This window comes from Carcharodon carcharias, chromosome 13 (assembly GCF_017639515.1).
Source record: "Carcharodon carcharias isolate sCarCar2 chromosome 13, sCarCar2.pri, whole genome shotgun sequence".
NCBI classification, from domain to species: domain Eukaryota; kingdom Metazoa; phylum Chordata; class Chondrichthyes; order Lamniformes; family Lamnidae; genus Carcharodon; species Carcharodon carcharias.
This window is the reverse complement of record NC_054479.1, coordinates 39,701,877-39,836,476: the sequence shown is the minus strand read 5'-3', so window position 1 is coordinate 39,836,476 and position 134,600 is coordinate 39,701,877. Positions and strand designations below refer to the sequence as shown.

At 43.0% G+C, this 134,600-nt stretch overlaps 2 protein-coding genes across 4 annotated transcripts; one reads left to right on the top strand and one right to left on the bottom strand.

The window, feature by feature from the left end:
- The first annotated feature begins 38,824 nt into the window (after positions 1-38,824).
- tesca (tescalcin a) lies at positions 38,825-91,627 on the top strand. Of its 3 annotated transcripts, XM_041202312.1 has the most exons (9): positions 38,825-39,144; positions 41,612-41,681; positions 41,795-41,875; positions 42,745-42,884; positions 57,656-57,717; positions 60,609-60,713; positions 75,978-76,025; positions 78,711-78,873; positions 90,203-91,627. In XM_041202312.1, exons 1-9 carry the CDS (start codon positions 39,084-39,086, stop codon positions 90,274-90,276), a joined length of 804 nt encoding a protein of 267 aa, XP_041058246.1. In that variant the 5' UTR covers positions 38,825-39,083; the 3' UTR covers positions 90,277-91,627. The 3 variants fall into 3 exon arrangements, with proteins under 3 accessions (XP_041058246.1, XP_041058248.1, XP_041058247.1); XM_041202313.1 differs by lacking the exon at positions 78,711-78,873 and having other exon boundaries at positions 38,840-39,144; XM_041202314.1 differs by lacking the exons at positions 60,609-60,713; positions 78,711-78,873 and having other exon boundaries at positions 38,834-39,144.
- fbxo21 (F-box protein 21) lies at positions 91,541-132,705 on the bottom strand. The gene is made up of 12 exons (XM_041202311.1): positions 132,495-132,705; positions 122,549-122,684; positions 120,960-121,054; positions 120,687-120,808; positions 119,977-120,123; positions 119,191-119,327; positions 118,967-119,103; positions 117,852-118,028; positions 110,716-110,848; positions 105,797-105,987; positions 95,647-95,804; positions 91,541-94,141 (listed from the first exon to the last, which is right to left on the bottom strand). Exons 1-12 carry the CDS (start codon positions 132,689-132,691, stop codon positions 93,969-93,971), a joined length of 1,803 nt encoding a protein of 600 aa, XP_041058245.1. The 5' UTR covers positions 132,692-132,705; the 3' UTR covers positions 91,541-93,968.
- Between the last annotated feature and the right edge of the window lie 1,895 nt (positions 132,706-134,600).

Here is a 134,600-nt window from a genome sequence, read left to right as displayed (position 1 = left end):
ATAGAAAATAAGGAAATAGTGGATGAAATGCACAGATGTTTTGCATCTGCCTTCACTGTAGAGGGTACAAATAACATCCCAGAAATAACTGTAAATTAAGAAGTGAAAGGGAGGGAGGAATTTAAAACAATTACAATCACCAGGTAAAGGGTACTGAGAAAACTAATAGAACTAAAAGCTGACACGTCCCCAGGTCCTGATGGCCTTCATCCTAGGGTCTTAAAAGAAGTGGCTGCTGAGATAGTATATGCATTGGTTTTAATTTCCCAAAATTCCCTAGATTTTGGAAGGGTCCCATCAGATTGGGAAATAGCGAACATTACTCCTCAATTCAAGGAGGGAGACAGAAAGCAGGAAACTACAGGCCAGTTAGTTTAAAATCTGTCATAGGCAAAATGCTGGAATCAATTAGGGCGGTTATAGATGGGCACTTAGAAAATCTCAAAGCAATCTAGCAAAGTCCATGTGGCTTTGTGAAAGGAACATCATGTTTGACTAATTTATTAGAGGTCTTTGAGGAAGTAACAAGCAATGCGGATAAAGGGGAACCTGTGGATGTACTGTGCTTAGATTTCCAGAAGGCACTTGGCAAGGTGCCATATCAAAGGTTACTACACAAAATAAGAACCCATGGTGTAGGGGGTAACATATTAGCATGGATAGAGGATGGGTTAGCTAATAGGAAATAGAGGGTAGGCATAAATGGGTCATTTTCAGGTTGGCAAGATGTAATGAGGGATCAGTACTGGGGCCTCAACTATTTAAAATCTATATCAATAACTTAGATGAAGGTACAGAATGTATGGTTGCTAAATTTGCTGATGACACAAAGGTAGGTAGAAAGTAAGTTGCAAAGAGGACATAAGGAGTGTGCAAAGGGATATGGCTAGGTTAAGTGAGTGGGCAAAAATTTGGCAGATGGAGTATAATGTGGGAAAATGTGAACTTGTCCATTTGGCAGGAAGAATAGAAAAGCAGTATACTACTTAAACAGAGAGACATTGCAGAACTTTGTTGCGAGACCTGGGTGTACTGATGCATGAATCATCAAAAATTAGTATGCAGGTATAGCAAGTGACTAGGAAGGCAAATGTAAAGTTGTCATTTATTGCAAAAGGAATGGAATATAAAAGTAGGGGTGTTTTGCTACAGTTGTACAGGGCATTGGTGAGACCACATCTAGAGTACTATGTACAGTTTTTGGTCTCTTTATTTAAGAAAGGACATAGGTGCATTAGAAGCAATTCAGAGAAGGTTCACTTGACTGATTCCTGCGTTGAAGGGGTTATTTTATGTGGAATAGTTGAACATCTTGGGTCAGTATCCATTGGAGTTTAGAAGAATGAGAGGTGATCTTATTGAAACATTTAAGATCCTGAGGAGACTTGACAGGATGGATGCTGAAAAGATGTTTCCCCTTGTGGGAAAGACTAGAACTAGGGGACACAATTTAAAAATAAGTGGTTTCCCATTTAAGATGGAAATGAGGAGAATTTATAGTCTCTCAGAGGGTCAGGGCTCTGTGGAACTCCCTTCACCAAAAAGCAGAGGAGGCAGGATCATTGCATATTTTTAAAGCAGTTGTAGATTGATTCTTGACTAACAAGGGATTCGAAGGGTATCGGGGTAGGCAGGAAAGTGGAGTTGAGGCTAAAATCTTATTGAATGGCGGAGCAGGCACAAGGTGCCAAATGGCCAACACCAGCTCCTAATTCATATGCTCGTATGTAGAAAAAGTGACAGCAAAGCAACAGGTCTGAAATAACCTGCAGGGTGATTTAAGATGACTTTAATGAAAAACCCAATTCCCATTGACAGTAAAGTTATATAATGGCAAAGGGTATTCAACCGAGCATGTATTTGTTGGACAGTGTCTAATTATTGCTGTTATCATCAGCATGGTGGTTATCAGCAGCCTTGTACGTGGTGCTGTAGAAATTAATTCCCTGCCCCCATGTAGGCAGAATAGCATAGAAAGTCAGCACCATTATTACAAAGAAGAATCAGATGCTTTTAGTGTGCATAGCTAACACAACACATCATGCTGCTAATATTATTCGGTGGCACCACAAGCGGAAGAAAATATCACCCACTGGGCCTTTCAGTGGCCAACATAAATTAAGAAGATTTTCTCCTCTAGTTCATGCTGATTACCAATCCAAACTTAGCAAGAATGATGATTAGTATGTGTATATTTATTCTGTGTGACTTCAGCAGTTTATCTGAGCTTTAAGTACTGCTTGTCTCTGAGCCTGTAGAGCTGCAGTATGTTTCATTCTAATATAGATGAGGTATTTAATCACTTATGTTTTCAGTGTTAACCCTCTGAACTATGTACTTTTGTGTCAGGATGTGCAACTTGTTTCCTGTGATTCTACACCTCAATCGATGCACGTTCTGTTTTTGCTTGTCCTTGAATTTCACAAGCTAAAAGCAATAAATATTAACATTTGGAGGTTAGGATCAAAAAGGGAAGTCATGCCCTGGCAAAATAATCAACTGGGCATTTTCACCTAAAATGTTCTAAAGTTATCAAGGAAGGTTATAACATAACTGGGTTTCAGAGAAAATTGGACCTATTTCTGGAAAAAGAGAGATGTATAAATGAGGTTGAATTCTCAAAATGAAGAGCATGTTGGACGTACTGGCCCATTATTTTCCTAATAATTTTATTTAGGTGTCAGCATTGATTCAGTGATTGCACCCTTTTCTGAGTCAGGAGGTGGTAAGGTTCAAGTGCCAGTCCAGAGATTTAAGCATGTAATCCAGGCACTCACTCCAGTATAGTACTGAGGGAGTCAGAAGTGCTGTGTGTTTTTTTAATGAGATTTTAAACCAATCTACCCTCACAAAATGATGTTAAAGAACCCATGTTGATATTCAAAGATGAGAAGGAGAGTTCTTCTGGTGTCCTGGACAACATTATCTTTCAACCAACATCACTAGGATAAATTATCTGGTAATTTATTTCATTGTTGATTGTGCAGTAATTGGCTAAGCTGTATCCTGACATTATAACACTGACTACAATTTTAAAAGTAGTTTGTTGGCTGCAAAGTGTCTTTAGATAACCTGAGATCAGGAAAGGCACTATATTAATGCAAAGTCTTTCTATTTTATGTTCCAGTGTCCTTAATTGACTCCTCTTCACCTGGTCAACCCATTCAATACAGCACATTCTATTCCATAGTTCATCAATGGAGACAAGGCAGCTGGCATTTATTTTGTGAACCATTGCATGGTTATGGAATACCTATGACAGTACTTAGTTGACTTTGGGTAAATAGATGCACCAAAGCTAGCTTAAGAATGCACATGCCTTTAATTAACTTTGGAGCATATTGACTGGGTATGGAAAAACAAAATAAGTTAACAAATTTATCAAAAAAATTAGATTATCAAAAGCCAAGTGTTTGTTCTCAACCCATTTCATGGGATATTTCAGTGCTTGATCCAGCATCTAAATCAAATCAGAAAATACATTAAATATTAATGTAGTTAAGTTAGTAATCACACATTTAATTTCAATCACAAATGTCCAAGTGCCATCAATAAACAAACCCAATGATAAAAACAAAAAACTGCGGATGCTGGAAATCCAAAACAAAAACAGAATTACCTGGAAAAACTCAGCAGGTCTGGCAGCATCGGCGGAGAAGAAAAAAGTTGATGTTTCGAGTCCTCATGACCCTTCAACAGAGCTAGTTCTGTTGAAGGGTCATGAGGACTCGAAACGTCAACTCTTTTCTCTGCCAATGCTGCCAGACCTGCTGAGTTTTTCCAGGTAATTCTGTTTTTGTAACAAACCCAATGAGTCCACTTTAAATAAAAGTGGACCAAATTTCAAAGAGCCTGCATGTGGTCACTTGACGAATATAAGTTCTCTACCTCATAATTAAAGATAGTGCCCAGACTTTGTAATCATTTCAATAGAGATGGAGATGTGATAACTTTACCAACTACCTTAACACTTTTTCCTTAGTCTTTAGCTATTCAATGGTATTGAGGCTACAGCAGGTTCTGCATTGCCATCTAGTGAAATTACTTCAAGAAGAAATTAACATCCTTCGAAAACTGAATTCATCTGACTTTGGATCCACTATATGATGGTATATCTCTTACAAAAGAGAGGGCCCATACTGATCTGTGAATTCTTAGAATTTTATTTCAAAAAATTGTAATTCTTTACCCACTGAATCAATAAAATGCTCACTTCATTTCATTATCAACTAAAATATTAATCTTGGTACCAGGTTTAGAATGAAGTAACTATTGTTAAATTCTAAAAGTAAAACAATAAAATAATAATTCATTCCTATAATGCATTTCTCATTTACAAAACATCCCAGAATGCAGCACAATCAATGAATTACCTTTTGAAATGTGGACCGTGTTTAAGCAACCAAGTTGCTTATGGCAAGGTCCCACAAACAACTACAAAATAAATAATTGGTTAACTTGTTTATGGTGGTATAGATTGTGATCAGTGTTGACAAGGACATTAGAAGAATTCCCCTGATACTCTTCAAATTGTGTCAAATGATCTTTTACATCCACCTGATAGACTCATAGACATCTACAGCACAGGAGGGCATTTGGCATTCATGTCTGCGCCAGTCAGCAAAGATCTGGCTACGCTGATCCCATTTTCCAGCACTTAGCCCATAGTCCTGGAGGCTATGGCAACACAAGTGATCTGGCAGATGGTGTTGGTTTAATGTTTCATCAAAAAGACAGCTGCTTTAATAATTCAGCACTCCTTCCGTATTACAACATTGTCCATCACTTTCTGACTCAGTAACAGGATTGCTGCCTCTGAGGCAAGCTGATAGATACGTTTGTACCTCTTCCCCTTTTGTGAATGACCAGCTGAATGTCAAGAATGCTCACTGTGAGCAACAGCCCATCAGCACTGATATGCAGTTCCTTATAGCTGGAACATCATCCTACATGATACTAATATGGTACTCACAACCGAACACTGGCTCTGCTGAATATAGTTTGTTGCTCTTTGCAGTTAGAACAATGATCTAGCATGACTCAGTGACCTGATTTCTGCACACCTCAAAGAACAATTAAATTCCTCAGGGTTAGTATATATTTGAGCTTCATATATTTCACTTGGTCCATTTTCTTGGATATTAAATAGAGGGGTCAGAAAACTGGGAAGTGTCATAAAATCAATCCAGTTCTAATCAGATGTAAAATAAGCAGATGCTGGAAATCAGAAATAAAAACAGAAAATACTGGAAATACTCAGCAGGCTGGCAAAACCTATAGAGAGAGAAACAGAGTTAACATTTCAGGTCGATGATCTTTCTTCTTGGTCATTGCAGACTTTGTATAGACTATGCCCACAATTTATAATCTGCAGAAAGCAAATTTCAGAGCTGCTAGTTTTGCCACTAATTTCAAAGAGTCTGTTAAAAGGGCAGGTTCTGTTTAGATCAAGATTTTTGGGGTTGTACCATTTATACTGGATTGTATTGCACTGCACTCTTTCGCAAGCAAACTCATAGGTCAGACCTTCAGTGTACATCCTAGTTTACTGAGATATTCTGTTACTTTTGGTTTGCCACATGCGACCACTTTTAAACCATGTAAAAGCTATGTAAATGCATGCTTTGATAGGTTTCTGAAAAGATTTCACACCTCATAGTTGCAGTGCATTCCACAGCCTAACTCATACTGCCACTTTTGGCTTGATGCACATTGAAATCATTGCAATCATACAAAAGTTATAGCGTACTTAATATGGTAAATATTGGTCGAATCATGTATTAATTTAGTTCCTATTTCTTACTATGAATAGGCTAATAGAAAGGAACCTCATCCCCAGTATAAAAATCGATCTTTCTATATATCTTAATCAAACACATTTCGAAAGAAACAACTCCCTTAATAACTAAAATATTGTGCCAGATTTATAATTTCACACTCATAAAACCTGCATTAAAAAGACAATTCATAATCCTGTTGCTAATTATGACCTTGTTATTTCGGTCCACAGATCACATTAGTTCCCAAGAGGCTAATCAAAATCGTATTTGTTTTCCGAAGTATTCTGCATGTCCTTAAATTCAAATCACAGAACACTTAACACCGAGAATTCAAGGACGCCTGATTCTAATTGTGTGACCATCAGACTAGTTCCTTATCGGTAATTTCCTTCCGTATGTATATATAGGAACTGTGTACATTAAGATGAATTCCATATTTGCCGATCAAACAGATACTGTACACAGTGCGTAGGACTACATTTTGCTTTGCTATAATTATACATTTACATCTTTACTTATTTCCTTCGTAACGTATTGTGCTCCAAGCTACGATTTGTTAAAAAGTAAAAGCAGTACTAACAGAGTTGATATTTTCCCTATCAAAATATTATCGGTGTCTCAGGAATGTCACTACAATTTATAACGGTTATTGGTAAATAGTCCAATTGAGAGAACAGTTGGCAAGTTTATGAACCTCGCGATGAAAGTAATAGAGTTGTGATCCTATCGTTGAGAAAGTGAATGTTGAATACGGTAAACTTACCAAATTAGCAGTTCCAATAATTCAGGTTGTTTCGTCCCAAAGTTTTCCCTACAATTCATAAACACGCTGTACAAAGCACTCGGTTTAAATGTTAACAGTAACACTGAGAACTCCGATTGATCTTTGCAGATCTGAGTCAGTCAGATTGCATTTGTTGGCTCCGCAGACAGAGGGCGATGTTCGTCCACCGATTCGCCTCTGAAAATTCACTCAGTCACGCCCTTCTAGCATTCTCTTTCAGAGCAAGGATTGAACTAGGTCACCAGAAATGATTGTGACACTCTGCAAAGGCCTACCTCCAAGATGCTGCCCAGCCTGCTGAGCCTTTCTAGCATTTTCTGTTTTTATTTCACATTTTCCACAGCATTTTAATCGGTTTGTGCAATTCACTGACGTTGAGCCACGGCGAGTCATAAACTCATCTCAAATAGTGAAGTTTAGGGAGTAATAGTTTTAAATGTTTGCAATGTGATGAGGTGATTTTCAGAAATCGTTTTTTGGGGGGAATAATCTCATCGCCGGGCCTTGAAGCATTTTATGCACAGATTGTAAAGCCTTGTGGCATAGTGGTATCCCTTTCTAGCCCAGAAGTTCCCCGCTTGAGTCCCATTTCAGGACTTGGTGACCATGGACGGTGCGTTCATAACCTGGACAAACAGGTTGATTATTCGCCTGTAAATCCCTCCAATATGGCAGATGGAAAGAGTGGGAGAGTTTCCTTGTCAGCCATTTGCAGAATGCAATGGCAAACCACTGCTGAACCTTACCAAGTATAACCATGGACCAGTCACAGTGTCCATGCTCACCAATGAGGGCATGATACTGAGAGAGAGAATCATGGGCCAATCTATTGGAACTCCATGGTTGCCAATGTCCAGGGAATGATACCCGAAGGAGGATTCATAGGTTGCAGCTTTTTAACAACCCCATTTCCTGCTCAGTCAATGAGTGGGGCTGAGCTGCTGCTCTGGCTGGGAAGTCTAGTGGCACAGCGGGAGCATCTTTAGGTCTGACCTCAAGCCTCCGGATCAGCCACGATGCCCAACGGTGGCCCTCAAGCTTGCTTGCCTGTTCCAAGAAAAGAACTAGCATAGCATGTCTTTTGTCCACCTCATGTGCCAATAGATATGGGAATGGACTAATTCTAAGTTCGATTAGACTGGGGTCTAGAGCAGCTCCCACTTGGCTCCAGTGTTTATCTGTCTCCAGCTCCCATTTTGTTTCGCCAGTGCCAGGACCACCTCACTGGGACACCAACCACAAGCCCAGGTGAGGAAACAAGTGAAGCTCGAATTCAGCATGATCAACACCCTGGGGGTTACCATTGACCAGAAACTGAACTGGACTAGCCATATAAATACTGTGGCTACAAGAGCAGGTCAGAGGCTGGGACTCCTACGGCCGCCTGACTCGCAAAAGCCTGCCCACCATCTACAAGACACAAGTCAGGAGTATGATGGAATACTCCCCACTTTCCTGGATGAGTGCAGCTCCCACAACACTCAAGAAGCTTGACACAGTCCAGGACAAAGCAGTCCACTTGATTAGCACCACATCCACAAACATTCACTCCATCCACCACTGACACACAATAGCAGCAGAGTGTACCATCTACAAGATGCACCACAGAAACTCACCAAGGCTCCTGAGAGAACACTTTCCAAACCCATGACTACTACCATCTAGAAGGACAGGGGCAGCAGATACATGGGAACACCATCACCTGCAAATTCCCCTCCAAGTCACTCACCATCCTGACTTGGAGATATATCACTGTTCCTTCACTGTCGCTGGGTCAAAATCCTGGAACTCCCTCCCTAACAGCACTGTGGGTGTACCTGCACAACAGGGACTGCAGCGGTTCAAGAAGGCAGCTCACCACCACCTTCTCAAGGGCAACTAGGGTTGGGCAATAAATGCTGGCATAGCCAGCAATGTCTGCATCCTGTAAATGAATTTTAAAAAAAGGACCGGAACATTTTTCTTATTCGTTGCACAAGAAAAGGTGGCGGGGCTCCCGAGACACTCAACTGAATGGTTAAAAAATCCACACTTTTAACTTGAGGTAAAATTGTGCCCATTGGATTAGGTCTGATTTTTTTTTAAAACAGCTTGTTTGTCGCACCTCTAACATAGTAAAACCTTCCAGGCACTTCACAGGAATGGTGTCAAACAAAATTTGACGCAGCCACGTAAGAAGGTATCAAGGCAGATGACCAAAGGCCTGGTCAATGAGGTAGGTTTTTGAAGAGTGTTGTCAAGGACGGAAGAGAGGAACAGAGGCAGAGAAGATTTAGGGAGGGAATTCCAGAATTTAGGACAGCTGAAGGCATAGCCGCCAATGGTGGAGCAATTGAAATTGGGGATGTCCAAGAGGGCAGAGTTGGAGGAGTGCAGATATGTCAAAGGGTTCTAGAGCTGAGGAGATTACAGAGGTAGGTGTGAGGCCACTGAGGGATTTTAAAACAAAGATTAAAATTTTCAAATTGATGTGCTGTGTAACTGAGAGCCAGCGTAGCTCAGCGAACACGGGAGGGATGGGTGAATGATACTAAGTGCAAGTTAGGAGCCAGGTAACACAGTTTTGGATGACCACAAGTTTGTAGAGGGTAAAACGTGGGAGGCCAGCCAGGAATGTATAAGAACAGTCAGGCCTAGAAGTAACAAAGTCACAGACAAGAGCTTGGATTTCATGCTCGGTGTGCATGCCAAGTCGGCGGGCCCGGAAGCGGACATATAATCTGCTCCTGGGCAAGATCGCATTTCCAACGCGATTTCCTGCTGGGTGGCCAATTAAGGGCTGCCCAGCCTGTAACACGTCTGCTCAATGGTTGGAAGGGCCGGGCGGGGGTGGGAGCCTGTCAGGTGCCAGGTCCGATGGCAACCCAGTGGGGTATTTAAAAGCAGCAGAGGCAGCTCCCAGAAGGCTGCCAGGGAACACTTAGTAGCTTTGGAGTTTGATGAAACTTTTTGAGCAGCAATGGCATCTGCACCTGCTGGGCATGCCAGGCAGGAGGGCAAGTCCTGTGGGCACTCGGACGTCCCGGTTCTCGGATGAGTGCCTGGGAATCCTCATGGAAGAGGTCAGTGCCAGGTGGGACATCCTCTTCTCCAAGGATGACGAGGAGGCCACCGCACCTGACCAAGAATGAAGGGGCAGAGTTGGCAGCCCAAGTCAGCAGCCATGATGTTGAGCGGTGCACTTGGGTGCGGTGCTGCAAAGATCTGCTGCGCTTGGCAAGGGTGAGTACCCAGTTGGAATGGGTCTGTGTGGAGAAATGTTAACAGCTTAGCGCTCAGGGGTGTAAGATCCTGAGTGCAAACTGTCACTGACATCGGTGCCGGCCAAGGAGGTGAGCCCTGGCTGCTTGGACTGAGTGCCTTGCGGGTCGAGGGCCACGACTTGGTTTGCCCTGCAAGGTGCTGCTCAGGTGGGGTTGGCCAGGCTGCAATGATGCTGCAGGTAGACAGTGTACCAATCAATGCTCCTCTGTCCTTTCAGGGGAAGAAAAGCCAAACAAGATCGAGAGGTCAAAGATGGGCGGAGGCCTCATAAACCTGCTCATATTGATGAGGAACGAGATGGCTGGCTTAGAGATGGAGTGCAGGCGCCCAGCTCACTCCACTGGGCGTGGGTTGGCAGGGTTTCTGATGAAGGTAAGAGTGCAATGCAAAAATGAGAGTGTCGGAGTGTGTAAACATTGTTGTGTTGTCTCATCTGTAATGGAAACCTCAAACCTGGAGTCCCCATTGTTCATTGAAAGACAATGGCATCATGATGCAAATCTCCAATGTCTCACTAGCCCACCTAGTGTGCACAGTGACAGTGTGATGACTGACACTAATGACATGTCATTTTTCTCCCCTAGAATCACCATCCAGCAAACAATTGCAGTACCCCGATGAGCCACCCTTGACACCGGAGGACCAGTGCCCGCCAGATGTACCTGCACCACACTCCCTCTCTGCACCAGGCACCAGTGCAGATATCAGCACCTCATTTGGCATTAGATCATCAGCTGCAACATTGGTGCACAGCAGGAAGGGCATGGCACACTCACATGAGGAGCAGGCAGCCACAGAGAGTGCCGGCAGGCAGAGGACTGCTGGAGACCAGGACAATGCTGAGTCCGAGGCAGATGATGAGCCCCTGGAGTCGTCCATTAGGAGGCAAATGCTGGATGTTCAGCGGAATGCACAGGAGGATCTGGCAGACATTCCTGAGGGTTTGCATGCCATCGTCTCTGTCATGCAGGAGTCCATGCGGAGTACTGTGTTGACCCTCAGCACCAAGCGCACTGCCTCATCCATTGAGAGAGTGGCAACTCTCAGGGATAGAATCAGGAGTTTCTGGGGTTGCGCTTGGACCTACAAGCCCTCACACAGGCAATGACCTCAGGATGTCACTGCCAGTGTAAGAGATGGATGAGGCACCTAGTATCTCTGCTAAGTGCCCGTTCATCAATGGCAAGCAGGGAGGCCCAGAGCGACCTCATGTTGGTGCACAAGCTGCTTGTCATCTCTGAGGGCTCCTCTCAGGGCGCTCTGGATGACGGCAGCAGCTCCTCCACCCCTCTGACAGTAACCATGGCATCTGATGAGGTCATGATGACTGAGGAGTGCCCAAGTGTGGCACTGATCACTCCCTCCCAGGCGGGGCCAGCACAGGCTCAGCTGGCCAGAGAACGACCGCCCAGGTCATCAAGACCAACAAGACAGCAGAGCTGTCTCCAATTCTGCTGCCAGCGAGGGGGGATCACCAAGACGCAGTCCTCACAAATGTAAGTTTAGGAAACCATGAGCATAAGAGGGACTTTTCACAGGTGATCTTCTGCTGTGCCATGTTTTGTTAATGTGTTTACTGCTGTGACCATTAACACCTTATATTGTTATGTTCATTTTCTGTGTGCCAACATTATATAATTTTTGCTTTTTTGTTAATGGCCTGGGTATACTTCACTTGTTTTATAGGTGCAGGGCATGCCAGTATATCATGCTGGATGTGAGTGGCTCTAAACAGTGGCTTATTGCACAGGTACTGAATGAACTTTGGGTTCAATGGAATGGGTCATTTCAAACATTCAGTAAGGAGGCTGCATCCCTGGCATGAGGTGAAGGCAATGCCTTGGCAGCCTGAAGGAGTGTTGAATCAAGGCCTCCCTGGTGTCCCAGCCTTCCTGAAGGATCCAGGTCTTCACTGTGTTCTTCCTCGAACTCCTCTTCTGATCCATCACCACTGTGGCCTCTGGAGCTGCCTCAAGACCTTCTTCCTCCAGTGGGCGCCCCCTTGCCAGAATCAGATTGTGGAGAGCACAGCATGCAACCACCATCAGAGACACCCGCTCTGAAGGATATTGTAGTGCTCCCCCTGAACGGTCCAGGCACCGTAAGCGCATCCTCAGCAAACCCATGGTCCCCTCTATCACCACCCTCATGGAGGTTTGACTCCTATTGACCCTCTGCTCTGGTTCTGATCCTGGGTACTGGAGAGCCCTCATAAGCCACCTTTTCAATGGATAGGACTTGTCACCCAGCAGCCATCTCTCCAGTCAAGCTGGAGCCATGAACAGCCTTGGCAGCTGTGAGTGTCAGAGGATGTATGCGTCATGGGAGCTACCAGGGTACCTTGCATGGACATGCAGAATCTGCGTCTTCTGGTCATAAACTATCTGGATGTTCATGGAGTGGAAGCCATTCCTGTTGACGATGGCACCCTGGATGCGGGGAACCCAGCAATTGCAGCAAAGCCTCTGACTATTTCAGCCAGGCTGGCTTCGTCCATCTGGAAATAAATAAATGTCATACAATTAAGGACAGCTGATTGGGACATTCCACACAGATCCCCCACTTACCCCTGGAAAAAGCCAGAGGCATAGAAGTTGAGGGCCACTGTGATCTTCAGAGCTACTGGCATGGTGTGTCCACTCATACAGTTGGAGGTGATCTCTGCACCAATCCTCTGACATATGGAGGTTACAGTCTGCCCGGAAAGGCGGAGCCTCCTTCGGCACTGAACCTCTGAATATTGAGGTAGCTGCATCACTGCCTGTAAACTCTGGCAGCAGAGCGTCTTCTGCGGCCCCTTCCATCTTGGACTCCCTGCTGGTTCTGTGCACCCTGTGCTTGCGCCTCTCCTCCCACAGGTTGCTCCCTTGCTTACTGCTTCTGTCCCTTCTGCCCCTCTCTCCCTCCTCAGAGGACATCCCACCAGTGGAGTAGACAATCCCCATTACAGAAGGCTATCTGGTGACTGGAAGGGTCCACATAGTATAAATCCTCCAGGGGCCTTGGAGACACCAATGAATTATGAAATGAAGGCTAGCAATGCAAAGACTGAAACTCAAACAGAGATAAAGCTGTCAAGTTTCACTAAGCAACCAGCAGCAAACTATCTCCTAAACCTCCCACTACTCACAATGACAATGCTCCAGACCCTTTTTATCCCGCTCTTGGATGACAATTCATTAAAAACGGGCTGCCTGCCTGCCTGCCCATTTTGCCCATGAGGCGAGTACAAAATTGCATGGGCAACATAAAATCGTGGGCAATAGGTTTTTTAATGGCCTTAATTAACCCTTTAATTGTTGGCGGGCGTGGTTCTGACTCCTGTGTGTGCCTGCCAATCTTACTATTGCTCGCATGCGCGATGACGTTGGGACACACACCCGACGCAATTTTATGTGCAAGTGCCAGACCTCGGAATATAAAATTTGACCTAATCCCCTAAATTCACAATACATTCTCTGCTGCGTCAAGACAGTGATATTCAATTAATTGGCAGTTCCTGTACATTTTTAGCATTTATATGATGATGGATCAACTATGGATGAAGTTGAAATGAGGTATTTTGTTTTCAGTGTTGATGCAGTTAGATCCAAAGGAACCCTTGCAGATGTACACATTCTTTGACTGTGATACCCACCTACCTTGTTTTTTTTATGATTGTGAAACACACCTTCCCCTGTTTTATGATCATCTGGCATCTGGCTTTAGAAAGTTTGGTATTGGATCTGACAGACATCACAACCTGGTAGACAATTTGTACTATGTCACCTCCTTAGCTTCAACATAGGATGACATGTAATTAGTAATTTTAGCAATATATGAGATTACATAGGGCCAGATTTTTTGGTCAGTGTTGAAGGACTGTTCACCTCTGTGACAGCTGCCCACAAAGATTTGGCCAACTTTACAGCAGAGACTTGTAGTCTTTAAATGGGTGTTGCAGTGCAGTGCCCTCTACAGGGGATATGTGGCATCTGTGAACAGGCAAGGAGCAACAAGTCAGATTGAAGGATCCTCACCCAGCCACGCAGAGTCAAACCAGGAATGTAAATTATATTTAAATCAGGACGAGAAACAAGGTAAAGATTAGAAAATATTGATGGCATTAAGAGAGAGAAATTAAAAAGACAAAGAGAAAACAAGCTTAAAAAAGATCAGGAGTATTCATTTTCTTCTGATCGATGTTTCCACACTTCTAAAATTATTTTTTTCAGGAAAAGAGAGGTTGTTCAGTAGCAATTTTCATTTATTAAGTCACAAAAAACCTCATTTAATCTCAAATGAATTAGCCCTGGCTTTTTCAGCCATTTTTGTGTGGAACTAGTGGGTAAATATTCCAAGTTCGTGACAATAGAGGAATTTCACTGCAAAATCTATTGGTAAGAACTGCAACAGCATGCCCTGAAGGTATCTGTGACAGAAACATCTGGATTTCTGCATTTAACTATGCATATGTGGATGTTAGAAGTTGCTGTCAGATTTGTTGCAATAAGATCAGAGCCAGTGTATTTACAGCACAGAAATAGGCCATTTGGCCCAGCAGACCTATGACTTATGTTCCACACAAGCTTCGTCCCACTCTTTTACATTTAATCCCATCACCAAGACAACATTTTCCAAACCTACAACCTCAACCATCTAGAAGGATAAGGGCAGCAGATGCATGGGAACATCGCCACCTGGAAGTTCCCCTCCAAGACACATACCATCCTGACTTGGAAATGTATCGTCGTTCCTTCACTGTTGCTGGGTCAAGATCCTGGAACTCCCTCCCTAACAGCACTGTGGGTGTACCCACACCATATGGACTGCAGTGGTTCAGGAAGGCAGCTCACCACCGCCTCTGCAAGGGCAATTAGGGATGGGCAATGAATACTGGTCTAGCCAGCAACGCTCACATCCCATGACTGAATTTAAAATTCCTTTTTCCCTCGTGTGTTTTTTTAACTTCCCCTTATGCTTTTAAACTGTTCACCTCAACTACACCTTGAGGTAGTGAGTTCCACATTCTAACCATTCTCTATGTAAAGAAGTTTCTCCTGAATTTTCCATTGTACTTATTAGTGACTTTTTTAAAATTATGCCCCCCCACCCCCGAACTGCATTTGCCTGCAAATAGAAACACCTTCTTCATGTCTACCATATCAAACCCTTTCATAATCTTAATGACTTCTATTAAGCAAATCCTCAATGTTTTATCCATAGAAAAGAAGTTCATCAGCCTGTTTAAATGTTTCCTGATAGGTATAACTGCTCAGTTCTGGTATCATTTTAATAAAACAAAATTGCACCTTCTCTAATGGCTCTATGTCTTTCTGAGAAAGGATTGTTGATGGCACTCCATGTGTGTTCTAAGCAAGATTTATATGAGTCCCACTCCGGAGTCTTGAGGCCAAAATCTAGACTGACACTTCAATGTAGTACTGAAAGAGCGCAGCATGCTCAGACGTACTTGCCTTTCTAATGAAGCATTAAACCACAACCCTCTCTGGTCAATACAAAAGATCCCATGACACTATTCAAAGAGGAGCAGGGGAGTTCTGGCCAATATTCACCCCTCAACCAACAGCATTAAAAAACAGGCTATATGGCCATTACCTCTTAGTGGGAACTTGCTGTGCATAAAGTAGCGGCCACATTTCCTGACAATGCTTCAAAAGTACTTTGTTGGCTGTACAGTGCTTTAGGATATCCTGAGGTCAAGAAAATGCATATGTAAATGCATGTTCTTTCTTTCTGTCAGCAGTTGAAATAGTAATGCCCCAATATCTCATTGAACATAGGTGCACTCAGAGGCAGATTCACCTATCCTCCGAAACTGGAGATCTACAGGAAATGCCAACTCTGTCCCTGCTTCAGCAGAGGTTGACACTTCCAGCCCTCTTCAGAAGAGGACACACCCAGGGCTTTATGCAAATAGCTGCCACAAGCTTTAAGCCATGATTTGATCTACCTTTGTAATTATTTTCTATTTTTATTTGTCAATTTTCTCCTCCTCTCCGAAGGGCAGTGATTGTGAGGGCAGAGTTTCATGGGAAGCATTTGTTTTCTGGTACCTCACACCAAAGTGGACATTATTTATATGTGAATCTTGGCAGGGGTGTAAGCAGCAAATTTATAATTGTACACAATTCTTCCAAATGCACTGCTGCGCAGTGGGACAAACAAGGCCATATGGTACCCTTGGAAAACATTTTATTTTTATGTTGAAAATGGTGCATCACAATTTATATTAAACACTTCCTTATTGATTTCTAATCTTATTAAAGTGGAAAAATTAGTGAGGTTTGGGTTTAGCTATATTCAACCAGGCCATCACATCCCCTAAAAGTTACCTCAGCAGGAATTCTCCTCCCCTCACAGACCCACTCCCCTCTCCCATCCCGAAAGGTGCTCCATTCTTCTGGCCCTGTCTTCAGTTGTCTCAGTTCGAAACTCTAAAACGTACTCCATAAGACACTTTGCCAGTCTACCTCTCCTTCCCCTTTAAAAGGCCCCTTAAAACATACTTCATCAAATTTTCGTCCCATCTTCATATATCCTTATGTGACTCAGTATAAAGTTTCACCTGGTGCAGCTCCTGTGAAGCAAGGACGTTCTGCTACATTAAAGGTCTTACATAAATGCAAGTTGGTGTTGGGTTTTTACATCATTCCTGTAGTTTCATGATCACTTCTACTGATAGCAGCTTTTTACTTCCAGCAATTTTTTTTAAACTTCAGTTCAAATTCTGAAACAGCCATTCTCTGTATTATTAGCCCTGTCCTCTGTATAAGTGCAGTAATATAACCACTTACTGTACCCCTGCTTTTTCCCCCTTTGGGGAAGGGTGGGTAAATGTTCTAAGCATAAGCAACCTGATTATCAATCTGTTGAATCACATCACAAATACCACTTCTATAGCCACCACATCCTGGAGTGGGACTTGAACCCAGAGCTTCTAGCTCAGAGGCAAGGGCTCGACCTACTGAACCACAAGACTTCCTTGTAATGGATGGAGAGAGAAAATCATTTTTTCACAATGAATGAGCAACAATGGGCTGAATGGCCTTCCTCATCTATATCGACCTTGTGATTGATGTCTTTCACTGACTGCACATTATCGCTTCCTGCGCACTCCTGTTTGTTGGGTTGATTATGACACAGACATTTCATTAAACTCTTTGCAGATGATTCAGCTCAATTCAATTTAATGTGAAACAAAAACAGAATTACCTGGAAAAACTCAGCAGGTCTGGCAGCATCGGCGGAGAAGAAAAGAGTTGACGTTTCGAGTCCTCATGACCCTTCGACAGAACTTGAGTTCGAGTCCAGGAAAGAGCTGAAATATAAGCTGGTTTAAGGTGTGTGTGTGGGGGGCAGAGAGATAGAGAGACAGAGAGGTGGAGGGGGTTGGTGTGGTTGTAGCGACAAACAAGCAGTGATAGAAGCAGATCATCAAAAGATGTCAACAACAATAGTACAATAGAACACATAGGTGTTAAAGTTAAAGTTGGTGATATTATCTAAACGAATGTGCTAATTAAGAATGGATGGTAGGGCACTCAAGGTATAGCTCTAGTGGTTTTTTTTTTATTTTATATAATGGAAATAGGTGGGAAAAGGAAAATCTTTATAATTTATTGGGGAAAAAAAAAAGGGGGGAAACAGAAAGGGGGTGGGGATGGGGGAGGGGACTCACGACCTAAAGTTGTTGAATTCAATATTCAGTCCGGAAGGCTGTAAAGTCCCTAGTCGGAAGATGAGGTGTTGTTCCTCCAGTTTGCGTTGGGCTTCACTGGAACAATGCAGCAAGCATTGTTCCAGTGAAGCCCAACGCAAACTGGAGGAACAACACCTCATCTTCCGACTAGGGACTTTACAGCCTTCCGGACTGAATATTGAATTCAACAACTTTAGGTCGTGAGTCCCCTCCCCCATCCCCACCCCCTTTCTGTTTCCCCCCTTTTTTTTTCCCAATAAATTATAAAGATTTTCCTTTTCCCACCTATTTCCATTATATAAAATAAAAAAAAACCCACTAGAGCTATACCTTGAGTGCCCTACCATCCATTCTTAATTAGCACATTCGTTTAGATAATATCACCAACTTTAACTTTAACACCTATGTGTTCTATTGTACTATTGTTGTTGACATCTTTTGATGATCTGCTTCTATCACTGCTTGTTTGTCGCTACAACCACACCAACCCCCTCCACCTCTCTGTCTCTCTATCTCTCCGCCCCCCACACACACACCTTAAACCAGCTTATATTTCAGCTCTTTCCTGGACTCGAACTCAAGTTCTGTCGAAGGGTCATGAGGACTCGAAATGTCAACTCTTTTCTTCTCCGCCGATGCTGCCAGACCTGCTGAGTTTTTCCAGGTAATTCTGTTTTTGTTTTGGATTTCCAGCATCCGCAGTTTTTTTGTTTTTTTTTCAATTTAATGTGACCCCAACGTAAAGGGCAAGGTCAGCTAATTGGCATTTTAAATTGAAAGGGGCTAACAGATGATATTTTTAAACAGTATTTTTGTTGCTATGACTGCAGTCACAGTAGTTGTTTATATTCCACCCACCATTACAGTAGGGAAGGGCATAACAACAGTAAATGATAACACAGCTGCAAAGAACAAAATTGTTTTCAAAAGTGACATGCTAACCTAACAAAGTCATCCAAATTTGGCCATACTGAGGTAGTCAGGAAGAAATTTCATTTGTCCACTTCATATCACAAGAGTTTTAATTCGGTTCATCTTCTACCCCCAAATGATCATCTTTTAATAATCAGCAGTGTGCGACATTTCCCACCGTGTGTATAAAATTCAAACTGCGTGTCTTTGATAACTCAACAAGCCAGCAAGTAGCTGGGGAATGCAGATCAGAAGGGCCCCAGATTTTAATCCCTGTTCTCTGTTACATTACCTAACAATCCAGATGCAGGCAAGGGCAGTTAAATTGGTCTTCATGCCCCCAGTTGGGGAAGGGGGCAAATTGGCCAACTTTCTCAATTCTAATCAGAGAAGGACAGTTCATCCACGATGCCCTCTGTGATAATAGAGCCTGACAACACGCACTATTAAAACATGTATATGAATAATGGACATTTGGTTGAGGAACAGAAAGAGAACTGGCACCTGTAATGCTAAATGGTCTCTGAGAGTCAACCCTTTTAGGAGTGAAGGGGAGAACATTGGCAAGGAAGTAAATTAATTTCATTTCAATAAATGCATAAGATATTGTACATTTAACAATGTCTTACTGATGTTGTTTCAATGTACAAAAGACTATCGCATCTTTAACACTGCATTACACATGATTTGTGGTTGTTTCATACCAGTTAAATAACTTCCACAATGCATGTCACTTTCCCCATATTTTATATTTATTGCATCTTTAAAAGAAAACTTTAAAGCAATTGAGTCCGATAAGTGAACACCATGGGGGAGAGCAAGTGTGTGATTGATTGTAAAGAGCACTGGGGACAGAAAAGGAAGCATTACTGTGTGGCATGTGAGAAAATGGATTGAATGAAAGCACATTGTAGAATCACAGAATAATGTTCTGTGTTGATGAGCTGGAGTCCAAGCTTCAGATACTGCAATGCATCAGGGATGCGGGATGTTTCCTAGACATTTGCTTCCATGAGACAGTCACATCCCTTAGGCTAGCTGCTGCCAGTTTGCTCCGTGGTCAGGGACAGGAGGATGAGGCTGCAAGTGAGGCAGATTTGGGGATCCAGAAGGGAGCAATGGAGGAGACTCAGTCCCTACAATTGTCCAACAGGTTTGAGATTCTTGCAGCTGGTGTGGGTTAGAGCAGAGACTGAAGGGAGGATGAGCAAACTCACCACAACAGCGTGGTGCAGGAAGCCATTCAAGTGGATGGAATAAAAAGGAATGGACTTGTAGTAGGGGACAGTATAGTTAGGGGGATAGAAACTGTTCTCTGCAGCTGACAGCACAAGTCCCAAAGGCTGTGTTTCCTGCCCTACGCCAGGGTTAAGGATATCTCCTCAGGGCTAGAGAGGAACTTGAAGAGCAGGGGGAGGGTCCTGTTATCATGGTGTATGATACCAATGACATAGGTAGGACTACAAAAGATGTTCTGCTGAGATAGTGTGAGAAAATAGGGGCTAAATTAAAAAGCAAAACCACAAAGGTAATAATTTCTGGATTACTATCTGAGCCACGGACAAATTGGCATATACTAAATAAGATCAGTGAGTTGAATGTGTGGCTCAAAGACTGGTGTGGGAAAATGGCTTTCGATTCATGGGGCACTGGCACCAGTATTGGGGAAAGAGAGAGCTGTACTGTTGGGTTGGTCTTCACCTGAATCGTGCTGGGACCAGTGTCCTAGTGAGTCTTATAGCTAGGGTGGTAGGGAGGGTTTTCAACAAATAGTTTGGGGTGGGGGAGGGGAGGTGGTGAATTCAAGTGAGGGGAGATTTGTAAAGTTAAAGAGAAAGGACAGGGGTGGCATTACAGGTAATGGTAACCAGAGTTTAAGACAGGCAGGGGATACAAACATAGAATGTCACCAGCAAATATGGTCAAACTAACAGAGGGGGAGGAGGGTTCATGTGAAGGGAGATTTAGTAATCCAAGATAAAAGTTGAGGCAATAGAAAAGCCTATTGATGTGGGTAAAGACAAACCAAGGAACAGGAAGAGGCAGAGAGTTTAATAGCAATAGTGCATCAGAGAGTAAGGCCCATCCAGGGAAGGGTAGTAAAAAAATAAAATCAATGTCACTTTATCTGAATGCATGGAGCATCCACAATAAGATGTATGAATTAATGTCACAAATAGTGAAAAATGGGTTAAATTTGATCATCTTTACAAAGACGTGGCTATAAGATGACCAAGGTTGGGAAATAAATATTCTGAGGTACACAACATTTTGAAATGACAGACAAAATAGAAAAGGAGGAGGGGTAGCCCGGATAGTAAAGGATGGCCTAAGGACATTAATGGTTCAGAAAATCATGAGGTAGAATCAAAATGGATGAACATTAGGAATAGCAAAGGTCAGAAAAATCTGGTGGGAGTAGCCTATACACTCCCTAACAGTAGTTATATTGTTGGACAAAGCATTAAACAAGGAACTATTGGAGCTTATAACAAAGGCAATGTAATAGTTGTTGGAGACTTTAATCTTCATAAAGACTGAACCAATAAAATTGGCAAAGGTGGTCTGGTAGATGAGTTTGTACAATGCTTTTATGATAGTTTCCTGGAGCAATATGTTGTGGAACCAATTAGGGATAAAGCTATTTCAAATCTAGTATTGTGCAATAAGGAAACATTAATTATTAGTATCATAGTGAAAGATCCCCTGTGAAATAGTGATCATAATACAATTGACTTCCACATTAAGTTTGAAAATGGCACACTCCAATCACAAATAAAAATCTTAAACTTAAATAAAGCTAATTTCACGGGTATGAGGGGAGAGTTCGTGAAGGATGATTGGTTAAGTAGACAAAAAAGTATGGCAGTAAATAAATAGTGAGAAACATTTAAAGAAGCAAATCAAAATGTTCAACAAAAATACATTCCATTGAAAAACAAAAACTCAGCACAAAAGATCAATCTGTGGCTTACTAAGAAGGTTAGGGACAGTATTGGATTAAAATAAGAGGCTTATAATGTTGAAAAAATAGTAGTGAGTCTGAGGATTGGACATGTTTTCAAAACCAGCAAAGGGACACCAAAAAGTTGATAAAAGGGAAAAAATATAGAGTCTGAGAGTAAACTAGCCAGGAATATAAAAATAGACGATAAAACTTCTACAAGTATATAAAAAGGAAGAGAGTAGCTAAAATAAATGCTAGCCCCTTAGAAGCAGAAACAGGAACAATTATTATGGGGAATGAGGGAATGGCAGAGACATGGAATAAATATTTTGTGTTTGTCTTCACAGCAGAAGACACAGTTACATACCAGAAATAGAGGGTAATCTGGGGGCTAATAAGAGCGAGGAAATTAAGATAACTAATGTCAGCACAGAAAAAGTACTGGAGGAACTCAGTGGACTAAAATCCAACAATTCCAATGGCCTGATGGCCACTTCCTAGTGCTCTAAAAGAGACAGCTGCAGAGATAGAGGATGTGCTGGCTATCATTTCCCAAAATTCCCTGGATTCTGGAATGATCCCAAATTGAAAGGTAGCAAATATAACACTGCTATTCTAAAAAGGAGGGAGAAGGCATACAGGGAACTACAGGCTAATTAACCTGACATTCATAATTGAGAAAATACTGGAATCTATTGTTAAGGAAGTCTTAACAATGCGCTTAGAAAAGCATAGTATGACGAGAACAATTTAACATGGTTTTACAAAGGGGAAATCCTGTTTGACAAATTTATTAGATTTTTTTGAGGATGTAACTACTAGGATACATAAAGAGTACCCAGTAGATGTAGTATGCTTGGATTTCAAAAAGTTCGTTAAGGTGCCACACAGAAGGTTAATACACACATTTGGGGAGATATATTAGCATGGATAGAATGCATTTTTGCAACCATCTTCAGCCAGAAGTGCTGAGTGGATGATCCATCTTGGGCACCTCCTGAGGTCCCCAGCATCACAGATGCCATTCTTCAGCCAATTTAATTCACTCCAAGTGATATCAGGAAACGGCCGAAGGCACTGGATACTGCAAAGACTATGGGCCCTAACAAAAATCAGGCAATAGTACTGAAGACTTGTGTTCCAGAACTTGCTGCGCCCTGAACAAAGCTGTTCCAGTATAGCTACAATACTGATATCTACCCAGCAATTTGGAAAATTGCCCAGGAATGTCCTGTACACAAAAAGCAGGAAAATTCAACCCAGCCAATTACCAGGTTAATCAGTCTACTCTCGATCATTGGCAAAGTGGTGGAAGGTATTGTCGACAGTACTATCAAGCGGCATTTACTCAGCAATAAGTTGCTCTCTGATGCTCAGTTTGGGTTCCGCCAGAGCCACTCAGCTCCTGACCTCATTACAGCCTCAATCCAAACATGGACAAAAGAACTGAACTCAAGAGGTGAGATGAGATTGACTGCCTTTGACATAAAGGCAGAGTTTGAATGAATGTGGTATCAAGGAGCCCGGGCAAAACTGAAATCAATGGGAATTGGGGGGAAACTCTCCACTGATTGGAGTCATACCTAGCACAAAGGAAGACGGTTGTGGTTGTTGGAGGTCAATCCTCTGAGCCCAGGACATCGCTGCAGGAGTTCCTCAGGGTAGTGTCCTAAGCCCAAGTATCTTCAATTGTTTCAACAATGACCTTCCCACCATCATAAGATTAGAAATGGGGATGTTTGCTGAAGATTGCACAATGTTCAGCAACATTCATGATTCCTCAGATACTGAAGCAGTCCATGTCCAAATGCCACAAGACCTGGACAACCTTCAAGCTTGGGCTGATAAGCGGCAAGTAACATTTGTGCCACACGAGTGCCAGGCAATGACCATCTGCATCAAAGGAGAATCTAACATTTTGCCGCTTCATTCAATGGCATAAGCAATTCTGAACACCCCGCTATCAATATCCTGGGGGTTACCAGAAATTGAACTGGACCAGCCATATAAATACTGTGGCTACAAGAGCAGGTCAGAAGCTGGGAATTCTGCTGAGAGTAATTCACCTTCTGACCCCTGAAAGCCCATTGACCATCTACTAGGCTCAAGCTGGAGTGTGATGGAATACTCTCCACCTGCCTGGATGCATGCAGCTCCAACAACATTCAAAAAGATTGGCATCATCCAGGACAAAGCATTCTGCTTAATTGGCACTCCATCCGCCATTTCAACATTCACTCTCTCCACTGCCGATGCACATTCCTACATTCCATGAAAGAATAAAAAATAGAGGTTTGATTAATGACCAGGAAGCAGGGAGCATGGATAAATGGGGCATTTTCAAGTTAGCAGGATGTGACTAGTGGAATGCCACATGGGTCATTGCTGGTGCTTCAGTTATTTACAATCTATATTACCAACTCAGGCAAAGAGACAGAGAGTAATTTATCTAAGATTCATATAAAGTTAAGTGGAAATACAAGCTGTTGGGAGGACACAGAAGGGCTGCAAAGAGATATAGACAGGCTATGTGAGTGTGCAACAAGATGGCAGATGGAGAATAAATTGGTAAGATGTGAGGTTATTCATTTTTCCCCTTTAAATATATTATTCAATTCCAATTCCCTTTTGAAAGTGATTATTGATTCTGCTTCCATCACTTTTTCAGCTAGTACATTCCAAATCCTAACATCTCATTCTGTAAAAATATTTCTTCTCAGCGCCCCCCCGCCCCACCAACCTCTCTGGTTCATTATGAATTGCATTAAATCTCTGTCCTTTGATTACTGACATTCCTGCCATGGGGAACAGTTTCTCCTTATTTATTCTTTCAAAACACTTTGTGAATTTGAACACCTCTGTTAAATCTCATCTTAACCTTAACAGCTCTGTGGAGAACAATCCCAGCTTCTCCAATCTCTCCACTCAACTGAAGTCCCACATCAATGATACCAGCCTATAAAGCTCCTTGACACTCGCTCCAAAGCCTTGACATTCTTCATAAAGTGTGTGCACAAAATTAGATACAACACTCCAGCTGAGGCATAACCAGGGTTTTATAAAGGATTAATATAACTTTCTTGTCATTGTACCTTGGCCTTTGTACCTTGTTATTGGCATTTTTATAAAGCCAAGGATCCCATATTCTTTGTTAACAATCTTTTCACTGAATATTACTGAAAAAAGAGACATGTCTTTTTGTCTTGCACTCATCAGGACACTTCTCAAGAATACCAATACGAGGGGAAGAAACTACTAATCAGAGTCCACTTGCCAACCAATCAGCACCCTCTTCTCATACAGTATAAATTGTTGTTTTCCCCTTATATTGGTATTTTTTGTCTCTTTTTTCAGAAATACTCAAGCTCTGTATTACCAAACGACAATTTAATCTTTTCTTCTTGATATACCATCTCTCAATATTGGTGTATCCAGACCTCCAGGTCTTTCTGTTCCTACAGCCATGTTAAAATTGTATCATTTGGTTTATATTATCTCTCCTCATTCTTCCTACCAAAAGGTATAATTTCTCACTTCTCTGCATGTGCCTATTCATTTCACTAGTCGGTCTGTGCCCTCATGAAATCTGTTAATATCCTCCTCATGTTTCACTACATTTCCAAGTTTTATGTCATCTGCATACTTTGAAATTATGCCTCATACATCCAAATCCAGGTCATTAATATATATCAGGTTGGACAGTGGCCCTAATAACAAGCCATGGGGGTCACACTGTATACCTCCCTCCAATCTGATAGACAACTCTTCACCGCTACTCTCTGCTTTCTGTCACTTAGCCAATTTCATACCAATGCAGTCACTGCCCTTTAATTCTAGGACCTTCCATTTGCTAACAAATCTATTATATGATACTTTATGAAAAACCTTTTGAATGTTTACATACACAACATCAACTGCACTACCTTCTCCATTACTTCTTCAAAGAACTCTATCAAGTTAGTCAAACATGATTTGCCTTTAACAAATCCATGCCAATTATCCCTTATTAACCCATATTTTTTCCAAGTGACAAATAATTTTGCCTCTGATTGATGCCTCTAAATGTTTCCCCATGACAGACATAAGGCTGGCTGGTACTAGTCAAGTTTATCTCTCTCCCCTTTTTTGAACACGGTGTTCAATCCTCCAATCCTTTGTCTACAATCTTCCAGTTCTGCTTAGATTTGGGAGTGGTGCCAAAGACTTCTATTTCTACCCTCACTTCCCTCAGAAACAAGGATGCACCCCATCCACACCAGGTGACTTTTCTACTTTAAACACTGCCAATCTTTAAGTACCTCCTCTTTATCTAACTCTATCCTATCCAATTTCTCTTCTACCTCCTCTTTTAATGTGATATTGACAGCATCTTTTTCTTTAGTGAATACTAGTGCGAAGTCCTCACTTAGTACCTCAGCCTTCTCTGCCTCTACAAGAAGATTTCCTTATGGCTCCTAATCAGTTCCATCCTTCCTTTGGCTGCTTTTTTATTAGTTATATGTTATAAAGGACTATTGGGTTCCCTCTTATGTTATCAGTTAATCTAAATATGTTATGCATTTTTTTTAAATTGAGAAACCATATTTTACTGCAACTTAAGCATGGCCGCAAAGTGTTTCCAGCTTTGTAGCAATGCTAAAGATTCAGTATAACTCCAAAGTTAGGAATCAACATGATTTTGGAGTGAATAGTAGAAGGTCTTCTAGAGAAGTTTGTTTCATTTCATTTGGACTTGACACTACCTGGAGTATCTTGGCCAATATTAGATTTTAAAAGCCTAAAGATTGCAGGAGAGAGGAAAGACAGAGAATTATGGAGCTGCGTAGCCCTGGGCAAGATTAAATTAGACTGTGAGACAATGCCATCTGTCTTGATTTCAACAGAGTGAAGATTTAAGGAGGACGAGTGGTATCTCCTGGCTCAGGAGGAACAAGAGAAGAACGTTCAGTGGAGCAATTATCATAGTATTGATAAAAAAGATAGAAACAAGAAAGATTATAATGAGATAGAGGTTAAAATCTGAAGGTGAAAGAGGGAGCTTTTAACAATCAGCCAACAAGATTTTTCTTGTACCTGGTATATCAAGTTCAAGAGTCCTGGAGCGATCTCAAAAAGTCTCCTGAGATAGGAGCAGTCTTAGAAGGTGTGAATTTTATAGAGAGGGAAGAGTTGCTGAAGTGGAAAAAGCAAGTTAGGGTGAAAAAGAAAAACTTTTGTGGATGCAACAATAGCAATTAGGAATTCCACTTGATATGAGAAGACGTAATGGGGTAATTTTCAACTTCAGCTTAAGTGGAAACTGTTAATAGCAGATTGGTCACTTGTTATAAACTTCCATCCTTGAAATTCCTTTCTAGTGACTTCAACGGAAAAGAAATCTGACAGAGTTTATCATGGATAGCCAATCCATTCCCACCAGTTTTTTGCTACACATAAAGTAGAAATTTATTCCCATTCTGGCCAGTAACAGCAATAGATGTAAAGGGACTACAAGTGGAATTATTAAAGCTAAAGCATGATACATTTGCTTAGACATTAGAAAGACATGGAAGACTATGTCTTTGAAGAGCTGAAAGAAGAATTTCAGTGGCCCACCAGAAGTTCCATAGTGATTGAGCCAATGCTCAAGAGAACAACTGTATAGCCTATATATAATTATGCATTATTTTGTATACTGTAGTTTACTTTTTCTAACCCTATAAGTTGAAAATATTGTTCATAAAGTACAGTACAGATTAGAAATCACATCAAATGCCTCAGAAATTGACACTTCAATAGCATTTTAAGTTAACAAAAAAATTTGTTTTCCAGGACACTTCCTCTTACAGTTTAGTAAGTTAGACAATAGAACTGGGCACACACAGCATTTCTTCCCAGTTCAGCAACAGTTCCACCTATATATCCTTCATCCATCAAGTAAATTAATACCACTTTTAATTCCAAATGGTTTTCAATACTTTTTCAATAATTTCATTGTTAGAAGAGTTTTTTACGCAAACTGGCAAAATATTTTAATGTAACTGCTGCAGCATAGGTTGAAACAGAATGAGGTAAGACTTTTACTTAACATTGAACAAAGCCAACGACCTGATGTGCCAATACATTTTTGTCTGCTTTGAAGATATTAGAAAAATGTCTATCTTTTTGGGATTACACAGTGCAACAGTGGAAGGAAAATCACAGCAGCACAGTGCCCATATTTTTTTACATAGTGTATTCATAGATCAGCTGTGTCATTGTGGTTAGTGAGCTGGTGTCATACAAGTAGGACTGAAAACTCTGTTAGTAACCACAGTTTAAGCAGGACAAGGATTTAAGTTTTGTATGTGGCTTACAAGACTCCGACATACAGGTCTGAATTGCCCATGAACATAAAACTCTTGAACAATCTGCACATTGATCAACTTTTGAACAAATGCAGTATCCTCTGGCAGTTGAGTTGTCATCTGATCACATGTTAATTTTCTAAACAGAGAGTTTTGAATTCATAGTTACATTTGCTGAGGGTGCAGTAATTTTGGTTGTTGCTAAAAACTTGTTGGCTATAGATTATTGCCATAAGATACATTCCACACAGATAAGGTCATTCACAAATGTAGACCACTGCAAAAACATATGAACACACAAACATTCAAATTAGGAGCAGGAATAGGCCACTCAACCCCGCGAGCCTGCTTCGCCTTTCAATAAGGTCATGGATGATCTGAATGTAACCTCAACCCCACATTCCTGCCTACCCCGTTAACCTTTCAGCCCCTTGTTAATCAAGAATCTATCCACCTCTGCCTTAAAAATATTCAGTGACTCTGCTTCCAATGCCTTTTGGAGAAAGGGAGTTCCAAGGACTCATAATCCCCTGAAAGAAAAAATGTTTCCTCATCTGTCTTAAATAAGTGACCCCTTACTTTTAAACAGTGACACCTAGTTGTAAATTCTCCCACATGAGGAAACATCCTCTCCACATCCATCCTGTCAAGAGCCCTCAAGATCTTAAAGGTTTCAACTAAGTCACCTCTTACTCTTCTATATTCCAGTGGATACAAGGCTAATCTGTCCAGCCTTTCCTCATAAGGCAACCTGCCCACTCCTGGTATTAGTCTAGTAAACCTTCTCTGAACTGCATCCAACGCATTTTACATCTTTCTTAAAGGATAAAATCAAGGAGATCAGTACTGTGCACAATACTCCAGATGTGGTCTCACCAGAGCCCTGTACAACTGAAGCATAGCCTCCCTACTTTTGTAATCAATTCCCCTCACAATAAATGATAACATTCTATTAGCTTTCCTAATTACCTGCTATACCCGCATACTAACCTTTTGTGATTCATGCACTAGGACACCCAGATCCCTCTGAATCTCAGAGCTCTGCAATCTCTCATCATTTAGATAATAAGCTTCTTTTTTATTCTTCCGGCCAAAAGAACAATTGCACATTTTCCCACATAATACTCCATTTGCCAGATCTTTGCCCACTCACTTAATCTATCTATGTCACTTTGTAGCCTCCTTATGTCCTCTTCACAATTTACTTTCCCAACTATCTTTGTGTCATCAGCAAATTTAGCAACCATTCCTTTGGTTCCTTCATCCAAGCCATTTATATAAATTGTAAAAAGTTAAGGCCCCAGAACTGATCCCTGTGACACACCACTCGTCATATCCTGCTAACCAAAAAAAGACCCATTAATGCCAACTGTCTGCTTCCTGTTAGCTAGCCAATTTTCTCACTATGCCAATATGTTACCCACTACACCATGAGCTTTTATTTTCTGCAATAAACTAAATTTTATCAAATACCTTCTGGAAATCGAAGTACAGTACATCCACCAGTTCTCCTTTATCCACAGAACATGTGATTCCTTCAAACAACTCCAATAAATTGATGAAACATGATTTTCCTTTTACAAAACCATGAGTGAAAACCATGTAGTAGCGAGCGGGTTTTCATAACGTGGCTTCCCAAGCCTGACTCATTGATATATTCACTCCCATGAAACACGCCGTTTCCATGACAGGCGGGATCTCATGCGTCTGCTTGCCATCACCTCTCCCTTGCATCACGCCGGCCGCCATCTTTAAATGCAGCCGCCAGCAAAGCACTCATCGCCACCAGCTCACCACCGCTGCCTCAGAGACATGGCCAGCAAAGGAAAAAAGAGACTGCAGCCTCCCAGTTCAACGACGGGCCCCTCAAGCAACTGCTGGATACCGTGGAGGCCGCGGGGATGTGCTCTACCCACACTCTGGCCACAGGACGAGTAGCAATGTCACCAGCCGGCTTGGGAGGTGGTGGCAGCGATGATCAGCGTGAATGCCCTGCAGAGGTGGGCAGCCACCCAGTGCCGCAAAAGGGTGAATGATCTACCTCCGTTCCACCTGGGGAAGTCACTCTTTTCATCACTCCCAACTCAAACAGTCACAAACCCATCACACATCCACAGGGCTCACACTCACTGCCAGTGAAAGGAACATCACCATTCACTCTTTCACATACACCATCATTGTCCTCATCCTGTCCATGGAACCACTCACCACCCACACAGGCCAGGCATACTTATCATCTGGCCTGGCAGGCATTTTGATACACTCTCCACATCACTATCTATGCAGGACAAACTGGTTCACAAGAGGGAAAGTTCGCAGACAGGTGGAGGGATGCCAGAAGTCAAAGTTCTGACAGAATTCGAAAACAGAGCCATCCAGCTGGCCAGCGATGACTGGGACCGGTCCTGTGCTGGCAGTGAGGTCGGTGCTGTTCTACCAAGTGAGGATCCAGCAGTGCAACATCCATCAGACAACCATGCCGTGAGTTATGTGTCCTCTTTCACAGGCCACTGCCATTCACTAATTATCTCCCCTTGCTTTAGCAGGCACATCTGCCAAATAGCCGACAGAGTCCATGGCCTCTAATCAAGCTCTGAATAAACATCTGAAGAGGAATCTGAAGGCACCCTCCCCGAAGTCCCTTCACAGCACTCACCCACACCCTCCACAGGCACAAAGGCATACATCTCAGTGGGACCTAGTTTTAGAGAAGCCTCAAGATCACAATCTGGTGAGCACATCGCACTTTCTGATCCACAGCAGGCAGAGGCAGGGACTTCAGGTCCCCAAGACTCGGAGGACTGCTGGAGGCCAGAACGCTGAGTCTGAGTCAGATGATGAGCCTCTGGACTCGGTCATGTCTCAGTTGCTGGAGCTGCAGAGGCAAGCTAGGGAACAACAGGAAGGGATGTCCACTGCACTCCCCAGATTGCAAGGTACGATGGAGTACGTCCGTCTTCAGGCTGAGGTGATAGTGCCGGCATTCAATACACCGAAGTCAATACTGGCAGGATGGCAGCCGCCATGGACACCTTGGTCCAGGATGTCACTCCTGCACTGCTGCACAGGTTTAACTCCATCGCTGATACCATAGTTGGCCTCCAACTATGCAAGAGGGGAGCTGGGTGGCTCGATCTCATTCCAGCTACCCCTTCTGCTCATGGAGTCAGCCAGGGGCCTTGGGCACCCATAGGGAGGAGGATCAGCAGGTGCACCCTCCTGGGCCATCCACCCAGTGACTCTGGGAGTGACCAGCCCATCTGAATTCCCTCTTCCTGTGACCTCCACAGCTCCAGCTTCACAGGCGAAGGAGGGTGCCACTGCCACACAGCAGGGCCCCAAAAGCAGGCCAGGGCCCTCCAAGTCTCGGACCTCCAGAGGACGCCCACCAAAGTCATCACAGACAGGGCGACACAGTCAGCAGGCTGCCTCCACTCTGCAATGGATGTCCAGGGAGCACCAAGATGTAGCGGCAGGGTTAGGAAAGTTAGGTAAAAGTAGTTGCACAGCCTGGCCGCGGGTGTTGATCACTTGTACGTAGTGTTCACTATTGTCAATAAACTCCTAAGAATGTCACCCTGCCTTTGGCTCCCTGTTCTGATGAGCAGTGTGCGTGTCACTCAGATGTGAAACCTTTCTGCACAAGATAAAAGGTGTCTCAGTCCAGGGCCTCTTCCCTGTGCTCTGTGCAGTCTTCAGACCATAGTGATGGTCCACCCTCACACTCCCTGGAATCATTACAGATGCCTGCACCTCGGCGGTGCTGGTCATTGCTGCCAGAATGTAGTGGGCAGGCGCCACAGAGTTCTCTCATTTTCTCTGTGTGCTCTCACCACCTTTAAGGTGGGGCTGGCCCCCATCACACCAGCATCTGCGACCAGTGATGCTGTGCACCTGCTCTTGAAAGGCTGAGGTGCTGAAGGTGGACAAAGCATCAGATGCATCTAAAGTTTCATGGCTGCGTCTCTGAGATGGCCCTGATCACGGAGCGCAAGCGAGCTGCCCTCGGCCAGACATGAGTCAGATATTCACAGAGGCTGTGTGAAGATCTATGGAGTGTCCTCACTGCATGTTGTCATCATCCTCCTGCAAACAAGCGACTATTAGGGCCTCCCCTGCATCTCCATGACAGGAGCATTCTCACAGAGGGTACTGACATTGTGATAAGCCAGTTCCTCCATCTCCTCCTCAGCCAGCTCTTCACCCCGTTGCAGCGCCAGGTTGTAAAGGGTGCAGCAGACAATGATGATGCGTGACACCCTCTGCGGACTGTACTGCAGGGCTCCACCAGACCAGTCCAGGCACAGGAAAAGCATCTTCAGCATTCCAATGGTCTGCTCCACCAAGTTGTGAGCTGCTACATGAGCTTCATTATAGCACCGCTCTGCTGCAGTCTGAGGCCGCCACATGGGTGTCATTAGCCACGGCTCCTGCGGGTAGCCCTTGTCCCCAAGAAGCCAACCCTGCAGCTTCTGTGGACCTGGAAGACTCCAGGGATCTGTGACCAACTGAGGATGTAGGCATCATGCACACTCCCTGGAAACTGCACACACTGGCAGGATATGTTTCTGGTGGTCGCATACCAGCTGCACATTCAGTGAGTGGAAGCCATTGCGGTTGATGAAGTCCACCGAGTGTAGCGATGGAGACCTGAGCTCCACATGAGTGCAGTCAATCACACTGCCCCTGTGGGAATCCCGAGATCAGGGAAAATCCAATGGCCCTTGCATCCTGGCTGTTCTGGTCCCAGAAGAAATGCACAAAGTTGTGTGCCATGGAGAAGATGACATCCATGACCTCGTGGATGCATTTGTGGGTGGCAGATAGTGAAATCCCACAGGGGTCACCTGTGGAGCCCTGAAAGGAGCCACTGGTGTAGAAATTGAGCACCATGGTCACTTTCACATCCACTGGCAGTGGAGGCCTTCAACTCCCCTTGGCACCAAGTCCTACAATAAATGGCAGATGTGAGCCGCCAAGTCCCCAGACATGGGCAGTCACTGGTGACACTGGTTCTCGGTCATCTGCAGGAATGGCAGGCGGTGTCTATAGACCCTGGGTGTCACTAGATGCCAACCAGCCACGGCTCACTGTCACTCCTGGGCAGGGTGTGTGGGAACCCCTGCTGCCCCTTCTTCATGAGGTTGCTGCTCCTGCCTTTGCACAGTCAAGAACCTCTGTCACTCTCCCCAGTCTTCCACGGTCTCTGTAGGCCATCAGGCATACAGCTAGGTCACCAGGATCCATGATCCTCCTGCAGCATGAAAGAGAGAGAGAGAGACATGGTTATCATGGCTGTACTCAGCACCTTTCCTGCCCCCTAATGCTTCCTGGAGAGTGCTGGTCACACCTTGGGTCTTGGGTGACCAGAGAAGAGTGCACTGCATGGCTGCCCTGTCAACCTGCAACATGGGGGATACTGATCCAAACAAGGATGCTGAAGTTGCAAGGGGCTGTGAGTGCCTCCAGCAGTGACTGCTACATGGCCAGTGTTGGCGAGAAGATTGTACAACGTCTGCAGTCCAACTGCTCCGCGGTCCAATAAAGTGCTGGCAGACTCGAAGTCTGTGCCAGGGGGTCTGAGGCTGCAGGTTGGGGGTAAGATATGGAGCACTTGGTGGCCCTTTGGTGTCTCCGTGTTGCTTGCATGGCCGGGCAGGCTAGGTGCCTGATCCCAATCATATCACTGTGGCTGGGCCTGATCTGTCTCAGTTGCTAAGGCATCCCTAATACGTGGCCACTTCCCTCACTTACCCTGTCCCCCACCTCAATTGCCTGTGTGCGGGATGCAGCGCCAGGGCAGCACTAGATACTGCGCCACCCCACCCTGCCTCAGCAGTCGCCTCCTGCACTTGCTCCCGGACAACACCCACCCCTCAGCAGTCGCTTCCAAAGCCAAGCATCAGTTACCCTGGCCCCTGCCCTCCCAGCACCCCTGAGGCCTGTAAACAATGGGCAAGCTGTGGAGAACGCTGCTGTTCACTCACCTCAGTTCCCCCAAAGTGAAGGCCACAAAGTGCACATCGCCTGCGTGCTGTTGTAAAACATGTCGGCGTGATTTCCCGCCCACATGGACGGATGATACAGTGGGGTTCCAAGTGCCTGGCAAGATGGCCTTTTAATTATATGCTAATGTATTACAATTAGCTCCCTGCCAACCGATGGTGGAAAACGCGGCCCGCTGTTGGCCGGCTGAGTGCAGGATCGCAACCTGCCTTCACGCTGTTGTGAAGTGGGTCATATTTTCTGCGCATACCACCTATCATGCCCGCTGCCAGCGGGCTCGGAAAATTCTGCCCCATGTTGACTCTGCCTGATTGCCTTGAATTTTTCTAAGTGCCCTGCTATAATATCTTTAATAATAGCTTCTAACATTTTCCCAGTGAAAGATGTTATGCTAACAGGCCTGTAGTTTCCTGCTTTCTGTCTCCCTCCCTTTTAGAATAAAATTACATTTGCTATTTTCCAATCTAATGGAACCTTCTCCAAGTCTGGGGAATTTTGGAAAATTACCACTTCCCACGTGATTGTAATTTTCCCAGTTCCTCCCTTCCTTCCATTTCCTTATTTACAGCTATTTTTCAACCATCCATGGGAGCAAAGACACACACATATAGCAAGAGATACAAAATCATCACTTTCTATCATCACTTCTGAGTTTTGTTTGACTTCACAGACTTAATATAAATAAATGTCCAACTTTTGCTTACAATGGCATTTGAAAGAGACAATTTGAATACCTTGTTTTGTATTACATATTGATTCTGAATCTCTAAGACATTTTATTGAAAATTGTGATTATTGCATCCATTATAATCTGACTTTCATGCATTTATGTTTGAATTATTTTAGTATATGTGTGAATTTTGTATGTGAACCCAATTTGTATACATGCAAAGCATGCAAAAGTTTATTGGCACATCAGGTCATTGGCATTGTTCTGTGTTAACTCTAAAAGTTTATCTCATCCTTCAACCTATGCCTCAGCAGTTGCAACAACAACTTTCATTTGTATAATGCCTTTAACATAAAAAAACACAGCAAGGGATTCCATTTGTAGGCAGAGATGGTCTCTGAGCAGCAGTAAACCTCTGCAATTTAACTGAAAACAGGATGAAGAGATATGTTTTCAGGAAGTCCATAAAATTGAGAGAAATGAAACAACACAAAGTGATTTAGCAAGGGTGTTCCAGATTGCAAGGGAAACAGTTTATTTGAGGGGTGAGTGATAAATGGGTAGAACGAAGTATTGCTGAGAAGTATTTAATGCAATGAAAAATGTTTCTGCCTTTATTTTGAGGGCACCAATCACTCTATGATTTACCCCAATTTGTACCCTACAACTGCTCTTCCCCGTCACATACTGTTTTGAAAAGGTCTAATTTAATGATTCATATGTTATGGGAATATAGCTTTTAGTTTTACAGAAATTGAATTTTTAAGTGTAGGATAAGTGGAAAAAACCTGGGTTTGAGAAACTGGTAAACACCACTAAATAATTACCATTTACAGGAAGGTGGTGGCATAGTGGTATTGTCACTGACTAGTATTCCAGGAGACCCAGGGTAATGCTCTGGGGACCTGGGTTTGAATTCCACCATGACGGGTGGTGAACTGTGAATTCAGTAAAGATCTCTGATGATGACCATTGTTGTTTAAAAACCCAATCTGGTTCACTAATGCCTGGAAGGAAATCTGCTGGTCTGGCCTACGTGTGACGCCAGACCCACAGCAATGAACAAGGGCGGGCAATAGATGCTGGCCTAGCCAACAATGCTCACATCCCATGAACAACTGTAAAAAAAACATTCAAAGGATAGTCGATGTTCCCTTAAAGGGACTGAGATGTGAAAACAGTAAACAATGGGTGACCCCTTTCTGGGTCTTGGTAAAGACAAGATGTTATAGTTGTCTCTATCAGGAGTTTAAATTATTCTTGTGGGTCCCAGATCAAATAAAGGTTTGCAAGTAAACACTAAACAATAGAAGATCCTAAAGTATCCATATACTTTTCAGATCAGGGGACAAATTTGGAAATTGCAGTTAATTAATTGAAATTTCTATCTGGGGCATCCCAGGTATGCCATATTACCATGTTGCCTCCATAGGGAGGCAGTCTTTTGTTTTGGGTTTATCTGTGTCTTTTTCTCACAGAAACAGTCAGCTTTGAAGACTGTGAGATGACAGCGGGATATCAGTCAGCAGCCAGAACAAGAAGCATAGAGGCCACTGGGAACCAGGGGTGTTCCTGAGTTGGAGTCACCAAGCAGAAGTTGCAAGTGAGGCCCATGCTTGGAATGAAAAGTCCAAGTTCATGCGGATTAAAAACTGTAAAGCTAGTAAAGCTAGCAGAAGAGATCGGCAGTGGGATCCTTGCAAAGAGAGAGAGAGAGAGAGAGAGCTCTAGAAGTCTAAGTGCCAGACTGGGAAACTGAGGAGAGTCAAAGTAAATTCCTGAGAGTTGTAGCACACCTTGGTTTGGTCCCAGGAGAAGTGAAAGATCCCTCACGTTTAGGGAAAGTATAGGGGAACTCTTGGGTAGAATATAAAACAGAACAGGAAATGGTCTGTTAAGATTTTTGGCTTTAAAAAATGAGGGTTTATTAAATAAAATGTTAAATTAGTGGTACATGCTTTGCTTTTACAATAAACATTTTATTTAATATGGGAATCCTTTTGCTGTAGTTTTTTCAATTAATGGCTGGGAGTTTGAATTTCTTTTTGAAAGTTTATGGTCTCCCTCAGGATCATAACAATACATAAGAATGTAAGAACATAAAAAATACAAGCTGGAGTAGGCCAGTGGCTCTCTGAGCCTGCTTCGCTATTCAACAAGATCATAGCTGATCTACCACAATTCCACCTTCCCACACTATTACCATTTCCCTTAATAACCAAACATCTATTTACTGCTGTCCTTTGTATATTCAAGAGCTGAGCAACAAGAGTCCTCTGGGGTAGAGAATTTCAAAGATTCACAACTCTTTGAGTGAATAAATTTCTCATCATCTTAGTCCTAAATGGCAGCCTCCTTATTCCAAGACTGTGACCCTGTGTTCTAGATTCCCCAGTCGGGGAAAACGTTTTCTCAGCATCTGCCCTGTCAAGCACAGACCATGTCTCATTCTTCTAAACTCCAAGGAATACAGGCCTAGTCTACTCAATTTCTCTTCACTGGACAATCCCCTAATCCCAGGAATCTATCTAGTGATTCCCTCTAGGGGAGGTATGTCCTTTCTTAGTGAAACCAACTGTTTCTGAGAAGGCAGTAAGGCAGCCTACTCCCAGACCTTTCTCAGCAAGTCATAGTGAGATAATGAGATATAAGTGCTATCAACCTGAGAACAAAGGTTTCTCTAATATTTCCTTCCTCCACTTGGGAATTGAATATATAGAGGTGGAGAAGGGAACAAACCCATGTTCCCCTCTCAATGATATCATGGACTGTTGCATCATTGCCGCCTCCAGTTGAGCTAGCTTGCTCTTGAAACACATTCTTTCCATGGGTCCAATACTCTGCAAGATCAGCATCAGTCAGAAACACCTTTAGTTCTGCTCTCAAACTAGTGTAGTATATGCCAAGAGTTAAGGCTCAAACTCACTCTGACACAAAGTGGAGCGAGATTCCATTCACAGGGAGTCTCCCATCATCAGGATCAGACTCTGATTCCACATTCAGGCTGCACGTACACTATAACAATCAATTTATTTCAAAACATTTCCACCATTCTACACAAACTCCCTTAATACAGAAACCAATTAACTTCAAATACATTACTGGGTAGATATAAATCAGAGGAATTGATCAACTGACAATATAAACCCATGAAGAGGAAAGTATATAATTTAACTACAAGAAAGTTATAAGTGTTCATGGTAATAGTAAAACTTGCCACTTGCCAGCAGAAAGTTTAAAATTATTAACATTATATTCAGTAGCAACAACAGTTGGAATTAATATAGTGGCTTTAATGCAATAAAACTTCCCAAGGCCCTAGATTGGTGTGTTATCAAATAAATTTGACACTGAGCCACAAATGAAGATATTAGGGCAGAGAGACAAGTTTTCAAGAGCATCTTAAAGTGGGGGAGAGACTGATAGAGTCCTGGTTTGGTTTAGGAAGCAAATTCCAGGCTTTATGGTCTAGGTAACCAAAGGAAAGGCTGCCAATGGTGGGGCAAAGGAAATTGAGGATACAACAGAGATCAAAATTGGAGGAGCACAGAGTGTTGTGGGTGCTAGAGTAGGTTGTAAAGATATTAAAGGGATAGGCCATAGAGGAATTTGAAATCAAGGATGAGAATTTTAAATCCAAGGCATTGCCAGACTGAGAGGCAATATGGGTCACTGATGGGTGACTGGAACTTGTGGGTGATGGGTGACTGGGACTTGGGGGTGATGGGTGACTGGGACTTGGAGGTGATGAGTGACTGGGACTTGGGGGTGATGGGTGACTGGGGCTTGGGGGTGGTGGGTGACTGGGAATTGGAGGTGATGGGTGACTGGAACTTGGGGGTGATGGGTGACTGGGACTTGTGGGTGATGGGTGACTGGGACATGGGGGTGATGGGTGATTGGGACTTGGGGATGATAGGTGACTGGGACTTGGAGGTGATGAGTGACTGGGACTTGGGGGTGATGGGTGACTGGGGCTTGGGGGTGATGAGTCACTGGGATTTAGGGGTGATGGGTGATTGGGACTAGGAGGGTGATGAGTGACTTGGTGCAAGTTAAGTTACCGGCAGCAGTTTTAAATGAGCTCAAGATTGTGGAGGGTGGAGGCCAGCCAGCAATGTATTGCAATAGTCAAGTCTGGAGCTATCAAAAACACAAACAAGGGTTTCACCATCAGGTGGGCTGAGGCAGGGTGGAGATGGGCGATTTTATGGAGGTGGACGTAAGTGGTCTTGGTGATGGACAGGACAACGTGTTCCAGAAGCTCAACTCAGGTTCAAATAGGATGCCGAATTTGCAGTTTTATATTCAATGTAATAATTTAAAGATAAAAAAATAAGAAGCACATCATCTCTTTCTTTCCGCGTGGATTTATTTTGAAGCCTCTGCGATAACACAATATTTAAATTTAATCAAAACAGGGCAGGAAGAGGTGAGATATTGCCTCTGACGTTGTCTCTAACTGACGTTGAGCGGTAGGACCCAGAGGAATCCTTCACACGAGCTATAGGAAAGTGTCGAAAACGGCACTACTCCTCCGGAGTGACAGCAACTGCCACCGACCAAGATCAGAGGCTTCAACCGAGTAAATAAAAAATCGCGAAGCCAGGTTTCCCAGCACCGGTCAGCTTCCCCCCAAGAACTTTTGAGAGTTTTGAAAGCTGTGGATTTGCTGAAGGCAGGGAAGCAGTGATGGGATCTTCACCCTCCCTGCCCGCCTGGGAAATTCGCAATCTTGCGAACACCACTGGCTGTGAGTACATGCGCTTGTTTACAACTGATTTGTTACTCGGTTAAATTTGAATTAAAAGTGAACAAGCCGAATAAACCAGGAAGGCTCGTGAAGGTCGCGCAACAGGAGTTTGGTTCCAAGCGTATTTCCTCACGCGGAAAGGATGGTAAACATTTAGTAACCGGTTCCTTTTCACTTCCCTTTAATCGCACTGCCTAATCTCAAGAGTTGATAATACGTCTGTTGTTCTGAAATATATTTTTTGACAGCATTTCTTCCCCTTGCCCCCACTGTTTCTGGGCTTCTTTCTGGACCGTGGTTTCCAAGGTGAACGAATCTCTGGTGCGCCAGCCAATTGGCCGTTATTGACGCGCGACTCTCTGGCAATCGGCTAACCGACCGTTTGGTGAGGCGGGGGTGGGGGAGCACAAAGCCCGAGGTCCATAAGACCATAAGACATAGGAGCAGAAATTAGGCCATTTGGCCCATCGAGTCTGCTCCGCCATTCACTCATGGCTGATAAGTTTCTCAACCCCATTCTCCCCGTAACCTTTGATCCCCTTACCAATCAAGAACCTATCTATCTCGGTCTTAAGTATACTCAATGGCCTGGCCTCCACAGCCTTCTGTGGCAATGAATTCCATCGATTCACCACTCTCTGACTAAAGAAGTTTCTCCTCATCTCTGTTCTAAAAGGTCTTCCCTTTATTCTGAGGCTGTGCCCTCGGGTCTCAGTCTCTCCTACTAACGGAAACATTTTCCCCACGGCCACTCTATCCAGGCCTTTCAGTATTCTGTAAGTTTCAATCAAATCCCCCCTCGCCCTTCTAAACTCCATTGAGAATAGACCCAGAGACCTCAAACGTTCCTCATATGTTAAGCCTTTCATTCCTGGGATCGTTCTCGTGAACCTCCTCTGGACCCTTTTCAGGGCCAGAACATCCTTCCTGAGAAATGGGGCCCAAAATTGCACACAATAGGTCCTCCCATGTTCACTCCCCATGTTACCGTGGCGATCGGGAAATCTGCCTGGTTTTCTGTTCCTGAACTGAGAGGGATGCTGAGGCGAGTTGCTGCCTGGGTGACAGCAGCCGGGGCTGAGCACAAACCAGGGGTCAAACCTGAAACCCTGCTGAAGTGTATGGATCAGTCAATCACTCGACTGGATAATAGCACCCAGCCATAGAAGATCCTGGTCCTTTGCCATATCCATTCAACTTTGCCCTATCATATTTATCAGATGTATTGTACAATACACCTGTATATGGTGCATTCAATTAACTTCTGGTAGTATTACACTCAGTAATCCACCTACTACTTTTCTGCTTCCTGAATTTCAACAAGCGGATCATAAGCCTGGAGATCAATGAATTCAAAAGCAAACTGGATGGACACTTGAGGGCAATGAACTTGCTGGATGAGGGGGATAAGAATGGGGGGATGGACCGATTGGATTGCTCCACGGCGACTGAGCACAGACTCAATGGGCCGAATGGCCCCCTGGCCTAATCAGTTATGACAATGTAAGCCTTCGGGACAACCTTAGCTAACCTGAAACAAGTCGAGCAGAGCGTACACAATTACAGTGAACGGCAGCATCAACACGAGCAGCTTCGACATCCAAAATGTGCTGTGCCTGTCAGTGAAACTCAAAACCGATTAAAAGAATTTTTTCCTCTTTCCCAACACTAGATGCTAACCAAAATGACAAAGCCACTACAGTTCCTCCTCCCACATTCACTAAATAAGGAACTGTGTAATAGAGGTTTTACTTTTTCTGACTTATTTCTGCTTTGTCACTTTTTAAGGGAATAATAAAATGTAATTTACATTGTCTAAAAATTCTCCAAAGTGTAGTATTGTTGGCGTCATTTCGATTTCATTATCTATCCCAATTGATGGCACATCAAAGCTGCTCTAAAGTTTTTTTATTTCACCTTTCATTTAAATCCAAAGCACCCTTCTCACGAACAACCATTTCTTCAAAAAGATTTTTTTTAAATCCTCCCTGTCATTAACATGCATGGGGAATGTATAATTTGTTACCTTTAGAATCTACCTTTAGAGTTCAGAGTGAAATATGAGGGTTTTCCTAAAATTGTTAGGTTTCAGTCTGATAGCAGATTATATTGGTTAACCTATGAATTATATTGTGTAAGAAGTGCAGGAATAGAAGACTCACCCAAGCTTTCATTTGATTTTGCCTAAACTAAGGCCAGTGGAATGTCATTGTATGAAGTTTAGCACATTCAATTTAATTTGCTCACTCAGTTATTTTAACAGTTATATCAGAGGTGTTAATCTATTTAAAATAAAAGATTACCTTTAATGGACTCTGTGGGTGTACTGTTAACTGATCTGTTCTCCCAGAATGCACAATGAGCACTGGTACAGAAAATCTCATGCAGTGTATGAAATAATATGGACAGCTTAGGATGTCCTCTCTTTGGATATAATATCTAACACTTGGGATTTCTTTCCTCCCAGTTACTTCAGAGCAAATTGAAATCCTCCACAGAAGATTCTTGCACCTAACTGATGGGAAGGATACAATGTGGTATTGTTATTGTCCTGGATATTGTGATTTCATAACAACATTTAGAGAAATGTTTTCCCCATGTTTGAGTACCTGCTTGACTACATAAAATACTCATCCACTTTATTTTACAGCAAAGACTGCTTTGATAACATACCAGATCTGGAGTGTAATCCAATTAAGTCAAGAATTGTCAATGCATTCTTTGATAAGAGGTAAGACTTCAGTTCAACGTTTCAAATTAATCCATTTGGGGGAGGTGGTGGCATAGTGGTATTGTCACTAGACCAATAAACCCAGGAGTAATGTTCTGGGGATCCAGGTTTGAATCCCACCATGGCAGATGGTAGAATTTGAATCCAAAAAAAAAATCAGGAATTAAAAAGTCTAATGATGACCATGAAATCATTGTCATAAAAACCCATCTGATTCACTAATGTCCTCCAGGGAAGGAAATCTGCCGTCCTTACCTGGTCTGGCCTACATGTGACTCCAGACCCACAGAAATTTGGTTGACTCTTAAATGCCCCCTGAACAATGGCAATTTGGGATGTACAATAAATGCTGGCCTAGCCAGCAATGCCCACATCCCATGAATGAATTTTTTTTTAAATTGGAAAAATCACATCTCATTTTATAATAAAGAAAATCTGGCTGTTGGTGGGTGAACCCACTCTGCTTACATCTGTGAAATTTGACTACAAATCCAACTCAGACAACTGGAGTGGAAGCCTCCTCACTCTTGAGCAATTCTAGCTGCTTCTGTGGAAATGTGGGTACAGAGTACAGAAACTGCCCTCAAACTAGAAACCTTAGACCGCAAAGACGCCTGGTGTGCAAATTAGAAATAACACAGCATAAGCAGGAAGTATTTTTTTAGGTTGGGATTGAAGTATGTTGACAGATTATGGAAAAGGGGGTTTGTAACCTGTGCCGGACCTGATTTGTGAATAATGGGTGCTTAAAATGTGATTTCCTAGAACAAAAACCACCCAAATGCAGTAGAATAAAACCACGATATTACAAGTACTTCAAATCTTCTGATATAAAATTTTCATCCTAATTTCTATGTGTATTATCCTAGAAACCTGGGGCTACAATCGATTGGAACTGTTGATGAAATCACTTTTGAAAACTTCCTGACCACTTTATCATTTTTCCAACATATGGGTAACAGCCACTCAAAAGAGGATCTGGAATACTACAAAACTGAAAAACTGCGATGTAAGGCACTAGTAATAATTATCTTATTTATGCACTAGAAAATCATGAATTAAGTACTATAGTAAATGTATATATACACACACACACACATATATAGGAACTAGAAACAAATAAAAACAGAAAATGCTGTAAAAACTCAGCAGGCCTGACAGCAGCTGTGGAGAGAGAAACAGAGTTAACGTTTTGAGTTCATATGACTCTTCAGAGCTAAAGAGAAGTAGAAATGTGATGGAATTTATACTGTTTAAAGGGGGGTTTAGCAAGTGAAGCTAGATAGAAGGTCAGGGATAGGTGGGGGCTGTGGAGAGATTGACAAAGATGTTGTAGACACAACATGACATCTTTGTCAATCTCACCTTAGCCCCCACTGACCTATCTAGCTTCACCTGCTCAACCCCCCCTTAAACAGTATAAATTCCATCACGTTTCTACTTCACTTTAGCTCTGAAGAAGACTCATATGGACTCGAAATGTTAACTCTGTTTCTCTCTCCATAGATGCTGTCAGGGCTGCTCTGTTTTTCCAGCATTTTCTGTTTTTATTTCAGATTTCCAGCATCCGCAGTATTTTATTTTTATCTAGAAACAAATGTTGCCTCATTGAACTAATTGGGAAATCTGCAATCTTGTTGAACTGCTCATTGCCTGTTGTAATCAGTGGCATGTCAATTCAGTGGTGCATAGCTGTCAACATTGAGATAACAGTAACTTGTGCATGTGAAATATGCCTCAAATCCAAAATGTAAAATGTGGAGAGGACGAGTGAAAAATTCAGCCATCCATCCTACAAAGTTCCTCTATCTACAGTTAAGCGTTTTTGACCTTTCTCCCTCTTTGCCTAGTTTCAAATTATTAAATTATTTGTGCACCATATCTCATTATTTTTGTGAATACAATTTCTTTTAAGTGTCAGTGGATTTTTTTTTCATGTTTGTGGTGGAAGCTCCTCAAATAGGTGCATTTCCGAAGAGAGAATGGATTGAAGTGTACAATTGGAAGGAAAGTAGGTGAGTTATCAAAAAGGAACAGGGATGTTTTGGTCAAATTATCTTCCAACGGCTAAAAATTCCTCTATTCCTGTGATGAAGACATGGCATTCTGCTTATTCTAAACTTAATATTGTTTCTCTCAATGAAAACATTACTGACCTGATCAAAATTGCTTTATTTTAATTGAGGGAAAGTCTCTTATTTCTTACCTCATTTCCTTCACCTCTATGGACTGTATGCCAAGCAGTGCTAGCAAGGCCCCCAGCGCACAGCCCACAACTCCCTCAGAACTGCCTACAAGGAGATGTTCAACATCCGACCACGGAGGAGCAGTCATATGAATATTAAAGTAAAGACCACAACCAACAGTTGAAACATTTAAAAAGAACTGGCGATATCTTTCACTGAACAGAGAATAGAATATTTTGATTTCTTTTTGAATATTTTGTCTATTGGTGGCAGTCTGTGCTTTAAATTAACACCCATAAGTGGGAATGATTTACTTTTTTAAAATTTGTTTACAGGATGTGGGCATCACTGGCTAGGCCAGCATTTATTGCCCATCCCTAGTTGCCCTTGAGAAGCTGGTGGTGAGCTTCCTTCTTGAACTGCTGCAGACCATGTGGTATATGTACACCCACAGTGCTGTTAGGTAGGGAGTTCTAGGATTTGACCCAGCGACAGTGAAGGAACGACAATATATTTCCAAGCCAGGATAGTGAGTGGCTTGGAGGGGAACTTCCAGATGGTGGTGTTCCCATGTATCTGCTGCCCTTGTCCTTCTAGATGGTAGCAGTCGTGGGTTTGGAAGGTGCTGTCTAAGGAGCCTTGGTGAGTTTCTACAGTGCATCTTGTAGATGGTACACACTGTTGCCACTGTTCGTCGGTGGTGGAGGGATGAATGTTTATGTATGAGGTGCCAATCAAGCGGACTGCTTTGTCCTGGGTGGCGTCAAGCTTCTTGAGTGTTATTGGAGCTGTACTCACCCAGGCAAGTGGAAAGTATTCCATCACAACCCTGACTTGTGCCTTGTAGATACTGGACAGGCTTTGGGGAGTCAGGAGGCGAATTACTCACCAGAGAATTCCTAGCCTCTGACCCGCTCTTGTAGACACAGTATTTATATGGCTAGTCCAGTTCAGTTTCTGGACAATGGTATCCCCCAGGATATTGATAGTGGGGGATTCAGCAATGGTAATGCCATTGAATGTCAAGGGGCGATGGTTATATTCCCTCTTATTGGAGATGGTCATTGCTTGGCATTTGTATGGCGTGAATGTTACTCGCCACTTGTCAGCCCAAGCTTGGATATTGTCCAGGTCTTGCTGCATTTGGACATGGACTGCTTCAGTATCTGAAGAGTCATGAATGGTGCTGAACATTGTGCAATCATCAGTGAACATCCCCATTCCTGACCTTATGATAGAAGGAAGGTCACTGATGAAGTAGTTGAAGATGGTTGGGCCAAGGACACTACCCTGAGTAACTCCTGCAGTGATGACCTGGAATGGAGGTGATTGACCTCCAACAACCACAACCATCTTCCTTTGTGCTAAGTAAGACTCCAACCAGCAGACAATTTTCCACTTGATTCCCATTGACCCCAGTTTTGCTAGGGCTCCTTGATGCCACACTCGGTCAAATGCGGCCTTGGTGTCAAGGGCAGACACTCTCACCTCACTTGTTAACTTAAATTTAGCTTTCCTTAACTTATAGTCAAGTTTGCTAGTTATTTTCATTTGATATCATGGATTTCTTTCATGATTTGAAGAACTTGGACAATGTCCCACTTCAAACACTTATCAAATTCTTACTCAAGAAGCCAAACCTGTATGGTAATTACATTACAGAGATGTTGGGAGATATCCAATTTTGATAGTGACAAAACCAAAGTGACTTACATAATAACTCATGATAAACATGAGGATTTCACAAGCTTACTACTTCAATTGGAGTGCGATATCGTCTATGCTTTTCTATTTCTTGTGCAACTTAGGAAGGCAGCAAATATTATTCACTTAGCTGCAATGGGACATAATAAAGAGAACATGCATCATATAAAAGATGTGTTTTCAGAAACTGAGCGAGAGCCTCAATGTAATCCTATTCTTTGTGGTGCTGATTTTTAATTGTTATATAGCATATCATGCAAACCGGTTGTGTCACAGCTGTTGCAATATCAAATCAGAAAAAGCAGGAACACACAACAGGAAATATATGAAACATTTTTTAAAAATGTTTGAAAACAGCTTGAGCTTCTCCCTCCTCTACAGTTTTTCTAATGTCCTCATGTCACAGGAGTCACACTCAGTTTAGAATTCAACCGAAGGCAGGCAGATGCCCTTTCCTGCACAATAGCTCATGTCAATATTTATTTTTTAACTCTTGAGTTATGAGTGTTGCTGGCATTTATTGCTTAGCCCTAGTTGCTCTTGGGAAAGTGGCGTTGATTTGTCTTTTTGAACTACTGCAGTCCACTTGCTGAAGGTGCTCCTACAGTGCTGTTAGATAGTGAGGTCCAGGAGTTTAACGCCATAATGATGAAGCAATGGCCATATATATCAAGTTGGAATGCTGGTGACTTGGAGGGAACTTGGAGGTGATGGTATTCTGATATACCTGATGTCCATATACTTCTCGGTGATAGAGGGCTGTTGTTTGGGAATGTGCTGTCAAAGAATCCTTGCTGAGTTGCTGTAGGGCATCCTATGGATGATACACACTGCAGCCACAGAGTGCCGATGAAAAAACGGATGTTTAAGCTGGTGAGTGGGCTACCAAACAAGCAGACCTGCTTTGTCTTGGATGGTATTGAGCTTCTTTTGAGTGTTGTAGCTGCATCCATCCAGGCAAGTGGAGTGTGTTACAATCTCTGTAGAGACTGATAACATTTTAAAAAATAAATTTGAACTTCCAGTTAATAGTTGAAAGGATGACATGACAAGATTTCACATTTTAAGCCTTTTTCTGTAAATGGACAATTTAAAGCACAATTGTTTACATCCCAAAGTTCTCAACACTTTTCTGGCACTTTGGAGACACTCAGTCTATCCACTGTTAATACACAAGCTGCTGCCATTGTCTCCAAGTGTAACCACTTCTCACCTTCTTCCCAGTAAAACAATCTGGGCCCCCTTTAATCTCCAACAATCAAACTACTCAGGCTTGCTGCAAGGCAAATTTCAGACAAGTCACATGACCCCATCATTTTACCTTAAATTAAAGACACAGTCCCAAAAATGACAATCATATAAACCTCATAAATGTAACAAGTTTTCCATTACATTCCATGATTTGGGGAGAGACTTTGGGGAGCAAGCCTCCACCACAGAATATCCAGACTCTGACCTGCTGTAGTTGCCATGGCATTTATGTGGCTGATTGTATTGAGTTACTGGTCAATGGTAACCTGCAGGATACGGATGGTGTGGGTTTCAGCGACGGTGGCATCGAATGTCAATGGGAGATGGTTAGACTTAATTTAAGGTAAACACTCTGGAGTAGAATTTCTGCTTTGAGCTCAAGCAAGGATCCAGGTATAAATCGCACCCGTTTTGAGAAGTCCTTTTTTCTCTCTCTCAAGTTTCTGCTTAAGGTTCATTTGATTATTGCCAGATACAAGATGTGTCATGGGCCAGACAGCATTACAAAAACATAGGTCTTTTCCAAAAAAAATGCACTTTAAAATTTACTTTACTTTTATGAGCCACAATGCAAACAGCCCTGTAACAAATGAAAGAACTGTGTAAAGTCTTGAAGAGTTTATTACACTGGGATCATCCAGATTAACACTTCAGCAAAGCTTACTGTGAGAAATTTCATACTGGTACATGCCAACTATTTTGCAACCCAGACATCTAGAAATTACTTGAATTGCTAATTGACTATGGTAGAAGCTGCTTAGTACAATCACTCTCAGTAGCTGCCAGAACAGTCAAATGGCAGTATAAAAACAAAAAACTGCAGATGCTGGAAATCCAAAACAAAAACAGAAACAGAAATACCTGGAAAAACTCAGCAGGTTTGGCAGCACTGGCGGAGAAGAGCATAGTTGACATTTTGAGTCCTCATGACCCTTCAACAGCCTCTGTGGGAAAAGAAACAGAGTTGATATTTCAGATTGGTTATTAGATCACATTGAGTGATCTGTGGGAAAAGATAGTACACTTTTTAATTCTTTCACGGGATGTGAGCATCACCAGCAAGGCCACCAATTGTTGCTCGACCCTAATTGCACTTGAGAAGGTGGTGGTGAGCTGCCTTCTTGAGCAGCTGCAGTCCATGTGGTGTAAGTACACCCACAGCGCTGTTAGGAAGGGAGTTCCAGGATTTTGATCCAGGGACAGTGAAGGAACAGCAATATATTTCCAAGTCAAGATGGTGAGTGACTTAGAGGGGAATTTGCAGGTGGTGTTGCCATGCATCTGTTGCCCTTGTCCTTCAGGAGATAGAGGTCATGGCTTTGGAAGGTGCTATTGAAGGAGCCTTGGTGACTTGTTGCAGTGCTTTTTGTATATGGTACACACTGCTGCTACAATGCCTCAGTGATGGAGAGAGTGAACGTCTAAGGTGGTGTCTGGGTGCTGAACAAATGGGTTGCTTTGTCCCAGATTGTATGAGCTCCTGACTTGTACCTTGTAGATGGTGAATAGGCTTTGGAAGTCAGGATGTGTTACTCCCTGCAGAATTCCAAGCCTTTGACCTGCTCTTGTAGCCACTGTTTTTATGGGGCTGGTCCAGTTCATTTTCTGGTCAATGGTAACCCCCAGGATGTTGATGGTGGGGGATTCAGTGCGGGTAGTGCTGTTGAATATCTGTCTTGTATGACGTGAATTTTACTTGGCCACTTCTCTGCCAAATCTGAATATTATCAGGTCTTGCTACATATGGACATGGACTACTTCACTATAATTATTTTAACTTTCTGCTCCCGTGTTTTCCCTCACTGTCAATATGAAATATTGGCAATTGCTCCATCATAAATGTGGATATAGGCAAAGCATGACAAAGCATGACAACAGGAGGTATTTCTAAAGTGCACCTGGGTGTAAGACAATATATAGATAGCTCACAGTAGAGCCTCAGCTAAGGCTGAAGAATGTGGAGCACAGTAATGAACTGCATTCTTTTTATAGCTGGGAATGGGGCCAGAGAAATGGAACTTCAAAGAAAAACACAAAGAAATGGACCTTGTGGGGTGGGGAAAGCACAGGAAATACAAAAGTTAAAACATGAAAACATTCTGTTCAACTCTATCAGTGTTTACTCTCTAAACCAGCAATTAATTCTAATCACATTTACCCATTTTTCTTTGTCAATCTCCAATTTAATCTTGAATGTTGGCCTAAGGTTTGCCTCAATCACTAAATGTTGAAGTGAACTCCACAGCTTTGCAACTCTTAGTGAAAATCTGGGACGATTCCAGCAAGTGAGGTAGTGGGCAGGAAAAACAACATTTTACCTGCGGACCACAATGGCAGATTTTCACACCGTATCATTCCAAACCCATCACATTAATTATGCATTCCCAGGAAACACACCGTTTCCATGGCGGGAGGGCTCTAATAGCCCGCCACACCATCTTCTCGCTGCTTCATCGTACCAGGCGCCACATTTAAAGTGCAGCCACACACACGCCTCTCATTGCTTCCAGCCCATGACAGCTGCAAACACATGGCCCTGAAAGGTGAAAAGACTGCAGCCTCCAGGTCCAGTGACACGTCCCTCGAGCGCCTTTTGGACGCAGTGGAGATGCTCTGTAATGTCCTCTACCCCCGCTCTGGCTGTAGGATGGGCAGCAACATCACTAATCCGGCTTGAGAGGCGGTGGCAGTGGTGATCAGCGCCAATGCCCTTCAAAAGAAGACAGCCACCCAGTGCCGCAAGAGGATGAATGAACTCCTCTGTTCTACCAGGGTAAGTCACTCTTCTCATCACTCTCAACTCACACACTCACAAACCCATCACACATCCACAGGGCCCTCACTCACCATTAGTTCAAGGGACATCACCATTCACTCTCTCAAACACACCTTCATTTTCTTCATCCCGCCCATGGGACCAGTCACCACCCACACATGCCAAGCATACTTCTCATCTGGTCTGGCAGGCATCCTACTTACACTCCCTCCATCTCTAACCATGCAGGACAAGCTAGCACATAACAAGAAGGAGAGGTCACAGACTAATGGAGGAATGCCTGCAATCAAGTCCTCACAGACTTTGAAAACAGTGCCATCCAGCTGACCGGCGAGGATCTGGACCAGTCCTGTGCTGCATGGTGAGGTCAGCACTGCTCTACTAAGTGAGGGTCCATCAGTGCAACATCCATCAGACAGCCATGTCCTCTTTCACAGGCCACTGCCATGTATTAATTATCTCCTCTTGCTTCCGCAGGCAGATCTGGTGACAGCCAACAGAGTCCATGACCCAGGGCCTCTAATCAAGCCCTGAAGAAACCTCTGAAGAGGAATCTGAAGGTACCCTCCTTGAAGTCCCATCACAATGCTCACCCACAATCTCCATCAGCACAGAGACACATTCCCAGGTGGGACCTAGCTTTAGAGTAGCCCCGGGATCACAATCTGGTGAGCACATCGCACTTTCTGATCCATAGCAGGCAGCGGCAGGGACTTCCCAGATGTCTGGCACTTGGAGGACTGCTGGAGGCCAGAACTTTGCTGAGTCCAAGTCAGATGACGAGCCTCTGGACTCGGTCATGTCACAGTTGCTAGAGCTGCAAAGGCAAGCTCGGGAACAACAGGAAGGGATGTCCGCTGCACTCCTCAGATTGCAAGGCACGATGGGGGAATCCATCTACCTTCAGGCTGAGGTGATAGTGTCGGCATGCCAATGCACTAAGGTCAATACAGGTAGGATGGTGGTCGCCATGGAGACCTTGGCCCAGAACATTGCTCCTGCACTGCTACGCAGGCTGAACTCCATCGCTGACACCATAGTTGGCCTCCAACAGTGTGTATGCGAAAGGAGCGTGGGGCAGCTCGATGGTCCGGCCTCACACTCCCTGGACACATACTGATGCCTACACCTCGACGGTGCTTATCATTGCTGCCAGAATGTTGTGGGCAGGTGTCAAAGAGTTCCATCATTCTCTGTGTGTGCTCTCAGCAACTTTAAGGTGGGACTGGCCCCCATCTCTTCAGCATCTGTGACCAGGCGCTGTGCTCCTGAAGGGGTCAGGTACTGAAAGCGGGCATAGGATCAGGTGCTTTTAAAGTTTCATTGCTTGTCGCCATGATATGACCCTGATCACAGAGCGCAAGTGAGCTGTCCTCGGCCAAACAGGAGTCAGACATTCTCAGAGGCTGTGTGAAGATCTATGGAGTGTTGTCACTGCATGTCGTCATCATCTTCCTTCAATCGAGTGACTATTAGGGCCTCCACTGCATCTCCATGACAGGAGCCTTATCAAATAAGGTATTGGCGCTGTCATAAGCCAGACTGGGGTCAAATGTTCATAGATGCAATGTGAGGATCTTATGGCGTCTCCTCACTGCATGTTGTCACCATCCTCCACAAATCTAGCAGCTATGAGGGCCTCCTGAGCACCTGCCTCATCTGGCCAGTGTGTGGGCCTCATCACTGTCATCTTCACCTTCGAGGGCCTCCTCATCCTCATCACAATCGACATTCTCCTCAGCAGAAGAGACCTCCAGCTTCTCCATCTCCTCCTCAGCCAGCTCCTCTCTCTGTTGTAGCACCAGGTAGTAAAGGGCACAGCAGGCAACGATGATATGTGACGCCCTCTGTGGACCACATTGCAGGACTCCATCAGATCAGTCCAGGCACTGGAACCTTATTTTCAGCCTCCCGATGGTCTGATCCACCAAGGTGCGAGTTGCAGCATGAGCCTCATTATAGTGTCGCTCTGCTGCAGTTTGAGGCCGCTGCATGGGTGTCCCCGAGGAGCCAGCCCTGCTGATTCTGTGGACCCTGGAAGACGTCAGGGATCTGTGACCAACTGAGGATATAGGAGTCATGGACACTCCCTGGAAAACATGTGTAGGCCTGCAGGATGTGTTTGTGCTGGTCGCACACCAACTGCACATTCAGCAAATGGAATCCCTTGCTGTTGACATAGTTGACCATGCATTGCGATGGAGATCTGAGTGACACGTGAGTGCAGTCAATTGCACCCTTTGGGAAAAGAGAGATCTGGGCAAATCTTTTGCATCCTGGCTCTCCTGGTCCCAGGCATAATGCACAAATTTGTGTGCCCTTGTGAAGATGGCATCCCTGGACCTCATGGATACATTTGGTGGTGGAGGCTTGTGATATCCCACAGAGGTCACCTGTGGAGCCCTGAAAGGAGCCACTGGCATAGAAATTGAGCATCACGGTCACTTTCACAGCCACTGGCAGTGGATGCCCTCCATGTCCACGTGGCGCCAAATCCTGCAGTAACTGGCAGATGTGACCGACCACTTCCCTAGACATGTACAAGTCTTCGGCAACACTGGTTCTCGGCCATCTGCAGGAATGAAAGGCAATGTCTATAGACCCTGGGTCTAGCTAGGCACTGACCAGCGACAGCTCACTGTGGCTCTTTGGCAGCTTGTACAGGAGCCTCAGCCACCCCTTCTTTTAGAGATTGCTATTCCTCCCTCTGCTTAGCCATGTGCCTCCGTCACTCTCTTCTCGATTGTCTTCGCTCTCTGTATGCCACGAAGCATGCAGCTAGCTCACCAGGCTTCATGATCCTGATATACTCCTTCTGCAGGATGAAAAAGAGAGACGCATGGGTTAGCATGGGTGTACTAAGAACTTGCCTTGGTTAAGTCTGAAGGCCCCTTAACGCATCCTGGAGAGTGCCACCACCTTGATGGCCAGAGATTGGTGTGCTGCATGGCTGCCTGAAACCCCAGCCACCTCTGCTGCACTCCACCTGACCGATTGGCAGCAGTTTTGCCCACTGGACTGTTTGCTGTGCTCTCAGCTCAGGCACAGGCATTCTCCTAACCTGCACTACAAAGCTGCACTGTTAGCTTGGACTGTGGGGATCCAAACTGGGATGATGACATTGCAAGTGTCTGTGAGCGCCTCCAACAGTGACTGCTTCACGACCAGCTTTCACAAGAAGACTGTACAACATGCTCAGTTGTCTAACTGTTCTTTAGTCCATTAAAACTCTCATTACTTTGCAATCTGTGCCCGAGGGGTGAAAAGCTCTCAAGAGCTTGGTGGCACTTTGATGTCTTTGCGTTGTTTCAGTAGGCAGGTAAGCTAGAGGCCAGACTCCAGTCATATCAATGTGGCTGTGCCTGAACTGTCTCAGCTGTAGAGGAATTTTATAGAATGTTTCTCTAATGTGTGGCCGCTTCCCTCACCCAGCATGTGCTTATGCGCTACCTTCAACTGCAGGGCAGCCTTTGCCCCCACCCCCCTTCTTCCCCCCCACAAAGTTACCTCAACTTTACTGTGCACTCACCTCCAAGTTCCCCTCAAATTGCAGCCCGCCAAGTGCACGCCTTATATATGCTGTTGTGAAATACGTTGGTGTGCAATCACACTGACGTGGTGGACAATCCAGTGGGGGGGCGGGGGTGGTGTCAGATGATTCCGGCAAGCTGGCCTTATAATAATATGCAGATGTATTACAACGAGGTTCCCAAAGTCCGATGGTGGGAAACGTGGCCCGCCATCGACAGATTGAGCGGAGGATTTCAAACTGCTTTCACCACTTTTGGCCTTCTCACCATATTGTCCGCTCATGCCACCGAACACGCCCGACGCCAGCGGGCACGGTGATTCCGCCCTGTGTACCTTCTGTTCTAATTGTCTAATATTTAATCTAGTGTCTATGGCCCCCTCAACTACTGGAAACAGCCAGCTTCTATTTACCTTGACCTATTCTTGCATAATTTTAAACACTTCTATCATATTGCCCTATAATCTTTCTTGTTTTTCTTCATATTTATATTTTCTTGTACATGACAGTATCCTGCTGAATCTGCATTATACCCTCTCTAAAGTCTCAATATCCTTTGCATAGGAAACCAATATTGCACACGTTATTCTAAATAAGGTCTTAAGGTTTTAAATTGGCTCAACAATATATGATGACTTTTACGTTCTATCCTTCTTGAGATAAAATCCAGAATTCCATTATCCAACAGGTCAGGCAGTTGTGGAGAAATAGAGTTAACGTTTCAGGTTGATTGTCATCTTAGCTGCTGAGTAATTCCAACATTTTCTGTTTTTATTTCATATTTCCAGATCCATAGTATTTTGCTTTTGTACTAATATTCCATCAGTTTGTTTTAGAACTGGATGTTCAACTGGCGTGCTGCTTTTACTGTCGTACAAATCTGTATTTCCAATTCCCTCTGCTTCTCCACAGCACCATGTTTACGTCCATTCAGAGTATAATTACTACAAGTGAATTACTGGCGATAACCTTCACTGTTCCTCAGCCTCTGTCTCTGGTCGCCAATCTCTCTGTCTCTGAGCCTCAACCTCTCTGTCACCTTCCAGAAATGGACGATAGTGTCACAATTTTTCATTGCAAAATATCGTAGTACAGCAAGCAAATGGGGCTACATTATAAAAATGTTTACATAGTTGAAGTACCAAAGCTGAAGTACACAGAGCAACAGCTGCCGTTTTATATAGCCAGGGACCGAGCCCATGTCCAAAGCTAAAGATAAGGGGCCAGTTTTTTTTCCCACCACTTCTCTAGCTTTAAGTGATTTTTATACTGGACTTTTACTCCCTTTATTCATCTAACCTCGATTCTAGCACTTCATCATTTAAATTATAATCTTATCTGCCACTTTTACACCTATAGTGTACTAACTCACACTTTGTTGCTTTAAATTGCAGCTGGCTTCTCCTGACACTGATTCATTCTCGTCAAGCCTTTTTATAACTTTTTGCTCTCTTCATTATTTCCTGTAATTTCCCTCACAGTATGAAGTACCAATACAAATGCTGACTGTTTTTATTATTCAATTACTAAGATACTGTAAGAGTTTATACTCTATTTGTATTGTATAATCACTTAAACCAATGGGCCATCTATCTCAGGTTTTGTTGCCACCACGTGCACTTAAGTGAAATTAAATACCTGTAGTATTTAAGCTAAAGGATGCCTCATAGTCTGTTAAACAGCTAACATTATATACGCGCATAGTATAGTTTACATGCTTATAACAATTCTTGCTTTCTAACAATTAGAGGTTTAGCCACCACAAAGAACAGTTGCTGAAAAAATAAATCCCAGGAGGAGATATACATGTAAATAGGGTGTGGGATAAAGGGGAATTCAGGGAACAAGGGGTTGTGAGGTGGAGGTCATGTGCCATGATGTGGGGATGAGGGGTCAAGACCCAAGGTGATAGTACAGTAGTCAGCTCTTGAGCCTAAGGAGACCGTGAAACGGGAAATATTTGGTAGGCGACTACAATGTCAGTCTGGCAGCCAGGAGCGGGTCACACAGGCCTGAGGGCTAGACTCAATGTCAGTCGCAGTAATACCAAAACAAATGACAGATAAGAATATCACAGTCTAAGGTTGTGAATTAGGTGATTTCAAGTGGTGGGTAGATGGAAAGTCACAAGTGAGCAAGGGGATCTTAAATGTCTGATTTGCCAGGTGAAAACCAAAAAAATCAGGCTGTGGACACTTGTTAAATGGAGCAAGTAAAAACAAAATGGTGGATGAATCTGACAGGTCAGAAACTATCATGTGACAGACAAAAACTTTTACAACAGTTTTCACATGTTAAATGTTGACTTGAAAGTGTCACTCAAATATTGTTACACTGGCAGATTGAGAAAAGAAAGTTCACATAGTAGCAAGACTTTTAATAGAGCATAAAATACGTAAAAAATCATAAAAATCAATACACCAATAATCCTTGAATCACCAAGCTGAGCATGTTTCTCTCAGCCCAACTTTCAATGTCTGAAAAACAACCTCCCAACTAGTTTTGTAGTTTAGCATACATGCCTCAAAGCTATTTTCAATTTCAGATGCCTCTAATTTTAGCTAGCAGTCCCTAGTGCAGGATCTTATTCATTGTCCTTTCAATAGCTATATACATGACATCTAGTGGTCAACATTTATACTGCAGCCAACACCACTAAAGCATTTATCTGATCGATATTTGTGGGATATTGTTGAGTGCAAATTAGCTGCTGTATTCCTCCACATTACAGTGATGGTCACACTTTAAAAACATTTTGGGGTATTTTGAAGTTGTGAGAGGTGCTGTATAAATACAAATGAACTATTTTCTTATTTCACTTTGTACAGTTTTATGCAGTTTGAATCAAATTTCCTTAATCTACATCTGCTAATGTTTGGTATGTACTCACCCCACGTGGGCATTAATACATTTCCTACTTTAAACAATAACTACATTAAAAACGTACATATTGGCTGTAAAACACTTTGAGACATCCTGAGGTTGTGAAAGATATTACATAATGGAGGTCTTCTTTAATATGACCTGAAAGTTATTCTATTTATCCACAACTAGGTGCAAATCCCCAGGCAATCTGTTTAAGCTCTTTCTGCATTGGCTTTTACTGCTGAATACCTGAGCTTTGTTTATTTCCATTGTTGATATTGAGGATAGAACGGCCATGTAGTAGCAAGACTTTTAATGTAGCAAAAAATAGATAAAAATATCATTAAAATATCATAAGTCACAGCTAATGAGATTTTGGTCACTCATTAATACCAGTCCAAGATGTCAGTTACCTCTTACAGCATCCCTAATACTCTGGGTCAGAAAGTAGGCATGTATTACATTCAGACTCTAGATCACAAGGACATTTTTGACGTACTGTTGTGAAAAAGCTGCAACATTGTGTGAAGAAATTTCCAAATTCTCATTAGAAGTTTGTTTGTGCCCATCACTGCCTTCTGTTAGTCTGTGTCACAACTCCAGGACACAAATATGCTGGCTAGAATCCTAGCTGTTGATGCTTTAAGACCCATGTCCTGACTCTTCCCTTCCCCTTCAGGTACTACTGCACAAAATTGGTGCTCGGGTATGTTGGATTGCATACTATTAAAGAAGAAATACTGCAGCTTAGACAATGGAAAAATATTATACTATAAGAGGTAACTGACATCTTGGACTGGTATTGATGAGTGACCAAAATTTCATTATCTGTGATTTATGATATTTTATCTATTTTCTGCTATATTAAAAGTGTTGCCACTACATGGTCTTTCTATCCTCAATACCAACAATGGAAATAAACAAAGCTCAGGTATTTGGCATTGCACCAGCTTTTTGTGCATAAACCCACTAAGGGGTAAGTGAAGCAGGGTACTACTTTATACCAGAGAGGACAAAAGATTGCACAAAGGATACAACCAGGTTTAAGTTATTGAACATTCCACCATCTGCTCCATTTACCGGTTTTGTGAAATCTCTGTATTTTTCCCTTACCATAAGGTGGTCCAGCCCCTTTAATACTCTCAGCTGTTAATATGTGTACAAAAGTTCATAACAAAACAATAACTTTGATTTCACTGCATTGAACATTGTAGCTGTGCAGTGAAATTATTTTCAGAAACAAAAAAATTATGCTTTAAATATTCTGTTTATCAGCTGTTCAGTTATATCAGACCATGAGCACTTTGAAAGTATTTCCAATTTAATATCATTAATTGCTGAACTGATGGTGTGTAAATTAATATTGCTATGTAATTCACAAATTTTCTGTGCACATTTGTTGGGGCACTCAGTGCAGTGTAATGTAAAGTTCTTCTGCACTAATTTAAACTATCTTATTTTTCTTCTAGTTTTATTTCGCATGTATGACACTAATGGAGATGGGAAAATCACCTTGGATGAATTAAGAGAGGTATGTTTTAAATTCACAATTTAAATTCAAAGTATTTAAAGGCGAATGTTATGGCATTTAATGCCATATAATTTCTACCAATATATGTAATACAGGATGCCTGAAGGGATGGCACTACTAAGCCCAAAAGGCAAGTCAATTAAGCCAACCAAAATCATTAGTAGGTTATTATTTGTAAACTGCAAAGACCTGTCTTGTATCTTATTTATACTACACACCATAGTGTTACATATGGGCACAAAATACTAATTATTTTATGTCAAATTATTGCTCTCTCTTGGAATAATTAAAGGTGGGGAAGAACTGAGCTCAGTCATAGGAATTTACAATCTTATAGATAGGGTTCTTCATCGGCGAGTGTGGTAAATAACTGAATGCAGCATGCTGCAGTAAATAACTAAATATACCGTTCAGTAAGCTGGGACAACATTCACCCAGAGAACAGACAGGACCAATCAGAAGGGATAGCAGTAACAAAAAAGGTGAGACTAAGAGAACTGGGGGCAACAGCAAGGAAAACAGGCCAGTGGAAGTAGAATCACCAGCAAGAAGGATAGCAGGGAAAACAGAGACAACCAAATGGACAGGGTAGAAGAGGCAGAGGCAAAACAAGAGGGAGAAGCCAAAAGGAAGAGATGAGGATGTTAAGGGAATTAGGCTGGAAGGGGAAAATTATAACAACTATGGACCCAATGGGTGAGCTCAATGATGAGAATAAGAGAAACAAAACAGAAGGAAATAGGGTGCTCATGAGGACGACAAGCTAGGAGTCTGCATAAAAGGAAGAAAGGCAACAAACATTGAACAAAGTAGGAGAAAGAGCATCATTAATGAGGAGATGATGGGAAGAAGTGGGGCAATAACCAGAGTTAAAAGCTGGAAGGAAGAATAACCATGATGAGAAAAAGGTAAAGTGATGATGGACAGAAAGGAGGACAACAACAAGAGTCACGGCCGGAAGAGAAAGGTGCCAACTGGAAAGACAAGCTGGATGGCAGTGAGGCAACAGTAAGAAATATTAGTGAAGCCAATGCTGGAGTTAGAAAATTCCAAAGTCTTGGAAGTAGAAAACAAATAATCCCACATCTAAATCACAAAACATGACAAACTATTACAAAATCAGTTTTGGAATACCATTCACCTTTGTACTTGTTGTTGTGGACCTTCAGCCCCTATACCACAATTGGCTGTAAAACTATTACACACACAACCCTGACTTGGAACTATATAGCCATTCCTTCACTGTCACTGGGTCAAAATCCCTGAACTCCTTCTTTAACGGCACTGCGGGTGTACCTACACCAGATGGACTGCAGTGTTTCAAGAATGCAGTTCACCTTCACCCTCAAGGACAATTAGGGGTGGGCAATAAATGTTGATCTGCCGGCGTTGCTCACGTCCCAAGAAGAAATTTTTTAAAAACATATTTTACTGTGACATTGCTTCTGGCTTAGTGGTCGCACTCTCACCTTTGCATTAGAAATCGCAAATTAGCTGTTGCGTTTCCCTATATTGCAACAGTAACTATACTTCAAAAGTATTTGACTGGCTCTGAAGCACTTTGAGTACATGAAAACCCAACATAACTGTGTATTCTATCTTGACACTGTCCATTCAGTATGCAACCGTCTAATGGTAAATGAAAATAATCTTTTAAAATACTTATTACTGTAAAAACAAATGCAATAAGAATGAGTGAATTAAACTCTGCAATTCAGTCAAAAACAGAATTAGCTGGAAAAACTCAGCAGGTCTGGCAGCATCGGCGGAGAAGAAAGGAGTTGACGTTTCGAGTCCTCATGACCCTTCGGCAGAACTAGGTGAATTCAAGGAAGGGGTGAAATATAAGCTGGTTTATTTGGGGGGGGGGGGTGCGTTGGGTGGGGGGAGACAAGTGGAGGGGGTTGGTGTGGTTGTAGGGACAAACAAGCAGTGATAGAAGCAGATCATCAAAAGATGTCACAGACAACAGAACAAAAGAACACAGGTGTCGAAGTTGTCTAAACGAATGTGCTAATTAAGAATGGATGGTAGGGCACTCAAGGTATAGCTCTAGTGGGTGGGGGGAGCATAAAAGATTTAAAAATATTTAAAAATAATGGAAATAGGTGGGAAAAAGAAAAATCTATATAATTTATTGGAACAACACCTCATCTTCCGACTAGGCACTTTACAGCCTTCCGGACTGAATATTGAATTCAACAACTTTAGGTCTTGACCTCCCTCCTCCATCCCCACCCCCTTTCTGTTTCTTCCCCCTTCCTTTTGTTTTTTTCCAATAAATTATATAGAGTTTTCTTTTTCCCACCTATTTCCATTATTTTTAAATATTTTTAAATCTTTTATGCTCCCCCCACCCCCAGTAGAGCTATACCTTGAGTGCCCTACCATCCATTCTTAATTAGCACATTCGTTTAGATAATATCACCAACTTCGACACCTATGTGTTCTTTTGTTCTGTTGTCTGTGACATCTTTTGATGATCTGCTTCTATCACTGCTTGTTTGTCCTTACAACCACACCACCCCCCTCCACTTTTCTCCCCCCCCCACCCCCCCAAACCAGCTTATATTTCACCCCTTCCTTGGATTCACCTAGTTCTGTCGAAGGGTCATGAGGACTCGAAACGTCAACTCTTTTCTTCTCCGCCGATGCTGCCAGACCTGCTGAGTTTTTACAGCTAATTCTGTTTTTGTTTTGGATTTCCAGCATCCGCAGTTTTTTGTTTTTATTTCTGCAATTCAGTCTTTGGATTCAAAGGTAACTTTGAAACCATTAAGTTGATTCTCATGATTTGGAAAAATTCCATCAACGTACTGCCTCAACCTCATCATTAGATTATTATTCTTTGTAATACAAACTTAAATCTGTATTGCCTACTTTTTATGCAGATTATAGATGATCTGTTATCCAAGACATCAAGCACAGAAAAGACTTCCTCATCAATTGCAGATGCTGCAATGTTGGAGGCTGAAACCATCTGCGTAGGACAAATGGTTTGTGACATTCATCCAGTTATGTTATTTTAATATTTGATTCCTTTTCCATCCAAACCACTCTCTTCACAATTATAATTTGTAATAACTTGTAGATCACACATAGAGGCAGCAGGAATCAACTGTGATTTCTTTGTGACATATCGGTGAGGCTGTTATGATGGATAGCAGTCAAGACTAAACAGGATTATCAAACTATACACTCCAGACATGTATTCTATTTATGGAGGGTATTTAGGATCTCTGAGCGAAGAATACATGTATGTTTGTGTACACTGAACTATTCTACATTGTTGAGAGATTACTTGAATTTAGTGCTTAAAATGCAAAAAATCTTTGAACGTAATCTTAAAAGATTTATGAACCTATATAACTGATAGCATTACATGCTTAATAATAGCTGATAATGGCTTTTTGTACTGGGGTGTCTACAGAAGGAATTTTTAGATTGATATACACCAGCCTATCATTATGTTAAAGAGGTGTTGAATGTTTTAATACAGAAGGTCTGTAGGCAATTTTAACAACAGGAATTGCATGACTTCAAATAGTTGGAGATCTGCCCATTTGATGGCAAAATTCCCCACTAGTAAAGATTACAACATTTATTTTCTTTTACGGCTTGCGGTGTTAAAAGCTTTTTATGTTTGATGTTTTTGTTTGTTTTTTTTATGGGGAGACTGACTGACTGTAATTTTTCATTTCCGCATTCATTGGCCTGCAAGTTCCCCTCCTTTAAAATGAATAGGTCTTATTTGGAGGCTGGCCAACATAGAAATAGAAAATACAGCCATTATTTTTCAGGTATTTTCTTTTACAGAATATTTTGGGTCTATCTTGCACTTAGGATAGAGACTCCTCCTCTGCATTTACCTCTCTTGGTGTGGGGGAGTGCTTAGTGTGTGCTGAGAGATGGCACAAAGGGATTAACAATAGTGAACACTCGGGAGTACATTTGGGATCCTGTAGCCTCCCCTTACACTGATTTTACAAAGAATTGCCATTTAACGAAATATAAATGTGTGGCTGATGGTAAATAATTTGTAGCACAAAGAGATGTTGCAGAGACATAGGATTGGTCTGGCTGATATTTTATATAACCTTGGCATTCATTTTAACATAACGGTTGATGATAATTCTCCTCTTCATCTGTGTTCATCCAGTGTAGGATGTAGACCACTTCATGCCTTTTCCTTGAGGGATTTCTGCCATATACTAGCACTCTGGAAAGGCATGTTGTTGATAATGGCTGACCATAGGAATCTTGCCTGCTCTTACCACCCACCATGGGTGTATTGGAAGAATTAACAGATTAATTATCAACCTGCTTGGCCATGTCATGAACACATTGGTGATACTTGGTACATGGAATATGTTTAACACAATGGCTGTGATCTTTTAAAGGGATAACACAGCAGTCTACCAATGTAAGGTATCACTGCATAATTTAAAATATTTAGTCTTCAGAGGAGATTGATGTAATCAATCAAGTAAAATTTCCTTATAACTATTTGCAACTTAAGTATGTGCCACTGAAACCTTAATCCATACCTTTTTCACATTGAGACAAGACTTCTCCAATTTTCTTCCCAGCCTCCCATTTCTATTGTCCTTAAACTACAAATAATTCAAAACACCATGAGCCACATTCACAGCTTTGCAAAGACTACTTCACCCGAATCAATGTCAACTCTTGCGTACCTCCACAATCCTCTCCAGTTGCACACATCTTTTACGTTCTGACACAAACCTACTTCCAGTTTACCACTCCCTCTAAAGCACTGGTCACTGCTCCTACATCCAGCCGTGCCCAACCTTCTGAAATTATTTTCCTCAGTATCTGCACTGCTACCTTGCTTTCTCTCTTTAAAATCTCCTAGAGACAGTATTGTTATGTTAACTTCCCTTCTTCCTTCTTTTTTGATATTCACCATGTAATGTTACAGATAGCTCCTATAGAAGTGTAAGTTAATGCATTTTGATACGAATTGTTCTCTGCAACTGTATGCCCTTATAAAAAGGACTTGAGAAATAGAGCTGTCTGAGTGGAATACGGTGAAATCTTTTCACAATGAAATAACAGTGTACCTTGTTTTGGGGACCTTGGGCAAACTGTAAACCTTGCACTTAATCCAAAATATGCATTTTAGAATGTTTGAGGATTGACACCAATAATCTACCAATATAGTTTCTTACTGCATAAACTCAGCTAGATGTACCCTAACTTTGCGGACTGGATTACTTTGTTAACTGCATTATACAAATTTCAATTAAAATAGTTACTCCATTCCCTGTCTTAATCTCCTAGTGTGTCAACATGCAGCACAGATTAGATGTAAATATGTAGAGGAGGCCTTTAAGTGCCAGTAAGTGATATTTCCAACATTCCTTTCTCTGTATGTTTCACATAGCACAGGCTAACTGCATCAAAACAGCTGAAGACCAGTTTGAAGGATAGCCTGCAGACAGCCACTGAAATCAGAACTATTCTGGCAAATTTCTGATGCAAAAAATGGATTTGGATTTACGTAGTGCCTTTCACATCCCGAAAATACATTAAAGTTCTTCACAATCAATAAATTACTTCTGCAGGGTAGTCGGCTAAAGCAATGTAGGTAAATGCAAAAGCCAATCTGTACAGGATAGGATCCAACAAAAATAGTGAGGTAAATGACCAGGTAGCGGCATGGATTTTGCTGTGTGCAGCGACAGAACAGCTTTTTGCTATTCACTTCGGGTACACTTGCTACAGGCATTTAATGGGCTCGTTAGCAATTACTTCCAGTCATTGGCATCTTTTTGAATTTGGCACCTTCCACAGTGAATCTGTGATGTTTTTGAAACCAACCAGATTGAGAATCCTCACTGAGACATGCAGACTGCAAAGTAGGTTAAAAAAGGGAAATATAAATTAAATATAAATCATTATACAGGGAGCTAAATAAAGATTGGAGCATACGCATGGGATTAAGGGAATGATGGGAAAACAGAAAAACAATTAAAATGTTATTTTTAAATCTACATTAATTTTCTTTTGCTAGAACGAGACTCCAAATTTATAAAGTTAACTTTTCAGGGGAAGGGAGGCTGTTCAGCAGTACTTATCACTTATTATACCATTAAAAACTCCTAAATGTACAAGGCCTAATTTTTCCATCTGTCTTTGGAGCAAGAATAATAGTTAATTAGCCTCTGGCTCAGTGGTGTCATTTTTACACCTAAACCAAAGCTGACACCACTGAAGAGAAGCAGATCAAAACATTAATACTTAACTGTTGTATATAGAATACTTCAATTTTATAGATGTTCAAGGTAAACATCCTTGAAGCAAGCAACATGGTGTCATGTTGTGGGCTACTGACAATTCCTAGAATTGTTTTTTGTTTGGTAAATGGAGAAAAAGAAGAATACATGCTGCTTATCCTCTGTACTAATAAGTGCAGCACTCTGTGGTGTGAGTTATGAACATTACTCATACCCTGTTTTTCTTGTTTTTCTTGTACCTTGTGAAATCAGAACAAACGCATACAACACAGTGCATTAAACAGGCTCTGGGATTAGGAATCTGGAGCAGAAGTGAATGAGATGCGCATTTTTCTGAATCTTCTGCAAGTGGGGAGTTATACCTTATGGCCGGAATTTTCCACTCCCGTTGGCAGCGGGGGTCATGCGGGCGGGGAGTGGGGGGGGGGCAGAAATCGGTTTAACGCCGGCATGAAACCACAGTGGGATATCCAGTGGTGTTGGGCAGATCACATATACAGTTGGAGGCCGGCATGAACCCAATTTGCATCCTGCTAATGGGATACAAGGCAAGGCTCAACCAGAATCACCCCCCCTCCCCCCCCATATTCCATTTACCGTTACACCGGCAGGAAAACACGTCGGCCCAGAACACGTCTGGACAAGCATGAAGTGCAGAAGACAGGATTCGTCCTTAGGGCCTTTCTCAGATCGCGGACATCCGAGGAAATGATGATGCTGGACCCCTACATCTTCCGGACCCTGGAGGAATACGTGCATCACATGCTGGGTGGATCCTCATGCACATGGCTCCACTGTGAAGCAGCCCTCAGAAGGTGGGAGGTCTCCACGCAGCAGCTTCAACTTCACTGAGGCTTCTGAACTTCACTGACTTCACCATGGGCTGGTATGGATAATCAGCGAAGGTGGGGGGCAGTGGGGGGGAAGAGGAAGGTCTAGGTGTGTGTGGGAGAGGAAGATGTACTTTGGCGGATGAGACTGTGATGGTGGTGAACGAAGGTGTCGGGGTGTCGTTGGGAGGGGGTGGGGGATGAAGGTGTTAGGGAATGACGGGAGGGGGAAAGAAGGTATCCAGGTGGAGGAGGGAATATGGGGAAAGGGGTGTGTAACGGGGACAATGCTGCAAGTTGGAAAATAGGTGTAAGGGGGAGGAAGGTGTAAGGGAGGGAGTTTGGAGGTGGGAAGGTGTCTGGAGGGAGGAGTGAGTATGGAGATGAGGGCATTAAAGTGGAGGAAGGAGTAAGGGTGGAGGAAGGAGTAAAGGGCAGATGGAATGTCCAGGTGGAATCAATGGCTGTCTCCTGGGGAGTAAACTCAGGGTGGACGTGTTAGGATGGAATGGTGAGTGTGAGAGGGGGACAGAGTGGGAGGGTGGGAGAGTGGGGGTGCATTGGCACCTGTAGAAGGGGCAGCGAGGGTGGTTGGTGGGGACACGGAGGCAAACACGGACCCAGTGGGTGGGAAGGAGGAGGTAGGGGAGGTCAAGGTGGATGGGAGTGGAATTTTCATGAAGGTAGGGAGCATGCACATTCACCTAGACATTCTTGAAGGAGAAGGGTTCGGGCTGTAGGGTAATGGTGGGGAAGTCGAAGGTGATGCCAGGTGGGTCGACTGTGATGGGGAAAAAGACATGGGTGACTGGGAGAGGGGAAAGGACGGGGGAGATTACAAGAAACTTGACCACAACCATGTTTTCAAATCAAAAATGAGCGGAGCACATGGACGGGCACAGATGCTGCATGGAACTGTGATCAGAGGGTGGGTGGAGATACAGGTCAGCTCAGATGGACAACTGAAAGAGAACCCCAGCAGGCAGCATTGAAAATGCTCGGGAGAGTGAGATGAGTTTGAAGGATGAAGACTCCGCGTGCATGCAAGAATGTTTGCACAAGGCTCTGAAAGGCCCTGCCACACACACACTTCTCCCTCCACAATCCAACTGGTCCAGCTGTGTGCAGCTGAACTGCTGGTGGGGATGGGTGGGGGCCGGTGAATGCAGGAGGAGGACTTGCAAAGCCTGTAAGTGAAGCTGAAAGACAACATTACACATTTTACAGTGAAAGTGAATATATTTTCAGATTATAAAGTGACAAGATGTATTCACCCATACAACCACTTGTGATCAGAATTTCTTAACTTTTCCAGGTGCTGCTCTGACGTTGGTAGCAGGGGTAGAGACAGCATGTATAATTGTTGGCCCTGTTGCCGCTAATGACTTCGGTGTGCGTCGTCTGGAGAACAGAGGCCTTGAGGACCCCGGCTTGCTTTGGCTGTCCTCCTGTGGACCAGCTGCTCCCTCTGCACTGACAGAGGATGAGGTTGCGGGGGTCACAGGCAAAAGGCACTCAGAGGGAGCAGACAACCTCTGAGATTCATGAGTGGATGACGCAGGGGTACCCAGCTGCCACTCTTCTTCCCTTTGGGGCCTGAGGGCCCTGGCCTGACTCTTTGAGGGGAAGGAGCACCTGGAGGGATGGCTAGGTGTCCTGTTTCCCGCTTGCATTACCACTGCAGGAACTCACCCATGGCTACCATGCTGGAGTGCAGGTCTGCACACGTCTCCACATTCTGCTGGACCAGGTTCTCCATAACATCCGCCATCCTTCTCGTAGAGTACTCCATGTGTGCACATATGGGCACCACTTCATCAGAGAGGAGGTGGACGCAACTCCTCCGACTCGCATGTCACTCTGTTGAGGGCTCCCAACAGCTCTGCATGATGTTCCCCCACCTTCTATTGACTCTCCAGAATGAGTTGGAAGGACGAATCCAGAGGCTCGTCATCTGACTCGGACCTCACAGATGCCTCTTCCCCAGCAGTCCTCCGAGTGCTGGGGAACTCAGCTGAACTTGCCTCCTCCTGTTGCGCCCCCTTGTCTGTGCAGTGACCACCAGATTGTGAACCCGAGCCTGCTCTCGATCTAGGACCGACTGAGGTGTGTCTCTGCGCTGGTGGAGGGTGTGGGTAAGCGCTGTGACCGGTCTTCCAGGTTGTTTATTTCCAGCTCTTCAATAGAGGAGGTGTCCTCTTGGCTGGAGGTGAGGATGTGGATGGAGCTGAGGGACTGGCTGGCTGATGGCATTGGTCATTTGGCAGAGCTCCCTGTGAACCAAAGTAGAGATAATTAGTGCATGGGAGCACAGTCAAAAGCAGGAGAGAGAGCACTCACAGTTGCATTGAGAGAGAGAGATGATGTGGTGCAGGATCCTCACTTGGGTGCACACCACCAACCTCACCGTTGCCACAGGCAAAGTCCACAGACCAGTCAGCGCAATGGCACTCTCCTCAAAGTAAGTAAGGGGCCTAATGTTGGCCTCTCCACCCTCAGTTTGGGACCTCTCCCTTCATTTGTAAGCCAGCTTCTCCAGCGTGAAAACTGATGCAGAGTATACGTGAGCAGGACGCATGCCATGCCAGATGATAAGGATGCATGGAATGTTTGTGTGGTGAGCAGAGCCATGGATGGGATGAGGATGTGAGCTCGAGAGGGTATGAGCCTGATGGAGATGTGAGGGTATGTGTGAGAGTTAGTGGTGTTGGTCCTTGAGGTGTGAGATCCCTGTGGATGTGTGATGGGTTTGGGAGTGTGTGTTGAGAGTGATGAGGTAATTGACTTACCCTGGCAGAATGGATGAGAGCATTCATCCTATCCCTGCACTGGAAGGCTGACCTCCTCTGTGCTCCGTTGGTACTGACTGCCACTGCCACCACCTCCCAGGCTGGATTGGTAACTCTGGTGGACCTCCTGCAGCTAGAGGAGGGGTAGAGGAGTTTGCGGCAGCCTTCCATTGTGTCCAGCAGGCGCCCCAGAGAGAGGGCTGCCATCACCTTTGCTTTTGGAGCCACCTGTGACCTGGAGCAGTCCTAGATTGTAGACATGAAGTAGGCTGCACTCTGGTGTGCTTTAAATATGGCGCCCAGAGTGAGGAAGCGCTGAGGTCACAGTGTGGCGGGCAAATCTGAGCCCACCTGTCAGCGATCCGGCGTGTTCCTGTGAATGCAATGGGGCGGGATCCGCCAGAAAGGGAACAAACTGGCATGAAAATCCACCATTGAGGCCAGTGGGTAAAACTACACTTAGTGCAAATTTGGGATGATTCCGCCCTGCATCTGTTTGGACGTTAGGGGTTTTGGATTTCCCTAAGGTGGCAGAGCCTGGTGTGAAATCCTTTGTGGGTGGAGTTATGTCACATATACAGGTTATCCAAAAAATTCAGTGTGGTTCACATGAGCTTTCCCAGATCTCTCAGAATCTGCGCTAGAGTGGCACCACTCTCAAAACTGGCCCCGAAATCATCACCATTGGGAGTGTCCACTAATTACATTCTTTGTAGATTTTGAGGAGCCTTCAGAAATTAAGCTGGATCTTTCAGGTGCATAGACACTAACTGAAAGGTTTTGAATATTTTTTCTTAAGTTTACCATTAAGGAACCTGACAACTGTAGCCCAATCTAACTAGAAAATACTGTAATTTACGACCAAGTTACTCATAGTTGGTGAATTCATTTATTTAAAATGCTTATTTTTTGTGATAAACCCATTTTCAAATCAAACTTCAAGTTACCACTGTAAATATATCATTGAATATTTTTTGCCCAAGTTGGGTGGGAGGCAGCTCAAAGTGGAGCATAAACTAGCTGGGCCAAATGGCCCACTTCTGAGCTGTAAATTCTATGTAACTATATGTAAATGACACAGAATCAGACTCTTCAATCCAGCTGATTTATAGTCCACTTTAAGCTCCCTCTCCTACTGAATCTTGGTCCAAACATGCACAAGAGAGCTGAATTCCAGAAGTGAGGTGAAAGTGACTGTCCTTTACAGGAGATCCTTAGGGCAGTGTCCTTGGCCAAGCCATCTTCAGCTGCTTCATCAATGATCTTCCCTCCATCTTATTATCATAAGTGAAGATGTTCACTGGTGATTGCACAGGGTTCAACTACTTAAATTACTACTGAAGCAGTCTGTGTGGGCATGCAGCAAGACCTGGACAGAATTCAGGCTTGAGCTGATAAGTGGCAACTAGCATTTGTGCCACACAAGTGCTAGGCAATGGCCATCTCCATCAAGAGAGAATCTAACCATCTCCTCTTAATGTTCCATGGCATCACCATTGCTGAATCCCCCCACCATCAATATCCTCAGGGTTACCATTGACAGAATCTTAATTGGACCAGCCATATAAATACTGTGGCTACAAGAACAGGCCAGAGGTTGGTAATTCTGTGGTGACTAACTCACCTCTTGACTCCCCAACGTCTGTTCACCATTTATAAGACGCAAGTCCTGAGTTTGATGGAATACTCCCTGCTTATCGAGATGAGTGCAGCTCCAACAACATTCAAGACGATCGACACCACCCAAGACAAAGCAGGCCACTTGATTTGTACTCCATCCATGAATTTAAACATTCAATGCATTAACCACCAGTGCGCAGTAGCAGTTGTGTACACCAAATGCAATATGCACGGCATTAACTCGCCAAGGCTCCTTTGACTGCACCTTCCAAACCTGTGATCTCTACAATATGGAAAAATAAGGGCAGCAGATGCATGGAAACGTCCAGGTCATACAACAAACTGACTTGGAACTATATTGTCATTCCTTCAACATCACAGGGTCAAAATCTTAGAACTCCCTCCTAAATAGCACTATGGGTGCACCTAAACCATATTGACTGTAGCAGTTCAAGAAGGCAGCTCACCACCACCTTCTCAAGGGCAGATAGGGATGGACAATAAATCCTGGCTCTACCAGCGAAGTCCAAATCCCATAAATTTAAATTTTTAAAAATCTGTGTTGGTGTTTATCCTGTACATGAGCAAACATCACATGTAGCCATGCTAATCCCATGTCTTTTCATCCCCCTTTCTGCCAGCCACCTGTCCATATGCTGTTATTAAGATTTGACATGGTCCATGCTTCAATCACTAAATCCAGTTGTGTATTCCACAACTTCACAATCCTCTGCACATTTCTTCTCCTCAATATTAAATGTAAGAGATTTAGGATGGCGTCTCTGTTTCCCTCATTATAGACCTTTCAATCTCTGAAAACATTCTGTTTCTGTTAATTGTGTCCCATTACTTCATAATTTGCATCAACAACTATTCTTCAAAAGAACTTCAATGGCTGTAAAGGACTTTGGGGGTGTACCGCAAGTGTGAAAGTTGCTATAAAAATGCAAGATTTTCTTTTTCTGCACCTCTATTAAAATCCCCATAATCTCCTATGTTTTAATGAAAACAGCTCCAGTTTTTCCAAGGGCAGTTTGGAAGAACCAATGCTCTCTGCTGTAATGCCGCTCTGCAGTTAGGACAATTATCCATCAATCCTGCCAGATTGAGTTTAGTGGATTTTCAGTATCAAGAATTTCATTTATTTTGGCATGGTATCAGGACCCATCACGCTCAGGGGTTGCAGGCTTCTGCATGTCATATAATCTTTTCATCAGACTCTACCACCTTATTTTCCTTTTGACTTCAAAGTTCTTTGTAAATCTGAATATTTGGATGACAGTGCCTTTTTTAAGAAGACGTTTATCTATTCGGGTAGTAACACCTTTTTCACTATCACAGCTCTCTTTACGAGTGGTATTGATGGAAAACTTTGTGCAAGTAACTTGGAAGGTGCAAAACCAATGCAGCTCAGCAAAATGTCTTCAATGTTATTGGGCACTTCCCTGAGACAGCATGTTGTCTCATTGCTCTGGAAACTATAATTACAAATATTTGATAGTAATGGACGGCAGATTGAGGCAAGGAAGACACTGACTCTAACTGACATAGAGTGCCATTCAATTAAATCATATATATTGAATTGAAACTGTCCAACCTTAGAACCAAAAATTGACCAGCTTGCCAGAAATGTTAAGTCAAACAAATTCGACAATGTTTACATTGTAAATGGAAAAATAACAAAAATGACCTAAAGCATGTTTGCAAGCAACAAACTAATTCGCTTACAAGAAACAAAATTGAGATTATAAATACACAATGATTATTACTTAGAGTGTGTTCAGAAGTCACATGAATAAAATAGCATGGTAAAAGTCTCAAGATATTCCGCTGCAACAGTTTAAAGGGGTAACTAGAATTGGGTTCAATGTATGAAAGGGATTGACAGTAAAGAACACTTGCATGCATAAAGAACACCAAAGCAAGTAGAAAAACCCTTATTCTAGAGGCTAGTAGAAGTAGTTATGCACCAAAAATGGTCAACAATTTACAAATTAACATATTTATATGCTTTGTTGAGACGAAAATTTGGTTTGATATTGCTACAAGAGCAGGTCAAAGTTGATCTCTATATGATTCCTAAAGCCCCTCCACCACTTACAAGGCACAATTTAGGAATATGATGGAATGTTCTCCACTTGCTGGATCAACTTAGCTCCAACAACATCTTGATACCATCCCAGGACAAAACAGTCCACAATTCACCTTATAGCCTAAACATCCACCCTCTCCAAACACCTGTGTACTATGGCTACACTGTGCACTGCAGCACTCGCCAAAATTTTGTACAGCAGCACCTCCCAAAATAAAGATCGCCACCAAATGAAGGAACAAGAGCAGGTGTATGGGAACACCATTGCCTCCAAGTTATACATCATGTTGATTTGGACAGACATCATCCATCGTTGGGTGAAAATCCTGGATTCTTTACCGAACAGGATTATGGGAGTATCTTCAAGACAGACCGCAATGGTTCAGCTCACCACTACCCAGAACAATTTCTCAGCAACACCCACATCCCCAGAATTAATTTTAGAGATGCACGATGTAAATTCTCCAAGCACTGGCATGTCAAGTAATTATAGGGCTTTTTAAATTTGTTCATGGGATGTAGGCGTTGCTACCAAGGCCAGCATTTATTGCCCATACCTAATTGCCCTTGAGAAGGTGGCGGTGAGCTGCCTTCTTGAACTGCTGCAGTCCATGTGGTGTATGTACACCCACAGTGCTGTTAGAGAGGGAATTCCAGGATTTTGTCTCAGCGACAGTGAAGGATCAGCGATATATTTCCAAGGCAGGATAGCGTGTGGCTTGGAGGGAAACTTGCAGGTGATGGTGTTCCCATGTATCAGTTGCCCTTGTCCTTCTAAATTGTAGCGGTCGTGGGCTTGGAAGGTGCTGCCTAAGGAGCCTTGGTGAGTTCCTGCAGTGCATCTTGTAGATGGTACACACTGCTGCTACTGTGCGTCGGTGGTGGAGGGAGTGAATGTTTGTGGATGAGGTGCCAATCAAGCAGGCTGTTTTGTCCTGGATGATGTCAAGCTACTTGAATGTTGTTGGAGCTGCACTGGTCCAAGCAAGTGGAGAATATTCCATCACACTCCCTAATTTGTGCCTTGTAAATGGTGGACAGGCTTTGGGGAGTCAGAAGGTGAGTTACTCGCCACAGGATTTCTAGCCTCTGACCAGCTCTTGTAGCCACAGTATTTATACGGCTAGTCCAGCTCAGTTTCCAGTCAATGGTAATCCCTCAGGATGTTGATAGCGGGGGATTCAGTGATGGCAATGTCATTGAATATCAAGGGGTGATGACTAGATTCTCTCTTGTTGGAGATGGTCCTTGCTTGGCACATGTATGGTGTGAATGTTACTTGCCACTTGTCAGTCCAAGCCTGGATATTGTCCAGGTCTTGCTGCATTTGGACCTGGACTGCTTCAGCATCTGATGGGTTCACGAAAGGCGCTGCAAATTGTGCAATCGTCAGCGAACATTCCCACTTCTGACCTTATGATGAAAGGAAGGTCATTGTTGAAGCAGCTGAAGGTGGTTGGGCCTAGGGCCCTGAGGAACTCCTGTAGTGATATCCTGGAACTGAGATGATTGACCTCCAACCACCACAACCATCTTCCTTTGTGCTAGATATGACTCTAACCAGTGCAGCATTTTCCCCCTGATTCCCATTGACTCCAGTTTTGCTAGGGCTCTTTGATACCACACTCAGTCAATTGCTGCCTTGATGTCAAGGCCAGTCACTCTCACTTCACCTCGGGAGTTAAGCTCTTTTGTCCATGTTTGAGCCAAGGCTGTAATGAGGTCAGGAACTCAGTGGCCCTGGTGGAACCCAAACGAGCATCAGTGAGCAGGTGATTGTTAAGCAAGTGCCGCTTGATAGCCCTGTTGATGGTCCCTTCCAACACTTTACTGATGATTGAGAGTAGACTGATGGGGCAGTAATTAGCCAGGTTGGATTTGTCCTGATTTTTGTGCATGGGACACACCTGGACAATTTTCCACATTGCTGGGTAGATGTCAGTGTTGTAACTCTTTCGAGTAGATGTCAGTGTTGTAGTTACACTGGAACAGCTTGGCTTGGGTCGTGGTAAGTTCTGGAGCACAAGTCTTCAGTACTATTGCCAGATTATTATTAGGGCCCGTAGCCTTTGCAATATTCAGTGGCTTCAGCCGTTTCTTGATATCACGTGGAATGAACTGAACTGATTGAAGACTGGCATCTGTGATCCTCGGGACCTCCAGAGGAGACCAAGATGGATCATCCAATCTGGCTGAAGATTGTTGCAAATGCTTTAGTCTTATCTTTTGCACTGATGTGCTGGGCTCCCCCATCATTGAGGATGGGGATATTTGTGGAGCCTACTCCTCAAGTTGTTTAATTGTCCATCATTCACGACTAGATGTGGCAGGACTGCAGAGCCGAGGTCTGAACTGTTGACTGTGGAACTGCTTAGCTCTGTCTATCACTAGCTACTTATGCTGTTCGGCATGCAAGTAGTCCTGTGTTGTAGCTTCACGAGGTTGACACCTCATTTTTAGGTATGCCTGGTGCTGCTCCTGGCATGCTCTCCTGCACTCTTCATTGAACCGGAGTTGATCCCCTGGCTTGGTGGTAATGGTAAAGTGGGAGATATGCCGGGCTATGAAGTTACAAATTATAGTGAGAACAATTCTGCTGCTGCTGATGGCCCATAGTGCCTCATAGTTGCCCAGCCTCGAGTTGTTAGATCTGTTTGAAATCTATCCCATTTAGCACAGTGGCAGAGCCACACAATACAGTAGAGGGTATACTCAATGTGAAGACAGGACTCCACCATGGTCACTTCTACTGATACTGCCATGGGCAGATGCATCTGCGGCAGGCAGGTCGGTGAAAACCAAGTCAAGTATATTTTTCCCTCTTGATTCCCTCACCGCCTGTCGATGTTGAGGAAACCCATGGAAACTTCCTCCTGACTGTATACCACTGTCCCGCTACCTCTGCTGGGTTTGTCCTGCTAGTGGGAGAGGACATTGTTTTTTTCATTCACAGGACGTGGGCTTCGCTGGCTGGGTCAGCATTTATTACCCATCCCTAGTTACCCTTGAGAAGATGGTGGTGAGCTGCTTTCTTAAACCGCTGCAGTCCATATGATGTAGGTACACCCACAATGCTGTTAGGAAGGGAGTTCCAGGGTTTTGACCCAGCAACAGTGAAGGAACAGCGATATATTTCCAAGTCAGGATGGTGAGTGACTTGGAGGGGAAGTCGCAGATGGCAGTGTCTATCTGCTGCCTTTGTCCTCCTAGGAGGTAGTGGTCGTGGGTTTGGAAGGTGCTGTCTAAGGACCCTTGGTGAATTCCTGCAGTGCATCTTGTAGATGGTACACACTGCTGCTATTGTGAGTCAGTGGTGGAGGGAGTGAATGTTTGTGGATGTGGTGCCAATTAAGTGGACTGTTTTTTCCTGGACGGTGTCCAGCTTCTTCAGTGTTGTAGGAGCTGCCCTCATCTAAGCAAGTGTTCCATCACACTCCTGACTTGTGCTTTGTAGATGGTGGACAGGCTTTGAGGAGTCAGGAGGCGAGTTATTCATTGCACGATTCCTAGCCTCTGACCTGCTCTTGTAGCCACAGTGTTTATATGGCTAGTCCAGTTCAGTTTCTGGTCAATGGTAACCCCCAGGATGTTGATAGTGGGGGATTCAGTGATGCCATTGAACATCATGGGGTGATGGTTGGATTCTCTCTTGTTGGAGATGGTCATTGCCTGACACTTGTGTGGCGTGAATGTTACTTGCCACTTGTTAGCCCATGCCTGGATATTGTCCAGGTCTTGTTGCACTTGGACATGGACTTCTTCAATATCTGAAGAGTCGCGAATGGTGCTGAACATTGTACAATCATCGGCGAACATCCCCACTTATGACCTTATGATGGAAGGAAGGCTGCTAAAGATGGTGGGGCCTAGGACACTACCCTGAGGAACTCCTGCAGTGATGTCCTGGAGATAAGATGACTGACCTCCAACAACCACAACCATCTGCCTTTGAGCTAGGTATGACTCCAACCCATGGATGGTGATGTCTGGGACGTATTCTGTAAGGTATCATTCCGTGATTATGACTGTGACAGGCTGTTGCTTGACTAGATGGCTCTCCCAATTTTGGCAAAAGCCCCCAGATGTTATTAAGGAGGACTTTGCAGGGTCGACAGGGCTGAGTTTTCTATAGTTGTTTCCGGTGCCTAAGTTGATGCAAGGTGGTCCAGTCCAGTTTCATTCCTTATGGACTTGTTTTTAGTGGTTTGATACAACTGAATGGCTTGCTAGGCCTTTTCAGAGGGCATGTAAGAGTCAACACATTGCTGTGGGCCTGAAGTCACATGTAGGCCAGGCCAGGTAAGGATAGCAGATTTCCTTTCCAAAGGGCATTAATGAACCAGATGGGTTTTTTTTTTACGATAAACAACATGGTTTCTTGGGCATCGTTAGACTTTTAATTCCAGATATTTTTACTGAATTCAAATTCCACCACCTGGCATGGTAGGATTCAAACCTGGGTCCCCAGAGCATTACGCTGGGTCTCTGGATTATTAGTCCTATGACCATACCACTATGTCACCCGGTCCCTCGCTGTAATAAATGGGATTTTAAAAGATATTAAATTAATCTTTCTGATGAAAGTCTTAGCTCTGACCTAACAAAATATGCTCATCTTCATATTAATGTGTCATTTATGTTAATTTTTGATTTTTAAAAATTTCTCCAGGAACCTGATCAAGTGTACGACGGAATAACCTTTAATGACTTCCTTAAGGTCTGTATTTGTTTCCCTTAAACACAAATGAAATTAATATAAAATTTCTGAAGTGAAAGTAGGCCATATGCAAAACTGATAATGTAATACAATGATATCACACTCTACAAATGACTTGATGGATTTCAAGTAACTGCTCGGTCAACCAATTTTATAGAAACAAAATACTGTGCTTGCTGGAAATCTGAAACAAAAACAGAAAATGCTGGAAAAACTTAGCAGGTCTAGCAGCATCTGTGGAGAGAGAAACAGAGTTAATGTTTCAAGTCCATGTGACCCTTCTTCATAGCTAAACAGAAGTAGAAATGTGATGAAATTTATACTGTTTAAGGGAGTAGAGCAGGTGAAGCTGGATAGAAGGTCAGCGATAAGTGGGGGAAAAGGAGAGATTTACAAAGATGTCATGAACTAAAGGACAAACGGGATGTTAATGGTAGTGGTAAGGGTTAAAAAAGGTGCTTATAGTGGCATAATGGTAAGAAAGCAGAATGTGATAACAGCAGAACAAGGATAAGCACGAAGTGAAAGAACAACATGGAACAACTAACAGATGGCCCTTTTGGGGGTGGTGTGGCGGATGCAGGCAGTGGTGGGGAAAAAAGGATAGAAAATGGGATAAAAGAGGGGATAAAACAAAGAATAAACATAAAAATAAATAAAAATAAGTGGATAAAAAATAAGAAGTAATTTTGAAAAAAAAGGATTAAAAAAAAGGGGTTGAGGATAGAGGAGAGAGAGTTCATGGTCTGAAGCTATTGAACTCAAATGTTAAGTCCAGAAGGCTGTAAAGTGCCTTATTGGAAGATGAGGTGCTGTTCCTCCAGTTTGCGTTGGGCTTCACTGGAACATTGCAACAGGCCAAGGACGGACATGTGGGCACGAGGGCAGGATGGTGGTGAACCGGTTTTGTTGGTTCCAATTCACACTCTGATGCTAAATATACATGTTGCGATATGTACTCAAATATCAAGTTCAGTTTTATTACTGTAGTATCAACCCTAAACTACTGAAATCAACTTACATTTGTTTACATTGTAGCATTTTTGTTTTTTCTTTTGTATTTTAACTTTTTTTTCCCTACCTTCTTTAACCATTTATTCTTTATTTAAACTATTTAATTTACCTTTTTCTTTTGCCTTCCTGCTCCAACCACCTATCTTAGAAATTTGAAAAAAAAAACAAATGCTTTAATGGAAAAGCAGTCAACAAAAAAGCTGAACTGTAAAAATGGAAATGGTCAGATCGCAGACACAACCTGATCATGTTTTGACACAACAATTTTGACACAAAATTAGTAAAATGCAACACTGACAAGTAAACTAATTGGAGGACACTAAAATTCCAATAGACAACCCTGTCTACCAAATTCAGAGGCTTAACCAGTTCAGATATCAGTATACAATGGCTCACCAGCAGCCTGTATTATGATATGGAGCTAAAGCATTAACTAGAACATATTTAATAAATATACTGGATAATCCATGATGCTCACAGTAGTTTGGAGGTAAGCCACTATTTTATAATAACTAGGATGTTATACCATGTGTAATATAAAATCTAATGGAGTGTTTACATCCTCATAGCCCTTTCCTAATCTGCATAAAAGAGCAGGCTTGAGGGAAGTAGTCTGTTGCCAAAATTGAAATGTAATTAATTGGCCTTTCCCTGCAAGACCAAATGTACTCCTGGTGGGGAATCATTCCTTGTTTGAATCCATCAATTTGGATGCCTCAGTCAAAGTCACCATTGTCATCCTTTATTGCTGCAATCATGCCATTCTATCTCTCTGTGTCCTCCTTAATCTCTCCACAGAAATCAATACAGGCTCAGCCACTTAATCTGTCATCACTACCCTCTCCTCCACAGTCGTCAGCTGCAGAATTGTCCTTATTTAGCTTTACTCCTGCCAGCACAGTGCCAGTTGCAGCTTAAAGGATCCTCATCCCACCCTGTATGTCATCTTGGAAGTCCCCCACAATTCTACCCTTGAGCCTCTCCTATTCCTTGTATACATGCTTATCCATAGCAGCACCCTGTTGGCATGGGGTCAGCTTGCTATCAACACCCAGTTCTACAGTGCTAACGTTCTCAACTTCATTGCTACCATCATGATGGTGGTAACACGTGAGCCAGAACTACCTCAAATTTAACATCAGCAAGATCAAATGCTCCACTCGCACAAAAAATCTTTGCAAGATAGTCCCTAATTTAATTTTTCTCCTGATCTGACTCCGGCAGTGTGCAATTGTGGCATTCTTTTAGACACACAACCAAATCTGCCTGTTTGCACCAATGGAACACTGCCTAACTCGGTCCTTCATCCTAGCCATCAATGAAGATCTTGTTTATACCTTTATCACCACCAACTTTGACTTCTCCAATACTTTAGATTAGATGTTAATTGCTATGACTGGCACATCCTGAGGTTATCAGGTGCTAATTGCTGAGGAGAGTTTGTCTTCTGTTGGCACTTGCTCGTGAATCCCCAGGTCCTACCCTTGGGAGAGGTCAAATTATTAAGGTAACCAGAAAACAGTAAAATAAAAGTTAACATTTTGTTTTCAATGTTTCCCTTGTATCTGTTTTATGAACATGAACAACCAGTTGCACTTATGACACAGGCTTTGCGTGCATGACAGTTATGTTATTAGAAGACTTTATCTATTGTTACTTTTAAAATGGTAGATCTACACACACATTGGCTGGGATTTTCCGGTCCTGCCCACAGTGGGTGTGATAGCGGGCGGGAGCGGAAAATATCGTGAGATGAAAAAATATCAATTTTACCTCGGCTGGAAAACAGGGACCTATCGACTTGACGGAGTGTGTTTCCCGACGCACAATGTCGGTAAGGCCATTCGAATACATTTAAATGTTATGAGTACTCATTATAAAGCCTGCTTGCCGGTATCAACCCCCCAACGCTAGATCGGCGTCTAATTGGACCAACGTGTTTCTGCACCGGATATAAGCGACATGCCAACCAGCACTTCACTTTGAGATTTGCTCACCTACCTTTCTTCACACGGCACCTCGACTCAGCGCCAGACTTCACAGGCGGCAGCACCACATCGCTCTCTGGAGGGTATCCCAGGCAAGGCTCTACCTACCAGACCAGCAGTAAGGTGGGAGTGCTGTGGAAGGGGCCACAGAGCAAGGCCTCCACCAGGGAAGGGGGCAATAATGGACAGAGATTGTGGAAGGGGCCACAGAACAAGGCCCCTACTGGGACGGGAGCAACAGTGGACAGAGGTTCAACTCAGAAACATGACATGGGGGGGATTTGAGGGTGTGGTGTCCTCTGGGCCAAAATGGGGAAGAGTCTGTCACAGAGGGATATAAGCAAGTTGCGGCCAGAATGGGAGGATCGCGGTATGAAAAGCACTTCATTTTACACCTCACACAAACTGTGCTTGTCCCAGTCCAGGGAGGGTGAGGGCATGTCAGTCCAGAGTCAATAGTGGCCAGAATGTTGTACATAAGGAGTGGTTGTAGCATCATTCAACTTGGTCCGGGGTGGGGGGGCAGATTTGGCACACTCACAGACAGGGGAGGCATCTGCAGCCTGTAGATGAGGAAAAGGTTGTGTAGGGGCATTGGTGGGTTCTGGGGAGGGATGTGCTATATGTCTAACTGGTCAAGAGGCCTCAAGATGGGGAGGGGTGAGGTCAACACTGGGCAGAGGCACATCCACCTCCAAAGATTCAGGGGGCAACATACAGATTTCCACCACAAGCCCAAAGGGTTCAAGGATTCAACAGGAGGATTGAGTGTTGTTGGATGTAGTTAAACCTGGAAATTGAGCTCCTTCAGGCCAATGAGAGGGACTTTCACAGTCACACAGCGAGGGGTCAAGCTGGTCTGGGAGTGAGAGATCAGCATCATCATCTTCCAGAATCACAGTGCAGAAGAGGCCCTTTGGCCCATCGAGTCTGCACCAACATGTGAGAAACACCTGACCTACCTCCTAATCCCATTTACTGGCACTTGGCCCATAGCCTTGAATGTTATGACGTGCCAAGTGCTCATCCAGGTACTTTTTAAAGGATGTGAGGCAACCTGCCTCCAACACCCTCCCAGGCAGTGCATTCCAGATCGTCACCACCCTCTGGATAAAAAAATTTTTCCTCACATCCCCCCAAAACCTCCTGCCCCTCACCTTGCACTTATGCCCCCTTGTGACTGACCCTTCAACTAAGGGGAACAGCTGCTCCCTATCCACCCTGTACATACCCCTCATAATCTTGTACACCTCAATCAGTCTTCTCTGCTCCAACGAAGACAACCCAAGTCTATCCAACCTCTCTTTATAACTTAAATGTTTCATCCCAGGCAACATCCTGGTGAATCTCCTCTGCAACCCCTGCAGTGCAGTCACATCCTTCCTATAATGTGACGAACAGAGCTGCACACAGTACTCCAGCTGTGGCCTCACCAAGGTTCTATACAGCTTCAACATGACCTCACTACTTTTGTAATCTATGCCTTGATTGATAAAGGCAAGTGTCCCATATGCCTTTTTCACCACCCCACTAACATGCCCCTCCGCCTTCAGAGATCTATGGACACACATGCCAAGGTCCCTTTGTTCCTCAGAACTTCCTAGTGCCATGCCATTCATTGAATACTTCCTTGTCAAATTACTCCTTCCAAAGTGTATCACATCACACTTTGCAGGGTTAAATTCCATCTGCCACTTATCTGCCCATTTGTCCATCCCATCTTTATCTTCCTGTAGTCCAAGGCACTCAACCTCACTGTTAACCACCCAGCCAATCTTTGTGTCATCTGCAAACTTACTAATCTTACCCCCACATAGTCATCTATGTCGTTCATATAAATGACAAATAATAGGGGACCGAGCACAGATCCCTGTGGTACAGCACTGGACACTGGCTTCCAGTCACTAACGCATTCTTCTGTCATCACCCTCTGCCTCCTACATCTAAGCCAACTTTGAATCCACCTTATCAAATTACCCTGTATCCCATGTACCTTTGCCTTCTTTGTCTTCGAACCTGAAGCAATGGCATAGCGCAAAATTCAAATGAGATGAGATGCTAATGGTGAGGGCTCTGAGGACCAATGGAGGACTGGTGCTCTGCACAGGGAGGCCGATTGAAGGGGCACTCAGTTGAATTGTGTTTTGCCAAATGAGGGGAGATGCACACCAGAGACATATTAGGCATCTTTCGTGGCAATGCAGGGAATCAGGAGAGTTAAGCACCGAGGCGCATTCACGCAACATGAATCCTCATTCCTGGCACTAATCAATCTCCTTATATTAACCCCTTGTTCCAAGTGCTAAAGTTCCCCACTGGACTCAAAAACTTGAACCTAAGTCAGTCACTAATCATCGACAGAAACAGGACATTTGGAGGCTCATGCTGACTCATGCCTTTTTCTCATTTATGCTGCAGAGAGGAAACCTTCAGCAAGATGGATGCTGGATTATTGCTGCCTGCATCATTGCATACAGGCAGGAGAGAAGGCGAAGAGATTGCAACAGATGTGCCTGGCTCTCCAAATGGAGGAGCTTCACCCTTATGAGCAAGATGCAACAGGGCACCGTGCAGCCACTGAGGATGAGGCTCACAGAAATGTTCTGCGTGGCCGACTCTCAAGAAGATGCATGTTCTTTCTGCAGATGAACAATAGACAGTGTCGCCGATGTCTCCACATGTCTAGGAATGTGGTGGCATACATCTACCTCATTCTGCAGGAGTTGACGTCACAGGGACTGGGAGGACATCCATTGCCAGTAGCTGTTAAAATCACCACTGCTGTTAACTTCAACGCGACTGGCTCTTTCCAGGGCTCCACTGGGGACCTCTGCGGGATCTCAAGCTTCCAGGCACAAATGTAACCAGGAGGAAACAGATGTCCTTTTTGCCATGGCCCACAACTATGCTAACTTCGATTGAGATTAAGTCAGCCAGGATGCCAGAGCACTCGGCTTTGCTGCGATTTCCGGTTTCCCATTAGTGCAGGTTGCCATCAACTATACTCACATGGCTATCAAAGCTCCCTGGCACTCGGGCTAAGACAGCTGAGGATGTAATGCAGGTCCTCATGACTCAGTTCTGTGTGTCACCTTCATCTCCATTACGTTGACATCCAGCACTCTGCAGGCCTACATGTAGCCTGACCTTTCCAAATAGATTGACCACCTGAGGATAACCATGTTCGCACACTTGCTGGCTACACATTAGAATGCCTCCTCTTGCACGCAGACAGTCCCTCCTAATGGCCAGCCCTGGCCCTTGTGACCTCAATGCAGCAGCAACACCACGGAGACCTGAATGTGAGGCGTGGTTCACATTAAAGAGCATACTTCGGCTTCATTAAACCCTGGCTCCTTGGCCATTGCTGCCCCCAACATTGTTTTCCCCATCAGGGTGACAAATGCGCATCAAGAGCATGCTCTCAAAGGCTCCATTGACCACAACATATCTTCATTTAGAGTTATCAGTGACTCTTTTGGTGAGGGGATGCTACGCATCTTCCCTATGTTTTGACGAGAGCCTTGCGGGTGCTATGCAGACAACAACGAGGCGAGAAAAGCTCAAGGCTGTAGTGCCGGGCGTCAGGCCAATAATGCAGCCGCAGAGCTTCAGCACATTAAACTGGGAAGGTGGTCACACTTATGGGTGAGGTTATCAGATGTGGACTCGGAGAGTGGGCAACACTCCAGGCAGACAGGAGCACACATGGGCTGGGATTTTGTGCTCATTGACTGAAAACCCTGCCAGATGACAGAGAACAGTTCCTGTACATATGAACCTTCTCAATGTGTTTCAACATCTTTCCTTGAACACCAAACCTTCACCTTTCAATAATGCTGAGGAGATGGCTGAACACCTCAGCCTCATTCTTACACAGCCAAGATCCAACATTACATGACCCAGCAAAATGAAAGACAAGCTCCCTTCCACAAGCACATTTTACTTTAAGAATGAGGCATAACTGATGTCGGAAACAATCTGAGAAGGGGCACACGGTGTAGCCAGTTGGAAGAATACAACATTGACCAGAGGCACATGAGAGCGACATCTGTGATAAATGGAGGGGAAGGACCATGGTGTCACACATGATTGACATCAACACAGAAGCTCATAAAGAGGAGGCATATACATGGATGTAGGATATGTGAAATGGGTGCTATTCTATTTATATTTGTGAACACTATATACATGTGTTTAACACCCATGCCACCGATCTGATCCTAATATTATTTTGTCTTCCTGACTCTACGCTATGTCTTGGTGCTTCCCCAACATCCACATTGGAGGTAGAGGCAGCCTGCTCAATGCTACATCTTGTTGTTGGGCCTCCTCTGGAGGGCTGAGACTTGGAGGGCCCCAGCCTGCTTTAGGTCTCCTGCTGTGGGTCAGGTGCACCCTCCTCAGCCTGTGGAGCTAGAGGTGATGGGGTAACAGGAAGAGGGGATTGGGATCAGCTGGACACTTCCACAGTCACCTGGGTGGATGACCCCGGGGTATCCAGCTGCTAGTCTTCATCCTTATGAGTGCCCCGGGCTGACTGCATGAGGAGAAAGGTAAGCTGGAGTAAGATCTCTCATCCCCCCTCTCGCGTAGCCACCGATGGATACCACCAATGCCTGCACCAATGAAGTGCACTTTCTGCTGCACTGCAGGACCTATATCTTGGACCAAGGTCTCCATGGTGGCTGCAATCCTACCAATGTTGACCTTGGTGCATTGGCATGCTGGCACTATTAATTCAGACTGAACACAGATGAACTCCTCCATTGTGTGCTGATATCTAAGGAATGCAGCTGACATTCTTTCCTGATGCTCCATGTTTGTCTCTGCAGCTCCACCAACTGAGAAAGGACCGAGTCCGGAGGCTTATCATCTGACTCGGACTCAGCAGAATCCTGGCATCCAGCAGCCCTCCAAGTGCTGACTACCTCCGATGGCTCTGGTGGACCAATTGCGCACATCAGATTGTGACCCCGAGCTTGCTTTAGAACTAGGTCCCACCAAGTTGTGTCTCTGCAGTGGTGGAGGGTGGGGTGAGCACTGTGACAGGTCTTCAACAGTGCTGTCCTCAGATTCCACATCTGCAGTGTTATTGGGGCTCAAGTTGAGGGCCTGGCTGGCTGAGAGTGTGCAGTGCTTAGCAGAGGTGCCCATGAAAGAAAGTAGAGATTAGTGCATGGCAGGTGACTCAATAAACACTCAATTGACTCTCAGTCTTGTTGTCTGAGGGATGAACTGGTGCAGGATTCTCACTTGGGTGATTGTCAGTGACCTCTCCGTCATCACAAGAACAGTTCCCATCCTTTCCAGCCAGCTTGATGGCTCAGTTCTCATATTTGATGAGGACCTTGAAATCAGACACTCCATCCCCAGTCTGGGACCTCTCCAATTTTGTGTGAGCTTGTCCTGCATAAAGACAGATGGAGAGAGTGTAGCAAGACATATTCCAGGGCAGGTGATAAGGATGCCAGCCATGTGTGGGCTGAGTGAAGACATAGACGGGATAAGGATGTGAGCTCCAGAGGACATGAGGCCAGATGGAGATGTGAAGGTGTATGTGAGAAAGTGAGTGGTGAGGTTCCTGTGGAGTGTCATCCTGCGAATGGCTGATCGGCTTGTGATTGTGTGAGCTGAGAATGATGAGATGGCTGACTTAGCCTGGCGAAACGGATGTGATCATTCATCCTCTTTCTGAACTGGATGGCTGACCTCCTCTGTGCAGCGTGGCACAGACCACCTCTGCCACCACCTGCCAAGCTGGAGTGGTGATGTTAGTGGACCTCCTCTGGCCAAAGCGTGGTTAGAGGACATCGCAGTGGGCCTCCATGGTGTCCAGTAGGTGGCCCAGGGAGGCATCAGTCAACTTGGGGGCTCATATGACCTTTCTTGCCTTCCAGGGCCATATCTTCTGAGGAGCAGTCCCGCACTGCATGCAGTGAGATAGCTGTGTGCAGCTGCTGTTTAAATATGGTGCCTGGAGTGAGGTACTGGTGATCTCACGCAGGGCGGGCAAATCAGAGGCCACCTGCCTGCAATCCATTCTTTTGTCCCGTGTGCACATAATTAACGAGGTGGGTAGCGGATGACACAGTGTGAAAATCCGCCATTGCGGCCTGTGGGAAAATGGCAGATTCTCACATCTGTCACTGCACTTAAAGTGCGGATGGGAAATTCCCACCCACTGTCCCTCACCCTTCAGATGCCTTCTGTGGTTCAGATTTCATATTCCAAAAACAGCAACACGGGAAACCTGCAACTATGAGAAGCGACAAAAAAATTCTGTTAGTTAAACAAGCAGAAGCTGCACTAATTAAATCTCTGATACTCTTCATCACAAACTCAAAAACAGAAAGCTCACAATTAGATTCCTTACATAGTCAAAGCATACAAATTATGGGGCAGGGTTTTCACTTTGGGCACAAATTGTGCCCGTTTTGAAAATGCTTACCTAACCAAGGAAAATACAAATTCTTTTCCTCGCCAAAAAATGACACCTACGTCACTATCTTTGCTGTGATTTCTTGCAATAGATCATGGTCCCCACTTCCATGTTTCAACTTCATCCTTGAAATAGTGTAACGTCTGATTCATGAGTAACATTGCAGATCCAGTGATATACATGGATAATTGTGTTTGGTCATGGTACTGCTTCAGTCCCACAGTTTTCACAGGAGCTACAAATGTGATTATGACATCTACCCAATTGTTGTGTATCCCTGAAAGTGAACCTCCCTATAATCGGTGGTGGAAAAAGTTAATTCTGCAGTCCTGCCACATGAACTAATGTATCATGTTCAGCATCATTCGCGACTCCTCAGATACTGAAACAGTCTATGGCCATGTGCAGCAAGATCTGGACAACATTCAGGCTTGGACTGATAAGTGGCAAGTTACATTTGTGCCACACAAGTGCCAGGTAATGACAAGAGAGAATCCAACCATCGCCCCTTGATATTCAATGGCATTACCATCGCTATATCTCCCATCATTAACACCATGGGGATTACCATTGACCAGAAACTGGACTGGATCAGCCATATAAACACTGTGGCTCCGAGAACAGGTCAGAGGCTGGAAACTCTGTGGCAAGTAACTCACCTCCTGACTCCCCAAAGCATGTCCACCATCTAAAAGGCACAAGTCAGGAGTGTGACGGAATACTCTCCGCTAGCCAGGATGAGTACAACTCCAACAACACTCAAGAAGCTTGACACCATCCAGGACAAAGCAGCCCACTTAATTGGCATCACATCCACAACATTCACTCCCTCCACCACCGATGCATCATGGCAGCATCATTCAATCGTGTACCATCTACAAGATGCATTGCAGCAAATCACCAAGGCTCCTTCAACAGCACCTTCCAAACCCATGACCCCTACCATCTAGAAGGACAAGGGCCGCAGATTGATAGGAACACCACCACCTGCAAGTTCCCCCTCCAAGCCACACAACGTTGAATTGGAAAGATATCGCCGTTCTTTCTCTGTTGCTGGATCAAAATCCTGGAACTCTCTTCCCAACAGCATGCAGGGGTTCAAGAAGGTGTCTGACTGCCACCTTCTCAAGGATAATTAGGGATGGGCTTCAGATGCTGGCCTAGCCAGCAACACCCACATCCTGTGAAAGAATTAAAAAGACCTTCAGATTTACTGTTGCAAAATTACCAAGATCCTTCAGCTCCCATTAAGTATTACTACATTAATCTTAAAAAATATTTCCACATCAAGGAAACCAAATGCCATAAATTTTAATTCCATTAACTGACATAAATTCTCACGGTTAAGATAGTTACATAAGAATTTAAGGCAATAACTTTGTGTCACATGTTGAACACAGCACATAACCATGGATCTCATGATTTAGAAAATCATCGGATGTACTGAACACTGCTTTGAAATTCCATTAGTACACATCTTCAAGTAACTACAAGAAGATAATTTATAAATATTTTGAACAGAGGCCCCATGACTAAACCTTTGAGTATTCTGTTAGTTAAACAGCTGGCTAAATGGAACTAAAATGTGCCCTTGTTTTTCATTTCCTTACCTCTTTTGATTACTCTGTTTTCTACCTTCTTTCCATGTAGTCATCTGTATGAAACAGAAAATAAGTTTTGGGCTTTAGTTTAACCTCAAAGGCGGGGAAGCTTTTAGAAATGATAATTTGGGACAAAATTAATCGTCACTTGGGCAAACACATTAATTAAGGAAAGCCATCAGGAATTTAAGGGCAAATCATGTTCAACTAACGTGCTTGAGTTTTTGATGAGGCAGCAGAGAAGGTAATGCTGTTGATGTGGTGTACATGGACTTACAAAAGAAGCACTTTGATAAAGTGCTGCACAACAGGTTTGTAAGCAAAGACAGAGTTCATGGAATAAAAGGTACAGAGTGACATGGATATAAAGTTGGCTGAGTGACAGGGAAGAGAGAGTAGTGTTTAATGGTTGTTTTTGCAGACTAGAGGAAGCTTTATAATGGAGTTCCCCAGGGTCAGTATTAGGACTCCTGCTCTAGTATTAATGAAATTTCATAGTTTGCAGATGATACAAAGCTTGGAAGTATTGTAAACTGTGAGGAGAGTGTAGAACTCCAAAAAGGCAAAGACAGGTTGGTAAACTGGGTGGAAAAGTGGCGGATGAAATTTAATGCCAAGTGTGAAATGATTCATTTTGGTAGGAAGGCAGAGAGACAATATAAAATTAAGGGTAAATTCTAAAGGGGAAGCAAGCAGAGAGGAACCTGGAAGTATAAATGCATAAATATTTGAAGGTGGCAGGACAGGTTGAGAGACTGGTTAATAAAGCTTACAATTATCCTGGGCTTTAAAATAATGCATAGACTACAAACGCAAGGAAGTTATTTTAAATCTGTATGATACAACAGTTTGACCTCAACTGGAGTACTGCATCCAGTTCTGGGCACTACCATTTCTGAAGGCATTAGTGAGAGTGCAGAAAAGATTATGAGAACGATTCCAAGGATAAAGAACTTCAGGTACGTAGATAGTTGGGGAAGTTGAGAGCGTTTTCTTTGGAGAAAAGGAAGCTGAGAGAAGATTTGATAGGGGTATTCAAAATCATGAGGGGTCTGGACAGAGTAGATAAGGAGAACCAGGAGGCACAGATTTAAGGTAATTGGTAAAAGTAGTAATGGCAACATGAGGAAAAACTAATTCAAACAGCAAATGGTTAGGATTTGGAATGTAGTGAGAGTGTGGTGGAGCCAGGATTTTTTTTATTCATTCATGGGATGTGGGCATCGCTGGCTAACCCAGCATTTATTGCCCATCCTTAAATGCCCTTGAGAAGGTGACCTTCTTGAACAGCTGCAGTCCATGTAGTGCAGGTACACCCACAGTGCCGTTAGGGAGGAAGTTCCAGGATTTTGATCCAGCGACAGAGAAGGAACGGTGACAAATTTCCAAGCCAGGACGGTGAGTGGCTTGGAAGGGAACTTCTAGGTGATGGTGTTCCCATCTGCCTGCTGCCCTTGTCCTTCTATATTGTAGCGGTCGTGGTTTTGGAAAGAGCTGTCCAAGCAGCCATGGTGAGTTACTGCAGTGCATCTTGTTACTGCCACTGTGCATCGGTGGTGGAGGGAATGGATGTTTGTGGAGGGAATGGATGTTTGTGGATGGGGTGCCAATCAAGCGGGCTGCTTTGTCCTGGATGTTGTCAAGCTTCCGAGTGTTGTTGGAGCTGCACTCATCCAGGCAAGTGAAGAGTATTCCATCACACTCTTGACTTCTGCTTTGTAGATGGTGGACAGGCTTTGGGGAGTCAGGAGGTAAGTTACTTGTCGCAGTATCCCTAGCCTCTGAACTGCTCTTGCAGCCACAATACTTATAGGTCTGGTGTAGTTTAGTTTCTGGTCAATGGTAACCCCTAAGTTGTTGATAGTGGGGTATTCAATGATGGTAATGCCATTGAATGTCAAGGGGAGATGTTTGGATTCTCTCTTGTTGGAGATGGTCATTGCCTGGCACTTGTGTGGCACAAATGTTACTTGCCACTTGTCAGTCCAAGCCTGGATATTGACCAGGTGCTGTTGCAGTTAGACACGGACTGCTTCAGTATCTGAAGAGACCCGAATGGTGCTGAATATTGTACAATCATCAACGAACATCCCCATTTCTGACCTTGTGTTGGAAGGAAGGTCATTGGTGAAGCAGCTGAAGATGGTTGGGCCTAGGACACTACCCTAAGGAACTTCTGTGGTGATGTCCTGGAACTGAGATGATTGACCTCCAATAACCACAACAATCTTCCTTTGCGCTAGGTATGTCTCCAACCAGTGGAGAGTTTTCCCCCTGATTCCCATTGACCCCAGTTTTACAAGGACTCCTTGATGTCACACTTGGTCAAATGCCACCTTGATGCCAAGGCCAGTCAGTCTCACCTCACCTCACCTCTGGAGTTCAGCTTTTTGTCCATGTTCGATCCAAGGCTGTAATGAGGTCAAGAGCCAAGTGGCCCTGGCGGAACCCAAACTGAGCATCAGTGAGCAGGTTATTGCTAAGCAGGTGCTGCTTGATAGCACTGTTGATGACCTGTTCCATCATTTTACTGATGATCAAGAGTAGACTGATGGGGCAGTAATTGGCAGTAATTTCCTATAGGAAATTGGATTAAAATCGAAAAGTTGAAATGTGCAGGGCTACAAGGAAAAGGCGGGGAGCTTGGCACTAGGTGGATTGCTCCTTCGGAGAGTCAGCATACACACAACGGACCAAATGGTCTTCTTCTGTGCTGTAACTATTTTATTATTCTATTGGAGTTGATGACCTGTTTAATAATGATCAGCAACTGTACCAAAGTTAATTTTACATACGCTGTTTTTTGTTTGCAATTTAAGGAAAATTTACAGCTATGATTTATGATGTAACCAGTGATTGATAGGAATCCGCTATGACTGGAAACAGTTTTATGGCCACAGTTGACTAGAAGGTTCTGCTCTCTGATAAGATGTAATATGATGCATACTGCTTCTAGAGCCCTTAGCAACTCATTAACGATAAAAACAAAAGCTAATCATGTCTAAACTTGTCTAAATGAGGTCAAATTACATTTTCAAATATCAGATATTATTGCTATTAAAGAAATGTATATTTGTAAACACTGTAAAGAACTGTAAGTGAATTGTCAAATAGCAGTTCCTTTTCTTTCAGATAATGCAGGATATCAAGATAGAAACCAAAATGCATGTGCGTTTTCTGAACATGGACACTACTGCCATTTGTAAATAGTAAAAAAGGACATCCAGATGGAGAAGAATCCAGGCAGACACCATCCCATATGAAGAGCTTTAATATTAAACCATGAAACAAACAAATTATCTCAGACAATATTGGATGGATTAGTATGAGCATGATTCCACTCAAAGTAGCTGCACGCATCTTCATTTTTAGAACTTGCTTACTTGTGTCTTTGTAATCCTTGGAAGAACTAAGTGTTCCATGTGTTGGAATCTAGAACTGGTAGTTCCCTCTTCAATTATCAGCGCTAAAATTTCACACTTTTCTAGCACAGCTTTCTTTCCTTTGCCTCATTAAATGGTGCACTTCATGCTATACAAGCTACTACATCAGTTCTCATGCATTTCCTGGATGAATCCAGCTTAAGATTTGAGGTTTTTAATGATTTATTTCATAACTCTCTGCCACCTCCCTTTCTTTTTCACCCTTTCTCTCCGCCTTAATGGTAAACTGTGCTGTCATATCAGACATCTTACTGACTCGCCACATCCCCTCAACTAAGTTGCTCAATTTCCCAATATTATTGATAGTCTGCTGTTCAATTTACTGTAGGTTTGAAACATGCCGATGAGTTGATATCTGCTAATCTCATTATTTATGACATCAATGCAACAATGGGCCTTCCAGTATCCTAACAGCAACCTGCATTAGTAATTGTACCCACTTAAAAAAAGAGCCCTTCCTTTCAACCATACAAGTCTCAGCATTACTGAAAAACCAGTTCCACGTGACCAAAATGAATCTGTTTGAGGGCAATCGCTATTGAGCCAGCCAATTTACTAGCATGCACATCAAACCTATTACTCATTGTTTATTTTGCTCAGTCTTTCTTTTACCATCAGTTTCAGTTCCTGCACTATTTAAAAGCTGAACCTGCACTATACTCTCCCCACTGCTTTAATCCCTGATCATCTATCTTTATAATTCAGTTGTATGTATTTTTTAATGTACTATTTTATTTATCTTTCACTTCCTCTACGGATTTACCCTCTTCCAACCATAAGAACAGGCAACTAACTAACTCTTGGAGGCCTCAGCCTTTCCACCTTGGTACTGATTCTTAGGGCCGAGAGGTAAACAGGAACTAGCCTTATGACTTTTCATTTCATTGTGTGGTGAAGTGCTCAGCTTCCATTCAACAGCCGTCTCAGAGGTCAGTCTGGAAAAAGCAGTACTATGAAATGTACCAAAGTACGCTGTACCAAAGTACCAAAAGTTGTACCAAAGTAATGTCACTAGTGCACTGCAAACTTATTGGATTGTTTTCACTTTATTATTTTGGTGGTTTGTATTTGCATCTAAAATTAATAGAACAAAATATTAAAAATGTTAAAGTTCCAGGTATTGGTGTACAGAAATGTTCTTTCACAACACATAAAGGCTTCTTTATACAGATGCACATGATTAAAGATTCTCTTGAATAATTAATACAGTATTGAGCTACATTTTCTGCCCACTGACCTTACATAGTAATGGGCAAACATCCTGGCACAATATGTACCATTCAACTGGGTTGCATAATTTGGCACGAGTAGACAATATATGAAATGGTTCCTCTTCGGTGTACTTGAATATACTAAATACCAGAATAATCCAAACTTTGTAAAATAATTACATTAAACATTGCAAATACAATTGCTACTAGTGTCTGTTGCAACCAATTTGTGATGATTTTAAATATTAAATGCAGTGCCGTTTGGTTGTTTCCCACTAATTGAAGCCATTCAGGAAATGTAATAAATAGCAGATCTACAGGATACACACACTGCCCAATCCAAGGGACCACATGGTCTACTCCTGCTCCTATTTCTTAAATTCTTAGCTGAATCTTTAGTGGCCTGTAATTAACACTGGTGCATCTAACTTGACATTTGAGCTTTGTGCAATTGCACTGGACATACATGTTGAAAAGTTGCACTTCAGTCTGTGCACAGCATAGCCTTCAAAGCAGTTAGTCATGAACATATGCCAGTTTGCCTTATGGTTTCAGATAAAGCATTATCCAGAGTGATTCCAAAAGGGGAGTAAAGGATGCTAATGTTAAATCATTGTCGAGAAGTATGAGCCGAGTACTAATTGGTGTTAACTAGTCTGTGAACCTCAACAAGGGTTTTTTTTTTAAATATATTTTTTCTTTGGCATATTTTCTGTCACTGTAATATCCAAAATAACACCATCAAATCACAAGCTCATTTAAGCTCTGCAATGATAGTTATTCACTACTAAGCAAAAATTTATTTATTTTTATTCGTTCATGGGATGTGGGCATCACTGGCAAGGCCAGCATTTATTGCCCATCCCTAATTGTACTTGTTTAGAGGGCATTTTTAAAGAGTTGCTGTGGTCGCATATAGGCCAGACCAGGTGAGGATGACAAGACTTCCTTCCCTAAAGGACATTAGTGAATCAGATGGGTTTTTATGACAATGGTTTCATGGTCATCATTAGGCCTTCAATTCCAGAAATTTAGCACAGTAAAGTCCCACCGTTCGCAACTTCCTCTTTCACGAATTCTCTTATCCGCGCAAAAGCCTTTGTACACCAGTTCAACCTCCTAAATAAAGTTTTTTTTAAAAAAGGTGTCCATGACGAATTTTTCCTGCAGCCAGCCTCTGCACCAGCCCCCACCACTAGAACTCGTCATCCCGACAACAAGAACTACTCATGACTCCAATTACAGTCCACCTGCACTTTCAAGTAGTGTTTGTGACAAATGTAACATTTTTCTCTTTATATTAAACAATTTCTCCAGTAAATTTCTCTTTAAATTTATTTAAAAGAGTTTTTATTGCCTTTCATCCTTTATACAGGTAAAATTTTAGGATGGCTGGAACCTATCTAATTGACTCCCATCGTAAAGTATGTTCGGCGTTCGTGATTTCACCATTTGTGAGGTTTTGCGGGAACGTAACCCTTGTGAGCGGTGGGACTTTACTGCATCTCAAAATTCCACTGGTACTCAAATTCACACAACATACATGTAAAAGTGCATATGTTGCCACAGCAACTCGGACTGCCTGAGTGAACTGTAGCACCACCACCACCACTCAAGTTCATATCTGCATTTGGTTGATAGATTGATATCCAAGAGTAGCAGTTTCTAATCAGCACACTCTATCCAGAGGCAGACTCATCAGATATGATTCGAGGTGGTTTATCTGGTTGGGGAAGCTGATATGGTAGGTTTCTAGCAAAATGTTTTTACAGTTGAAAATTTGCACTGTCTCATTCTGTAAAATAAGCTATTCCTTATCATGTTTTTCACACAATTTGTGCGAGAGGTATATGAAAATAGACTGACAAAATAACATCTTCAGGGCGTTCATTTTATTGTCTTACAATATTTCACACAGAAACGTTTATTAATGGTGCAGTTTGTATTATGTCCAAACAATGGGACATTGCAACTTATTACCACCAGGAAATCAAATGCCTCTGCACTGGGCATCACCAAAGGAGATATATTTTCTGTATCTTTTTAATTTTTTTTCCTGATAGGTTCTCCTAGTAAGATGCTAAAAATGACTTAATTTTAAGTAAATTATATACAATACAAAAGATGCCCTGAGATACTTACAGCATATTTCCAAACCTGTATTTATGAGACTCACTTGGTCTATTCTGTTCAGTTAATATGTACATGCTTATTGAGGCGCTTCACTCTTTCCTGAAGAATGACTCAGGAATGGCCATACACCTTCTCCACAAGTTGTGATGTCAGCACCATGTCATCTGGATACTGAACCTGCAGTTCCTCATTTGCAATGTAGTGTGTGCCAGAAAATTCTGAAAAGTAGCGACCAACCTCTTCATGGCTTATTTCCAGTGGTGATGCATTACAAATCAGATTTTCTGCAACATTAATCAGGACATAAGCATTTAAAACGTCAACATGTAAAGGCTTTCATTTGCTATATATACTAAATATGCAGAATTAGTAGCATTCTTACTTCAGCATGGGCATATTAACAAAAGCTTCAGCCCAAGATCAGGTAAAATGTTGGGTATTGATGTAAACCAATGATAGGGAAAAACCGACGGATATAACACCCCCAATCATGCTGTGAATCTAGGTGTGACATTGTGGGATATGACGCTGCAAAGATAGCAGAATTGTCCATAACCTAAAATGGTACGTTACAGATTGTAGTCACAGGCATATGACTGGTTGGCCAGGTTGGGCCGGACTATGACTTCAGTCTCTAAGTTGATCGTAAAGGCCAAAATATTCTCCTATCTGGGCAATACAGTCAGATAGCAACCAAATGCAACAAGTGTGCGAAGGGGCACACAGTCATCAGTGAAGAATCTGCAGTGAATGGTTATTTGCATTACTTTTTGCATTACCATGCAGCCAACAAAGTTTGAAGATGCCAGTGTAGTATTAAATATAAATTGTCCTGTCAAAGTTCTTGAACCCTTCAAGTAGTACCGCAGAAAACAGTACACTGAATAGGGTTGGGGCAAGAACACCAAGCTAATGACTGTAAATGATGATCACACACCAACGTGAGAGACCCGGTAATGTGCAAGTATCATGAAGTGGTTTTTTTTTTCCTATTCTCAGCAGATAGATACAGAGCAACACTGATAAAGGGTTGGGATTGCAGCATCTGCTTGACAATCTTGGCGCCTCAAGGATCACCAGACAACAGATAAATAACAGATACCATACCACTAAACTGTAGGTTTTACTCTGCATGCAATAACACAGTTTAGCAGAGTTATGAATAAAAGACACAAACAGTTTTTAAGATTTATTTAACCTTTTAAAAAAAATTTTATAGTTTATTTCAAGATTTAACATTAGTGATTGAGTCATTTTAAAATGTTCTGTTTTATTTTATGTATAAAATACAATGTTTTTCTTTACATTGGATTGCTCCAACTATCATAACTTGCTACTGTGTCTTTGAACCTGATATTGCAATGTAACAAATTGGAGGTCAATTAATAACTTCTACCCAGAAAGAATTTCCTATCAAAAAGGATTGGGGTCAGTCAGTCTTACATTCAGTAACACTAGAAAAGCTCAGGATGATTTATATACGAATATACGGCCTGTCAGGTCCATGCCAGTTCTCCACAGAGCAATTCAGTCAGTCCCACTCCCCAGCTCGAATTGGTCTTTCCCACTTGCCTGTGCTCAACACCCCTACCCTATGCTCAACACCCCTACCCTATGCCACGGCTCTGATTGGGAGCTCGTCATCAGAAAAGTCCTTAGCATGGGTTGGCTTTCGACCATTTGAAAATATCTGCTTGCTGCATCATCCAGTATCAGCACTGAGTTATCAAAGGTAATGAATTGTTCTACAAATTAAACAAAAAGGCACATTGTACATCTGAACATTTACCTTGCGCAGCATATCTGCATGAACCATCTTGGACAAGAACATTGTAGAATGGCTGGTCAGGCCCATGTGGTAGATTATGAACTCCCATAGTTCTTATCCAATCCAACCCCATCATACACTTGGGATCCCATCCATATATCACACAGTCATAACCATACCTAAACAAAAGAAATTCAAGGATAAATAAACCTGTAAAACTAATTTTGATTCATGGCCATTGAGAATATAATCCTGTATCAACTAGTGTCTTGCCGCATGCCTGGAATTTAAAGTTGATTAGTTTATTATTAACCAGCAAAGAAGGTGTGAGGTGCACAAAAGCAGTGTGCAAGATATACAGAAAAGGCAAAATAGGAGACACAAAGTGACAACAGATGACAAGGGGAAATATAAGACAGCCATACACACACACACACACACACACACACACACACACACACACAGATATATACACAAAGGAGAAGCAAAATAGAATGATAGAAAGAATTAGGAAAGAGAATCATAGATGGCTACAGAAGACAAGAGATGATTTATATTTTTGTCTATGATCAATGCCACGGACCAACCAGTTATACATAAAGTGGTACTGGGGATAGAGATTTTAATTAGCTTAGAAGAAATGTAGACTTGTGTAACTCATTTGATTTGTCTGGCATAAGTCTACACCAGAAAACTGGCTTCACAAACTGAGTAACTGCAGTGAATTAAAATACATTCAGGGAAATTAAAATCTCATGAATCACACATAAGGGGCTTAAATTAAAAATCAGATTATTTTGAATTTGAATAAAAATATGCAAAACTGAAGTGCTACTATAAGGTGACCTTTTGCATATCATAAATTAAAATAGGTCCCTATTACACATGTCTGGATTACTGGGGTACAGGTTGCTTATACGATCAAATTACTGAAGGCAACTAGACAGTGCAGATCACAGACCCAAGTGCTTATCTGTAAACCATATGAACACAGACCAAACAAATGTAATCAATGTATAAGAGCCAACTGGCTCACAAGCAAGACAAACCAGGCATGCCTCAATCACACAAGCAGATACTGTTCAGCTATAGGTCACATATGTGTGAAACAAGGGTTGGGGGCGAGTTCAACCAACTAGAGAGGATGTAGAGGGTCATAGATCACAATAAAATAGAAATAAAACTGTGATGAAGGAAAATTGACTTTTGTAATATGGAAAGAATGTGACAAATATTACATTTTGTAGCACACATACCAGATCAGATAATTATGTCTTACTCAAGAAATATTGGATAATTTGTACACAGATTTATAGGAATTAGCTGTACTTCTGAGTGGTTTAAACAAACCTCTGGCTGCCTCCACATGATGTTATTTAAAGATTACTTGAGGGTAGAACATAAATTGTACCTCTTGGAGAAGTACCCAATATTTGTGTAATCTACAGAGTACTTGTGTCGATCTGCATATGAATTGTAACAGTAGAGGAAAGGCTCTTTCTGCCAGAAAGCCTTTGTTTATAAACAATTGTACTGTATTGTTAAGGAAGTGGGCTGCAATAGCCCAATATGTTGCATCCATGTCTTACTCAATCAATAATTTATAGCAGGGCTTCTTTTCTTGAGACTTCCAATCCGTTCCCACCACTGAGTGTCTTCTGTTATTAAATGCATTGGTAGGCAGCTACTGATTGATGATTATGCATTGTAATGGACCAGCTGCTAGGCTAGCTACAATTTTGTTGTTATTTTATGCTGGCAGGTTTGATTTGGGAACTGAGGCTGCAACTGTTGCACATCATGTTTTCACTTCATTTAATGATTAATTTAATGAATTAAATAAATACTGATTAAGATATATACTATTAACTAGTCAGCTGCCAGTTATGATGAAATCTATTACTGTTAATTGTAGCAGTACATGAATTCAGCACAGTACTGATTAATGCATTAGCTTTATTTCACAGTCTTGTGAGGTGCAGTGTTTTGCAGCAGAAGTGACCTGGAACCAGACCATGGGCCTCAAATTACATTTCACTGCAGAATGAATCTATACTATGGCAAACATGGTATTAGCCTGAGTACATTAGTGAACTGTCAATACACTTCCAGCTGTCAAACAGCCAATGAAGAAGAGAAAAATTCTTTCTGGCATGCAAGTTCTGTAATAGTAACATCAACAAATAGCTGGTGTCACAGGCCAAAACTATACAAGATATCACTGAAGATTATGGCTGTTTCTGAACAAATCCACTTCCATTAGTGCTCCTGTATATATATTAAACTCAATCAAGTCAATCACCACAGCTACTTCGATACAATTCCTCACACCTTGTCTCCTAGAAAGGTCTCCATTCCATTCTCCCAGTTTCTCCGTCTCATCTGTTCTGATGATGCAACCTTGACATTCAATGGCATTACCATCACTGAATCCCCCACTATCAAAATCCTGGAGGTTACCATTGACCAGAAACTGAACTGGACCAGCCGTATAAACACTGTGGCTACAAGAGCAGGTCAGAGGCTAGGAATCATGTCACGAGTAACACACCTCCTGATTCCCCAAAGCCTGTCCACCATCTACAAGGCACAAGTCAGGAGTGTGAAAGAATACTCTCCACTTGCCTGGATGAGTGCAGCTCCCACAACACAAGTCCAGGATAAAGCAGCCCACTTGATTGGCACCACATTCACAAACATTCACTCCCTCCACCATCAACGCACAGTAGTAGCAGTGTGTGCCATATACAGGATGCACTGCAGGAATTCATCAAGGCTCCTTAGACAGCACCTTCCAAACCCACGATCATTACCATCTAGAAGAAAAAGGACAGCAGAAAGATGGGAACACCACCACCCACAAGTTCCCCTCCAAGCCACTCACCATCCTGAACAAAAACAGAATTACCTGGAAAAACTCAGCAGGTCTGGCAGCATCGGCGGAAAAGAAAAGAGTTGACGTTTCGAGTCCTCATGACCCTTCAACAGAACACTCACCATCCTGACTCGGAAATATATTGCCGTTCCTTCACTGTCACGGGGTCAAAATCCTGGAACTCCCTTCCTAACAGCACTGTGGATGTACCTACACCACATGGACTGCAGAGGTTCAAGAAGGCAGCTCAGCACCACCTTCTCAATTGCAACTAGGGATGGGCAATAAATGCTGGCCCAGCCAATGAAGTGCACATCTTGTGAATAAATTTTTAAAAAACAGCACTTCTCATATGCCTTTTTCCCTCAACCAAGGATTCGCCCTCACTGTGGTTGACAGGGCCCTCAGCCATGTCTGACCAATTTCCCACCCTTCTGCTCTGTTCTCACCTCTTCCCCTTCCTCTCAGAGCCATGATAGGGAGCCGCCCTTGTCCTCACTTTTCACCCCACCAGCCTCTGCATTCAAAAGATCATCTTCCACCATCTCCAGCATGATGCTACCCCCAAACACATCTTCCTCTCACCATCCCCCCATCAACATTCTGGAGGGGCCATTCCCTCCATGACACCCTGGTCCACTCCTCCATCACCCCAACTCCTCACCCCCTTCCCATGCAATCACAGAAGGTGCAACCCCTGCTCCTTTACCTCCTCACTGTCCAATGCCCCAAATGCTCCTTTCACTTGAACCGCCTTCAATTTGGTCTACTGTATTCGCTGCTCCCAATGGGGAGACTAAATGCAGACTGAATGACTGCTTTGCGGAACACCTTCGCTCAGTCTGCAAGCATGACCCAGGCCTTCCTGTTGCTTGCCATTTTAAGACACCATCTTGCTCTCATGTCCACAAGTCTGCCCTTGACCTGCTGCAATGTTCCAGTGAAGCCCAACACAAACTGGAGGGACAGCACTTCATCCTCTGATTAGGCACCTTACAGCCTTCTGGGCCTAACATTGAGTTCAACAACTTCAGACCATGAACTCTCTCCTCCATTCTGACCCCTCTGTTTAATTGTTCATTTTTAAAAATCCTTTTCCCCAAACCATGCCCCCACCACCCCCCCAAACAGGGCCATCTGTTGCTTGTTTTTATGTTTTCCTTTCAGAGTGCTGACCCTCGTTCTACTGTTAACACCTTCTATCATCTTACCTTTATGCCACTCTCATCACCTTATTTACTCTTTACCACTACCATTAACACTCCCTTCACTTTGTGCCCATGACATCTTTGTAAATCTCTCCTTAGTTGTCACTTATTCCTGACCTTCTATCTTGTTCCACCAGCTCCACCCCCTCTTAAACAGTATAAAATTCATCACATTTCGACTCTGTAGCTGAGGATGTCATACGGACTTGAAATGTTAACTCTGCTTCTCTCTCCACAGATACTGCCTAGCCTGAGTTTTCCAGCATTTTCTGTTTTTATTTCATATTTCCAGCATCCACAGTATTATGCTTTTGTCTAACCATTTAGATGCTATTGCCTCTCAGTATTGTTTTTCTTAAAGTGCATAATTTCACACATGTCCATTTAAATTGTATCTGCCATATATCTCTTAAAATCGGTTACTGTCCTCCTTACACCTCACTAAATTTAAAAGTTTTGTATCATCCGCAAACTTTGAAATTGTGCCCTGTACAGCCCCGTCCAGGTCATTTATACATAACAAAAAAAAGCAACAGTCCTAATACAGATCCCTGGGGTGACCCAACTGTATTTCCCTCTGGTCAGAAATACATCCACTCACGGCTACTTTCAGTGTCGTATCCTTTAGCCAATTATGTCCCAAATTACCACCACGCCTTTGATACTTCTTCAATAGTGCTTCTACTTTCCGAATAAGTCTGTTATCTGGCATCTTATCAGATGCCTTTTGAAAGCCCATATATACATCTACTGCAGTACCCTTCATCAACCCTTTTTGTAACTTCTTTAAAGTAACCCTTTAAATAACTCAGTCAGGTTGGTCTGGCATAACTTGCCTTTAACAAATCCATTCTGGCTGCCCCTTTTAACTCATGCTTCTCCAAGTGAGAATTAGTTTTGTCCTTGACAATAGTTTGTAGTAGCTTTCCCAGCACAGACACTGGGCTGATTGGCCTCCGGTTACCAGGGTTATACCTCTCTGCATCTTTCAACAGGGGTGTAACATCTGCAACCCTCCAGTCCACTTGTCCAACACCAATATCCAAGGAGGATCGAAAGATGGTGATCAGAGTTTCTATTATCTCCACCCAAGTTCCAGGATGCGTTCCATCTGAACCAAGTGATTTGTTAGCTTTTGGGTGATGCCAACCTATTTAGCATCTCCTTTCTATCTATTTTATCTTATTCAATATCTCTATTCCTCCCTCCTCCCCATAACATTAAATTCGTCCTCTTCTTTTGTGAACTTCAAAATATCAAAAGTTTCTTTTTAAAAAGAAAGCCATTCATATCCTGTTGTCTTCAATGATTCTGATGTCTCAACTTCTGCCCAAGAGCAATTACGATATTTGCAAGCAGTTGCCAATCTACACAAACTTCCTTCAACACTCATCCCCCAATTAACTTCAGAACATACTCATTTAGTAACTGAGCAGTGAGCGTAAAGGGCAGGTAATGCTCTGCACAGTTCCATCTTAGCAGCTAAGTATCATGATGATGGCTCAAATTCCAAACTACTCACGAGTGACAAAGATTATCTTAACATATTAACTACAATATTGTCATACAATATTAATCCAAAAAAAGCTTGAAAGAAGGTAAAGACTGTAATAATTGTATTTTAGAAGAAAAAGCGCATGGTTTTCACTCTTAAGAAATTAAAACTAGAACGTTATATTGATTCCGCAGTGCAACAGAGAAGCCACCTCAGTAAACCGATGGATAATCAAGTATCACTGAAACGTAAAGAAGTTACAACGCAGAAACAGACCATGTAGTCCAACTAGTCTGACAGCATTTATGTTTCATAGGGGCAAGTAGTTTAATTCTTACTTGCCCACCCTGCTCCCATATCCCTTTATTGTCCTTTCCTTCATCCACTTACCTAATTTAATTTAGAATACTTTTAGGGATCATTGACCCTAAAATTGAATTCTACAGTGTAATGATCCTTGGTCAGACACCAAGTTGTTGGTAGGATCCAGTTACTTTTTTCAAAAGTAGACAAGTTTGAGATTTAAGACACTTGCTTAGTGAAGAAAGCCAGAAGATTCCAGGGGTTTTGAACAAACAACTTTACTGTACAAGGTCAGAAGATAAAACAATTTACAATATCTATCTTAAACTTTAATATTTAGGGTAAGCATGAGGTACATGTGAGTTAAAAAGCCAACTCTGGTTGAACACACCACACTACACAATAAACGGCAGATGCAACCAAAACAGAGTCCATGGGTTTCTCAACAAACCTCCCAGATGTCACTAACGCTCCAAGTCAACAAATCCCACTGAAACTCTGTTTCTCTTATGATGGATTCTAGTCTTCAGCTTCGAAGATCTCGCCTTGGAATTTTTTCCAAAGGTTGCTCCAATTCATTCAGCTTCAACGACAGCCCACCTCGCAAGGTTTCAATCTCATTTCCCGAGATTCTGTTCCCTTGGATTCCCCAGTAGGCACTTGGACACTAACTCACAAGCATAATTTCAGATCTTCAGTCACGCCAAGCAGAACACTACTGCTTCAAAGGGGTACCTTTGCCCCAACAGCCCGTAGCATGGAGTCACCAACCTGCGGTTACCTTCTTGGATCTTCAGGGCTTCTACTGAGCCTTCTTCACTTAACAAAAACAGAATTACCTGGAAAAACTCAGCAGGTCTGGCAGCATCGGCGGAGAAGAAAAGAGTTGACGTTTCGAGTCCTCATGACCCTTCAACAGAACTAGGTGAATCCGAGAAGGGGTGAAATATAAGCTGGTTTTGGGTGGGGGGGGGGAGAGAGAGAGAGAGAGAGAGAGAGAAGTGGAGGGGGTTGGTGTGGTTGTAGGGACAAACAAGCAGTGATAGAAGCAGATCATCAAAAGATGTCACAGACAACAGAACAAAAGAACACATAGGTGTCGAAGTTGGTGATATTATCTAAACGAATGTGCTAATTAAGAATGGATGGTAGGGCACACAAGGTATAGCTCTACTGGGGGTGGGGGGAGCATAAAAGATTTAAAAATATTTAAAAATAATGGAAATAGGTGGGAAAAAGAAAAATCTATATAATTTATTGGAAAAACAAAGGAAGGGGGAAGAAACAGAAAGGGGGTGGGGATGGAGGAGGGAGGTCAAGACCTAAAGTTGTTGAATTCAATATTCAGTCCGACAGGTTGTAAAGTGCCTAGTTGGAAGATGAGGTGTTGTTCCTCCAGTTTGGGTTGGGCTTCACTGGAACAATGCAGCAAGCCTGCTCCCAGTCTGCGCATGCGCAAAAGTTCCAATGCCCATCAAGAGTTTAAGTTCCCGGCTTCCGCGCTCTCCAATGAGGTAAAGTTTGGGTTTCATAAGAATTGTCACACAGCTCTATACAAATCCCCAAATTACACTGCTGCTCTGAATTTGGATTGCTAGTCACTCCTAATCCATCCACCTCAGACCTCTTAAATATTTTTCCATTCTTTTATGGGGTATGGGCATCGATGGTTAGGGCATCATTTATTGCCTATCCCTAAATGCCCTTAAGAAGGTGGTGGTAAACTGCCTTCTTGAAATGCTGCTGGCCATGTGTTGTAGGTGCACCCACAGTGCCATTAGGAAGGCAATTCCAAGATTTTGACCCAGCAACAGTGAAGGAACAGCGATATAATTCCAAGTGAAGATGGCGCTTGGCTTGGAGGGGAACTTGCAGTTGGTGTTCCCATGCATTTGCTGCCCTTGCCCTTCAAGGTGATAAGAGATTGCAGGTTTTGAAGGTGCCATCGAAGATTCCTTGGTGAGTTGCTCGAGCGCATCTTGTAGATGGTACACACTGCCGCTACTGTGCATCGGTGGTGGAGGGAGTGAATGTCTAAGGAGGTGGATGGGGTGTCAATCAAGTGGGCTGCTTCGCTCTGAATGGCGTAAAGCTTCTTGAAGCTGTTGAAGCTGCCCTCATCCAGGAAAGTGCAGAGTATTCTATCATATTCCTAATTTGAGCATGTCGATGGTGGACAGGTTTTGGGAGTCAGGAGGCAAGTTACTTGTCACAGAATTCCCAGCCTTTGACCTGCTCTTGCAGTCACAGCATTTACATGACAGGTCCAATTCATTTTCTAATCAATGGTAACCCTCAGGATGTTGATAGGGAGGAATTCAGCAATGGTAATGCCATTGAAGGACATGGGGAGATGGTTGATTTTCTCTTGTTGGAGGTGGTCATTGCCTGACACTTGTGTGGCACAAATGTTACTTGCCACTTATCAGCCCAAGCCTGAATGTTGTCCAGGTCTTGCTGCATGTGGACACTGACTGCTTCAGTATCTGTGGAGTTGTGAATGGTGCTGAACATTGCAAGCAACCCCAAACAACCTTATGATGGAGGAAAGGTAATTGATGGAATCTTTATTTATATTTTCAAATACTGAAATATAGTGCAGGGGCAAAAATACATGCGTAACACCTACAGACTATATTAAAATATTTTAAATCCTTTTTTGCTAATGGAATGCTCTGTACTTTGCACACAGATCAGCTGATGTATCAAGAATAGAAGGAAAGCTTATCCATCTGTTTACTGCTCCTGACACCAATCACAACTGATCCACTGGGCCCAAGAAAATTCAAAAGCATTTGGTGAAAAACACACTGTCTGTTGCTAATCATCAGCTCTCTAGCCATACAGATATGACCTAAAAGTAGCACTTATTCAGCTTCAGCACAAATTTTGTAGCAATGAGCTGTCAAATGGATTGCTAAAATACTTACAAGAACACTTACTTTTGAAGCTGGAAGGAGGCTATGATTGACATTGGGGAAAGAGCTTTTTGGCCAGCTGTCCCATATCTGTGGCAGCCCCTTCAGCTGGGATCATGTGGGAGGAATATTGGAAGTTAAAGAATAACAAAACATTCACAAAATCTTAGGAATAATAGGAGCACAAATAATTATGGCTTCCACAGTATCTTCACAATATAGGTCAGACTGTGATTAGCTTTAACTGTAATTTAATAACAAACTACATTCTGAAGTTTCAGTCATAACTGGGAGGTGAAAATAACCTTTTTCACAACAGACAATTAATTCAAATAATGAATGACTAATGGACAAACTGATGTCATATTGTATGCGTGATGTGCATGTAAGGAAATTAGAAAAGAGGTTTCAGGGATGTCAAAATATTTACTTCACATCAGGTTGGTAAAATATTAGCATGTTCATTCATAATTATATGGTATAATAAGTGGTGAATAGTTTTTATTCTGCCTGCATAATATGACAAAATGTGAGAGAAGGAAAGAAGCGTCCACATAAGCCAGACCTCACTTTCATTAATAAAAAAGCTATGCATCCTGGGTTTGCAACTTTCAACTAGAGAGATAATCATATTGATTGGAAACAGCATATATAAACAACTTAGTTGGAAAATTGACTTTCTCAGATAGCTCTCACTCTTATTGATCTTTTCTTTCCTCACAATCAGTTTTTGTTTGCCTGTGTAACAATGTTTCCAGTTAATTCAGTAATACTTTGAGGTTTTTCCTAAGAATCTGATAAGGAACTAGAAAAAATGTGTATAAAACAAACTACTGCAGACGCTGGAAATCTAAAATGTAAACAGAAAATGCTTGAAATACTCAGATCATCAGTCAGTGACCATGAAGTGAAAAAAACTGTCTCTCTCTCTCCACAAATGCTGCCTAACCCTAGTGTTTCCACCAGTTTTTTCATAGTTAATAAGGTGGTGTTATTTTTGGTGCTTCCTGGTATTGATACATGACATACCCTACAAAATTCAATATGTTAATTCACCATTCCCCAGCATCAATTCAATCCTTTATCATCTCATGCAAATCTTCTGGTAGATGGAAAGTTAAAAACGTCCTTCAGCAGTTCCAGGACAGATTACCAACTGATATCAATACATACACCCCTGATGTTTTTATAAACAGGAATGATAGGATAAGGGAAATGCTTGCCTCTATAGGACTATTTTCATGAGAAGGCTTCTGCTTTACCGGCAGTGAAAAAAATATTCTCTTCCCTGACACTAAAAACCTCAGGATAATTGTACTTAAGGTAACCTGGACATATCTGTAACAGACAGAGCGCAGTAAATCAAAATTACCTTTTGTGTTTCATAATAAGCCCCACTGAAAACTCTATTTTTTTGTGCTTCTCATCTGTATGTCGTTTTACTTGAACTTCAGATGTTTGGTTCTTGCGTGCAATCTGCTCCAAAGTTAGCTGGACTAAGTGCCCCACCACACCATGCTGCAAGGGATCCACAGCTTGTATGTGTTGAAGAATATCCAATACCTATGCAAAAGTAAGCAACAGAATTGAATGAATTTATGGGCATATATTTATGTATAAACAGACACCCAAGTAAAAAGACATCAGAAAAATAACAGACACTTGGAGAGATTCAAATAACTTACATGATAAAATATACAAAGGCCACTCTAAAACCATGGACACTTGCACATTCTAAACAATTGGGACCTTCAATGCATCAAGCCTTTCTTCAGCTTAAAACATGGTTGTAAACCTGTTGCCCCATCTGGAAATTCCACCTAGTCAGGGCCACTGATACTTTCCATTATAGCTTGCCTGCTTCCTGCCTCAAATTCTCGTAAGTCTGTCACTTTCGTAAGGTCTGTGCACAAAGGTCAGCTTGTTTTGAGAAAGAAACAGCTTCTATGGTGTTCAGTGCTCTTTACCCAGTATTCACAGCGGCAGAGAAAGAACTGCATCTCTGGGGCTGAATGAATATATGGCTCTATCCCAGTGATAGAGCAGTTTCTCTGCTTCAGTGGAAACTAGGTCAAGAAATCCTAATTTGACAAAAGCAGTTTCTTTCACAAATCTTATTGCCACTTCACAATGGCCTGTACGCACTGACCTCAACAGCCCCCTGAAGCAAGGCAAGCACAAGCTAAACATGAGTGGTGCTATCTTTTCCTCCCCGGTGCTCTGTCCTTGTACTCTTTGGCAGAATCGAGGAAAGAAGCTGCTGTTGACTGGTTTCTGATGGTGGATCCGCTTCTTTGACTAGCTTCGGCTTTAAGAAGTGGTGGTGGATGCTTGTCCCAAGTCTCTCTGCTGCGCTATAGTGATGGACAAACCTAAGAGTCCCAGTTATTAGTCAGTCTTCCATAAAAATTACTGCTCAGGCAGAAAACTGCAGATTCACTCCCATACACAATGACCAGTTATGTTTCTCTTCTCAAATATTCTCAATCAGTTCTAAGATTTGCCTTCGAAAGCTTTAACCCATAATATTTTCCCTCTTTTTGTTGCGATAGCCCAAATGATGGTAAGTAAAATTGAGAAACACAGCTCATTACTGAAGTTACACTTTGCTCCAAATGAGAGTAGTTTGAAATGAAATGGGAATTTAGACTACAAAACAGTTAAGCTTACACAGCGGAACATTGGTGTGTGCGGGGGGATTCTTAGCATTGTTGCAGTTGATTTGGTGCTGATCATAATCTCAACTGGGACTTCAAGATTGTTGGGAAAATATAAAATGACCATTTTGAAAATACTAATACCTGCAAAAGAAGTATATCTGATGTCAGTCCCCAAAGGTGACTACAGTTTACAGGTTTCATTACTACTAGTCCCTTCACAAACTTTCCTTTTTCTTTGCAGAAGGTTTGGTCACAGCTCCCAGACTGGATTATTAATGAAGTTGGGTTTGGCATTTGGCTTATATTTGCAAATCTGTTTTAGTTTGGTTTTACAGAATGGCCCCACTTGTTTTGCATGTACCAATAAAGTATCTTTGTAGAATCATACAGCATAGGAGGCAGCCATTCAACCCATCATGCTTCTGTTAGCTCTCTGAAAGATCCATCAATTAGTCCAACTCCCTTGCTCTTTCGCCATAGCCCTGCACATCTTTCCTTATAAGTAGAGATCCAATTTCCTATTTAAAAATGTAAACTGAGATCCATAAAATTAAAGTACAACAGTAGTAGCGCAACCAGGCTTCAACATCTAAACATAGGCACGTAGCAGATAAACGATCAATAATCTTTGAACTCCATAGAAATGTTAACACTTATACTTTAGTGGAATGGACAAAATGCTCCTTCCTGTCTCACTACCACAAAATTAACTAAAAGAAAATCCAAAAAGGAAAAGTTCTAACACAATAATATAATAAAGGCAAAATACTGCGGATGCCGGAAATCTGAAACGAAAACAAAAAATGCTGGAAAAACTCAGCAGGTTGACAGCATCTGTGGAGAAAGAAACAGAGATAATGTTTTGAGTCCGTATGACTCTTCTTTAGATCTAAAGGGAGGTAGAGATGTGGTGAAATATATATTGATAAAAAGAGGGGGGGGGGGTGGAACCAGAGAAGCTGGATAGAAGGCCAGCAATAGGTGGAGGTAAAGGAGAGATGGCCAAAGATGTCATGAACAAAAGGCCAAAGAGCTGTTATTGGTTGTGGTACTGGCTAAATGAGGTGCTAATGGTGACATTAAGAAAACAAAATGAGATAATGGCCAGACCAGGGTAAGCACTCTGCAAAGTGACAGATGGCCCTAGTGGGGGCGGGGTTGTGGGAGGGGGTGGTGATGGGAAGAAAGATCGCAAATAAGCTAAAAGCAGGGGATAGAACAATAAATGAAAATGGAAATAATTTTTAAAATAAAAATAAGTGGAAAAAAATTAATTTAAAAAATGAATATGGAAAAAAGGGGATGGAAAAGGTGGGGTGGGGATGGAGGCGAGAGTTCATGGTCTGAAATTGTTGAACTCAATGTTAAGTCAGGCTGTAAGGTGCCTAATCAGATGAGGTGCCGTTCCTCCAGTTTGCGTTGAGCTTCACTGGAACACTGCAACAAGGCAAGGACGGATATGTGGGCATGAGAGCAGGATAGGGTGTTGAAATGGCCAGCAACAGGAAGGTCTGGGTCATGCTTGCGAACAGGCGGTCTCCCCTACATTGAGAAAACCAAACACAGACTGGGTGACCGCTTTGCTGAATACATTTGGTCTGTCTTCAAGCATGATCCAGACCTTCCTGTCACTTGCCATTTCAACACCCCATCCTGCTCTCATGCCCACATGTCAGTCCTTGGCCTGCTGCAATGTTCCAGTGAAGTTCAAAGCAAACAATAGGAACAGCACCTCATCTTCCGATCAGGCACTTTACAGCCTTCCAGACTTAACATTGAGTTCAACAACTTCAGGTCATGAATTCTCTCCTCCATCCCCACCATCCCCTTTTTCATCCCCCTATTCATTTTTTTAAAAAAAATTTTTATTAATTTTTTCCCCCACTTATTTTCATCATTATTTTTAAAATTATTTCCATTTTCATTTATTGTTCTATCCCCAGCTTTTAGCCTATTTTCGATCTTTCTTCCCATCATTGTCCCCTCTCCCGACCCCACTTCCACTAGGGCCATCTGTCACTTTCCAGAGTGCTTACCCTGGTCCGGCCATTATCACATTTTGCTTTCTTAATGTCACCATTAGCACCTCATTTAGCCAGTACCCACACCATTACAACTCTTTGACCTTTTGTTTATGAAATCCTTTGCCATCTCTCCTTTGCCTCCACCTATTGCTGGCCTTCTATCCAGCTTCACCGGTTCCAGCCCTTCCTAATCAGTATATATTTCACCACATCACTAGCTCCCTTTAGATTTGAAGAGTCATATGGGCTCGAAACGTTATCTCTGTCTCTCTCTCCACAGATGCTGTCAGACCTGCTGAGTTTTTCCAGCATTTTTTGTTTTTGTTTCAAAGTTCTAACACAGGCTTGCTTTTCTTTCACTTGGTGAGAAGATGTCCGCTAGGCATTCAGCTACTTACAAGCAGCTATTGTTTCTTTCACAGTGCTTTCCTTCATGTTATTGCTGACTTTCACCACCACTCCTCTCCTAATTTCTGATGAACTATATTTCAACAATGGGGTGCACCACATCAGTCTCATCTGATATCTGCACATGCGCAACTTCTAGAAGATGTCATGCAAAGTAGTCAGAAGCAGCTGCCATTGCCGATTTTTCCCTTCCTAGTCCAGGGAGCCGAGCCCAATAGCAGTGCCAAACCATTGTCCTGCCTGAGATCAGCTAACTCAGCATAGTCCTAGGATTGATCCAGGAACTTTCCCAAATATAGTTTAGAATACTTATATAGAATCTTACTCTTACTGAGTTACAGTTAAATCCCTGTTTTAAAAAAAAATGTAAGTGGAAGCTATATTTTTTTAAAAATTATATTTCATTCACACTGTCTAGGACTGATGAGGGTCCTGGAAATCTGCTCCCAGACCTCATGGAGTCACTTAGCAGACAGTCACCAGACACAGGGAAGCACCACTTCATTCACTGTCTCTGCCCAACTGTATGTTGACGGCAGAAATTCAACAGATAGACAATCATATCTTACATATGAAGTGGGATTGTGTCTTTCCTAAAGAGCTGCATTTCTATTGGATGCCTTTGTTTTAATCCAGATAGCCTAACTGTGAAAGATAGAACCAGAGCCTAATGTTTACACACTTAAACTTTAATTTACCCAGACACATTACAAGCAAGCACCTCCAAACCCAACACTTTCAGTTTCAGTCTGGTTCTATATATAGGAGTACAAGTGAATCCCTTTAATGTCTCCGCAACTGAATATGATTAAGCAACTAACAGTGTGTTCTTCATGTTAAGTACCTATTGGCATATTTCCAGAGTTATATTAATTTAGTCTTGACTGCAGAGAATAATTTGTACTGAATGGTTGAGAGCAGACTGACATTCATTATATGTCCTGTAATTTGCCATATCTTGACCAGGAACATCACAACAAGAAAATGGATGTTCAGTTCAATTTCCATTTCTGCTTGCATTTGCCAGATGTAACTTGCTTTCCAAACTGCTATTGGCAGAAAACGCAAGGCTACGGTTTAGTTTTTTTTTCTCAATTATGCTACATGACCACCTTGCTGAATAACATTATAAAGCATTCCACAAGGCCATGAGAAACCATAAGTTTAACTACTAACAAACTCCCAATTTCACTAATTACCTTTTCTGGATTGATTCCCAAGTGAAAGTAAAGTCTGGCTTGAAGCATCAGGTATTGAACATCATCAGGAGCCAAGGTGAGATACAAATCAAGAGCATTTCGTAGCAATTGGTAAGACTGGTCACTGCCCTCTCTGCGAACAATAAAATTATTTCAAGCAAATGTGTAAGGAACCATTTCCCTATACAGGGTTTCTTAGGTTTTACAATTAAGTGTTCCATTTTATAATGCAGTTATTGACCCTAGATAGTACCAGCTTAGAACTTGCACTTGTATAGGGCCTTTCAGATACTCAGGGCAGGATTTTCCAGCCCCACCTGCCTCTGGGATCATCCGGTCTTGCCTAAAGTGAACGGACTTTTGGCTAGGCCACCAAATTTCCCACAGAGGGTCCCGCCACAACAGGGCCAGAAAATCCTGGCTTCAGTGCCCCAAAGCACATTATAGTCAATTATATACATCCAAAAATGTAGTCATTGTTCTTAATGCTGGCAAGCATGGCAGCTAAATTACATGCAAGATCCCAACAAACAAATGCACAGTCAATCTGTTTTTGGTGGTACTGGGTCAGGGAGGATTCAGGGGAGGCGATGACTTAGTGGTACTGTCACTGGACTAGTAAACCAGAGGCCCAGAGGGTAATGCTCTTGGGACCCAGGTTCAAATCCCACTCAACAGCTAGTGAAATTTAATTTAATAAAAAATATCTGCAATTAAAAGTCTAATGATGAAACTATATCGATTGTCAATAAAACCCATCTGGTTCACTGACGTCCTTTAGGGAAGGAAATCTGCTGTCCTTACCTGGACTGGCCTACATGAGACTCTAGACCCACAGCAATATGGTTGATTCTTAAATGCCCTCTGAAATAGCCTAGAAAGTCAGTCTGTTGTAACAAACTGCTAAAAACAAGTCAATAAGGAATGAAACTGGACGGACCAGCCAACATCGACCTAGGCACCAGAAGCGACAACAGCAAATTCAGCCCCATCAACCCTGCAAAATCGTCCTTACAAATATCTGGAGGCTTATGCCAAAATTGGGAGAGCTGTCTCACAGGCTGGTCAAGCAACAACCTGACATGGTCATACTCATGGAATCATGCCTTACAGGTAATGCCCCAGACACCACCATCAACATCCCTGGATATGTCCTGTCCCACCGGCAGGACAGACCTGACAGAGGTGGCGGCACTGTGGCATATACAGTCAGGAGGGAGTTTCCCTGGGGGTCCTCAACATCGACACCAGACCCCATGAAGTCTCATGGCATCAGGTCAAACATGGGCAAGGAAACTTCCTGCTGATTACCACATACCGTCCCCCTCAGCTGATGAGTCAGTACTCCTCCATGTTGAACACCACTTGGAGGAAGCACTGAGGGTGGCTAGGACACAGAATGTACTCAGGGTGGGACTTCAATGTTCATCGCCAAGAGAGGCTTGGTAGCACCACTACTGACTGGGCTGGCCGAGTCCTAAAGAATTTGCTGCTAAACTGGTGTGCGGCAGGTGATGAAGGAACCAACAAAAGGGAAAAACATATTTGATCTCAGGTGCAGATGCATCTAAGTAGGATAGATTACAAACAGACCTAGCAACTCAAGACTGGGCAACTGTGGGCTATCTGCAGCAGTAGGAGAATTGTACTCAACCATGGTCTGTAACTTCATGGCCCAGCATATCTCCCACCTTACCATTACTACCAAGCCAGGGGGTCAACCCTAGTTCAATGAAGAGTACAGGATGGCATGCCAGGAGCCGCACCAGAATTACCTAAAGATGAGGTGTCAACCTGGTGAAGCTATAACACAGGACTACTTGCATGCCTGTGCATCAGCAAAAGCAACAAGCGATAGAGAGAGCTAAGCAATTCCACAACCGATGGATCATATCTAAGCTCTGCAGTCCTGCTACATCCAGTTGTGAATGGTGGTGGACAAATAAACAGCTCATTGGAGGAGGTGGCTCCATAAATATTCCCATCCTCAATGATGGAGGAGCCCAGCACATCAGTGCAAAAGATAAGGTTGAAGCATTCGCAACAATCTTCAGCCATTGGTGCCAAGTAGATGATCCATCACAGATGCCAGTCTTCAGCCAATTTGATTCACTCCACATATCAAGAAACGGCTGAAGGCACTGGATACTGCAAAGGCAATGGGCCCTGACAAGGTTCCGGCAATAGTACTGAAGACTTGTGTTCCAGAACTTGCCATGCCCCTAGCCAAGCTGCTCCAGTACAGCTACAATACTGGCATCTACCCAGCAATATGGAGAATTGCCCAGGTATGTCCTGTAAACAAAAACCAGGACAAATCCAACTGAGCCAATGACTGGCCCATTAGTCAAGTCTCGATCATCAGTAAAGTGATGGAAGGTGTCATCAACAGTGCTATCGAGTGGCACATGCTTAGTAATCGCCTGCTCAATGACAATCAGTTTAGGTTCTGCCAGGGTCACTCAGCTCCTGACCTCATTACAGCCTTGGTTCAAACATGGACAAAAGAGGTGAGGTGGGAGTCACTGCCCTTGAAACCAAGGCAGTATTTGACCGAGTGTGGCATCAGGGAGTCCTAGCAAAACTGGATTCAATGGGTATTGGGGGAAAACTCTCTGCTGGTTGGAGTCATACCTAGCACAAAGGAAGATGGTTGTGGTTGTTGGAAGTCGATCATCTCAGTTTCAGGGCATCACTGCAGGAGTTCCTCAGGGTAGTGTCCTAGGCCCAACCATCTTCAGCTGCTTCATCAAGGATATTCCTTCCATTATAAGGTCAGAAATGGGGATATTCACTGAAGATTGCACAATGTTCAGCATCATTTGCAACTCCTCAGATACTGAAGCAGTCCATATCCAAAAGGAACAAGACCTAGACAATATCCAGGCTTGGGCTGACAAGTGGCAAGTAACATTCGCGCCACACAGGGGCCAGGCAATGACCATCCCAGCAAGAGAGAATCTAACCATTGCCCCTTTACATTCAATGGCATTACCATCATTGAATCCCATACTATCAACATCCTGGGGGCTGTCATTGACTAGAAACTGAACGGAACTAGCCATGTAAATACTGTGGCTACAAGAGCAGATTTGAGGCTAGGAATCATAAGACCATAAGACATAGGAGCAGAAATTAGGCCATTCGGCCCATCGAGTCTGCTCCACCATTCAATCATGGCTGATAAGTTTCTCAATTCCATGTTCCCGCCTTCTTCCCGTAACCTTTGATCCCCTTACCAATCAAGAACCTATCTATCAAGAATCCTCCTGACTCCCCAAAGCCTGTCCACCACCTGCAAGACACAAGTCAAATCAAGAGTGTGTTGGAATATACTCCACTTGCTTGGATAAGTGCAGCTACAACAACACTTAAGATGCTTGACACCATCCAGTGTCAGGGAAAAGCAGGCCACTTGATTGGCACCCCATCTGCAAACATTCACTCCCTCCACCACCGAAGCACAGTAGCAGCAGTGTGTACCACCCAAAAGAGGCTCTGCAGGCATTCACCAAGGCTCCTTAGACAGCACCTTCCAAACCCATGACCGCTACCAGCTAGAAGAACAAGGGCAGCAGACAAATGGGAACACCACCACCCACAAGTTCCCCTCCAAGCCACATGCCATCCTGACTTGGAACCATATCGCTGTTCCTTCACTGTCACTGGGTCAAAATCCTGGAACTCCCTCCCTAACAGCACTGTGGGTGTACCTACACCACATGGACTGCAGCAGTTCAGAAGGCAGCTCACCACCACCTTCTCAAGGGCAACTAGAGATGGGTAACAAATGTTGGCCTAGCTAGCAACACCCACATCTCATGAATACATTTTTAAAAAACTTGCTGGTCTTCTTTCATGTTCACCTGCTCAGGAAAATGAGGCCTCAGTTTAATGCCTCATTTATTAAACTTAATGGAATGGATGTCTGTAAAATATCTACAAGTGGTCTTCAATCCCTAACAGTGTGTAGCTTTCCAGTCTGCTCACTGGCAATGCAACCACGATCACAACCCCTACAATCATACAAATTAGCAGCAGGAGTAAGCCGCTCAGCCCCTTGAGCCTGCTTCGCTATTCAATAAGATCATGGCTGATCTGATTGTAACCTTCCCCCCGACAACCTTCAACCCCTTGATAAACAAGAATTTATCCACCTCTGCCTTAAAAATATTCAAAGACTCTACTTCTACCAGATTTTGAGGAACAGAGTTCCAAAGACTCACGGCCTTCAGAAAAAAATTCTCCTCATCTTTGATTTAAATGGGTTACCCCTTATTTTTAAGCACTGACCATTAGTCAAAGATTCTCCCACAAGAGGAAACATCTTCTCCACATCCACCCAGTCAATACTCTTCAGGGTCTTAAAGATTTCAATCAAGTCACCTCTGACTCTTCTAAACTGCAGTGGATACAAGCCTAGCCTGCCCAACCTTTCCTCCTAAGACAGCCTGCCCATTCCTGGTATTAGTCTAGTAAACCTTCTCTGAGCTGCTTCTAACCCAGGCCTCCCCATTGTTTCCAAGGTCATGGGAACATGCTTCAAGCAAAATATTCCCCGATTTCCCCAACAGCCAACTTAGGCTCATTATCACCCATGCTGATATCAAAATCCTCATGGTTCAGTAAAAACTAATCAAGGCCGACTGGGACTGCTACTGGGTATCCATCAAAAAGGTGTTGATCTAAAAACCTGCACCAACAGAATATTATCTCTGGTTCACTGGTTTTCTGGCCACCACCAGCACCACCAAGAAAGCTATCCCCGGGGACTTCTGGGAAGAATACATCACTGTTGGACAAAAGCGACCTGGCCTGACAGTACAACCACTCAGGAAGCCTATAAATCATGAAGGCCCTTCTGAAGACATTGGGCTTAACTAAATGCCAGCAGTGGTTCAGCATATTAAAGTTCTGGACTTTTTAAATCATCGTGCCTAGATCCTACTATGATGCCTTGGAACTACTAATCCAACAGAATACCAGCCCAATTCCATAGCCTCCAAACTGGTGGAGAGCACAAAAGGGCAACTCGACAAAAGCAAGTGACAGATCCATCAACTACATTGGACAATGATCTCAATCCCTCCACAAGCCCCCGCTCACAATCAGTACAGATGAAGTGAAGGAGAATTCAGCTGCAATGAAGAGGTGACATCCCTCAGAATTTCTACTTCAACTAGGCAAAACTATACATCAAAACCATAGAATTTAGATGCATAAGTGGAAGAAAATGTCACTGCCATACTCAACCCAGGCAAGCCGACTGATGGCCTGTGAAACTATAGGCTGATATCATTCCCGTTCACAGCCTGTAAAATCAAGAACGTATCCTTGTCCAAAAAAAATCACCCTGCTCACCCAGTTAGTGACTAAAAGAACAAGTGGGATTCCGGCCTAATCACTGCTGCTGGGACCAAGTTTTAGGCTTTGTAATGTACAGCAAGGCCAGGTTTCAGAAGATATCCAAGCACAGCCTTTGTAGACCTTTCTTCAGCATACAACATGGTGTGGATTAAATGATTAATGCTTAAGCTTGCAAGAATCATCCCATCTCAAAACTCTGTGCATGCTGTAGATGATGCTGAGCAATAAGCTACATGTCCATTTGGGCAACAAAGTGAGCTTAGCCTAGTTCTTCAACAATAAACTGTCACAATGTTCAGTACTCTCACCAACACTCTTTAAAGTCTACACAAGTGGCAAGTGGCCAACCAAGTTATGAAAATTTGCACATGAATATGACCTTGCCCTGCAACACAAGCAACCACCTTCAACTGCACTCGCTCCTTGTTCAAGGTGAACTCCAACAGCATGGTAAGTATTTCTGAAAATGGTAGCTCAACTTAAACCCTCAAGAAGTCACTGCATTCCATCTTAATAACAGGAACTGTAAGTGCACCCTGAAAGTGATCTTCCGCAGCAATACTGTGCATCATGACCACACTTCGGCCTATCTCAAAGTGAAGCTGAACCACATGCTGACCGTCCACTAGCACCTGAAGGAAGTAGCTGCCAAGACAAAGGCAAGAGTCAACCTGGTCCTGAAACTGGCAAACACAAACTGGGGAGCATCAGCACCAATGTTTCAGACATAAGCAATGGCTATTGTCCACCCTATAACTGAGTACTGTACACCACTATGAATTAGAAATAGTCATACTCAACTTGATGTCCAGCTGAACACTGCAATACAGTGTATTGCAAAAGCTCAAGCAAACACCAACACCCCAGCCTTCCATGCTGCTACAACCCCTTTGGGAAGTCCTCCAACACTGCTCGAGAACATGCAAGCCCTTTTGAACCCATGTGTTTAACCTTCAACAATGCAACTTCAACACTGACAAAGCTTGGAGAGTCAAATGGAGTTCACAAGAAGTCGCAAGCACCTTGTGAAAGATCAGATGCAGAAGATCCTTGGCTTCGGTCTTCTGTGAAAACCATAAGCTACCCTGAAACACAATCGCACAAACCATGGCAGATGCCAAAACTTGATGCACAAATGGGAACTTTAAAGCTCTTTAGTGTATGGCCACCCAGAACAGACCATGGATCATAAGGCAACTCAATGCCCAAGTCACAAATATAGTGGAAGCATCACAGCAATACGCTCTGCTACTTCTGATGCAATTATTTGGCTTAACCACTTGGGTGTAAAATTATAGTTCTGACTTTGTGTCAGCCATGAGAGAAAGTTAGATAGACAGTGTTTCTGATAATGCAGTATTCACTGCACTAAAACGTCAGCCCAAGTCCTGCAGTAGGGTTTGCATTTTGAAACTCCTGACTCAGGCGAGAGTCCTACCAATAACGATCACAAAGGAAAGTTACTGGTAAAGAAATTGGGCATAATATTTCCTATGGTGATAATAGGATAGTTAGTTGAATGAAGGAGGCTGAAAGTTTCAGCTCCAATGGCATGGTTTAACAATTCCCCGAGCATTCAACAAGCGCAAGAGAATAGCACAGCCAAAACACACTACCTGATTTCCTTGCTGCTTGGTCTCCATCATAGGTAGCCATGAATGTTTCATTTTACTTACAGAGCAAATACTGTTTTGAATGATTGGCACCCAATTATACGAACTATCACTCCAAACCCAATACCAACTGCAGACTCAGGATACACCTCTTACCTCTTTCCCAGGTGGAACAGGTTTGTTACCATGCGGAACAACACATCCTTAGTGGTAACAGAACTGTAAAACTTAGCTGCAACTTTCTGGCCAATCAGATTCTCACATTCTTTTGCAGTACATGATTTCCCATTATCAAAGGCATCAATATAGACATAGTCCAAAACATCAGTACTCCTGGGAAATGTGAGAGAATAAAAGATTCAATTACAAACGTCACAACACAGAAAGCAATTAAGTTTTATACAATGGCAAACATAAATTAATCAAATATACAAATTCCAAAAATAAATGATTTTTGGAGGAGACCCCATATATTATAAAATATAAAATAAACATATATGGAAAAAAAGATTTGTTTTTATATTATGCATTACAAAAGTTAACACTGTAATACCTCACAAGAGCCAAACAGAAACAAATCTGTAATGAAAATGTGCTCAGTATGGCTGACCAGTTTGCAAAAAACATCATTCGCTCCACAAATTAAAAAGTACAAAATGTTCAATATGTTAATCAAACATATATTCAACTAAGGTATCGTGATCGTTATTGCATTAAGGGTAAAATTGTTTTTTAAGAATTTATAGGGAAGATTTACTTTGCATATTATGTTGTGAAGTCATAAATATGTTCACAAGTCAGACAAGTGATCTGCTGTGGCACAGATCGGTTTAGAAACAAGCAGCCTTTGATCAATTCTGAAGTCATCAGTGCAAATTATGATAATTGGACAGTTTATTGTGTTGCACACTGCATGTGCAAAACTGATCACTCATCACATTCATAACAGCAATAACATGAAATTAGTTAACATCTTTGACAGAGAAAAACATCCCCAGGATCTTCACAGAAGTGTAATCGGAGAAAAATTGATGCTGAGCCAAAGGGGGAGATATTAGGGGGCAGTAACCAGAAGCTTGGCTGAAAGATGACTTTAAAGATTTGTAAAGGAGAGGTAGAGATCTTTAGGAAATATGGCTTAAATGGTTGAAAACCTTAGCAGCAACTGATTGAAGGTGCATGAGAAGCGAGAGTGGGAGGAACACCGTTCTGGCTACATTAAAAGAAATTAAATTGATTCTTTCTTCAAAAAGATATATTTATGTTATTACCCTTCAGGTTTTTGGCACCAGCTTAAGAGAAAATGACTGGGAAAGCTGACCGGCTCCAGTCGTACACCCAGATTCTTGCCTACTGTTGAATATATCACGCAAAGAGTGATAGGAATTCCTTTCTTTTGTGTAAGCACCTAAATACAAATAACACAAATAATGACTTTTATATATAAATATGTATCTTCATAACTAGGCAGAGCACAATCTTAAAAGTTATATACCTGGTGTATATAGGAATTCATGGGGTTGTAATAATCATCTTCATTTCCTTTAAATTTGAGCTGCTTGTATAATACACAATTCATAGCTTCCAGAGCCTGTTGCTGCTGTCCCAAATCATCAATAAACACTTCACTGTCTGAAATAGGAATCAAAGAAAAGTGTCATGTGACAATATGCAGAATATATGCATCTTGGATCAATTTTTCATTTATGTTGTAATACAAAAAGAGAAGGAAGCACTATCCGTTTCATAGAAGAACATCTATTTTTCAAAATTTAGTTTAATTCTCCCCCTTAAAAAAAAATCCATTTATTACCTTAATGACCCGCAAATAAATCTTGCTCCCCATTAAGTTTGTCTGTGACAGATCAAGTGCACTGAAGAAGGGTCATACAGGCTCAAAACATTAACACTGTTTCTCTCTCCACAGATGCTATCAAAGTTGCTGAGTTTTTTCAACATTTTTTGTCTTTATAACATGAAGCATCAATAGCCAGTAGTCTGGTTTCCTAAGATCTAATGCCTCAGAAACAGTTTTTATAATGTGTGAAGTTTGGCCCCAGTTGGGACGCTCAAGTTCAAATGTCAGTCAAGGTTAGGATTCAAACTTGGTTCCCCAGCTGCAAAGGTCTTTGCATTGCAGGCTTTGCATTTCACTGTTCTTTAGAAGACTGAGACTAGGCCCAAAGTGGCCAAAGAAATGAGATTCCTTATTACAATATGAATACAATGAACACAATGCTGATCCATTGGAGAAATAAGCTGCATAGCTAAAATTATTTACCTCTTTCTGCAGTGATACTTGGATGAGAAGAATGTTTTAAATGCAACACTTTTTTCACCTCTTCTGTAATATAATTTAGCTCTAATAAGACATTCTCCAGGGAGGTGTCTGCTAAAGGGTTGCAGTATTGGTCTATCAGCACAACACCTGGCAAGAAATTAAATCAAACTTTATGGTTTACACTCCTTGTTATGTATTTTACATGACATATAACTTTATCATTGTAAGTACATAATCCTCACCAAATTTGGGGGGAGGGGGGAGAACTGTCATAGTGTAGTCCAGTGGCATATTAAATTCCACGTTGTAACACTATGGGAGTTGTAATACTCACCTGTAATTCCCACATGGCAAGTTCCCTGAACTTATCTCAGAGAGAGGGTGATGCAGGATTAATCTTGAGCCCAAGGTATGCAAGAGTGGCGCTAAATGAGACACAAAAGCACATTTCCCACCTGACCCTTTACCAGAGAATGATCTATTAAAAATGATAACATATGTTCACATGAAAATTATCCATTCCTACTTGCACTAATTGGACATCTTAATAATATCAGTATGCTTATCTTTTTAGTAGTTAACTGAGTAAGAAAGTGAAGCTACACAAGCTTCAGCTGAGAATGCTGTCATCTAACAAGGAACATTGTTACATATGCCATCTCCCGAAATATATGTGTTTTTGCAAAAGAAAGGTATAATTAATCACTTACCTTCAATTAATTTTTGGTGTTCTGATGGAGTTTTGAGAAACTCCTTCAACTTTTCCATGATGTCCTGCTGACGGAGAAAGCACAGAATTTTCCGGGAATAATATTTCCAGGTCAGGTACTTCCTGCAATGAAACACATCTCCCTAATTATCTAATATTTGCCTCACTATTAATTTAATTACAATTTTTTAAATTGGAAAAATAAACCACTTGATAGACTGACTTGCAATTTGTTTCCTCCTGATTTTCAGATACACTGTTAACATTTACTCACCTTCCATCCATGTTTAGAATTGACAACAATTCATCCTCTATAAAACGGAATGGACCACCTAGAGCCTCAATGTCTTTAAAACCATCAACAGGAACCTGCCAATGAAAAGCTGTTACAACCAATGTCACATGAGTGCCATCTGCTGGCAATTATATATTTTTAAATTGTTTGACCATTCGTGATCACAAATGAAACATCATTAGTCAACTGATTATTCAATAACTACACGGAGAGCGATAACATGCTACTGTAATGCAGAAGATTTATTGTCAGCACAATCTGAAAGAAAACACAAAGCACTTTTAAGTTGCAAGAATCTCCTCCAGATAAACATTGATGCTAATTATATTTTGCACACTACTTTCTAAGTAAATGATAACCCTTTTTAGTTTAAAACGAACCTACTTATACTTCAAGGTAGTCTCAACACTACGCGGAGTATAATATATTTGCATTAGTGTGCAAACTAATGTATCGAATTATTCTGATTCAATTTTGCACATGTTTAGTGAGTCTCTAGCAATCTAACTTTGATCACACTGAACAGATACATTGTTATGCAGTGCACAATGTCTTACAAAAGCAACTAATAAAGGATAGGAATGTTTCAGGCTTGTGTCAATGTTTCCTAATCAGAAAACTAACACCATGAAGCTTTCACTCAAAGAAATCAAAATTACAAGTGATGGCAAAAAGTGTTGTCAAAACTTAGGTTTTGACAAAAGAACTGTATTGGGAAAGTGCTTTCCAAGAACCAAAAGCGACACTTAAAAGCAAAAGACTGTGGATGCCGGAAAACTGAAATAAAAACAGAACTGATGAAAGATCATTGACCTGAAATGTTAATTCTGTTCCTGTCCACAGATGTTGCCTGATCTGCTGAGTGTTTCTAGCATTCTCTGTTTTTATTGTAGCCAAAAGCAACAGTTTAGCTGAATTATCACTGGTCACCATTAACAAAGGAATCCATCAGCAGATATTCCAGCTCAGGAGATATATGGACAATGGCAGCAATCAATCACATTTACTCACTTCATTGGCATGCTGATAATGTACAGGAAATTATCGAACATAGTCATGACACTATATTCAACAACAACCTAATATATTTCCAAGGAAGTTGAAGGAAAATCCAACAAAGGTGTACAAGATGATCTCAGGTTTAGATAAGGTGTTCAAAGATTTTTTCCCCCCATTAGCTGATGATACAAGCAATGGGGACACAGATTTAAGGTCTTGGACAAGACATACAGGGGATGAAAGGAAACACTTTTTTATGCAGCAAGTATAAGGACCTAAAACTCGCAGCCTACATGGGTGGTAGAAGAGGAAATGCTGAATGATTTCAAAACGAAATTAGATAGGCACTTGGGGAAATAAACTTGCAGGGCTACAGAGAAAGGAACTGACTGGATTGCTCCACAGACAACAAGCATGGACTCAATGCTCCTTCTGTTCCATGACTACATGATGACTCTTGTGTGCAGGGTACAACTATTCACACATTAATAGAGCACGATAGTGTTACAGGGCTCAGGTATTAATGCACCATTGGCAAACACATATCAATTTCTTGGTATAATTCTAACCTCTTTTGTAAAGAATCGCTTTGAAAAGGTGTCCACAATTTTTTGCACTTGCCCACCAATAGAATGTCGGGTTCGGTATTCTTCCCACCAGTTATGACTTCCTGTAGTACTGTAGTATTTTATCAGTGTGGGCCATCTACAAATATAGAAGCATACAAATATTATTACACAGAAAGGATTCAAAACGTATTTTTTGAAGACACATACTCTCCCCAAAAAATCAAACATCGTCTGGTGTCCGTTCCTTGATGGCCCTCCCTTGGGCTCCAGATATGCAGACTTTGAAAGCCAGGCAGGCAGCCGGCTCCCACACCACTGCAATTGAAAGTGGAGCACTAGAAATTTCCCAAAAGAGACAACTGGCACTTCCTTGCAGCATGGACTGAGAAAGCATGATCAGCCTCATGCTTCTCAGTTCCACAGCATCAAAGCTTACAATTCTTAATATATATCTAAAAAAGATCGGATAGATCCAATGGGTCAATAGGCATCAGGAATGCTCCAAGAACATAAAAAATAGGAACATGAACATGCCACACAACCCCTGGAGTCCGTTCTGTCATTCAATACAGTCATCGCTGATCTTATGCCTCAGCTCTACTTTCCTGCCCTCTCCCCATATCCTTTGTTTCCCTGGAAGATGGAGAAAACTATCTACCCCATCTGTGAATGATGGAGCATTCACAACCTCTGAGATAGAGAATTCCAAAGATTTACAAGCCACCGAGTGAAGACATTTCTCCTCATTTCAGTCCTAAATAATAGACCCCTACCCTGAGGTTGTATTATATCCCATAATATAGGTTCCACAGCCAGGGGAAACAACCTCTGTGTCTATCCTGTCAAGCACGTACAGAATCTTATAAGTTTCAATGAGATCAGCCATTCTCCTTAACTTCAGAAAGTACAAGTTCAATTTATTCAGCCTCTTGTCAGAGGACAACCCTCTCATCCCAGGAAGCAATATAGTGAACCTTCACTCCGACTATCCCGCCTGACCCAACCAGACCCGACAACATCCCTAATGCTTTAGCCCCCAACCCAACAAACTCCACCCCCCAACCTGAACTCACTCCTGTCCCGCCACCCACTCACTCCCCCTACTGAAAGATTTGAGGCCAAATATTTGAAACACTATCCTTTCACGTTCGAGCTTTGTGTTTGAAGCCAATCTTAGTCTCCTCCATCTGACATCAGTGAAGGTTATAAATGAAATTAATTGGGACAATTTCACATTCCCACTGAGCACTAGTCCACAGCATAACACTATCAACAATTAACAACTAGTAACAGTAAATTGGTAATCTCACTCAGAGAGGTTACAAGGTTGCTCAGTGTGAGAAATGGGAATGTACACAGCTGCAGGAAATGTGGTTTTCTAGAGCTGGCATTTAGGCAGTTGAATCAATACAGGAGGGGCTAACACTGATAGAGCAATTTATGTCATGTCTTGACATATGAACATTGAGGATAATGGAGACAAAAAGGTGTTCCACCTTCCAGCTGTGACATTACCTGCCTATTTTCGTTCTGCCTTTCATATGAAACATCACACCCAAAGATTTACCTCACCCAAGCTTCTCCTTTTAATCAAGATACTTTCAAAGGTATCGGCACACTGCTATAAGCACCCATGCCACAACTAAAGCACTATTAAATAAATCCTGGAGGTGATACAATGTTGACAAATCAACATATGGTATGGCTCCCTGTTTGGGGTGTGGACAAACAAGGTTGGACAGGAATCTTAAGAGTGACAATGGATGGAGAGTTACTTCAAAAGTTCATACAACTGTTTGTGCATTTTTTGTTTTTTTTAAAAATGGAGATTATTGTGTCTATAATTGGATACATACTGTCTTCTGAAGTGGGTGGCAGAGGAGTGTAATAGAACAATGTACTTACTTCATTCAGCACATTTGGTAGTGGTTTTAGATCTATAGTGCCATTATAGGGGAAATGTGAAAAGGAAGGTTGCCCTCAGGAATCACATCACAAGGTAACTTTGCTCATTAGATTTCCTGCTTCCCCCGCCCAATAAACTCAGTAGTGTCTTCCCACTACTGCAGAAAGTCTGCTCCTGCTTATGTACGTGGGAAGGGGGAGGGGGCGTAGGAGGAGGAAGAGAAGAGTGCAAGAAGGAAAAAAAGAGGCTAAATGGGCCCGGGGGCAGTAGGTTCACAGGGGTAATATTGGATGACAGGGGATAGGGGTGGGAGGACCAGAGCGATTAAGGTTTGGAAGGTGGGAGATCGGGGAGAGAGAAAGAGGAATGAGGTCAGGGTGGGGGTTCAGAGAAGTGAACAAGACTGGGGAGGGCAAGTAAAGGGAATTGCGGGTTGAGGGGAGAAAGGAAGACTAGGGTCAAGGGAAGAGATGAAAACTGAAGAATGGGGGTCAAGAGATTGGGGCTCAGGTGAATGGAAGGCTGTGGAATGGGTTGGCAAGTGGCCCAACATTTCTACAGAGTGGGGAACAGCAGTGAGGACTGGGGGCTAAATCGTGAAGAATTGTTTGCACTGGTGGGCAAATGGGAACACATTGGTGGTTCAGTGGAATGTCCCTGGAAAAACCAAAGGGAAAGGGAGAAGGAAAGGTTTTAAACTGAGAGTTATTATACCACAGAATGATTCACCACACATGGCTATTCAAGCAGGGACTAGAACATGATTTTAAATGACCCACAGTGCTGTTAGTGAGTTCCAGGACTTTTACCCAGCGACAGTGAAGGAACGGCAATATATTTCCAAGACAGGGTAGCGAGTGGCTTGAAGGAGATCTTCCAGGTGGTGTTGTTCCCATCCATCTGCTGCCCTTGTCTTTCTAGATGGTGGTGGTCATGGGTTTGGAAGGTGATGTTGAAGGAGCCTTGCTGAGTTCCTGCAATGCATCTTGTAGATGGTACACACTGCTGCTGCTGTGCATTGGTGGTGGAGGAAGTGAATATTTGTGGATGGGGTGTCAATCAAGCTGATTTATCCTGGATGGCGTTGAGCTTCTTGTTGTTGGAGTAGCACTCATCCAGGCAAGTTGAGAGTATTCCTTCACACTCCTGGCTTATGCCTTGTAGATGGTGGACAGGCTTTGGGGAGTCAGGGGGTAACTTACTTGCTGCAGAATTCCTGGCCTCTGGCCTGCTCTTGTAGCCACAGTATTGATGTGGCTAGTCCAGTTCAGTTTCTGGTCAATGGTAACCCCCAGGAGGTTGATAGTGGGGGATTTAGCAATGGAATGCCATTGAATGTCAAGGAACGATGGTTATGTTCTCTCTTGTTGGAGATGGTCATCGCTTGGCACTTGTGTAGCATGAATGTTACTTGCCACTTGTCAGCCCAAACCTGGTGTTTTCCAGGTCTTGTTCCTTCTGGGCATGGACTGCTTCAGTGTCTGAGGAGATGCGGATGGTGCTGAACATTGCTGTGCAATCATCAGTGAACATCCCCCCGTCTGACTTTATGATGGAAGGAAGGTTATTGATGAAGCAACTGAAAATGGTTGGGCAGGGATACTACCCTGAGGAACCGCTGCAGTGATGTCCTGGAACCAAGATGATTGACCTCCAACAACCACAACCATCTTCCTTTGTGCTTGGTATGACTCCAACCAGCAGAGAGTTTTCCCCTTGATTTCCACTGACTCCAGTTTTGCTAGGGCTCCTTGATGCCACACTCAGTCAAATGCTGCCTTCATGTTAAGGGCAGTCACTCTCACCTCACCTCGAATTCAGCTCCTTTGTCCATGTTTGAATGAGGGCTGTAATGAAGTCAGGAGCTGAGTGATTCTGGCGGAACCCAAACCGAGCATCAGTGAGCAGGGTGTTGCTAAGCTTGATAGAACTGCTGATGACCCCTTCTATCAATTTCCTGATGATCAAGAGCAGACTGATGGGGAGTAATTGGTCGGGTTGGATTTGTCCTGCTTGTATTGTAGCTGTACTGGAACATTTTTGCTAAGGGCACGCAAGTTCTGGAGCACAAGCCTTCACACAAACATACCAATTAGGAGCAGGAGTAGGCCACTGGGTGCCTTTGAGCCTGTTCACCATTCAAAAAGATCATGGCTGATCTGAATGTAACCTCAACCCCACATTCCTGCCCACCCCAGATAAGCTTTCACCCTCTTGTTTATCAAGAATCTATCTAGCTCTGCCTTAAAAATATTCAAAGGCTCTGCTTCCACTGCCTTTTGAGGAAGAGAGTTCCAAAGACTTGCTTGCACACAAGCAGGGGACCTCATCCTGAGTGAGACACAGCCAGAGTGAGTGTGGGTATTGGCAATTTGATGCACAGTGGGAATTCGATGCGGTGCGGGGGAGAGATGTTCTTTGCATTTTTTCTTTGCTATCCAACTTCTTAAATCTTCAGAGAGTGGTCTTGGCCTGCTGCAGCAGTAGAGTTAAAAGGGATAGGAATGACTGGTAAGTAATGGGTAAAGTCAGGTAAGTATTTACTACTTTTATGGCTTATAGTTTGTATATTCTGTACTAACGAGGATCAGGAAAGAAGGGCTCTAGAGTAATTGATTTAAAAGGTTTAATTTAAAAGGATAAGTCACGGCAGGAGAGCTCAAAGCCGTGGTGTGCTCCATGTGGGAAGCCGGGAACATTTCCAGTGCCCGGGACCAGCATGTTTGCAGGAAGTGTGTCCAGTTGCAGCTCCTGGAAGCTTGGGCTTCAGAGCTGGAAAGGCGGCTGGGGACACTGTGGAGCATCCGCGAGTCTGAGGGCATCGTGGATAACATGTTTAGAGAGGTGATCACACGGCAGCTGAAGAGACTTGAGGAAGGAAGGGAATGGGTGACCACCAGGCAGTCCAAGAGAAACAGGCAGGTAGTTCAGGAGTCCCCTGGGGCCGCGCTCGCAAGTCGGTATTCCATTTTGGAGGCTGATGAGGGCAGTCCAGGGAGTGCAGACAGAGCCAAGCTTCTGGCACCACAAGCAGCCTGTCTGTACAGGACAAGAGGAAGAGCAATAGTAATAGGGGAACATATAGGTGCTTCTGTGGCCATCAACGTGACTCCAGGATGGTGTGTTGCCTCACTGGCTCCGGGATGTCACTGAACGGCTGCAGGGCATCCTGAAGGGGGAGGCTGATAAGGCAGAGGTCATGGTACATCTTGGTACCAATGATATGGGTAGAAAGAGGGATGAGGTCTTGCAACAAGAATTCAGGGAATTAGGCAGTAGACTGAAAAGCAAGACCTCTCAGGTTGTAATCTCTGGATTATTCCCAGTGCCACGTGATAGCAAGCTCAGAAATAGGAGAATAGCACAGATGAATACGTGGCTTAAGAGTTGGTGCAGGAGGGAGGGTTTTAGATTCCTGGATCACTGGGACCGTTTCTGGGGAAGGTGGGACCTGTACAAGCGGGATGGTCTACATCTGAACCAGAATGGAACTAACAACTTTACGGGCTGGTTTGCTAGTGCTGTTGGGAGGAGTTTAAACTAATTCAGCAGGGGGAGGGGACACTGAATGTTAGCAGAATAGGGATACATCATAATACAGTAAAACAATAAAGTCAGAGGGAGCACAGCTGCATTAAGTTTCAAAGGAGTACAGCAAGGTTGGATGGCCTCTACTTTAATGCTAGGAATGTTGCAGTAAAACTGATGAGTTAAGGGTGAGGATTGACACATGAAATTGTGATATAGTAGCCATTACTGAGACGTGGTTGAGGGAGCAGCAGGATTGGCAGCTCAACATTCCAGGATATAGAATTTTCAGGCGAGACAGGGGAGGGGGTAAAAGAGGAGGAGGCGTTGCATTATTAGTTAAGGAGTCAGTTACTGCAGTAAGGAGAGATGATATCTTGGAGGGGCCATCGAATGAAGCTTTGTGGGTAGAGCTTAGGAATAAAAAAGGAGCAGCCAAATTGTTAGGTGTTTATTATGGACGCCCAGATAGTCAGCGGGAAATTGAGCAGCAAATATGTGCACAATTTGCAGAGGCGTGTAAAAATAGTAACAATAGGGTAATTATATTAGATGATTTCAACTTTCCCAACATTAATCGGGATAGACGTAGTGTTAAGGGCTTGGATGGAGTGGGTTTCTTGAATTGTGTACAGGAGAACTTTTTAGGTCAATATGTAGAAGGTCCAAAAAGGGACGGTGCAGTGCTGGACCTAATTCTGGGGAATGAAGACGGACAGGTGGCTGAGGTGGTGGTGGAGGAGCATTTTAGTGATAGTGACCACAACATGGTACAATTTAAGCTTGTTATGGACAAAGAAATAGACATGTTGCAAAAAAATGTTTTGGATTGGGGGAAAGCGGATTTTAATAAAATAAGGGAGGATCTGGCCAAGGTAGACTAAGAACAGCTACTTGTAGAGAAATCTGCAGAAGAGCAGTGGGGGGCGGGGGTTCCAAAAGGGAATGGGGAGGGTACGGGCTCAACATGTTCCCTCTAGGGTGATAGGAAGGAGTAACAAGCCCAGAGAACCATGGATGACCAGAGATATTCAGGTTACGATGAAAAGGAAAAGAGAAGCTTTTAGCAGGTACAAGTGGAGCAAATCAGCGGAGGCATTAGTGGAGTACAGAAAGGTCAGGGTGGAACTTAAGAAAGCAATTAGGAGAGCAAAGAGGGGATATGAAAAAGCTCTGGCTGGTAAAACTAGGAAAAAGCCCAAGATATTCTATTAGTATATCAATGGGAAGAGGATAACAGGGAAAGAGTAGGGCCCATTAGGGACCATGGGGGCAATCTATGGGTGGAGCCAGAGCACATCGGTAGAGTGTTGAACGAATACTTCACAACCGTCTTCACCCAAGAGAATGAGGATGAAGGTATCAATCTTGGGGAGAGAGACTGCAAGGTTCTTGAGCAAATTGATATAGGGAGGGCAAGGTATTGGAGGTGTTGGCAGGCTTAAAAGTGGACAAATCTCCAGGTCCGGATGATTTGTGTCCCAGGCTGCTGAGGGAGGCAAGGGAGGTCGCAGGGGCTCTGACCCAAATTTTTAATTCCTCTCTGGCCACAGGGGAGGTGCCAGAGGACTGGAGAATAGCTAACGTAGTTCTGCTGATTAAGAAGGGTTGTAGAGATAAGCAAGGGAACTATAGGCCAGTGAGTCTCACGTCAGTGGTAGGGAAACTATTGCAGAAAGTTCTGAAGGAGAGTATCTATCTCCACTTGGAGAGGCAAGGTTTGATCAGGGCTAGTCAGCATGGCTTTGTCAGAGGGAGATCATGCCTAACAAATTTGATTGAATTTTTTGAGGAGGTGACCAGGTGTGTAGATGAGGGTAGTGCAGTTGATGTAGTTTATATGGATTTCAGTAAAGCCTTTGACAAGGTCCCACATGGGAGACTTATAAAGAAGGCAAAGGCACATGGGATACAGGGTAATTAGATAAGGTGGATTCAAAATTGGCTTAGTTGTAAGAGACAGAGGCTGATGACAGAAGGCTGCTTTAGTGACTGGAAGCCAGTGTCCAATGGCGTACCACAGGGATCTGTGCTCGGTCCCCTATTATTCGTCATTTATTTAAACATAGATGATTATGTGGGGGATAGGATTAGTAAGTTTATGGATGACACAAAGATTGGCTGGGTGGTTCATAGTGAGGCTGAGTGTCTTGGGCTGCAGGAAGATATAGATGGGATGGTCAAATGGGCAGATAAGTGGCAGATGGCATTTAACCATGAAAAGTGTGAGGTGATACACTTTGGAAGGAGTAATTTGACAAGGAAGTATTGAATGAATGGCATGACACTAGGAAGTTCTGAGGAATAAATAGACCTTGGCATGTATGTCCATAGATCTCTGAAGGCAGAGGGTCATGTTAGTGGGGTGGTGAAAAAGGCATATGGGACACTTGCCTTTATCAATCGAGGCGTAGATTACAAAAGTAGGGAGGTCATGTTGGAGTTGTATAGAACCTTGGTGAGACCACAGCTGGAGTCCTGTGTGCAGTTCTGGTCGCCAAATTATAAGAAGGATGTGATTGCACTGGAGGGGGTGCAGAGGAGATTTACCAGGATGTTGCCTGGGATGAAACAATTAAGTTATGAAGAAGGGTTGGATAGACTTGGGTTGTTTTCATTGGAGCAGAGAAGACTGAGTGGCGACCTGATCAAGGTACAAGATTATGAGGGGCATGGACCAGGTGGATAGGGAGCAGCTGTTCCCCTTAGTTGAAGGGTCAATCACGAGGGGACACAAGTTCAAGTTGAGGGACAGGAGGTTTAGGATGGATATGAGGAAAAACTTTTTTTTCCCCAGAGGGTGGTGACAGTCTGGAATGCACTGCCTGGGAGGGTGGTGGAGGCAGGTTGCCTCACATCCTTTAAAAAGTACCTGAATGAGTACTTAGCACGTCATAACATTCAAGGTTATGGGCCAAGTACTGATAAATGGGATTAGGTAGGTAGGTCAGGTGTTTCTCTCTTCTGCACTGTATGATTCTGTGCTCATTGAGGATGGGGATATTCATGGAGCCTCCTCCTGCAGTGAATTGTTTAATTGTCCACCACCGTTCCCAATTGCATGTGGTAAGACTGCAGAGCTTAGATCTGATCCATTGCTTGTGGAATTGCTTAGCACTGTTATCACATGCTGCTTATGCTGTTTGGCACGCAAGCAGTCCTGAGTTGCAGCTTCACCAGGCTGTCACCTCATTTTTAAGTTTGTGTGGTGCTGCTCCTGGAATGCCTTCCTGCACTCTTCATTGAACCAGGGTTGATCCCTAGGCTTGGTGGTAATGGTAGAGTGAGGACATGGGCCATGAGATTACAGATTGTGGTTGAATACAATTCTGTTGCTACTGATGGCCCACAGCACCTCATACTTGCCCAGTCTTGAGCTGTTAGAACTGTTCGCAATCTATCCCATTTAGCAAGGTGCTCATGCCTCACAACATGATTGAGCATATCCTCAATGTGAAGACAGGACTTTGTCTCCACAAGATTGTGTGGTGATCACTCCTACTAATACAGTCATGGACAGATGCAAATGTTGGTTGGAGCCAAGTTTAGCCTCCGAGTGTATATTGTGAGCAGTATTCTAAACATGAAGCCCATTAACCTTTGTCCAATCTCTCAGTTTAGTTCACGTCAGTCTGTGCCAGCCAGTTTTATCAGCATTACTGTTAGTTCTAGGTGTGATATCAGTGAGTCATTAATAGTTACAAGTGGAATCAAAGCTCCGTCTACTTATGGTTTGCTCCCTTGAATCCCTCTCCTACCTTCCGATGGCTCTTGAATGTTTTGCACCACAACTGATGCCATGAAACCACAAACAAAGATTGTCAGCATCAGGGATCCCAAGCTTTGGAAGCCAATACCACATGGCCAAACATTGTATGGTCAGATATCACACCATCAAACCTCAAGGAACTCCTGCAGGCAGAATTGGCAACTCTATTTGGAGTAAGTTCTGATAATTGATATGGACTGCAAACTCACTGTAAACACTCAAAAAAACATGCATTTATATAGCATCTTTCATGACACTGGACTGTCAATGAAGTGTAGTCACTGCTGCAATATGGGAAACACAGTAGCCAATTTGCGCACAGCAAGCTCCCACAAATAGCAGCATAATAACCAGATAAGTTTTTTTGTGATGTTGATTGACATCCCAAAACACCAGGGATAACTCCCCTGTTCTTCTTCAAACTAGCACCACGGATCTTTTACATCCATCCGAGCAGGCTTGGGTTTAAAGTGCCATCCAAAAGACACAGCACCTCTGACAGTGCAGCACTGCGCTGGAATCTTAAGAGATTTTTATGCTCAAGCCCTGGTGTGGGACTTGAACCGTGTGATTCACAAGCAAGTGTGCTACCAACTGAGTCACAGTTGACACTCAACAAGAAGTTGCTTGTTTTGGCAAGCATTTAAACATCTTAAATTTTTCAAAAATAAAATGACATAAGTAACTCCCTGGCACTTGTGTTAAAGATCGTTTGCCCTGCCCACACACAAGCCTCTGCCTACCTCTGCCTGAACTGGTGTTTCCACACGGCGCTCCGGCCCAGGCAAACTTCATGCAGCTTCTTACAGGTCAGACAGACGCTCACCACGTCCGCATGGTTCAACAAGGGGCAGCAGAATATCTGCTCCAGTAACTCCTCGGGCAGCCCGATTAAACTTCTCTCACCCTCTCCACAGCCCCAGACTTCCAGCTCCGCCATCTTATTTGTTTACATCCGGCAGGTGTGGACCGACTTCCGCTTCCGGCCCCGCCCACCGCGGGAAATTCAAACTCCTTCAGCTCTGGCCAGGGTTCCTCGCTTCCCACATAGTATCTCAAGGAGTGGGACAGCATTAGTGGGAGAGAAATAGAAACAGGACAGAATGTAAACCCGTTGAAATTAATATACTGTTCCCCACCACACCACAATTGACAGGGATGTAGTTATTCTAACGAAAAATACCGTGTTTGTCTCTGCAAATGAACCAGACGCTTGACTGGTCTGCCCACGGGATAACCAGTTTGCATACTCAAGTCAGACATTTATTCTTTAGTTACAAACCCCCGAAGACTGCATTTTAAAAGGAGGATGAATTCAGGAATATTAGAACATAGAAGACCCATTTAGCCACCACGGAAGTTTGAAAAGTACAATATCCTCAACTGCTTCTTTCGTTTAAAAAATTAACTCCTTCTTCAATTTGTTAACATTGTTTTCCATAGTACCCCCGAGTAATCTGCTCCTAACCATCACCCTCTATGTGAAGTAGTTTAGCCTAAATTTGTATCTTCTGCAGTTATAGGTGAACCTTTGATTTTCAAAGTTTGTCATCATTCCCAAATATTTTATTACAGCCCAGATTCAATATAACCCCATAATCTTGATATTTTCAATAAGCTCTCCTGTGATCGCTTCTCTAGTGTAAATATTCAGATTCCATAGTTACTCATCATTGGCCTAACCACCCACCCCAAAGTTACCCATCAGTTTCATTGCCCTGCCCTGAGCCTTTTCCAAACTCCTAATTAAAGTTAGTGACATTTGGCAGGACATTATCCAACAACCTCAATACACGCATAGAATATATTAGCAGATCTTGTTATATAATCATAGAATAATAAAGCACAGAAGGAGGCTATTCAGCCCATTGTGCCTGCACTGGCTCTTTGGTAGAGCCATACAATTCATTTCATTACCCTGGTCTTTCCCCATATCCATGTAAATCCTTCCCTTCAAGCATTTATCCTTCTCTTTTGGATGTTAATATTGAATCTGCTTCTACCATCCTTTCAGGCAGTACATTCAAAATCACAATAACTCACTGTGTAAAGAATATATCGGCAATCACCTTAAATCTGTATCCTTTGGTTACTGATCTTTCTGTTGCTGGAAACAATTTCTCCTTGTTTACTGTATGAAAACCATTCATGATTTCAACACCTCTATCAAATTCCTTAACCATTTCTGCTGTAAGCAGAGAATTCCCAGCTTCTCCAGTCTCTGCACAAGACTGAAATCCTCATCCCGTGTACCATTTTAGTAAATCTCTCCTGTATTCTCTCCAAGATCAGTCACAATTTATTGAAAATGTCGAGATTATGGGGCTATACTGAATCTGGACATTGGTAGTGTGGGTGTTGTTAGGGAGTTAAGAATATGAGGTGTACTACAGGGCAGTGAGGAAAATTATGTATATCTGAGGGAGAAAAGCAGTTGAGATAAGAATACTGAATATTGACATGGTAGTAAGTATTTAGAAATATTGGGGAAATCAGTAATCAAGGTAAGCAACATAATTAGTAAGAATTTGTTCAAGGGGTGCAAACTTGAGTATACATTGTGCTTATCCATTCATCACCATACTGGCTCAAAAAATCAAGTTCTACTCAGTTCAATTTTCTCTGGCAAAGCTGCCCAAAACTCCAAAAGTACAAAGATAACCTATGTTCCCTTTTCCTTCCATTGACTAGTTTATAACTTTCTCTTTCTCTGTCCCTTTCTCCTCCTGTTTCCAGCCACACCTCTAACAACAAGCAGGATTGATCTCTGACACGCTGATAGCAACCATCTATTCAGCTGCCTCTGCTGCTTCCCTCTCCCCAGGGTCCACTAAGTCAATTGTCTTTCC

What these genes read in the sequence shown, in the direction of transcription:
- tesca (XM_041202312.1), top strand. Translation starts at nt 39,084, where the DNA reads ATGGGATCTTCACCCTCCCTGCCCGCCTGGGAAATTCGCAATCTTGCG. An exon ending in TCTTGCGAACACCACTGGCT is followed by an intron (nt 39,145 to 41,611) that starts GTGAGTACATGC and finishes CTTTCCTCCCAG; the next exon opens with TTACTTCAGAGCAAATTGAA. An exon ending in AATGCATTCTTTGATAAGAG is followed by an intron (nt 41,876 to 42,744) that starts GTAAGACTTCAG and finishes GTATTATCCTAG; the next exon opens with AAACCTGGGGCTACAATCGA.
- fbxo21 (XM_041202311.1), bottom strand. Translation starts at nt 132,691, where the DNA reads ATGGCGGAGCTGGAAGTCTGGGGCTGTGGAGAGGGTGAGAGAAGTTTA. An exon ending in AGCGATTCTTTACAAAAGAG is followed by an intron (nt 121,055 to 122,548) that starts GTTAGAATTATA and finishes TTTCATTGGCAG; the next exon opens with GTTCCTGTTGATGGTTTTAA. An exon ending in TGGGAATCAATCCAGAAAAG is followed by an intron (nt 105,988 to 110,715) that starts GTAATTAGTGAA and finishes ACTTTTGCATAG; the next exon opens with GTATTGGATATTCTTCAACA.